At 44.6% G+C, this 142,645-nt stretch overlaps 5 protein-coding genes across 7 annotated transcripts in view; 3 read left to right on the top strand and 2 right to left on the bottom strand.

Moving 5' to 3' along the window:
- Positions 1-26,204: 26,204 nt before the first annotated feature.
- On the top strand, positions 26,205-95,790 carry RIPOR2 (RHO family interacting cell polarization regulator 2). Its single transcript, XM_075744580.1, is given in 23 exon segments — positions 26,205-26,527; positions 60,576-60,702; positions 61,800-61,955; positions 62,605-62,683; positions 62,885-62,908; positions 63,339-63,392; positions 66,122-66,271; positions 67,253-67,316; positions 71,701-71,744; positions 73,122-73,247; positions 75,070-75,218; positions 76,256-76,385; positions 78,435-79,127; positions 81,765-81,949; positions 83,771-83,939; positions 85,410-85,545; positions 86,472-86,633; positions 87,648-87,806; positions 88,861-89,063; positions 90,551-90,634; positions 92,620-92,710; positions 94,163-94,197; positions 94,199-95,790. Coding segments are annotated over 23 exon segments (3,363 nt in total). The 5' UTR covers positions 26,205-26,466; the 3' UTR covers positions 94,481-95,790.
- A 4,912-nt stretch (positions 95,791-100,702) lies between these two features.
- GMNN (geminin DNA replication inhibitor) lies at positions 100,703-109,252 on the bottom strand. 2 transcript variants are annotated; one of them, XM_075744579.1, is made up of 7 exons: positions 109,120-109,252; positions 108,520-108,583; positions 106,674-106,772; positions 106,154-106,292; positions 105,344-105,426; positions 105,154-105,264; positions 100,703-103,715 (listed from the first exon to the last, which is right to left on the bottom strand). In XM_075744579.1, exons 2-7 carry the CDS (start codon positions 108,562-108,564, stop codon positions 103,515-103,517), a joined length of 678 nt encoding a protein of 225 aa, XP_075600694.1. In that variant the 5' UTR covers positions 108,565-108,583; positions 109,120-109,252; the 3' UTR covers positions 100,703-103,514. The 2 variants fall into 2 exon arrangements, with proteins under 2 accessions (XP_075600694.1, XP_075600693.1); XM_075744578.1 differs by having other exon boundaries at positions 109,158-109,163.
- Positions 109,253-119,369: 10,117 nt separating this feature from the next.
- Positions 119,370-127,251, top strand: C2H6orf62 (chromosome 2 C6orf62 homolog). The gene is made up of 5 exons (XM_010309694.2): positions 119,370-121,592; positions 123,559-123,735; positions 124,309-124,431; positions 125,295-125,429; positions 125,978-127,251. The coding sequence occupies exons 1-5, from the start codon at positions 121,464-121,466 to the stop codon at positions 126,101-126,103; spliced, it is 690 nt and encodes a 229-aa protein (XP_010307996.1). The 5' UTR covers positions 119,370-121,463; the 3' UTR covers positions 126,104-127,251.
- Positions 127,252-134,214: 6,963 nt separating this feature from the next.
- Positions 134,215-140,580, bottom strand: ACOT13 (acyl-CoA thioesterase 13). Of its 2 annotated transcripts, none has more exons than XM_075744575.1 (3): positions 140,447-140,580; positions 137,135-137,319; positions 134,215-134,944 (listed from the first exon to the last, which is right to left on the bottom strand). In XM_075744575.1, the coding sequence occupies exons 1-3, from the start codon at positions 140,525-140,527 to the stop codon at positions 134,788-134,790; spliced, it is 423 nt and encodes a 140-aa protein (XP_075600690.1). In that variant the 5' UTR covers positions 140,528-140,580; the 3' UTR covers positions 134,215-134,787. The 2 variants fall into 2 exon arrangements, with proteins under 2 accessions (XP_075600690.1, XP_075600692.1); XM_075744577.1 differs by lacking the exon at positions 140,447-140,580 and adding an exon at positions 137,784-137,924.
- Positions 140,581-140,631: 51 nt separating this feature from the next.
- The window catches only part of TDP2 (tyrosyl-DNA phosphodiesterase 2), a 7,396-nt gene continuing 5,382 nt past the window's right edge, over positions 140,632-142,645 (top strand). The window contains exons 1-2 of the mRNA XM_075744574.1: positions 140,632-140,877; positions 140,956-141,053. Coding sequence (XP_075600689.1) covers positions 140,632-140,877; positions 140,956-141,053 — 344 coding nt within the window. The remainder of the gene's footprint in view (positions 140,878-140,955; positions 141,054-142,645) is intronic.

Here is a 142,645-nt window from a genome sequence, read left to right as displayed (position 1 = left end):
TGTGGTGGCCTGTAAGGAAGGCATTCCTCATCTCGTGTGAGATGTTTTTCTGAGAGTTCTGATTTTTGTAAGATAACCAGCTCCCTGCCTGAGCAGAAGCACAGCTACTGCTGGTAGCTGCAGCGTGGATGCTCGGTCCTGGCCCTGTAGCCGTGCAGGCAGCCAGGCAGCTACCCACTGCCCAGGGACTGCTCAGGTCCCGGCAATACCCATTTTCAGAAAAGGAGAAAAGGCATGAGGGAAGCAAAGCAGATTGCTTGGAGCAGTGAACAGCACTGGGTACTGGGGAAGGGTCACTGTTCTGTTTGCGCTGGCCTGATCCTGCACAGGGAAGAGCTTTCTGCAAAGGTGGAAACTAAGTGTACGAGGTATGCAGCTGGAGGGTTATTCGCATTAGTGCTCCTCCGCCTTTGTTCAGTTTGTGCCTCCTTGTTACTGTGGTCAAGTTTGGCATGATCCGGAGGAAGCTGACTTTGGTCTCATTACCTTCAGTTCCTGATTTCATGCTAATTAGCCACAGTAGTTTCACACAAGTTTTAAAATGGTCTAAGCACCTCCTTTTCCTGTCTTTTTTTGTTATTAACTTACCACTGTTGTTCCTTTGTTAAATATTCAGAGGTGGTTTGAATAGAGATGTTGATAGAAATTAATTCTTTAGCTTGGTTGAGTGATGCTAAGTACCGGTTACACTCATTAACACCCAGCAACATTTCCCTTTACAGATGGGGCTGCCAGCACCATCCGGCATTGTATGCAGGCACCTATAGCTATTGTTTAGAAGCACTGAAAATATTTTGAACATGTTGCTAATTAAAGCCCAGAGCTACAAGAGGATTAAGGTGTGGCCAGCATCCCTGAGGATCGTAAATGTTGAGTAATAAAGCGACACAGTTGCTTTGTGCTGTGCCAAACCACACGCTGGTGTGTATTTTAGGAGTACCACAAGCACCCCCAGGAGACCCAGCTGCTCAGGGGAATTTTTTTGTTGGTTAGGTTTTCCTGACTAAGCTCCATTAAAGGGCTCATGGTGGGAGTAGATGCATGCTGGCGCCAACAGCGGAGTGGATGGGACCACCACGAGGCCCACATAAATGGCTTTATCCTGTGAAGGAGCCTCCTCCTGCTGCCTGGGGACACCGGGCTGCTGCATCAAAAATGGTCTCAGGTCTGAGAGGCGCTGAGATACTCAGTAGCCTGTCTGGGAGTCAGCAGCAAAACTTTTGGGGGTGTGTGCTTACTGGTGAAAATTTTAATGCCTATGATCTTTGAGGAGCTTTGGCTAGCCTGAGTCTCAATGCCGCTGGTGGACTGAGGAGGCCCGGTTCCACCAAACTTGCACTGTGTGTGCAAACATGCTTTGCTCTTTTTTGTTTGGGTTTGGGATTGGGTTTTTTTTTTTCAGCCAGTCTATTATGCACAAGCACACAGGACCACACAAGAAGGCAGGTGAAATTCTGGTTTCACAACACTTTCTGAGATCTTTGTGACAGGTTTCCACTGCACTTCACTCATTGTCTTTTTATGTGTATAAATTTATGTCTGGAGCAACTCCTGTAACTCTGGAAAAGATTATCCTTCCTCTTAATTCCCTCTCCAACTTCATTAGCATTGCAACAATAGTCATGAGGGATTCAGGATTGGTAAAATTAACTTTGGAGCCTCCTTCTCTTTGGAGGATGATATGAAGATAGTAAAACTGGTAACCTGTGTGTTTTCTAGTGACCTACTCTAAGTAGATTAGTTATTGCTAAAAGACAGTTTTTAAGGTGTCAAGAATAAGACCAAAGGTTTGTTTGGGATTGGAAGGCATCCTGATGGAATATCATTTATATATGAGTGGTTTTACTTTCTAACTGCTGACATTCAATATTTAGCAATAGGCATACTTAGGGAGGAGAACCTGGAAAAGCTATGAAGCTGTAGTACATTACTGGAGTCTGTGGGAGGACTGGATGCCAGATATGAAGTGCTAACTTTGTCATTATATCTAATTATATAAACTGTATAATGGAGGTGTCAGGAATATAAGCTAGTTCTTCTGAATTTCAGCATCTTCCAAGTCTGTTCTCTGTGAGGTAGTTGCTCTGTCTGAAGTAAGACTCCTCACAGGAGACAAGGGCACACACTTCTCACTGGTTTCCACATTAAAAGTGACCAGAGCTAGTAGTGATGCTAGTCAACAGGTTCAAAATCCTCTGATGTTTGTGAGAAAAAGTAACAAATTAATAGTTGCGGTGAGACAAGACCAAAGGGGACCTTCTCTTGTTCAACTTAGAGATAGAACTGAAAATCCAAAGGCATGCTTTGGGGCACAGAACCTCTTCTTCAGGTTGGAAGCAGCAGACTTTAACTCTGAGTCATGTATACTGGGAGTTAAGTAATAGCTTCAGAAAACTACTCAGTTTATCCTAACAATACTAAATCATGTAGACATCTCCAGAGAAAAAGGTGACTTGTAACTGTGGAATAATGGGGAATGCTACACTGAAAAAGGGTGATGAAGTCATTAGCCTCTGTCATACAGACAACGAGAGAGGTAGCTATCACATTAAGGCATTAGCTGGGATAAGACATGGGAGAATTATTGTGTGCTACGAAACAAATTTCTCTGTTGCACTTATTATTTTTTAATATTGGTAGAGTTATGAATTTTACTTCCCAGTCTCATCTTTAGAAATACTTTACGGGCCCACCTTAGTTTTTTAGGTTTAGGGTATGTCACGACATGCAGCAATAAAGTCCCTGCAGGATGAAAGCAGAACTCAGATGCGGAGAGTGCTGACACTGCAGTGTTGGAAAGAATAACACACCATCTTCCTTCCATGCCCTGGGCAGACACACAGCCTTTGGGACACTTCTCTATTTTAGGTGATGTGGTGGGCACTCAGAGAGGAACTGATAGTGCTATTTAACACCCAGCAACCTGGTTTCAAGAACAAGCCAGCCTGCAAAGCAAGAACAGTTCCTGCTATAGCTGTGTCTTAAACCTCAAATGTCCTCAACCCCAAAACTGCCAGAAGTGGATCTTTAAAACCAAGTTGTCCTCTCCAAACTTGAAGAGACTACTGCATGTCACTGTCTGAGAGCCTAGAGCCAGTGAAAGGTGTGTGCTAAGTTAACTGGATTGAGCAGGAATAAAGAATATTGAGAATTTACATGAAAACAAGGGAGAAAAGCCTGCTAGACTAGTTAGATCCCAAAGAAACCGTCACTGTCTGTGATGGTCTTGAAGGGAAGTTTTTCTACTTGGCTACAACTGGGTTTCTGTAAACACAGATTGTTGTTTGATGAGTTCTGGGAGAAAATGGTCGTAAGGGAAGAAATGCCTGCAAATGCCTTCTCCAAGCATTGACTTCTACCCTATGTATCTGTAAGCAATGGAAAGATTTCCTTTTTTCCCCCCTTTTCCCCCCTTTTTTTCTTTTTTTTTTTCTTTTTTTCTAAGAGGGTGTTGAAAAGGGGTGTGTTATGGCAGCAGCATCCTGCAGTATGTTATTTACTTCCTTCCTAATCAAAATATTATGGAGTTGTTATTGCATATCTCTGCTGTAATATTGGAAATGTAATCCCCAGCATGTGGGGGATCACAGTCCTCCCTGCCATGTAAACTTCCTAAGCAAATTCTCTGCCAAGTTTTCAAGTGTTCCAATTTCAAGTTATTTTGATCTTATCTCCATTGTGTTTCACTGGTGTATTTTATCGTTAAAGATTCTTTATCACAGTCAAAAATTATATACAATTACACTCAGGCTCTGCGAACACAGGCCATGCAGTCTGGAGCTCCCACATTTAATGAAGACAGCACTAAAAATTACCTGGGCTGCTCCACTAACTCAGTTTGAGGAGAGGCACAGACTTTCTAGCTTCACTTTGAACTGCTGGAATTTGGCTCACCTAATTTTAACAGACCGCGTGTTAGACATCTAGGTGACCCCTCTAACTTAACTAGTTTGGAGTAAAAATCATACTAAAGATTGCTAGAATTTTCTAGTCTAAAAGCTGCAAAGTTCTGCCAGTAGACCCATGCTGACATGAAAAAATGAAAAAGTTTTGAGTTGTGACTAGTGTCCCTAAAGGATACAGTAACACAAATAGGTAAGAAATGTCCCTTCCCGATTCCTAAAAGCTTTCTGTAGAGGTAGGCTGTCCTGAGGGAATTCCCCCGGCAGCTGATTTTGGCAGTTGTTGAAATGCCTGCCGTGCGTAGCGAGGGCGTTGATGGTTTGAGCTCCCTTCACGCAAACTTGCCCGTCAGTCGTCAGCTGCGCTGCTAACGACGGTCCCGTTGGAGCCTCCCAGCCGCTCGGCTTGGAAACACCAGCAGTGGCTCTGCCACGGCCGCGCTGCCTTTGCTCCTCACACACAGATTAATTCAGAGCCGGAGAACAGCATGTAACACCCCAAATCTTTATGCTGATCCTGGGGCTGTTCTTCCTTAATAGGAGTGAACTTTGAGTTCATATTTGATGATTTATTTTTTAAACATGTTTCCTGAACTGCCTGCTGTTCTGACCTCTTTCTTGGACATCCAGGCTCTCCCAGCACGTTCGTCCTGGTGAGACTCAAGTGGTGCAACCTGGGGATTCATTTGCACTCACATACTCAGAGACTTATTTTCACAGCCTGTGTTAAATTCAGGGATTGGCATACTTGATAGGAAAGATACCTTCTAGTATGGCTGTTTATAAACATCCATAGCATATCTTGGCTCAGTGAAACACTTCACACACCAAAACGGTGTATTATGCACAAAGTGCACTTGTGTAGATGTGTTGAGGTAGATGGAGGCAGAGAGTATAACCGAGAAACCTACAGAAAAATGGTTTAGAAGAGCTTTGGCACCTCTGACCATCCCATGGAGCAGGTAGGAATGTGAGGTGCTAAAGTCCCTGACAAAAGCAGACAGTAAAAGCAGAGGCCTTCATTTACCTGCCTTGGAAGCACTTAAGCTTGCTGCTCCAGAGACCTGACAACACTTGGCCATGGTAAGGTGAGCATCACATGCTCAGCCAAACATGTAAGGAGAGGCTAAAGAAAATATTCATACACAGTAGGACATCTGTAGCTCCACCCTACCACACACTAGCAAGGAAAAACTATTCACATCTACCACAAAAACCGGGCATCACACCCTTGTGAAGCAAGCAGCAGCAGAAACATCCACATAGTCATTCCAAGTCCTGCTTCTTATTGCCATCCAGGAATGGCTTTTTAAAAGTCTTAACAAACATTTTACTTCAGCCATGATCTTGATAATACACAGAAAGACTCTGTTTGTGTCAAAACCTCCCTGTGACACTGAGGAATCAAGCAAAATGTTCACTTAGAAGAGTTTTTCTTTCCTGGGGGCTGCTGGGGTTGCTGGACCATACTTTGCAATCTTGGGTGAGCGTTCCCTTGTTTGCACCCTGTCCTCCCTGGGATTTGAAACCTCGTGCAAAACAGCGTTCTCCTGCTGGGACAAGTCATGCAAATAAACAACTTGCTGCTATTTTATGACTTTCCTAGATTTTCTCAGTGAGACATTTCTAAGCAGCAATTAATGAAAGCAATACCACATAGCATCATCTATTTGCACTGTTAGTTGGAGTGCTCCAGCACTTGCAGCTGGGCGCTGCATGTTCCTGAACGTGCGCTGACTTAGATATGAACCTCTCTGCCCTTCATTTTCTTTATTACTGGTTTTAATAAGCCTTTACTTATGTAAAGTATTTCCTTTGCTTGTGAAAACTACCAGCAACAGATGATGCGTGATGCAATTCAGCTGAATCAACTCATTCATTCCTCACTACGAGTAACACATGTTTTGGCCCTCTTTGTCATGTACAAAAAGAGCTTTCCCACCAAGACCAACTCAAAACTGCTTCACCCTAACACTGATGCTCTCCACCTTGCCCTGTACCTCCCAGCAGCTTGTGTCCCTGTTATACCTCATTCACAGTGCGATATCAGATGCTCTCTAGCACGAGTGGCCAGTGACAAGCAGAGCTAAACCGGTGCCAAGCGCAAGGGCTGCGGCGACACTTCAGCATCCAAAACCTCCCCTCCTGGCAGCAACGAGTATCAGGTGTGATTCATTTTTCTCGTGCAAACCCAGCAGTGATGTCAGGGCAGGACAGTGTGGGAGGAGCCCCTGGCAGGACATGGAGAGGCAGTGCCAGGCTGGGGGACCAGGAGCAGCCGTGCCTTGATTTCAGCAAGAGGTCTGCTCACCCACAGGAATCATCCTCCTGCCCACCCAGCTGGGGTCCCAGACCCAGTCACCCCATAGCGAGCCCAGCAGCCAACCCTTCGCATCCACAAACCCAGCTGTTTCTGCTCATCACTATCGTAAAGTTGAGGGTATATATGAAACCGCAGCATTCATTTCACTTCAGAAAGGGGATGTTAGACTCAAAACCATAACTCTTTTTGACATGTGAATATTTTTGTTTCCTGAATCAATCTTTGCTTATGTGCCATCCCTTCGACAAGTGACTGTCAACAAGGAATTCAGGGGAAAGGCTTGAGATTATAGTTAATAAAGGCTTCCTAAATATCTCGCTCAAGAAAAGGAAAAAATCCCTAATCAATTCATTTCCTTTAAAATGTACATAAATTCAACATATTTGCTAAGAGGTAAATGTTGCATTGATGCTTGGTCTTAAATGGCAGCAGGAGAATGCTGGGTTAGACTTTAGGCAACCTTTTTTTAAGGGTGGAGACCGTGGAGCAGTGGTACAGACTGGTGGGAAAGGCTCAGAGCCCCATCACCCGAGGTCTTAGGGAACAATTTAGCCAGCATCTGCTTAGAGTGGTCTTGCCTTGGAGCAGGAGCATGAACTTCTGCAGGTCTCTTCCAGCCCTATTTTAATTGTCTACACTTCTAGATTTTTCCTCTGTACCTCTGTTCTTAACCGATATTCCCCCCCCGCCCCCCCGTCGGTGTTGGGGGGCAGCCACCAACAGCTCCCAGCCTGGTGCTGAGGGGGGAGGTGGGTGCAGAATCACCATCTCTGGCTGGGGAGATGTGGCTGCTCTGCACCACGCATCGCAGGCTGAGACCCCATCCCAGCCAGCACCGAGCAGTGTCTTCACCGCCTGGCTGGGCTGCTTTTTTAATCAGGTATTTGTTATGCTAAAACATGAACACAAATACCAAACTGTTCTCCTTTTAAGTTATTCCATGAATAAGATGGCCAGCTTTTAGTGGCACTTTATTTTCTTTGGCTGCCAAAAATCCGCTGACAAGGAAAAGAGCTGAGGGTTTATTTTGTGACGAGAGGGCACATGATGTAGAACACACCCTGGGATTTGCATGAGGCGACTGAGCACATGCTGCAATAATTTGTAATTATTTTATTGTGCCATCTTTCAACATTTTTCCAGCTCTTTAAAGACTGACTTATTGTCAGGAGGGGTAACGTGTTTTCCATGAGGCAGAGGACGTGTTGTCAGACAGGGACCTCCCTGGCAATTGCATTACCAGAGATGACACTTGGCCACAGTCAGGTGCTGTGCTGAAAGGACATTTTGCCAAGTAGCTTCAGCAAGAAATCTTTCTCTTCCATTCACTGCCACGGATTTGTCTGATGACTTTGGGTAAACATTTTCCTGGTCTGTGTCCAAGTTTTCTCACCTCTCAAACATTCATGAGACTTACGTGGCTGCTGAGTATTTGCTGGTCAAATGGGCCCTACCAACTCTACACATGACCACAATTTTCAGATTGAGTGGAAATTATACCTGATGGTCACTTCTGCTTCTACCAGAAGCTGATTAACTTCACTGAGATGGTTTTGCAAGATACAAAATTTCCTATCAGAAAGTTACCAGCGATCTCCGACAAAGAGATTTTCAGCTTCAGGTGAACTTTAACTTTCATTTAAGATTTCATCTCTTTCTGGCAAGAACTGGCTCTCTGAGGTCTCCTATGCAGCTGCTGGCTTTCAGCTGGGCAAGGGTCTTTTTATTTAGCTGATGCTACATGACTAGTTCTCCAAATTCCTTCCTTCCTTGTCCCTTTTTCCTTTCCTGTGGGGCAAATACGGCACAGATGTACCCATGGCTTAGTTGGGGTAGCCATGGGTCTTCCCCACTCTCCTTGTGTAGTCCTGTAACTCCATCACTTATCTACAAATTATAAATTGTCTTCTTGACAGCCATATTTCCAGCCCATAATTAGACCAAGTGATTGCATAGCCAGTACAAGCTGGTGTTTGGCTAATGAGAGTGCACTAATGTAAGAAGCTGCACTCACAGTTTTGCTCTGCTGGGACGCTCCACTTGCCCACGCACCTGCCAGAGCTGTCGGCAGCGCTCACAGCCCCCATCCGAGGTGCCATCGCTCACAGGGCGTCATAGCCAGGGCATTAGCAAAGCTCTGACAAACTCCCAACCATGAGAGCAGGGCACAGTGATTTCATGGGATTTGTATTTGCTCTCCAGCATAGTGGATTTGTATTAGTTACTTGACTTTTTTTTAAAAGAAAACTTCTGTTTTGTATGCCTAGATAAGAATATTAACTGTATACCAAAAAGATGTACAGCTCTGTATTCCCACCATGGGCATTTTGGAGGTCCTTTTTTTGTTTGTTGGCATCCTCTTAAAGCATAGCAATAGAAAATTTGTCTTTGGAACCCAATTCGTGCCACCAAAGTAAAAAACCAACTCCCACTATTTGAATAGCAGGAGAGGGAATTTGTACCAGTAAAGATGTGCTGAGAAAGCTATAGCAATATATTTTTATTTCTCACATAGTTTGAACATTCAAGGCTTTTAATAGGGCTGATCCCCAGGCTTCATTTCCCAGTTACTCTGGGTTGATTAAAGCTACACTTATCCCAGCTGTTTGTGCTTTCCTTCCTCCATTCCCACCATAACGAGAGCAATAATGGGAAAAGCTATTCCTCCGTCCACCTTCAGTCTGTTGCTGACCACGAGGCTGTTTCCTACCCGGTGGTTGTGGATGCTCCAGTTTAGGGTATGATGCTGTGGCTTTCCACGAGCTACTCTGGAAGCAGTTGAGATTGATGGAGCCATCATCCTTGTTCAACCTTTGGCAGCCTCTCCTGCTCATCACTACCCTGGGCTGTGAGGCTTCACACGACAGCTGTCGTGGCTGTCACCACTGCTGGATTGTCCTGAAGAATGTCACTGGGTCCTTGTCTAAAGCCTCAGGTCAAGGGATTTGTTTGACAGCTGCACTCTGCACAGTGCCCGCAAGCACCGGATGGGCTTGGGGCAAAAGCTAAGGATGGGAGACCAGGACTGCTTCCTCACCCTCAGAAAAAGCCAGGAGGCTAGCCCAAAACCAAAATGCTGACAACTGTGTGCATGGTGCATTACTGTTGGTGGGACTAGTGTTTGCTCAAGCCTCAGTTTTGGTCTGCAGTGCTTTGTGTTTGATGGTTCCTTGGCCTGTCCACAGCTTGGGAGCAGAGGAGAGCCCCTAACCCCAGTAGCCAGCATTGACTTTTGGTGCATTAGGCCATTAAAAGCAGGTCTTTCTGTGCAGCTTGGGATGCCCACTTTGGAGGGTCCCTAGCCTCCAGGGGACAACTGAATAAAGCACATGTTATACTCCTAGATCTTCCCGTACCAGCCCTTTCCTCAGCACTAAGATACTCAGTACAATAGCTGTGCAAGTAATATTTTGAGAAACAAAGTACAACAATTCATTAAAGGGAACATTATGAACATGATCAGAAGTGAAACCGTGCAAGCGAAGTAGAGGAAAGCTCTAGGCAAAAAAACCTACCACCAAATCCTTGCCCTGGGAATGCGTTTCTGCCTGGGGCAGGTGATGGTGGGGCTGTGGGATCTGGGCAGAGAGGGATGCAGAGCAGAGGGAGAGCCCAGGCCTGGGCACAGCAGGGGTGAGCAAGCAGTGGAGGCACTCTGGGTGTTTTCTAGCCATGCTTCCAGCAGTACATCCAGATGGTGTGTAACACCTCCAGTGTCTCCGGGGCCACCACAGCTGATACTGGATCACCATGAATGCATCAGCCATCTGCAGGACTGTCTTCTGCCTAAGAGGGTTTCCATCTCCTGGCTTTTTGGGTCATACCCATCTGACTGCTCCTCCCATCTTTGTGTCTTTGAGGACTGTGCAGGTCCTGGTGGTGCTCTGAGCGTCACCATCTTTTTCATTCTTTATTCCACATCCAGACCAAATTCTCTGTACTGGCTGCAGGTACCTACACCCTCCTTGCTGAGGAATGCCAGTGCCATTATTACGATACGTCTTCTCCCCTGCAGTTCCTGAATGCCACCTGCATGCTGGCCTTCAGTAAGGGCTGGCTGTTTTTTCAAGTGGCTGGGGCTTGTGGTTTTTTTGGTTTGGGGTCTTTTGTACTAAGGACAAGGTGAAACTGTAGGACTATAAAGAAACCAAAAGAACGTACACTTGTCTTCTTTTAAACCTGAATAAAACCTCTGACCATGTCACCTGGTCATTAAGGTCTGTACTTCTGTAACAGGCAGAAACAAAACCCTGAGAGGGACCACTCCCGAACCAGGCAATTTTGAACTCTACATTGCCTATACCCAAATGTAATGTTTTCTAATATTTCATTCGGATTTGGGCAGCAGATAATAGACAGGAAAACAAACCCAGGTCTTGAAGGTAAGTCTCAGATTAAATCTTTCATTTTACACTCTGTGCAGATTTTATCTCCTAAATATTTGATTTTATCCCTTAAATGCATACTTCATGGCTCTTCGTTTTGCAAGTGATGAGAACAGATCTAGTCTAGCAACTGTGTATCTTCTGAACAGATCACACTGTATGCTTGTGCTGGCAGTCATTGCTTCCTGGATGGAGGAAATGAAAGAAATCAAGTTTTTCACCATCTCGGTGATAAGAGAAATTCAATACCTTCATTGCCTACACAAGCAGAGAGTTTCCTTTTAATCACATAGTACTAAAAGCAAATGAGTCTACCTCCAGATCTCCTACCACAGATTCATAACACCTCCCACATTCATCACATCATAGAATAATGAATAAATAATGTATGAAAAAAGCCTCCTAGCTATGAGTGGCATCCTTATTACAGGAACACATAGCATTTCAGACTGGGGAAATCTGAAGAAACTCACTGAAATGAGTTCTAAAATAGCTGCCATAAAAATTCACAGAAGGCTGGTATGAAATAGAGATGGCTTTTTCCCACCAGAAACATCACCAGGCTATTAGCTATGTGGAAAAAAAAGCTATTTTAACTATCATCACAGAAACAGCAGGAGTAAGAGCCAGCCGGTACTGCGAGAGCACCTCGGCTGCTGCTCCACTCCCGGTGGATTCGCTGGGTGATGGGTACGAGTTCACCCTGTTCCCGCAGCCGCTTCAGTCCTTGCTGCTGGGAAGCGACCTGGCTGCTGGCCATCAGTCAGGCAGTAGCTAGGCCTTCATTACTACATTTTAATTACAGCATTCTCAGCAAAGGAGAACCTCCCTGTCTCTAATTTCCACACCCTCTGGATAAAGCGGTGAGGGGATGCCAACCTCATGTGAAATCTTCCTGGCTTTAACCTCAACAGTGGCACCTGGAGCCAGTGCGCCTGGCTTTTATTGGTATTTTTAGGTTGTGGCTTGGGGGCTACGCAGCCGTTGCAGCTTTCTTTTCCCTTTCTCAGCCCCTTAGATGACAAGTGGGTCCAGCCCTTGAACATACTGGTGGGGTCTGGTCTGGTGGGGCAGAGTGGAGGAAGGCTGGTGCAAGGAGATGCTGCCTGCACAGAGGAAGGTCTGCCACATGGGCTGCCCATGTCAGCCCGCTGCTTGGCAGGGATTGCTAGGGATGACAAACAAAGTCACAGAGGGGACGTATTATAAAAGCCAGTTGCAAAGAAAACTACAGTAATGCACTGCTTAGGGTTAGTCCTTTATCTGCTGTTGCGTTTTGAGCAGTGAAGTTAATAAAGATAATAAATGCAGAGTAAAATTTAGTACAGGTGGTTTGTAAGTCATTCAGTCAGTATCCTATATACCTTTGTATGCAGAAAAGTACTCATAGTAACCAGCTTTGTAGCACTTTTTTGTTCATGAAGGTTATGTGTCTTCAGCAAATCTCTCCTCTTTTGTTGGTTCTGCTCTTAAACTAGCTATGCCATATAAGCATCTTCCTGACACAAGCATAGCTGCCTCGCTGCTGTCTGCCACCCAAAGTGCTCGTGAAAAGGGGTTTTTTGTCCCCAGCTAGAGTTACTGGAGTTACTTGTCCCAAGACTGAGTCCTTCATGAGCTTCTATTCGTATTTCACTAATTCATCAAAGGAATTATTTAGCTGTTTATAATGCAAAGTAGCAGCAATATAATATATCAAACCTTCCTGCCTTAACACACTTTAAATACTCAATATCCCAACTATTAGGTGGCTGTATATGAGAAGGGAGTGACACCACAAATGAGCAAAGAGCTCACTGCTGGTGGAAACGAGTGGGATGATCCTCTGAGCTGCTGCAATTTTGGCACTTGGAAGACCATTTCTAATCGCAAAACAAGAGGAAAGGACTGAAAAGAGATCTGCTGCTTGGAGCCTGTACATCTGTTACTGAGAAATAGCACAGAAAATTGCATTTGCTCCCAAATGGAGTAAGGATGCCACTGCATGGGGATCAGATCATGTTGGCTGAGCCCCTTTCACAACAGTCTTTGGATTGAATCATCTCAGCTTTTTGCTTATAGACTGTGAGAATCCAAAAGGCTTTTTATGTCATTCTGGTTAAAATAAAATCTTCTCCTTGATGAAAATTAATTATTGAGCATTCTGCTGCTTTGTAATATATTTATTTGCTCTTAGGAACCTCTCTCTTTTAGAGCACAGAAAGCATCATCTTAAGCATAGCTCAGGCAAGAGAAGTGCCCAGCTCTGCTTTGTGATGCCTTTCCTGCAAAAAGTTCAGGAGGTGATGCTCTCCACAGACAGTGCTAATATGCCCATTACCAAACCTTCTGAGCATTGGCTGTGAAACAGAAGATAACCCTCATGTTCAGGATGGGCTGCTACTCTTAGACAAAGGGCTTTGCTCAAAAGGCTTTCCTCAAATCCAGGTTAAGTGAGCACTATGCAAGCCTGCAGGGAGCTACATTCCATTTTCTGCCAAGGTTCACAGCTGGGCTCATGCCCAGGGAAAATGCACCCTTCCAAGGGTGTGCCAGGCAATGTGGCTGGCACCTGCCATAGCTCCCTTACTTTCTTTTCTTGTCCCCAAAGGGACAAGGATGTGCAGCGGAGTGTTTTGTTTTGGTGACCTGTTTGCTTCTGGCTTGTGAGGGCTTTTTTAATTAATGTAATTACACTGCTGTGCGTGTGTTAGGAAAGGCCAGCTAATGAAAAGAAGTTTGGGCTGGTGACTGGGTCAAGGAAACTCTCCAGCTCTTGCAGTAGTCCTCTCCACCAGCATGGCCCAGCCACTGAGGAACATGCATCTCTGTCTTGGATGATTTTGCTCCACTCATTGAGCTGTAGAGCAAGCAACAGAGGGGTGAGAGCTCACTCGCAGTCAGGTCTGAAAGGCGAAGGCTGTCTGCACAGCACAGCTTTGCTCTGCCTTCCCTGTTCTCAGAAAAGGGGGCTTGAGCAAGCAAGGGTTGCTCACTCTTGCTCAAGCTCACTAAGGCCAGGCAGAGTCACTTGGCTGTGGCTGAGGGTGAGACTGAGCTGAAGAAACAGGAGAACATGGGCTAAAAGCTCAGTGTATTGCTGTTCTGGTAGCTCCCAAGAGAGAGAAAAGCAATTAAGAAAGTAAAACCCGCAAATTCACAGGGCTGGGTCAGTCCTTCTGTTGCTGTTATGCTGTTAACGTATTTTGTCATCCTCCTACACTGAGTTACTTTCTTCTTATACTTAACCTTGACCACTAAGGAAAAAAAAATAAAATCTGGCAACTTCAAATTTGGTGATTCATTCCACAAGTTATTGCATCTTCTAAAATGCAATCTACTCCAAAGGCTTAATTGCACACTTATTGCCTGCCTCAGAAGTTTAGTTGTGGCCCTGAAAATGGAAACAGCCTTACTGAGGCACACTTACAGAGCTAGGCATGCAAGCGCAGCAGTGATGGATTGCTGACCTAACTGATAAAGTAACTGAGCATAGATGGGATTTCATTAAAACCTTCAAGACAAGATTATTTGCCTTGCTTTAATCAATCACAAGTCCCCAGATTCAGTGAAGGGACAAGTGGGCTCTCTGGGAAGAGGTGTTTGGATGAGTTGGAGTTGTCCCAGCAGTGTCCCAGCCTTGTGAAGCAAGGAGAGAAGAAAAACAGTCAGGCTGCCAGTCAGACAAGGCACTCGGAGGGCAAATCTCAATAAACGTGAAGAAATGAAGAGAAAAACTCCACAGAGATTTCAGTTTCCTAAGCCCTTGTGTAAGGAGGCTCACAGGTGTTTCCTTCCCACCTCCAGCTTCCCTGCCACCCCCACCGACATCCCCCCTGCACAGTGATGCTTGTCTGCTCCGTTCAGCAGCTGTGGGTTGGAACACCAAACTTTTTGGGTGGAAATAACATTGCTTGGATGCTCAGAGAAAAACAACATCATCGTTTACTCTTAGAAAGGAAAACATGGCAAAAGCAAAGGGCTTGGATTCATTTGATTATTCATTCAAGATGCAAGCTGTATCAGCTCATGAACCAGGTTTGGTTCATGGCCAGCTGCATAGGCCTGGTTGTGTTTCAGCTGGGGGGCTTTGCCTGCTCACCCTGCGCACAGGAGGTGTGCAGCATTGGAGAAGATCACCCCATGTTTCCCACAGCAGCCTCCAGTTGCAAACAGCTTCCTAAGCACTGCTGGCCACACCTGGAAACCCTAACATAAATTTGTTTGCCTAGCATCTTTAGCCTCTTCTAAGTCTTAAATTTACTGGAAAACTTGCCAGCAAGATTCAGAGACCAGATTGAGATTAATTTAAAATTTGGCCGACGAAAGAAGGCTCAGACAGAGCCAGCGCTGCACTGAATATGTCACCAGCTGCCTTTCTTCTCTGCTCTGCTCTGCTCCAAAAGACAGTCTATCTACTTCAAACAGGCAGCCTTTGCTTTCCACCTTTCTCAGATGTTTTTGAGCAACCTAGTTTCACTGGAGAGCAGTCCATGGGAGTTGGGGTTTTCTTACTGTGAAAATGTGAGACCTTCTGGGCATCAACTACCAGGAGAGCACCAGTCACCAAAAGCAGGCAGTTTTGGACAGTTACCAAAGCTGCTGCGGAGGCAATTCTCCACGGGGAGGAGAAAGGTTCGGAAATAGTTCTCAGCCAGCTTGGTCTACACAGTGAAACCCTTGTGAAAAGGAAATGGTCTTCCTACGTGTCAGTTTTGACATCGCCATCCTGTTTCTTGCTTGTATTTCAGCATGCTAATTGCTTTGAAAGGTGGGGGGTAAAAGATCTTATACTTAGATCTTCATGTAGGTGCTGTTGCTAAGATGCATGATGGAAAAAAAAATTAACCTTTTTTCTTTTGACTTTGCATTTTATCCCCATCCTGGCCAGCCTCTGCAGAGGAGCAGGGAGGAGGGGTACCATCTTCGTTCCCCACCAGCCTAGGGTCCAGCAGGAGAGCAGGGTGCTGTGGTGGGGGCAGCCACGTGGTAAGAGGTGGGTGGAGAGCTCCCTGGGGCTCTGCCTCACACTGCAGCGATGGCAAAGATCATAGAACCATGGAATGGTTTGGGTTGGAAAGGACCTTAAAGATAATTTAGTTCCAACCCCCCTGCCATGGGCAGGGACACCCTTCACTAGACCAGGTTACCCAAAGCCCCATCCAACCTGGCCTTGAACACTTCCAGGGAGGGGGCAGCCACAGCTTCTCTGGGCAACCTGTTCCAGTGCCTCACCACTCTCACAGTGAATAATTTCTTCCAAATATCTAACCTAAATCTACCCTCCTTCAGCTTAAACCCATTACCCCTTGTCCTATCACTCCATGCCCTTGTAAACAGTTCCCCTCCAGCTTTCCTGTAGGCCCCTTCAGGTACTGGAAGGCTGCTCTAAGGTCTCCCTGGAGCCTTCTCTTCTCCAGGCTGAACAATCCCAGCTCTCTCAGCCTGTCTTCTCACAGGAGAGGTGCCCCAGCCCTCTGATCACCTTCGTGGCCCTCCTCTGGACTCTCTCCAACAGCTCCATGTCTCTCCTGTACTGGGGCCCCCAGAGCTGGATGCAGTACTCCAGGTGGGGTCTCACAAGAGCGGAGCAGAGGGGGAGAATCACCTCCCTCGACCTGCTGGTCACACAAGATGAGCTGCCGTGTGCTGGGCAGCGCCTGCTGCTGCCCACCAAGCCAGTCCATGCCCAGGTTCCTCCATTCCTGCCGCCCTCCCCGAGCGGTAGCGTTTCTCTGCCTATCTCCAGAACTGGGTGGGGAGCATGAAGTCAAATTGAGATAAAACATACTCTTCCTCCCCTCCTCCCCCTAAACTTTTTTACAGGCTGTACCACTCTCCATGCAGAGAGCATGAAGTAGGGCATGCAAGCATGTCTTCCACAACAGCTGCTTTGTTGCTCACTGTAGGTGGCTACTTTGCTATCACCATTTTCTTGTCTCTTCTGCAATAGCGAAGCCTGTACTGAGGCTGTTAGATCAACCACAGCACCATTCCGTACTAGAACAGAGAGTCTGCCCATGGGGATAGGCTAGTTTGCTTCTGGTCTTCCTTTTGGCCTGCTTATGTTATATTCTATCATCAGCCATGAATATTATTTCTGAACTGCATGTTGTGTAAAATACTAAAACTCATTAGTACTTATACTTCAGGCTGAGCCATTTTTTGTTGACTTTGAGAAGATAACTCCATGGCCACCACTGTTTAGGAGAGCCTCTCACTAGCCTGAATACGTGTGTGTGTGGGATAGTCTCTACACAAGAGTTAAACTTGCTAGAAAAAGAAAATTCAGGAGATGCAAACAGGAAAAGAAGTAATTGCATGGAGTGCCACATTTTGCTGAATCTCTTGTTGCTATTTTTACTTTTCTGTGTTGTACGGCTTTCTCTGAAGTAGTGCTCTCAGCAAACAAGGCCAGGATGAAAGACAGGCTGATTAACAAAATCAAGGCTGCTGAAGAAACACTGATGCAGTGGGTGGTGATCTGTTCCTGAGCCAGCTAAGTATTAGTGCAGCAATGCAGCAGGAGGGAACAAAAATCCTCAGCGTGTACAGCCAGTGGAAGGCTTTAGGTACATTTTATGAGTGAAATTTGTTCAGGATACCATGGTCAACAGCAGCCAGTTTATGTACATTCATCATTCGAAGGTGGAAAAGTTGCTCTTCCCATCTTAAGCTACCGTGCCTTTGTGGGGTAGTGAATTGCAGATGAATCCAAATATTTGCAGGGATTTCCTCATTCTAAGATACTCTACAAATATTATCATTGTTTGTCCACCTAGCTGCCAGAATATCTTCCTGGATGATATGGTTGTGACTCTTCACTTCTTACTTTTGATGGGCACCAAAGCCACGTCCCTTCTTTTGACCCTCTGGGCTTTGCAGGGGAGGGAGAAATTTTAGTCTTCACTTAAAAGCAACCAAAACTACAAATGCCAAATTGGTCTGCTGTGGTCATTACACTGTTTCTGAGCTGCTAATCACTTCAACACATTGCAAAAAGTGAGACACTGTGCTAAAAAAAAAAAAATTTAAAAAATAATTAATTAATCCTCTTTTCTGCCCTACTTTGTAGGAGTAAAAATGAAGCAATCCCTCCAGGAGAGCTATTACCAGCCCTGTTCATATCCAGCCCCCACGCATGCCCTGTACCGCTTGCTCAAGAAGGAAGGCAAGCAGGGCGGGGATCCCTTGCGGTGAGATTTCCTTTACCGCAGGTTCCGTTCTCAGCTATGCTTTTATTCTAGGGCTTCAGAAAAAGGAGAAGTAAATCCTGCTGTTGCAATTATTCAGAGAACTCGATCCCAGAGTGGCACCGATGTACCAAGAGGTTGCAAATACAAAGCTGGAACATTTTTCAGAAAAAGTTCTCAAAAAGCTATCTGAAAGCCAGAACAGAATAGGCCCATCTCAACCTAACAACCTTTTTGTCCCTAACCAAAAAATTGTCCTCTGCTGTCCACACAAAACAGGCACTATAAGAGAGCTTTTCCATCCTTTGGAGCCAACTGTTTGTTTGTTTTTCTAAAACCAAGACGCTCTGGTTTTAATACAACCCCACTACTAACTGTGGCATGGTCACCTGCAGTGCATGGGTTGGAACAAGCAACTGGGGAAGGGGCAAAAGCTTGAGTGTTGGCATTGCCGCTAAGTTTGGGCTTAAATGCTCAGATTCCCTGAGACCTTGGTACCAGCTGTGAGTGACACATGGCCTGGGAGAGAGCACCTAAGTCAGGACCAGTATCAGCAAAACTTTCACAGAAACCAGACTGGACTAGGAACCAAAACACCTCACTAGTGTCTGCAGCTTGTGGTGAAGCTGGTGTCACACCAGCTTTGCAGTTACCAGTGTGAGATAGACTGAAGTGATGGCTTCCTACAAAACAGAGGAGGGTCAAGGTTTAGGGCTGTTCCAGCTCTTGCAAATATAGAGCCTTGCAGAGAAAGCCCTGCCAGAGAGGACCCATGGTGTTTGAACCTTCAGTGTAACACAGTTTGGAAGCAAAGGCATGGCCTGAATTTCATACTTCTGCCTGGAACATTATCTGCAGCAGCAATTCCTTATGTCCACCAGCCCCTACTAAGTAGTGCTTTGCAAGAGAGCTGCAGAATTGTGTTAAACAGCAATTTATAGCATTTTAGGGACTGATGAAAAGAAAGCACTGTGGGCGAGGGGGAAATGCTGAGACTTGACAGTGTCCTGGTGATGGAAGTGGTTAAATCAGACTGCCTTAGAGAATGCACGCCTGCTCCTTTGGCAGCTGCCTCAGGCAGGGTCTGAGCCATCTCACAACTGACCACAGTTTGCAGGAATATGGGAGAATGTCTTCAAAAATTCCTTTGTCAGAGAAAAACCCCCACACTGCCTTGCAAAAAGTCTGGGGTCAATACTGTCAAGAGCCATCTCACAGCAGCAAAGTGAACACTGTGCTGAATGGAGATGGAAGAAGCAGAGAAGACTAAGGGAGAAGGCCAACTCCTAAACTCCTTCCAGCGGCTGGAGAAACTGGAAACATGGTGCACACAATCAGGAGCAGTAAAGGCCCCAAAACTGAATAGTCTATATCAGTAGAATTAATGTAATGCGAAGCAGAATCATTCATCTACAGGCACCATTTGTTTGACAGTGTGACCTAGGAGTCTAAAATAAATGACCCAGGGCTTTCACTCCATTTCTAATAGTCTACCTAAAGGGAAAGAAAGGAAACTCATATCTTCATGGAAATATTACTGAAATATTGCTGTGAATCAACTTGCAATATACTTTGCCTGGGATGGAAGACATACAGCTGAACAATGAAATGAATTTCTTCTCTGCATTTCCTCCAACACCCAAGAAAATTACTATGGGGGAAAAATGTTTTATTAACAAATGTTATGGTAGAGAAAATTGGGAAGGTCTTGTGGCTTTGGCATAGGCATTAGAATACCATATAGACCTCTTTGGTCCATTTTAGAATTTGTTCAAGTTGGTAAAAAGATTATATAATTGATGTGTAACCTGTAGTAAGACATAAGGTTTTGATGCTTAGCAGGATTGAGTATATTTGTTGGTTATGCTGGGAATAGCATCAGCTACTTTGCATGTTATTATGGTATGCAGACTGCTCTTTAACAACTTATGGAAACAATCTGAAATACTTCTGAGAGAAACCCATGGCATTTAATCATCAAAGGATGAATAATCCATCATCTCTTCTTTGCTGATGACAATGACCTCACTGGATCACAGAGGAATAAGTGTGAAAATAGCTAAGAAGAAAGAATGAAGGCAAAAGCAACCAGACAGGAAGATTTCTTACAGAAGGAGAAAGATAGTAGGGATACTTAAATTGGCTGAAACAGCAAAGATATTTCCATCCCAGTCAAGAGCCACTGGAATGTGCTGGACCCCTCAAGCAGTGGGATGACTTAGCACTCAGCTAAGTGTCACTGAGAAATAAATCTAACAAGTAGAAATCCAACATTACTCAATAGCTGCTCTAGCAAAATAGCATTGAGCCTAACCTCAAGAGATCCCCTACTCCCACTGCCCTTCCCTAAGGCAGAATCAACTATTCTTTTATTAATCCCAACAGCTACTTATCTACTCTGTTCTTCAAAAGCTTGGCGGATGCTTTGTAAGTTAGAGCAGTGCTCTGATTCACTCAGCACTGACTCACCCAAGCACTCGCTTTTGCTGCTTCACTGTCTTGACTGTTGTAAAGGTTTTTTTTCCTAACTTCTTCCTAGTTTCTGCTAGTTTGCTACCTAATTTGCTTCAGGTGGAGAAGAGGGCTTGAAGACTGCTCTTATCTTCTGTATCCATCTTCTCTCCCTCAAATTAAGTGGTTCTGGTCCCTTCTACCTTTTCCTTAATTTCCTGTTTTCTAGCCCCCTGAGCAGTCTGGTTGCTCCCCTCAGGACTATCACCAAATGGCCTCTATCCTCCTTGAACTGAGATTCCTGAAAGCTGTGTCCTGCCTTGGCAGAGGTGTTGCCAACCCCAACCACAGTGACCAAATTACTTCGTGTCTCTGCTTTTGATCACACCTGATGGCAAGTTGTCTGCTGTTTTCAGGTGTCATTCATTGCTGAATCCTGTTTGGCTGTCTCCAGACTCCTTTCTCAAGATGTGCTACTTGGGCAGCCATCCCTCAGCCTGCATTTATCAGGTTGATTATTCTTGCTTGAGCATAGTACTTCACAGCTTGCTATCTTGCATTTAATTTTTTCCAGACCACTCCTCCAGTTTGTCAATATTAGCTTGAATTTTGATTCTGTCCACCAGTGTACGTACACTCCTGGGCAGCCTGGTATCTGCAATTGTAATGAGCGTGATCATATCCATTCCATCATCTAGGATATTAAAGGATATATTGGATAATACCAGATCCAAGGCTGAGCCCTGCAAAATCACACTTGACCATTTTCTTCCCTTTTGATAACGAACCATGGGGAACTACTTACTGAATACAATTTTCAAGATTATATTCATTTTGTAGGGGTTTCATCAGGATGGTTTTCTTCCTCCCTTTGAACTGAAATAATATTTTGCTATGAGAAGGTAATGATTTACTTTCATAGGCTAAGCAATATTGGAATGAAAATTGGCTCTCTTAGCAGAAGAAGAAAGCCAAAGTCACCTTTGATGGGCTTGGTGGGATGTGCTAGGTGTTGGGGATTGCAGTGACACACCTGAGTGGACACACATAGAACTTGCCTCTGGGCCATGCGATGGGTTCACTGCTCACAATGTGCAGGGAACATGAAGGGAGACAGTAGGGCACCAATAACATATGTGTCATTGTTCCTGCTCACTGTGATGTGCGTGTACACTGGGGCATTGAGTACAAGGCTGTGCGCAGCCCCAAGCCCCAAACTGAGGTGTCCAAGATGGACGCGGGCACCAGCTGGGCGAGGGGAAACAGCCTGCGTTTCTTCAGCCACCATGGCTTTTGCATAGCTCAAGTGCGTTGAGCTACATCCCATGCTGGCATCATAACCTCCTCGGCACAAGAGTGCAGTTTTACCAGAGGCCAGCTCATACACCCAGCTCATCTCCACCATCTAATGCAGTACAGGGGTTCTCGGGAACCACTGTCCTCTCTACTTGGTGAACAGTTCCTGGAGCCTGCCCTTTTTTCAGCTCTCCGAGATATACGGTGTGTGTTTTACAGCCTCCTGAAGATTTGTGTGCAGGGCTCCTAAGGTCTGTAAAGCTGTGTGGAGTGAGTCATGTCTTCTACTGTCTTGGCCTGCTGACTGTCCTCCCAGACAGTAAGAGGGAGAATTTCTCCCGAGTTTTCTCTGGAACCGAGTATCCCTATTTAAACAAAAAATGAGCTTAGTTTTTGGGGAAAAAAGTGCAAAACATTTCAAAAGTTGGCACAGCAAAAATTATACTAAACTCAGTCAATCACTGACACAGACTGTCTAAACATAATCTATGTCCCTGGAGTCCCTGTAACTTGCAAATTAGTTAACAACTATACAAGTTATTGTAACTCCATCCTTCAGGTTTCTGAGGAGGATGTTTAACCAGGAGAACTGAAACTGCAGCAATATCCAGAGCAAAACTTTTACAAGTACTTCTAATCCGTGTGAACACTCCCTTTCCCAGACTGACCAGTAACCGGTATTAACCACCTTTTCCTACATCCTCCTTCATACTGTCTCCAGCTTTGGGTCATCTGCCCTTCCTTTATCTGTTTTTTTTTTCCTTCCTTGTTTTCCATCTAGGTTAATCCCCCAAACGCAATCTTCATCCCCAAAATAGCCCCAGAACAAAGCAGGGCACTAATTAACCCTCTGGTACACAACTTTCTGCATCTTGGGAATCGTCCTTGTGCTGGAGCAGGAGGAGACATGAATAGGGCAGAAGCTGTTTAAGACATCCCCCTTCAGCACCAGTACAGCGAGGTGGAAAGTGGTCAACTCGTCTTTTGTGCTGATTGTGGAGGTGTTGGTAATTTAAAGTAGGGATGAATTAAAACAACCCCATCCAACACTGCTAAATGACACAACTTTTTATGCTTCTTTTTCATTAAGAATGTCTTGGCTTGTAGTCCTGTATCTGAAGATAAAAAGTCAGAACACTTGATTTTTTCATCTGGGTCTGAAATTCTAATGAAGTAAGATGCAGGGGAAGAAGAGTAAGGCTGGGGTGATTTAAAGGAGCTCTTCTAAAAGCTGCCTCCTCTTGCTTGATCCACCCTTGTTTTTGAGATTTCCCCAATCTCCCCTGCTTTTTGTTGACAGGTTCTTACAGGATGGGCGGTGGCCTCTTCTGAGAGCAGCATCAGATGTGGTTACATGAAAAACACACACGTGAGAGCTTTGCAGTGACTGCAAAATTGATTTTTTTTTTTTTTTTTTGGTGTGGAGTGGGGCTTCATTAGCCAACAGGTGAAAAGAAAAGTTACCGTGTTTTGGAACAATTCAACAAGAACAAGATAAAAGTACTTCCTGGAGGTACAGAGGGACAAAAAAAAAAAGTTGAGATGCTACAAAATAAAGCAGGGAGGAAGCCACTTGGTTAGGCTGGATGGCTGAGGTCAGTAAACAGCAGAGACACAGGCACGCAAACTGGCAGGGCAAAAATTATGCTGCCCCAAATGCAAAGATGGAGCAGGGAGAAGAGGAGCCCGGGCACCCATGCGCGGTGGGCTTGTTTTGTCCACGTTAACTTATCCTGTCTCGAGGTAAAGAGCACCGCGGTCCCCTGGGGTACAGGTTTCTGGAGGAACGTTGCATGCTGCGAGCAATGTAGGTGAGGCTGCCGTCAAGGGATGATGTGGCAAACGGGAACGAATCAAAGCGACTCCTCTTTGTGCATCTGCAATGGAGGCTGAGTCATTACCATTCATCACCAGCCCAGCTGGTGTGTTCATTCTAGTGACAGTTGTTTTCAGGAGAGAGGACAGCTTTTGATGCCTTTTAATTCCTGAAAATAAAAGAAAAAAGGACTGTCAAGGTAACAGGCATCCGGAGAGGCTGACTGAAAGCGGTGGGTAAGGAAATAACTTTAAGTCCCAGGGAAATGCAGCACAAAAGGGAGCTGCCACAATAACCAGGACAGCATGGCTTGCTCCTTCATGTTTCTGAAGGAAGCGGTAAATGGCTAAAACTTCCCATGCTCACAAATGAACTCCAATTGCAGGACAACACAGGAAAGTTAGCATTTCTGTTGCAGGGTATTTTCCCCAGGTTTCTTCCTGCTAGGCTTTCTGTCTCTTTTGAGCCATTCACATCTGTATGCGTAGCATCGCTCATCTTGCAACTTATTCAAATCAAGCCCAGAAAACCTCCTCAGCAGGAACAGTGAAGCCTCTTCTGGCCCATGGTGGTCCTCAGAGACTGACGTGCTCCACAGCACCCTGGGGCAGATTAGCCACTGACTTTACAGGGGCTCAAGATTTATCTCATCCACCTCCTGCTGTTTCAAGAAAACGATACAGCAGCAGCTGCCCATTGCCTGGAGCGGCTCTTGCCGGGAAGTTTTAAGGCACGGTACACCCTGTGACTGCCTTTCCTTCGGCACTTCTCCTTTTCCTCACCCCCAGCAACTTTCTCACGTGTTGACACCACCAGGCTCTGCAAGCTCAGCAGTTTCCAGCTCTGACCCTGGCAGGCAGTGCCCAGAGAGGTGCCATCCCCCTGCATCGGTGTCCCCTCCTTCCAGATCAATGCTTTTCCTCTGCAGCTTTCACGTCTCCATCTTGTTATTCCTCTTCTCACACCTCCATCCTTTTTCTCACTGATGCCCTCTTCTGCTCTGTTTCCCCTCATCACCTCATGATGATGTTTCTCTCTTTTTACCACTGTCTTTATCTACTCACCACCATGGCAGGATAGCCTTACTGAGGCAGAGGGACACTCCCATTGAGCACAATAGGGTGCAGCTAACACCTAATCAGAGACGGTCCTTGCCTGAAAAAGTCACTTCAAATAAGCAGGGCAGGAAAAAGTGTGAGGGGGGGAAGACTAGAAAGGAGAAGTGATTTCCTCAACCCTGTCCAGCAGGGCCATAAACAAGTCCTGTCTCTTACCCTTTGGGCCAAACTGTCATGTTTACTCCGTGGGGACTTAAACAAGTGTAATTTTAAAGCAAAGCATGAAAGGGGTCTCCTAGGATCAGAGCTCCTCAAGGATTCTTGCTGCTGTGGCAGAGGAACAACCAGGCAGCCAAGCCACACCACCCCACCAAAACCCAGAACTAGGAGGCTCTTGGCTTCGGCTACATCCACCTAGGAAAACGCAGCTTCCCAGCCCCAGCAAGGCAGCAGCCCCTGAGCTGCGCAGCCGAGATGCCCAACGTGAGAGCACGGGAGAGGCACAAGCTCCGTGGGATGCAGACCCACCTTCCAGGGACCGGGCGGCACCTTACCCTGCACCAGGGGAAGGCTGTGCTTGAGCTGGGAAGGAGATTTTCACCTTCCTACGATGCCCAACGTGCTGCTACAGGATTTGCTACAGGAGCTAATGAACATGGCTCTAAGGCCTGGACTGGGGTTAGGTCAGGCGCTCCAAATGGACCTGTCCTGTGTTCTGTCTTGTCTTCTCCATCTGGACTAGTTCAAATCGTACGCTGCCCAGGAGACCAGCTGTCTCCATTTTCAGCCCTGCAGAAACCCACTGCTAGAGCTTTAAAAAAACCTCCATAATAATTAGAGAGGAGCTCATTATATCTGCTTGTGACTCATCTACCGGAAGGTGTAGCAAACACCACTGCTGTGCTGGGAGTCTCGCTTTCAAGGGTGTGGCAACACATCCAAGTACTAGGCTGAATAATCAAAACTCGGTACACGTTTACTGTCATTACACACTAACTTCTGATAGCAGAGATGTGAGGGACTAGTGGTGTTAAGCCCCACACCTATATGTGTACACATGTGCACATGAATATCCCTGAGTGGTCCAGTGAAGTCAGCAGGACCATGCAAGGCTGGGACACTACATAAATCCTAGATGTATTTTTTTGCAAGTTTAGAGTAAGTTAGTTTGTAGGCAAGGTCCTCTCATAAATTGAGATACCCAGCAGGAGGGAGTCAACTTGCTTTATGAAGTTCCGGAAAAACAGTGACTGAATGGACCAGTGTGATGCAGAATTAGTAGTGACAGAAATACTCAAATAATATACCTCTTATTGGCAGACAACAAGTTTTATTTTGATGTTCTTCTGTTGTTCACCTGATCATCAGGAAGGTCCCTAGTTTTGGTAGCACACCAAAGACAGTGACTCGGGAAAGCCTAACAACAAGAATCACATCCCTGCTAGCGCATCTGCCCACGGGACAACTGGCGTCACCTATAGCTTTCCAGCTTGTCCATGTGTCCATTACTGTGGGTCACCCCAGCGTGGGTGAGAACGTGCTGTCACTGCTGCCATTGTAAATAAAAAATAAAATCGCATGAACACATGGCACTGAGAGAGCCCGGAGGGGGTTACTCTGCTCAGACTGTCTGTGGGGCGAAAGCAAGCTGCTCTGCAGACCAAGCAAGGCGAGGTGTTCCCTGGCTCTACCTCTGCCACCAGAAAGGATTCACATTCATATGCAAAACCCCTACAGCCCAGGCTGAGAGGGCTGCCGCTGCGCAGCGGCATTCGCGGCGACAGGGCAGGGTGCATTTTGAGCCCGTCCTGCCTGCCTCTGCTCTCAAAATCAACCTCTCTCCCAGCAGTAAGGATGCTCCACCTCAAAACCCATCTCAAAGTCTGTCTGTAAAAACAAGAAGCGTTATTCATATGAATGAGACCGTTTGCGTAAGTGCAGATGCGGAAGCTGTTACCACCAAAATGTTTAGGAAACCGGTGAAAGGAAATAGTCGAGCGGTAGCGTAAGAACCAGTTCAAGCACTAGGCTCTGGCTGCTCCCCGAGCCGCGTCCTCGCCACGATGCAGCACGCCCAAGAAGATCTGACTGCACCCGAAGAAGATGATGATGCCTTTGGGGAAGGTAAAGTCATCTTTTATTAAACTAATCCTTCTACTCAGACTAGAGACCGGTTTCTAACTTGGGTGGTATTTCTTGGTTAAATCTGAAGTTGTCTATGGGCTCCAAGGTCACAGGGTGACCAGACTTTCTTTTCCTCCTAAGAGAATGGAGAACAAAAGCAGCCCACATACAATAAAAATAACTTTCACACTGGTTCAGCAGCTTGCTTCCTCAGCAAGGAGGTTACTGCAGAAGAAGAAAGGTGGGGGTACACCAAGTGTGTTTTCTACAGTGGCCGCACTATGCAAAGTAGCACCTTGGGCATTCACCACCGCAGGTGCTGCTGTCGTTAAAGTAGTAGGGGCTCTTTACAGGGGCTAAAGACGACTTGCTACTTAAATTATCCTTGCAAAATTAGCCTCCTCCTCTCCGACTGCCACAACCCAAGGCACAAAGCCGGAGCCATAGTTTCTTATCCCTAAAACGTCTTCTGCCAGAGCTTGATTCCTCACTGCTTGCATCCTGTGCCGCCGTTTACATGTGCACCGAGTGCTACTGGGTCAAAATAGCAGAGATGCAGATAAGAGGACCCAGAGGAGGAGGAATAAACTGGCCCACCGTGTCTAATTTCTGCTGCTGCTCGCTACCTCCCTTTGCACTTGAGCGGGGGCCGGGGGAAGAACTTGCTCATGCAAATCTTCTCCCGGCCCCCAGCCCTCCACAGTTTCCAAGGGAGTTGAAGGCACAAAGAGTGGCCTGGATCCGCTCCAAAGACTGTGAACCTTTAAACTCACTTCCAGCGCAGCTTCAACAAACCTCATTTAAACAAAGCTCAGCTGCGGTTGGTATGGAAAACTTAGCAGTGAATACTGCCAAATCAAGTTATCTGAGCCCCAGTGAAAAGCATCAACACAGAAAAGAAAACAGTTTCAGTGATGTACTGTCTGTACTCAAATACATTTCTCACGTATATATGCCCTCACTCCTCACCCTGTGTCCCAGTCTGGGCTCAGAAGGGCAATGGATTTGCAGAAAGGAGAGATCAGAGCATTTGGGTTCAGGAAAAAATCCCGATAGTCCAGGGAAGACCTGACGCCACCGGGCAAATCAACTGGCATTGAAAACACCCTTTTGCATTCCCTGCTGCGTGCTCTGACTTGATATGGACATTTTCCAGTGCTCTGAAGACCCAGTGGGATTTAGGCTTCATTGCTGTTTCTGAAACCTCTAGCTTGTGTTCTTCATCAGAAACGTAGGAGGGAAGGAGATGAATGTATGCAGGTTATTCGGCATTTATACTGTGTTATCTGAAGGGAAAGATACAGCACTTAAGAAATCCTTTCCAGTCTCTCAGCTAAGTTGTTTCTGGCAGGGCGGATGCAGCAACATCTAGAGGAGGCTGGCTTTTCAAAGGCAGGAACATTTTAAAAACCTCTCCATGACCCAGCTTGGAGCAGGAGGTTGGACTAGATGACCTCCTGAGGTCCCTTCCCACCTGTCTTTGAGCCTACGAGCTGGTGACAGCCTCTTCAAGTCATCTGTGTGTAACTGGGAACAAATCTACCCCAGCTGCTCTCTCGGCCAGGGGGCCTGTTGGCTCCCAACCCTGCCAGCTGGAAAGCCCAAACACCACAGCCACAGGGCTAGCCTTCCCCTGCAGCCCCCTCTCCTCTCTCTCTTGAACGGGTTAGCAGGGAAACATTAATTTTTTGGCTGCTGTTTCTGGAGCAGTGTTGACCCTGGACAACCCAGCGCGCTCCCCGGGACTGGGTGGGATCCGAGCGGGGAGGATCAGTGCCTGTTTCGGTCACAGGGCAGGCCCCACCCCGTTCACGCTGCAGAGACCTAGGCGCCAGCAAAAACTTGAGTCGCAGATTTTGAGGCCAGATGGAGGCGTTTGTCCGGTGCCGAGCTCCCAGCTCAGCACAGACCACAGCCCTTAAGGTGTGGGCTTTTTTTTTTTTTTTCTTTCTTCCCCCACATCTGGCTTGGTTTGGAAAGCAGTGATGGCAGATCTCACGTCCACCTTCTTAACTTGTCCCAATGCCTAGCTACTGTCACAGTGAAAGACAGCTGCATCGTATTTCTTCTAGTGTTGATTTGTCTAGGTTTTTGGAGCCTCTGGTCCAGGGGAGTGAAGAACTCACTATTGCTTGTGCATATTAATGTCTCGTATGACTGTTCTCAGACTGTATTCAGACTGCTCTTGCCCTTTGCCAAGTAGTCTGTTATCAATGACTGTTTCTTCATTATGTGTGAGTTTTAATCTTTTAAGCATTTTCATGTTTCTTTTTGGGACCATCCCCTTGGAGGTGTGGACATCAGCATGGAGCCCAGCACTCCAAAACCTTTACATCAGGGACAAATCCAGAAGTTACACAATCTGTTCATGCATACTTTATAAATATATATATATATATATATCAGGATCAGTTCAAGGATCAGCTAATATGCACAAGGACTGCTTGAGTCCTTGTGGGTCCCAGCATCACATAAGAGTCTCCATCAGATTTTCTTCTATAATCCTCAAGTCTTTCAGCATCAGAATTTCTCAGGACAGGGACAACACTATTCCATAATTATGGCTTATCTCCTTTGCTCTTTGCTATGCCCACACTAAAACTAGAAGAATCAGCTCACTTTCTCAAGTAGCCTGTTCTCGGAGTGATTTACCACTTCCCCAGACACTATGCCATCTGCATATTCACGCAGTCACTGTTTAAAGTCCACTTTCAGGTCATTGACATAAAAAAGAGTTAAATCCTATAGGGATGGAAAGAATCTGTGCAGGTCCTTGCTAGAAACTGGCATCCCTGATGATTCCTTGGCTGGGTTACATCTGTCATTTGGACTCGTTTTGGATCCATTCAGCATGTCCCAAATTGATCTACTCTATTTCAAGTTTCTTAGTCAATATCTCGTGCAGTGCTGTCTTATTTCTTACAAAAGTCTAAGTACACTACCAACACAATTATTTTCTATAAAACTAATGAGTGCAACTGATTGTATTCCATCTCCTTTAATTTTGCTTATATGACTCCTACATCAGCTATTCCGTAAGGAGGTCAGGACCACTGCCAGGCTATCACACTGTTAGTGACACAACATTAACTCACAGCTCTCTTGAAATCCTCTGGTGTTTCAAGTTTTCTGAAAAAAATCAACAAAGAGCTCCTTGGATAGCTCTTTTCAAAGCTACAGTTTAAAATCCTCCTTTGGGAAAGATAAAGGGAAAAATATTTTCCCATTGATATAGGCCATAAGCTGGCACTGATATTTTCCCATGTGCAAACAAGAACATTTATCAAAAACTTTTGTATTATTGCTAATTCTGCCATTTTCATCTACACATGTTCCAATAGCATTGTTTTTCCTTATTGTCCATTGAAAACCCAAGTCACAGAGCTGGGTGTGACAAGCTATAGTATACATATTTTCACGAAAATTCAGGCTGACATTTGCAATAGGTATTTAGAGCTTGAAAATGTTCATCCTCAAAGAAAACCTGTTAGCTAATTTTCTTGTTTTCTAATAACAGCCTTGCACTTACATTGTGCCATCTCCCTCAAAGGGACGGTGGACACTTTGCGAATGACTGTGCTTAGGTTCAGTGAAGTGCAACTCCCTCTCGTCTGCGACACCACCATCATTTAACAGGGCACAGCTGTAGGATGCAAAGTTTCGAGAAGGAACTATTTTATTTGAAAGTACAGGCAGTTTCGTTTCTTTTAAGGCCTTACTCACTATGTTAATTCAAGGCAAGTGACTTCAGTTAGTGTTACATACAGTCAAAACACCTACTTTGGGGAAAACACTTTTAAATTTTTAGTAACTCTAAGTGCCTGAGATTCTGAAGTTGTATTTCATTAAAAAGAAATCACTTCCACTAGCACAAGGCTTCCGCTCATCACTGCAGCCAGAGAGGCGTGAGTTTTCCTCGGGACTGTCTACGCTGGAGGAGCCAGGAAGGCTCCTGTGGCTCCCAGGCCAGGGACGGAGGGAGATTTGGGCAGGAGTCAAATTTCTTGGCAGACCCTGATTTTCCACTGGGAGGAGAGCTGAGCGCTCACACAGAGGCATGATGCCCCAGCACAGCCTCATGTAGATCAATGTAGACACATCCATGCACGGAGTTTGCAAGCACTCAGCAAACATGGCGAGCATATGGGTCCAGGCATTTCGTTAGCAGTGATCAACAATCCAAACTGAGAATGCACAGGAGAAATAGAAATTAGACTGTGATTTATTGCAGATCTTTTCATACAGCTGCTCCATGCCTCTCCTCACATCTCCACCTCCCGCCTCCTGTACGTGCCCTCTGGTTGTACCCATGCTAACCACGACTTGCCTCTCAGGCCAGGGCTGACAAAAAATCCCATCCATGTTTCCAAAGTATGAGGAAAAAAACCCAAAGCTGTCTTTGTCGTAACATTCAGTAAGCGTGTGCTCCAGTTCAGTAGACCAGAACCTGGCTTTAGATGGTGCACTGCACGGTGTCAGAGTCCCGGGGCCCTCTCCTTGCCCAGGACTGACGTGCTGCTAGGGCACACAGATGCAGTCCAGCACTGCCACCCATCAAGGCTCCCAGCAGAACTGTAATTGCATCAAACTTTTAAAGTATGCTTCAAAAATGTTCCAGATGCCCTTACATCCTTGTAAAGCCTGCCTGCCTCCCCTTTTTAAGAGAGAAAGAGTTTTAGCTCTGGGGTTTGGGATCAGCTTTGAGGCTTAGCTGAAATGAAAGGAGGCTGCTGTTCATGGTTATGTGCACTGCCAGGTGTATTGTAACATCACTGCTGACGTTAGAGAAAAATGAGGATAAAGTCTTGGATGTTAACTTAAAGTTGAGACATACTCTTTACTCAGCAACAATTCAGGTTAAGCAACCTTTCTCTTCCCCTAAAGTAACACAAGACACTACGCTTTCCTTGGACATATAGCTGCAGTGACTTGTCTAAAAGTCACACGGGGAGGTCAGTGTCACAGCTGGTCCGTGACCCACTGGACCAGGCATCTTTCCATGCCGTAGCCAGCCAGCCACTCACCCGCCACCGCCAGCCCCGCTGTGGTGAGAGCCAGCTCAGGTATGTCCCCTGCCCACAGCGCGGGTCAAACTGATGCAACTTTAATCCTTCTAAGGACAGTCACGTGTACATATCAGTACGGTATTCCAGTGGATGTGTACCTCAGAGGTATACAGACATACTGTTTTTTCTATGTTTTCACCCCAAACAGAGTTTGACATGTCTACTTTTTCCAGCATACGAGTGCCTAATATCTGCAAAGGCGGTAGTAAAGATGAGCAGCCTTGCAATGTATTAAGCATGGGAGCTTCTTCACCCTGACTGCTGGGAAACTACAGGTCGTTGTCCTGAAAACGTTTACAGGTCCCACCAGCCCTACCTGTCCTTTCAGCTTATCTCGCATTCCCGGAGATGGAGAATGCATGTGCCGTACTCACTGCAGCCCAGAGGAAGAAAATTCCCAGCACTTCATCACCAAGGCAACAGTGTCTGCTTCAACCAGATAGATCTCAGTAAGAGACGTTTGGCCTATAAACTCACGTGGAAGCACCCTTCTCAAAGAGCATGGGCAGACCACTTAGCGTGCTGGACAAGGATGGTGTGGAAAAGAGGGTGCTCTCTTATGGAGTATTTTTGCTTATTCCTGTTTACTCTGAGTGCTCCGCTCGCAGCTTCTTGCAGCTGCTTCTTTCTGGTTGTGGTCGATGGGCAGATACAGAGTTATGCAGACAGGTGAGAGAGCTTTTTGTGGTCGGAGGAGTCAGTGCGAGGCACCCGTCCCCACCCCGGGTGCCCCCGTGCCAACCCACCCACAGTGCTCCGGCCCCCCACTGCTTCCAGCTGTCCTGGGCAGCTGGAGGGCTATTTTTAACAGAGCATCGCGCTCCATAGTTGAAGCAGAAACGATTGAGTCCATGAGGCCTGAAATTAAAAAAAGATTGACATGAGAGACACTTTCAGCTCTGTTGTCTCCCTATTTTTTAATTAAAGATCTTTGATCTTTTTGGTTTTTCCTTCTCCGTGTCTTGAAGGCAATGTGTTTGGTTCGTATTTGTCGACAATATTTCTAGATCGCTAATAATAATGACAGTGAGGGGAAAAAACAGGTCAAATATAAACAAGTGGCATTTAACCAGCCCTCAGAGAAAAGAGGAAGGTATGTACAAGCCAGAGAGAAACCACTGATTAGGTGTGCTTGGGCCATCTTCTAGGCTTTCAAAACAAGTGCATCACCAAAGGCTGAAGCAAAACTGCCTTCTTTCACACCCTTTTCCCCCTCCTGTTTTTAGACAGCGTCTTTACAAAGCTCCATGAAACAAAAGCTTTTTGTCGTCCAGTCCCATCATTAAAGTCACAAAATAAATGTGGCTTGGCTAGCGTGAGCTGGTGGCGTAAACAGCTTCACCCCTTTAACAATTCAAGGCACGGCTCAGCTGCCTCTGAAATGACCTTCCTCCCGCCTGGATGCTAAAACCAAAGCCCTGTGGTTGGTGTGCCCAGGGTGTGACAGTCACAAAACAACCGGGTCAGGAAGTGCAGAGTTAACAGGCGAGGAGTGAAAACACTCTGAGAACAGGAATTAAAGAGAGGGGGGAGAGCAGTCAAGCACTTGACAGTGTCACAGAGGCACTAAAAAGTCGATGGTGGGATGATTTCCCCATGGTGGGATTTCTCCTACATCTCACCATCGCTCGGGGTGGGTAAGGGGTGTTATCAGGCCCCACAGAATTTTAAGTCTTGATCTGGCATCTAAGAGCAGGGAAGTGGTTTGAAGAGGGGTCCCACTGTGGCTGCTACCTAAGCAACCTTTCCTCCCTGCTGAAATTCACAGCTCAACCTACAGACCTGCTGCCAAGGGGGGTGGGGGTGGGGGTGTGCATTTGCACACCCCAAAAAAGATCGGGTGGAGACGGTGCAGGGCAACATCTACGCTCTGAAAAGCCATTGATATTCCTGTGTCTTTGGCAACTGGAAAACAGGTGAAGCAAACCCGTTATGGAAATCCTGAGCACAATAGGCTTAACGCTGCATAACTTACAGGGGCCGACGTTGGTTTACTCTGGTTTAATTGCAAGTAGTCTGGAAACTGGGAAGTTCAGAGACCCAGAGCTTGGAAGTGATGCCTAGAGGTTGACTAGCTGGTAAAAGTGTGGAAAGACAAAAAATGAGGCAGCAAGGAAGGAAGCCAGAGAGAAAGAGTGAGAAAAGAAAGTGGGATTTTTGGAAAAGTTCCTTTGTGACCCAGCCGCCTGACCAAATGGCAGGGGACAAACACATCGGGCTGCACCCAAATTGAGGCAGTTCAAATCACCTCTATTCCAACCTTCTCAGGTATTTAGGCTCCTGACTCTTCAAGCCGGTTTCCCTAAGTTCCCCTTATAGACAATAGTGAGTGTGCGTGTTGTGTGTGCGAGAAGGAAGGAGGGCAGGTGATGGAAACAAGAAGCCGCTCCAGGTGCCATTTCCGAGCATGGAAATGGGGATCCTTTCTTTAATTACCTGCTGGAAGAGCCTGGCCCTTTCCCTGCCCATGGCAGTCCCCGGCTGCTGGCCTGGCAGCCGTGGGCACGAGCGTGGCTGGTGCCCGTACAGCAGCATGCACGTCCATAGGGGTGGTTGGTCTCCAGGCAGGGCAACGGGAGGCAGATCCACCTCAGGAGCCAGGTAGCCTCATTTTTTGTGACAGAGGGTCCCAGCTAGGAAGCCCTGCAGCAACTGCTTACCATTGAAGTGATGCTCTGCTTGTAGTTTGCCTCTAAATGGGAGGCAGTGGCTCAGGTACTGCCCACACAGGTCCAGGGTTAGGTTCCCCCAGGGCACAGCAGTGCTTTTCATTTTGCCCCACTAACTGATGGGAAAACTGCCTACCCTTGGTGCTGCCCTCTTCACCGTGGTGGGGGAGCTCAGCGCCCAGGTTGCTCCTGCACCATCACTCACCAGACCCGTGCCAAGACAACACCTGGCCTTTACTGCCCATCTCATGGCATCGCATGAGCCTGGGAAACAAAACTCAAAACTACCACAAAAACTCAGAGGAAACTGTCTGAGGCACGTGTACCTCGCACACAAAGGCTTGCAACACCTCCCCTTTCATCATGCCAACCTGCTCCCCGGACCAGCTCTGCCTTCCAGCACACCCCACGCCCGGCCCGAGGGGAAGTCACCCTCAGTGACGAGCTTTTGTGCAAGTGATCCTCTCTTCATACCGTGCAATACTGGAGCGGAAAGGCACCTGGTCTCCCCCATGGAGCATGTCTATGGTTCGGGAACAGCGGTGGCCAAGTGGCGAGGAGGTGTCAGAGCCACCCGTGGCAGAAGAGAGAGGGACAGCCTCTCAGAGGGGCTTGACAGGATGGCTAAAAGCTCTGTGAACATATTGTCAGTACCGTAGACATTAAGTTTTCAAGGACTCCCACAGAATACTCTTGGAGACGAGCTTATAAAACCTCACGTCTTTCCCCTACGGCTCTCCAAAGATTGTGATTAAGATGCCAGTGGCTCACAAGGCTGGCTGGCATTCAGGCTCCACAGTATAAATGGAGCTTCGTTCACATCCTTCTCACTTCATGGTAGCTCAGGGTAGTGGAAGACCTCTGCTGTGAACATGGATGTGACCTACAAGGCACCGTGTTCATTACAGCAGGCCAGTTGTGACTGTGTAGAAGTGCCGTTTGCCAGCTCAGAGCTCCCTGTAAGTTCTGGAGTCCTGCTCGCTGCGTTTTCTCACTCAAGAAGGAAGAAGAAAAATACAGGGCAGGGCCCAGGTAATGTCACAGAGCTAACAGAGGTAGCACCGAGCAAATGAGAGCTTTTTCTGTCTCAAACATGACCAGCAGACCAGAGGTCACTGCAGTTTCTTAATGGTGGAGATGTAAAGAGCAGAGTGAGCACAGCCTGCTTCCTCTAGGGAATCCCTGAGTTCTGGGGTGGCATCTGGAGAATCTGTCTGATTTATAGATTTAATGATTTGAGGAGTTTGGGTTATGGCAGGGCTGAAGGATTGGGTCATAGCATACAGCCCTCACACTGAACTAACAGATTTCCTTCTCTTGAGTGTCTTGGAGGAAAAAGGAGATTTTATAGATGTAGATAGATTTGAACCTAGATAGCATCTCTGCGATCCTCCTACAAACACATACAAAGAGTCCCAGATTAGCAATAGTAGCGTACATTTAACAAGTGAGGCACTTTTTTATTGAGAGGGGTGGGAATGTTGAAAAGGGTCCGTATAAAAATATTCTTAAAGTGAAACAAAGCCACAGGAGGAGCAGAGCCCTCCAGTGCTGCTGAGCTCAGCTCTGGAGTTGCATGGCTACAACTTTTTTTTTACTTTTCCCATGGAAAAGCAGGCAGCTCGGGAGGTCCTGATCTGCTCTGCCTCTTCTTTCGCTCTGGGGACTTTCCTGCCCTTTCTATTCCTGCTGCCTGTTGTGAGCCAGGGAAGAGTTAGCTTAATCAGCAACACCAGCCACTGATCAGTGCCAAGCTGTTGTCATTAATCACTTCAAAAATCACTGCGCTGAAAATAGTACCCAGGGTCAGATGTTCAAAAACTGGCATGGTTTAACTGGTGTCGTTTAACTTCAGCCACAAAGCCAGCCCATACCCCTAAAGAAACACTATTTCTTTGCTTTACATTACATATTATTTATGATTTTTAAATTTGAATCCCCTCACAGCCCCAGTGACGTGGCACAAAAAGGTGCTCTTCACCTTTCCTAGGGGAAACAACTGCTGTGAGTGGTTAAAAAGTGAAGGCAGGCTGGACCAACAACCAACCAACCTCTATCCTCCCAAAAGATGCATAGGGGTACCAGCCTGAGGGTTTAGTCATGAGCTTCTCCATGCTGTGGACTCCCCCTCTTCTCTGGAATCTCACTTCAAATATTTGGCAGATGCGCTTGGGGCTCATTACATTACAGAGGCAATGTGTTCCTTGCGCTCTCCCGCATGGCATTTCGTGTGCGCCGCACTTGTTTTATATTTGCTATATTTAAGCCACAGAAATATGCGCTGATGAGGAAAAGAGGGCCGTGGTGATATCTTGGAGGCAGGAAGGGAATGAAAATAATTTCTCAAAGCTGCAATCCTCTGGGCAGAACTGTGGCCCAGGAGAAGGAAAGAGGAGCGCAGTCAGCTCGGGTCTCTGGCCACCCTGAGGAGCTGGCTGGGTGACCCATACTGCTGTCCGTCTGGAAATTATTTCAGGGCAACTCTGGTTTTATACGAGCGTAACTGAGGATGGAAATTGCTTGGAGCCTTTGCTGCAGAGGACCCTTCCTGGGTTTCTATTACGAAACCACCACATTAGGAACATGCAGGAATACGGGCGTGCAGCACTGCAGGATTTGTACATGGCACTTGATTTTGAAACACGTCTGGTATTATTTGCTCCTTTCCCTCCACCCCTGCCTTTGCATCCTTCTCCTACCTGACCATCATTTTCCGCAGACCATGGTCTTCATCCCTGCAGCTCCTCCCCTTCTTGCCAGGACCTGTGGGACATGCTGAGCAGGAGGAGGGCAGAGGCTGTCTCCACGCTGCTGCTGGGAGCTCCCGACCTGCTCTTTCCATCATGGACCTAGGATAACTTTGGTGGTTGCTAACATGTCCCGCAGTGTCTCATCCCATATAATAGCTATCCTTCATGATCTTTGGTCCTTCCAGACCAATTGCCTGGTGGATGAGGATGGGGCTGGCCCAGCCATGCCTGGGACTGCTAACCAGAGTGTGCTTGGGCATGTACAAAAAAGAAAAAAAGGCTTTCTTCTCCTCTGTGCTTCAGAACTTGCCCAAAATTTGCCTCTGAAGTGCAGGTGAGGCTGCAAGGGAAGTCTGGAGGTGAACATGGGCTGGGTCCACATGTTAACTGCAGGCCTGATGTAGCCAGCAAGTTTCAGAAGGAGGCATTACTGCCTGGTAACGTGGGTAGAGATAGCATCAGTCCCTAAGAGACCCTCAAACACAGCAGGGAGCTCAGCCTGATGTCATGATGGAAGATGAATTTTGTGGCAGGGAGCCAGGTCTGGGCACTTGAGAGCCAGGAAACGGGAAAGAGCCAAGAGATTACTTAAAGATTCAAGAGGATCCCAATGAGGAAGCTGGGATCAGAATGGCTTTCTGTCTACAAAGCCGAATCCTTTCCTGGAGATGGCGTAACAGGGCCTTCTTGATCTTATACATGTCGGTTGTACCAGGAAAGGCAGCCCCGAGCGGGTATCTCACGTACTGCAGACCCGTGGGAAGCACTGCGTCCCACTCTCTGCACTCATCCGGGCAAGGTGGGAGAGCGGCTTTCGAGGCTGTCCAGCAGCAGGACTTGAAGTCAGCCCATCGCCAACAGACAACAGGTTGTCTGACAGCCACGCTCCCAAAAAGCAGGCCGACAGCCCTTTACCTGTCGCTTCAGATCTCTGATCGCTACTGTAGCTTTGATCATCGCATTGTGTAGCTGACTTCCAGCTGTCCAGGAAAGCAAAAATAAGTTTCCAGCAGTTTTTCATGCGTCTTAATTAGAAAACAAGGAATGCTTTTCAAAAACAAGAGAGGGGAAAAAAATAAGGCTAGAGCTGCAGTACTAGACATGCCATCCACACACTTGGCGTGCACTTAAGAGCGGCTCAGCCAGCCCTGGTTGCTAAGCAGTCTGAGAAACTGGAATGTGTTGCTCCCTCCAACCCTCCGCAAACACTGTCACCCAAAACCTGCCCAGAAGAGGCATTGGGGCTGATTTTGCAATGGGGATGGTTCTAGGAGAAAAAAATGCAATCGGTGGCTCCTTCATCCTGCTCCCCCAAGTTACATACGTGAGGGCAGGTAGGGCGTATGCTTGTGTGTACGCCTCCCAAAATTAAGTTGCCATCTTCAAACGCTGCCAGAGGGACAGGCCATCGGTGGGAAGTGTTCTTGCTCTGAGGGCAGCTATCTCAGACCACCACAAATGCAGCAAGGTGGGACAAAGAAGAGAGAAAAGAAGGGTTACCTATGGAAAGCGTTATCTCTTGCAGTACATTATAAGCTAAAGGCAACGCCTCTTCCTGTCCCTCGCCCTCTCCCTCCGCACCCATAGCTGTTCCTTGGTTTACCAAGTGTGTCCTGATCACCGTGCCACAGGGCACAACCACTGCCTCATACTTCGGTCATTCCCAAAGATCCAGCTGTGCTAGGCATCTGGCCAGAAGTCCCAGAAGTTTGAATCTGTTCCTGAATCACTGCAGAAGATCAGCTCAAGCAACCTTTTTTTCCCACAAAGCGCCCTGAGACCTGCAGGTGGAAAGCTTTGCAAAAGCAACATCAAGAGAAATGAGGAACTTGAGGGTGGAGCAGCAACACAGTGATGGGAAGTAAACGGGGGGAAATGGTTGCACAGTGGTTAGAGGATGTCAGCAGTGAAAAACAAGTAGGTATCAAACTCTTTTAGAAGGAGAGCAAGGAGTGTTATAGGATGATGATGAGTGCAAGCCAGATGTACTGGGCAGGCTCAGCTGACAGAGAAAGTATAAACATGGGAATGGAGTCAACCCAAAGATCAGCATTGGCAGGGTGTAGTATAGAGAGTAGGAGAGTTGTGGCAACACTTTAATATGTTTAGCTGGAAAGAGTAATGGTGAACTTGTATATGGTCAGCAAGTTAAAGCTTGTGTCTTACCCAGATTGCTCATGGCAGGGGGTCAGGTTCTTGTCTTTTATCTCTCCCCTAAAAGCCTTTCCAAATGATGTTTCTGGCACCTGCCATGCTCCCCACTTTCAAATATGATCATTCATTTTCGGACCAAGGTCCCGAGGTAAGAGGACTCAGATTTGCTACCTGTGTTCCCACAGAAGGCTTGCCTGGTTGTGATACCTGCTGGAGACATCCTGTAGGGCATCCGTCAGCAATATGAAGACACTACGTGGTTGCAGGCACCCCCTTCTGAGCAAGGGAGTTACACAGAATCACAGCAAAGAGGACTTACAACAGACAAAGCCCATATACAACAAATTGTCTTCCTTAAAGGCTAGGGCAGGCCTGATCGACCTCAGACATCCAAAGCTCGAAGCCGCGGTCTGCCCACCCGTCTCCCCGCCTCCTTAGCCCCTTGCTGATCCTAACATGCTAACGAGAGGCCTCCATGCAAATTGCTATCTGCATGGTCTGCTGATCATTGCCACCCACCATCAACCCTCGCTTTCAGGTGAATGAAGTCACCCAGGTCTGGGCTAAGTCCTTGTATCTGCATAACAGACATACATCCCCACAGTAAGCAGGGAAATTGCAGCAATATCCCACATTTTCACGGGGGTCCTCATAGAGTCCTCCTGCAGAATATCTTACAGGGGAAAGAGGGTTTCCCCTAGACCTCTGTTCAGGCTGCAGGGTCCTGCTCCCCCTTTCCAGATTTCTCTAGACATGTCTGCAATGGACCTGAAAACCAAGGGGTTCTCCTGCTCTGCTGATTCGGGGGGAGTGCAGTGGGCTGGAGCCCGTGGGGCAATGGGAAAAGTGAAGTACTTATTATATCCATCCCTCAGAGCAATGCGTAACTGATATATATCAGCCAGAAAATCCTGCTCAGCCCTGGCGAGAAACCTTCCAGGTGCCTGGGAGGAGCAGAGCATTTAGGTATTCTCAGACTATAATCTCTTCTCTGATAATCCTGATTTACTCTTTGGCCTGGGAGCAAAGGCTAATAGAAAGCAAAGTGCTCCAGCAAAGCCCAGCAGGTAATTTAGGAACTCTGGCTTAGTTGTCTGAAGCATAATATGGGGTTACCATTGCTGGGAATTAGTGTTTATGAAGGTGCACCGGAGCTGGCAGGGAGATAGAAGTGCAGCATAATTGGCAATTACTGGTTTGGAGAGGTCACTCTTTTCTGGAGACAAAGCTCAAATCAGCTGTTGTCACTTAGAAATTTCACTGGGGACATTCATGCTGACCTATTTTTAACATAACAGTAGATTACACTGCAATACAGTGAATAATTTATAGGAGTAGTAGCATGATCACAGCCACAATACAATGGCAGCTTCAGTTCCTGCCCAATTATGGAGGGAGACAGAGCTCTCTGGCATTTTCCACTGAATTAGCAAAACAAGACACACGTGGAATGACTGACCCGAGCCTTTCAAAAGCATGTGTGTCAGGATGAATACATGTTCGGAAGGACTAAGTGGGGCAAAGATTTTATCTAGAGCATCTGTAAACCTACTCAGTCTCCAGGCAGTTTCGGCAAGCTGCAGCACTGGGAGCAAGGAAGTGGGAATGTGTGTAGAGTTGGGGGTGATGAAGAGAAGGAAATTAGCTTTCTGCGTTTGCTATGCAAAACTGTACTGAGAAACCAAGAGAAACAGCTCATACATCCCTAGCATTTGCATAGGATAGAGAACAGTTCCTTGAAAGAGGAGGCTGCAAATGAATAAGGTATTTGCATCTGCAACCTTAAGTTCAAAAAATCTTCAAGATAAGACCAAAAGGGCCAGAGGGAATTCGCAACATGGGGCGTACGGAGTAATCGCCAAGAACTACTGTAGGAGGCTCAAGGTTGAAGTAAGATGCTGCAATTAGTAAATGGCACTGAAAAGCTTTAACAAATTAACCAGGCTTCCACAGTGAGAGTTGCCACCCCCTAAAAGGCTGAAATGGACTCAAAAGCATATTAAGTATGCATGATGAGACATTTATAGCTTTCAGCATTGCCACAAATATTCCCTCTCCTCTTCCCCTGGCATTCCACAGCCTGAAGCGCGCAGCTGCTTTTTCCAGAAAGCAACTTCTCCGCCTGGGCCTCAGAGTTCACGTCCTATGTGAAACACATGAAACGGGGGCATAGTTGATTCAGGCAGAGACATAGAAAGGTCACCCTAAAAATTTCGCCTTGCAGCTACAGCACTAGCACTGTGCCAGCAGTGGCCCCTACACTTTTTCCAGTGGAGAAGTGGGTGCCTCTGGAAAAACCACCACCGTGATTGCTGTAGAGCCCATCTGAACTCAGAAACCTTGGAAATGGCCTGCAGGCCCTAGAGGTCTGCATGCCAGTGTGAAGAGCATCCTTTTCTGCCTTTACTGAATCTGGAGTCGTTTCTCTCATTTCTCTTTCTTAAGGCTACTGGGTGCTGTTTATTTTCAGCATACGATATAAATACCACATGTTCATTATTACTGCTGAAAATTTCTTAAGATAATAGGTCAGCTGGAACTGGCAGTTTAGATTTTTTTATTCAGTGGTTTGGTTTTTTTCCATGCACGATGCTCCATGAAACCCCAGCTCTTTTTCATTTCTGTCATTTCCTAAATGTCTCCATACAATATCATCCTATGTGTGACAGGTCTGTGTGCTCCGTGAAAAACATTTGCATTTGAAAGGGCGAGTCTACATATCCTAACCCAAACTGGGAAAGATACAGGCATATAGGGAGGGTATCACTAGTGCCTCCTCAAGCCACCTTCAAAATTGTGTCCATTTACCAAACCCATAGACTTGCCAGGGGTTCTCCCTGCCCCCCAAAAAGAAGCACTTCCAGTTGTTTAAGAGACCCAAAGGACAGCTTATTGAAGGAGCTTTACGTGTTGGAGGAGGGACAGCAAATCGTATAGAAAATACGACATGGGTGATGGCTGAAGTAAAGTCCAGTACGAAAAAAGCTGCAGAAGAGAAATGGAGAAGTCCTGAGGCCAGCAATAAATACACGCAGAGTCTTTACCTCTATAGAGAGATGTATTTACAATAACTAGGGCTATACATTTTGGAAGGAAGACTGAATTTGAAGAAAATACCCCACAATCCCTGGGAAAATACAGCTTTCCTGCCTTTTTGTCTTGCTCAGGGTAACACAGGCAAGAGTGCTCAAAGGCAGAAATGTAAGCACCACTCCTTGCAATGTTCTTTCATTTATACCCACCTTTAACTGCTGTCTTCAGCCCTCCCAATATCCAAATTTAGAGCCTGCTTTCGCACACGCTACCGAAGGTAACGGAGGCTACAGCGAGTAGCCCGGCGGCCGGGGGAAGGGGAGCGGCGGCGGCCCGTCCCCTGCACCTCTCCCCGGGGGAAGGATCAGAGGTATTTTTGCGATATCCCATCCTTTGCTCGAACCGCCCGAGAGGCAACGAGCGCCGAATAAGAAAAAAAACAAAAAAAACAAAACAGGGAAGAGCCGCCGCCGCTCCGAAAAAAAAAACCCCAACCCCGTGTAGAGCCACCGGCTCCGCCGCATCCTGCCGGGGCGAGCTGGGGGGGGCGCCCGCGGGGGGCTCCGCACCCCTCCGCACCGCCCGCGGGGGCGGGCCGCGGCCGCGCAGCAACAGCAGCAGCAGCAGCAGCAGCAGCAGCAGCAGCAGCGCCTCCGCCGCCTCCTCCTCCTCCTCCTCCTCCTCCTCCTCCTCCTCCTCCTCCCTCTGCTCCCTCCCGCAGCTCCGCAAGGAAAAGCCGGCAGCAGCTGCGCTCGCTGTCAGAGCGGCTGTGCGCTGCGATCGGAGACGGGCTGCCCCCGCTCCTCCTCCTTTTTTAATTATTTTTTTAAATTATCTTTTTTTATTATTATTATTATTATTATCTATTATTAGTTTTCCGGTTGCGGGCGCTGCCGCCGGGGATGGGGCTCCGCGGTGCCCGAGGAGCGCTGGGCGGCGGCGGGCGAGCGGCGTCCCGGGGCGGGCTGTGAGCCCCGGCGGGCGCGGGCAGCTCCGCCGGCAGCAACAGGTACTCGGCCGGGCTCGGGGGTGGGGGGAAGAAACCCGCGTGGGAAGGGAAGGGAAGGGAAGGGAAGGGAAGGGAAGGGAAGGGAAGGGAAGGGAAGGGAAGGGAAGGGGGTTTGTTGCTCCCGAGGCGGGACGTGGCCCGAGGGCTGCGGGGGTGACGGGCCGCTGTCCCGGGAGCGGCTCCCGTCCCCTCTCCTCTGCCACTGCCCCGCCGGGCCCGGGGGTTAGGCGGAGACAGGTTTTCTGAGGAGAGAAAAGGGGCTTCTGTGGGGCTTCTGGTGTGTGGTTTTAGGCTGAGAATGCGAAGAAAATCTTGGTTGTGGGTGTTCGCTGAAGGATATGAAAAGCTGTGCGGGGGAACTGGTTTAATGTTTTCTCATAGAGCGTGGAAGTGCTTAGCCTGGTTTCCATAAAAAAAAAAAAAAAAAAGAAGAAGAAGTCTCAGCGTTTCCTTCGGTCTTGTCTTTCTATTTCCAGTGCGCTTTTATGGTATTACTGGTTGGAGGAAAGCTTAGACCCTCTTAAGTTCTCCTTTCCGTCTCTGGCTCATTCCCAAGAACTGATGCAAACATATTACACACTGGCATTGCACTTCAGTTTACCTTTGAATGCCCCGGTTACAAAAGGTCACCCTAATCCTATGACTGATCTTTCTATTGCTGTGTTAACTGAGCATTTTGCTGCCTCTCATTCAAAGTTTCAAAAAGCTTTCTGGAAACCGTGTGTGCGTGCGCGTTTGTGTGCATGTGGCCATTCTGCCTTCGCACCCTTTCCTACATCTCCCTGGGAAGAGCTGAATGTATTTTCAGTGTAATTTCTGCATTCATTAATCTGGCCGTGCATTCAGCCACGCTCATCTTAATTACGGTGTTTGAGCTGCTGTCAAGCAGCTGGAGCCTGGGGCAGAGAACACACTCCCAAACGGAAACATTATCTTCATGTTCTCCAGCGGCTAATTAGGTTTCACAAGCATCCCTCTCCTTCCGAACAAACAAAAGTGGGAGCATACCCGAACAGGGGGCTTGAGGAAGGAGGCAAGAGGAAGGTGTCTTTCCTGGAAGATTTCGGTGCTTGCTGCCCAGCCGTCCCTGAGATCTTCACACGCTGGGAAGAGATATAATGTGATAATTTGGTTTATTGTGGCCAGACACAAGGAAGGTATCCACTGGGACGGGTTAGGAGCCCTGCTTTATAACCATAATGGGCAAACATGACAGATTGCGCCACACTTAAGTAAGTGTGGGTGGTTATATATTACACAGTGGGAGTCTAAAGGCAGCAAAATCTATCTTTTCTTCTGTAAATTCAGCATTTTCTCAGCCAGCAACTAAATCACTAGGACAGTCACTTAAGATGGTGTTTGTGCTGCTTGCAAGTGCGGATAAGCATGCGTTCAATGGGGACTTTTAAAATCCCAGCATCCATAACCTGATGCTGGTTTAATTTCTGACATCTAAGCAGTACTTCCTTGACAAGGTGTGGGCTTTGGGGGGTTGGTTTGTTTCCTTGTTTGTTTTTCTTTTTAAGAAGCAACAGGTTGAATTTCTTTCCAGAATCCTGCCTAAGGAACAGAGCAATTCACTTTTCCATGTCTCTACTGCTCTCCAGAATGACAGTACAGTTATATCTTAGTGGTTTTTTCTATAGCGGAATGAATATTTCTTAAACACTTGGGAATGTGTAAGGGGAGAAGTGTGTGGCTTGTGAAGGAGCATCCCTAAGTGAGAAGGTTGCTTTACCTCCTTGTGGTCTCAAGGCACATGACCATTTTATTCACCTGTATCACAGAACAAACACTCAGGGTAAGAGCGATACGAAGCACGGCCTCAAAACTCACAGCAGCACGTTCACATGCTATGTAGGGTTACCTTTTGCTCTTTGATATTTTTAAACCTGAGCAAGCAGAAAGTTAACTTCCAGACAAAGCATGCTGCTGGGAAAGGTCCAGTTCTGGGGAAGCCGCCTTGCTTCCCCACTGGGAAGAAGTGGGAGCGAGAACTAAAGGCAGCATTGGCTTTTTCCAAAAAAGGGATGGCTCATCTGACTTTTTTTTTTTTTTCCTCATGCTATATACATGTGGCAGTGACAAGCTGCTCACGGACAGCCCACTGAGTGGGGTAGTTTTTGTCAGCCAAGCTAAGCTGCAAGCAGGGGGGCGAAAGGCGGCTTGTGTCTGTGGCCATTCAACCAGCACAGAGCATCAGCTGCAAGCAGACAGGGAAGGAAGTGAGGAGAGCGATGCCTGAACCACGCTCCTGGCATGGGCTCATCGGACAGGGGCCTGTCGCATCACTTCCAAGCTATGTGGTTCCTGGATGACTCTATTAACAAAATGCTAAGAAACCTGGTTATTTTCCCACTTACCAGGAGCTTGGAGGTCACTGTTTTGTTCGCTCAAGTCCAGCACCTACCGCTCTTCTGGTGGGGGGTGGGGGGTGTTAAAGAAGTTTCTCAGTAATAGATTTTCAAAACAATAATGAGGAAGAGCACGCACTGACACCCCCCCCCCCGCCAGTTTTGCACAGATTGTGTCACTGACTCTAAGACATGCTTGCCCTTTTAGAAGAAAGAGAGAAAGAATTGGGCCCACTGTGAATTTAAAATCAAATTTAAAGTCTTTTGACAGCAGAAGCAATTTAGCTCCAGGGGACATCGCAAACCGTGGTGGCTCCACTTTGGATGTGCAACAGTGTAAATGAGAATTTAATTTCCTCCCTGTAGCAAAGCTGCCAAAATCTTTGTCTCCCTTGCTGTCCTTCAGATTAGTTTTGCCAGAGCAAGGCAGGAGGGCAGTCTGTGCGCAGAATAGCCGGGAGGTCGGAGGAGGAACGGTGGGAAGGGCTTTGCCAACTCCCTGTGAGAGGGCTGGGAGGAGAGCAGCAGTGGGAGCCAACCCTGGATGCAATAACCCGGATCATATTATCTATCTCTGCCTAATGTCAGGAATGGCTTAGCTAAGGCTGGGCAGCCAGCTCGCTTTGAGCCCCATGACCATCCTTCCCTGCATACCCCAAATCAAAGCAGAAACTGCATATTTTCCTGGCCACAGCTGCTCAGCAGCTTTATTTCTGCTCCTCAGTGCAAATGCTGCTCTTGCCCTCAACTTAACCGGACCCAAGTGGGCTGCGTGGCTGGGCTAGGGCTGGCTCGCTCCTGTCCCGTCCTGTCCTGCAAAGCTGGTGCTCTGGCTCCTGCTCCAGGCAGGTATTTCAAGGGGAAAGAAAGGGTACTGGGTAATCCTCTCCGGGAGCTGGTTTTACCCCCATTTGGCAACCCAGAGACAGCTGCCATGCCAAAACCTGGTGGAGCATCCTCCTGTGGGTGAGCAGTGCTTGTTTGCTTCCTGGAGCACCTTGAGCTCTTGTTTTACTGCAAGTGGGCAGCAGTTTTATCTCGGCTTTCACAGAATCGTATAATAGTTTGGGTTGGAAGTGATCTTTAGAGGTCATCTAGTCCAATGCCCCTGTAATGAGCAGGGACATCTTCAACTTGCTCAGAGCCCTGTTCAACTTGACCTTGAATGTTTCTGGGGATGGGGCACCTACAACCTCTCTGGGCAACCTGTTCCAGTGTTTCACCACCCTCATTGTAAAAAATTTCTTCCTTGTATCTAGTCTGAATCTACCCTCTTTTAGTTTAAAGCCATTACGCCTTCTATCACTACAGGTCTGCATGCAAGGGATTTGGATTCAGTCCCCTGAGTTTTAGCTCTTCAACTGTAGCTTTGAATTATCATTGGTGCTGGGTTTGTTGCTCTTGGGAAGAAAGAGCACCCCCCTCTCTGACCAGGTCTGGGTTAATTAGGAAGCGGCAGCGAGGCTCAAGGAACTGGCTATATCCCAGCTGTGATCAAAAAGCAGGTCCTGGTACACGCTGCCCTGCTCACTGGGAGGCATGAAGAAGAGCAGGTTCCTTGGTGGTCTTGAGTCGCTTTTTGGCAGCCGCAAGCACAGAGCTTGCCTTGGTCTTTGCATCCAAGCTCTGCACCCGGTGGCCTCAGTAAGAAGGGAGCCCTCTAAGCGTGACGCAAGAACTAACTGGTTGGGTTTTTTTAAAGTTGTCTGTTTCTGCTGTGTTTTTATGTTACAAGGATATCCTGTAATCTTTACCCCCCAACCAGCACAAAAGAAATGAGAGATTAGCACAGAAGTATGCAAGCATCTTTCTTCTTTTCAATGGGAGGAACAAATTGAAGCTGACAGTTCCCTGGAACCAGCGCAATACATGAAGTAGTCACAATAACACATTTTATCTTCCAGCCCTTTTAAAGCATCAGAAGCTCTCTGGTCTCTGATGCCTCCAGTAAGCTGACCTTGGCTGGCCGAGCCAGCCACCTCATTACTGCTGTCCCACTGCTCACAGCCTGCCCTCTCTCCTGGCCCTCCAACAGCCCGATTAGCTGCAGCAGCTAGAGCTTCCCAGGTCAGGCAGCCTGCTGGTAACCCTTCGGTGACACCAGATCTGTTTCAAATAATCCCTTCTGCAAGAAACCTTTTTGTTTGTTTGTTTTTGTTTTAATTCCAAAATAACATTTAGCTGCAACACCCAAAGATTTGTCAGACTTGATTTTGTCCTGAAAACATTGCTGACAGGAAAGCTTCAAGCCATCCATCAACTCCAGAAAGCTCACGGAGTTGCAGCAGAGTAAATCTGTCTAGTTGTCATTGAGGTTCTGGTTTTAGCTTCTGCCTTCGTGTCTACAAAAGACCAAGATAGACCGACCCTATTTATTACTATTTAAATCTTTCTATTTGCGCTGACCAAAGGAAGGAACTCACATGAAATCTGTTGGAGATAGACAGGCAAATAAGCACCTGCAAATAGCTGTGGGAGGTTCATGTTTCAACAGTTGGGGCAAGGTTGAGCACCACAGCTTCCTTTCTCTTTCCCCAAATTATCATCTCACTGTCTGAGCAGCCTTGATTTGTCCCTTAATGAGGCGTCTGTTGTCTTTGCCAAATTTATCTTGCATCTGCTAGAAGACAGAGGCAGAACAGAGGAAAAGAACATGGTTTATAGTGAACACGACCCTTGAAGATGCCTCAGAAGTCTTGGGGAGCGGGGCTGGTGCTTGGAGCTGAGACGATGGCACTGGTCCGTGGTACTGCCTCAGGCACGCAGGTGGGACAGTCGATGTAGCTTGGTGTTCAAAGTCAAACAGGTGTTTTCTAATCGTATAACATGAGGGAAAGGGCCTTTTTCATAATTAAGCAACTCGACATCCTCTGTTGGTATTTAATTTAAAAATGTTTTGTTTTAAGACTGTACTTGTGGCACAGAAGTAGGGACATATGTTACAGCTTTGTGTGATAACATCCCTGCAAGTAGTCTTTGGCCAGGAAGTCTCCCCAGGTATGGAGACAGCTTTTTCTCTGCTCATCCCTGCAAGCATCGCTGGATTGTGGTAGCAACAGCTATCCCTGTGCACTTTCCCAAACATACAGGCACATCTGTGGGTGATGATGAAAAAAATGCCACTGCGCAATTAAGGGTATAATGCGTCAAGTCCTGCATGACTGACTGCCCTTTCCTTGTCTCATTCAGTATATCCGCAAAATAACCATTTTGTTACTTCAAAGAAGGACTTGGGTTTTCGCAGAGAGGCTTTTTCCTGAATTCAGTGTACCACTCACAGGCCACATCTACTTAGATATACACAAAATCTGTTAATATGAATAGACATCCGCTAAAGTAAACAGAGATGAATGTTTAGTTTATTAGATGTTCAGATTAATAAAGCCAAGAGCTGGAAATGCTAAGTCATCTGTGCTACACAAAGCCAAACCAAAGCCGTATCAAAAATGCTAAGGCTTCAGCTGAGGCTGGAGAATAATCAGCTTAAAATTCTGCCTGCATATACCAAGGTTTTACTTTCTTTGAAATCAGAGGGAGATGTTGCCATCATCTCCCCAGATGGCAGCTGGACCACAAAGCCTTGCTTCCATGCACGCAGGTGCTGGGCTGGATGTGCTTGCAATATATTTGATTTCCATGCTGTATGCTGAAAGCAGAAGCTCCCTGAAGGTTAGATGGTTTTTCATCTGCAGTTGTCCAACAAGGGGTTGCTTTTCCCCCAGTCTTTCCTGGCTCTATCCTCAAAAAGAGAATGATCCTCCTTCTTCCTGGTAGAGAACAAGGCACCAGTGGATGCAGCATAACAGCTCCTACGTGAGCATAAACCGAACACTTGGTGCATGATTTCTCCAGTCACTGTATTTCTCGTGGCATGTCGTGCTGCCACCAGGTGAGGAAGACAATTGCTTCCGTTGGCAAGAGAACAAAATAGTTTTCCATCATCATATAAAACCGTTATATCCTCCTTTTCCTATACTCAGAATGGCAGTCCATTACTGTTACGTGAATTGGAAAATGCAGAAACCTGAACAGAGAAGGAAAGGAGAACAGAGTGGGAGGGCAGCGGAGGACAAACTGCGGGGTCATTCCTATAAGCTGTGATGGCCCCAGTTGGTTTTTCCCTTTAAATGGCAGACTGTGGAAAAGCAGGGCTGTTCCGAGATGCATGCAGCCCTAATTTGTGCAGGGAAAAGTTACGCGAGATAATTACCTTGTAGTTCAGCAACAATAAACGCTGTCAGATCTGTTTAATCCATGCTCGGTTTATCCTTAATGTCTCTGTATCTGAAAGACTCAAATGGTAACTAATCCTATAGCATGGCTGGAGCGTATGACGTTTTAAACTCAAGATTTCTTTTTTTAATGTTCACTACAGATTAAATTTACCAATTTAACCTGACTAGATCTACTTACCATATATATAAAAAGGCTTCATCAGGTTTGCATTGACTGTGCCTGTGACAGTGAACTATGAGAATTCGGGATTGTTCTCAGGTGCTAAGGCATAGACCAGGCTGTGTCTGTGGCATTAAACTCCCCTGCCTTCCAAAAGAGGGAAACACGTAAAGACTGCTTCGGCAATGGTTCTTGGCCCATGCCGCTTCCCGAACCATGCCCAGCAGTTGTGTGGGAGAGCCCTGACTGGCCCCAGCCAAGTCTGTGCCAGCGGTTGCTGGAACAGTGTAACCTCCTTTGCCCCAAGGAGCAGAAAGCCCTTGCAGATTCAAGAGGGAACAGCTTTTCTGTACTGAGAAACTTGATAGCTACTGAAATGAAATGTGGTTTCAGAAAGCAGCAGCGAGGACAGCAGTTCTCCATAAAATTCTACATATTTTTTTCAAGCAGTTTCTGTAAACAGTTGTGTGTGTATAAAGCTGTCCTGCTTTTTGTGCTGGTGGGCTGTGACTGCGAGCTGTAAAACAGCAGCATGGGGACAGCGGGCTGGGATGCCTGTGCCTCCCAGATGGCCACACGTGGCAATAACCTTCCTGGTTTTGCTCAGCTGCCCCATTGGTCGTCAGACCTCTTCTCCAGTACCAGCATCTTTAACACAGGCTTTTCCAGCAGGGACTCTTTACTTAGCACAGACCCCCCTCAGCCCTTTATCCTGCATCACATCTCTTTCAGCTGCTCTTTAGGGCTCCTTTAATGATCCTGGCTAAAGATGGTGGTGGTTTGGGGGAAGTTTGGACTATTTGGTGGTATTAGACGTGCGCTGTTGTCTCCCATGCCTTTGAGAGTTTAGCCAGAAGAATAATAACCTCTGCCATAACTTTAAATAAACGTTTTAAAAGTCATACATGTAAGATCTACTGTAGCACAAGATTCAAGTCTTGAATTTAAATGAACTGAAGCCAAGAGACAAGAGAGTTACATTAGAGCACACAGCCTCTCTTGGCTGTGCATGGACAGTGTTCAAACACTTAATGTACTAGAAGAGAGCTTCAGACACATGCTATAGCCAAATATAAATGAAGTAACACAGGACTTTTTTGGCAGTGCTCTGGAAATGGCCACACTTGTGAGGTGTCAAAAAGATTAAATAAATCCGTTGCTGCAATATTCATATCTGGGACAAGAACATCCAGCTTTAAAGATGTTCTCTCCTAAAACATGTAGCAATGCATCTTCAACAATACTTTAGTGAGCGATGCCCCATTAAGATATCCCTTGAAATAGAACAATCATATAAACATTCAAGGCATTTTAAGTCACCCTAATCCCATGTATTTAAAGAGGAGCAGCAAAGCGTTTGTATCTCATTAACGACTGAAAGGATTTGACAACAATAATGTTTTACTTTCCTTTCAGGGATGAAAACCTATCTTATTTGTTTAATTTAGCTCACTCATGCTTATATTAGAGCGTACCTGGAGTGGATACCAAGTAAAGCTACAGTTTGTCTGTCTTGGCCAAAGCAAAACAAATAATCTCTAGAGCAGCCCACTGGTTACCTAGACCATCCTACATGTGTCTACTTGATGCGTTTACTTTCCTGCAGATGCAAAGAGGTAGTAGTAGAGGTGGTAGCCTTGGCTGCCTGTCCCTGCCTGTGCTGCTGCTGTCTGCATTAAATGAGGGTTGTAAGCACTAGAACTGCTGGTGCAAAGTAATAAAAGAAAGCAGCACTCTTTAGGATGATTTTATATTAAACACCGCTGGGTCATTGCTTTTCTCTCCTGCTAGTGAGAAGGTTTTTGTGTTCGTTCCTTACACAGTCTGAGAAAGTGAGGCCACTCTACTGCTTACACTTGACATCATACAAATTTAGGTCACTGCTCACTGTTGTCGTGGATTTTGCCGAAAGACTCCAACCAGAGTTGCATCTGTTAACATTAGGGCTGACTTACCCCACTTCTTCTCAGATCTTACTCTCTTGGGCTCGCCCAAATGTTACTGTTGGTCAGTAAGGGACAAGGGACACCACCAGTACCACTCTGGTTTCCTACGATTCCCCTACTGCTAATGGTCCCGACAGTGCAGAATAGGTTGATCACTTTTTGTGATCTGAACTGAGAAATTGAAATTCCGCTCAACGCATGTGGTCAGCCGGGCAGTGTTCAGCGGCATATGCCGAAAGAGGTAGAGAAGTAGCCAGGCTGCTGCTAAACAGAGTAATTCCCGCAGCCCGTTTTGCATCCTGATAGTCTTACTACGTCTCACAAGATTGCTCCTTGTAGTTTATCTCCTAATATAGGGATAGATAACAGAGCAGCACAACGTTTTCCATGTTTACTCCCGCGTAGGGCTGCCAGAATGACAGCGTGATCCGTTGCATGTGCAGGTCACTCGTGCTGACCACCGTCATGGATTCGGTGCACGGTGGGTTTAAAGCACGAGATGATCATCCTGGGTTGGTTTTCAGAAATGCTTTTTCTTTAGATTATTTGCCAGCACTTGAACAGCAGGGGGGCTTTGTTTTTAATTAATTCTTTAATTGACATAAAGAATAATCAATGATGAGTAGAAGTGGACTTGACTTCTAATCAAAGATAATTCTGCATACTAGGGTGGGTTTGAAATGAATGAACGTCAAAGCTAATTAGACGGCCGGAGTCTGATCCCTCAGCCACGCTGATACGTACTGTTACAGACCAAATTTTGCTTCTCTACGCTAATGCCAGCTGAATATGATTGCTCTGTGTTCCTAGTGCTGTAAGGGAACGGCACTAGGGAGGGCCCCGCGTGGGGGTCGTGCGCACGCTCACGCCAGCCGCCAGCACGAAACAAATGGTGAAACTGAAAAAAACGAGGTCAGCTACCACGAAACCATCTGTCATGCACGCGAGCCATTTAAGATCAAATTTATTTTCCTTGGGTTTATTACAGCAAAATAACTCATTTGCATTTCCCTCTCCTTATGTTTTCGGCACGTGCTAAACCAGGGGTAAGGAGCGGCGCTGTCGGGGTTTCTCTGGGGGGAGGTTAAGCTGAGGAAAGGGCAGTTTGCGGGTCCCCGGCCAGGGAAACGGGGCACGTACCGAGAGCTCTGGTGAAAGAGTAGCTACAAAAAGGGCAGGAAGAAAGCTAATCACGGTACGACACAGAAGAGTGCTGCTTTTACCTGAGCCACCACCGTTCATTATTTCTGTGCTAGTGAGGTGATGAGTGTTAGAGCCAAAGGCGTATTTTACAGTAAAAATAAAAGATGAAGTTAAAAGTCCCCACACTGACTTTGGCACCTAGACTGGTGTGAAAGACGACCAATGCTTACTGAATTTATGGAGCTATATTGCAGTGTCAGGTCCTATACATTTACAGCCACATATTCTTTACCATTTTGCTATTGACCCAGATTGTTAGCTTTTCTCTTACTATTATTATTGCTTTTTGGTTTATGATGTACTTCATCCAGTTTGGGTAGGAGGAGCAGAACAAACAGCATGAGCTATTCCAGATGGTAGACGACTTGTGTTTCTGCTCAGGGTGTCTAGTGAGGAGCTAGCAAATACTGTAGGATTTGAGTTTAAAATGTCCTTACGTACAACATAAAAAATGTTCTTCCAGAAATGAGACCATAAAGTACAAGTCTTGCTGTTAGTATCAAGTCTTGGGAAAAATATTACTTGAAACAAAAGCTAAAATTTGGTACCGAAGTACCCCAAACTAACATTTTTGTTTATTAGAAACAGGTAATGGTGCCTTGTCCTCACTCGAAGGGGTTTCTGCGTGGCAAAGCAGAGGTCCCAGCTATGTCCTTAAGCAGAGCTATAAAAGATACATGAGTTACATAAACGCTTCTTTGTGCATTGTAAAAACCAAATCCACCCAAACTGCAGGTATTGAAATACGACTTAGAAAAGATGATAGAATCACTGCAGGCATCACTGACGCAGATAAAGCTGTCGGTGAAAAGGGAGCACCAGCCTTCAGAGAAATCCCACTGGATAGTCAGTGGCACGGGAGGCGAGGCTTGAATGTCCGTGGCAGGGGGAAGAAGAGACCCACCTCAGGCTGCCAGCGTGGGCAGCGTGAGCTGCTGTGGGTTAAACTAAGATTCTTGATGATGCAAGAGATGGGACAGAAGTTTCCCTCCTTGTGCTGGGGCAGGAATACGTGGCTATCAATGGCTTGGATGCCTGCCCAAGCATGACCCGGGTGCTCCCACATCTCCCATTTGAAAGAGAGGGAGCCATGTCGCTTTAGCTCCTTCTCAGTGCAATACTTCTCTCCACAGCCACGCTGGTAAGCCCACGTGGTTCTTTTTCTGTACGCTAAAATTAACATTTGAAGCTCACAGATCTGCTGGCCTTTCACCGGCTGATGTAGGCTTGGGAAGTGTGCTTGTCAGTATAGCCATATGCTGCTATTTAGGAATATCTCATAGCCTTGGACTTTGATGGAACAAATGCACATGATTTTGTTCAGGCAACCAAGAATAGTTCTTCAGATGTAGCTCACATGTCTGTACAACTCCGGCAAACGCTACCCTGCACAAGGAAATAGCAGCCCAATCCCTGGGAGCCTAAAATGTGCCATGAAAGTCTTAATTCATGTAATCCAATGACCAACAGAAGACAGCTTTCTACAGTTGCTTCCAGGAGATCCCATCCCACGGAAATATTCCTGGCACATTCAGTAATTATGAGCCTGTGCACTAATGCCTAAGAGTTTTTGTCCTAAAAGTGTAAAAACTTGCATGAAAGAATTAAATTTCTTGTGAAAGTTTTTATAATGCTCCTGAGAGCTCTTACCCTTATATTATTGCCAAATTTTTATATTAAAAAAACATCCACAAGAATGTCTACATTATTGTCCAAGATGCATACCTCTCTGCCTTCTAGGAGTCTAGGCAACATGGAAACCATAAATTACAGGTTGTTATCTGGGCTAGTGGCCACACTGGCCTCATACTGCCAGGGTGATTCAATTAAGTCAGAAGGAAGAAGTTTGAAAATGAATATTAAAAATTACTAGACTTGAGGCTACAAAAGCAAGCGACACCAGCTGAAGGCGTACTGAATGAGTTTAGCATTGAACTGAGCCTGAGTTTAGAATTGAATTGTGCTCTTTGGGTTTATGAGTGCGAAGCACAAAGACTTGGCTGGTTGGGAGGAGGACATGCCTTCTAGGGTGTAATCGGTTTCTTCTGTTACTGGATTTATTCTTTTGGAGATGCGCAGTCCTAAATGGGATCTTACTGCAATTGAAAGTTTTTACCTTTGTAAGCTGGCCAGCTAGTCTGATAAGCAGAACGTAGACTTTGACATAGATGAGAGAGGAACATAATCATTTCTTTCATTATTCAAGAAGATATCAGTTCATTTGTTGGACATACCCCAGGTTTGCAGGTAAGAAATGTTCCTAGCATGCAACACAGAATCAGTTGACTTCTGTAGCAATCCACTCACAGCAGTTTAGTGGACTACCATGTCTTACCTTAACCTAAATAATTACCACCAAGTTTTAACGGATGGCCTGCAGACCACAGATCAGCAAAGGCAACAACATACAAACCATCTCACTGTAGGGATTTCAGCTCCTTAAATCCTGAATGTGCCTTGAAACATATCACACAAAAAAAATAAGATAGGAACAGAGGGTTATCAAGGGTCCCTTCAGTCGTTGAGTCCTACCCCCCGTTCCCATTTAGTCAAGGATTATACATAATCCCAAAGTGTCCTCAAAGCCTCTGTTCATGAACTCTCAGCTGCTGAACATCCTGCAGCAAACTCTAGACTTGGAGACATAACTGTAGCTGCTACAAGGAGAGAGCAGGAGCAATCAAGGGCACCATTAGCACTGGTATGTTCATTGCAGCTTTACGTGGTTGCTAGCACATGTGTAATAAAACCAACTTCCCCTCATCACATGGTGAACAAAAAACTATTGTCTCCAGATTGGTCATGGGGAAAAAGCAAACAAAAAGAGACCGTGTGAAAGTCAGTCTAGATTTAGCAATTGTGTTTCTGACTGAATTTCTCCTCTCTTAGCTTGGATTGAAGTCCAAATTGTTTATCAAATATTTCAGCATTACAGGAGGTGGAGGTCCATGCTGAGGGTGATGAAGAGAGCACAGCCCTGTGGAAGTGATGGGCTCGAGGGTCCCTTCCCCTCTCATTAGCTCAGGCTCAGCTGTTTCCCTGTTTCCAGACTGAAAGGAGAGCTGGGAGAGGGGACTTTTATTTCCCTGGGGACAGAGACATCATCAATTATCTGCTGCAAGCTGTCAGTGACTAGGGAGGAGAAAGAGTACTGATGGGATTTCACCTTATCCCTTGACTCTGCTTATGGGCTCATCATTCATCTGCCATGCACTTAGCATGGGCAATACTAATTATATTAATTATGTTCCTACACAGCGCACACTTATATTAGCAGTAAGCAGACTGGTGACTTTTTAAAATGAAACATCAGTGGTTCATTAGCTATATAGATTTAAAAATGTAAGCGTACTCTTTGCATCCACTGCTGAGATGGATCTCTCGAATCTCAAAAGCATTTAATACCACTTTAGATGTGCAATATGCTTTATATTGAGAGCAAAATGCATACTGTATCTAGAAGACAGTGGCATTATATCAGGTAACTACTAAATGTAGACTTAGAAACTTGGTCACTGCCTTGAGTAGCACCAAAATCCCCTTAGTAGTGTTCATCTATAGGGATACTGGTCAGGTCAGCAAGAGATCTGGTTAAGTCCTTGTCGGCTGAGCCTTATTGAAATTATACTAGTGACTACATCTATGCATATAATCAGAATACAATTGTATTCTTAAATTCAGCGGTAGGTTTATTTAGTCGATAGCACAGAGGTCTGTGAGTGGTTTAAGGGACAGGAAAAGAAATCCCCTTCTACAAAGTATATTACAACAGTGTGACAAATACTCATCACTCAAAGTGTATTTGCTAGATGTAGGTATCATAAATAATCCATCAACGTGGTGCCTGTATGCAGCCACTGTCTGTAAATCTGGGCTAAGGGGCTGCTGCTGCTAGGCAGAGTCGGTGTGATTTTGTGAGGTCAGTTGGAAATATCTGAGATGTCAGCACTGTAAGTTTAAAGCTTAAGAACAGATTGTGTTTGTACAATAGAGTCAACCTCTAACCTGACAAATTGAAAAGTAACTGAACAGAACTGGGAGATTTCATCAGTTCTGACTCTGTTACCTCCTTTTATCACAGTTTTCTTCTGTACAGAAATTAAACATACATTAATCACCAAGATTATATATCATATATAGAAAGAGCACAAGCCTATCTGGGCTCTGAGTTCTGACCATTTTATGCAAAAGCAAAGCAGAAGTAGCTCCAGGCAGGTCTTCAATATGCATTTCAATTGCACTTCTTCCGCACTTCCTTCTGGTATCTTGAGGAAAGTCATAGCTACTAAAGCATTGCAAAGCCATGAGTGCTTGAGTAAAAAAAAAAAAAAAAAAAAATTTCCTTTTCCAAAATTTTTTTTTCAGTTTCCCCAAAGCCAAAGAAAAACCTAAACGCTTCCAGTGCATGTGTTTGTGGTCATACATAGACACAAGGAGTGAAACCCATTCATCTTTCATTCACATTAATACAGAAGATACTCATTGTGTGGGAGATGTTAGCATTTTGAGAGGTATTTTGATTCTAAAGTAATTAAGTTTTTATAGCCAGTGTGGTTATGACTAGTACCCAACTTCAAGTTTGGTTTTGTTCCCCTTATTTTCTGAGGAAGGGCTGACGTTTACGCAGTTAAATCTCCTCTGTCAGTGTTGTTTAGCTTCTACCCTCATAGATCTCCAGATGCTGTCCTGGGGGGTGTTAATCATACTGTCAAACAGGGCAAGTGCTGAACACTTGCAAGGGCTTTTCTGCTCCTTGGCACTCTGGGCCCAACTTTTAGTGCAACTCCTGTATGCAAATGGTAGCGTACAGCATGCAGCATAACTGACTTAAGGTTATTTGTGGGCGGTTTCCGCTTTGTCTCTTGGGAGGTGGTTCCTGATGGGGTTTGAACTGTTAGATGTCAGCTGATGTGGGTAGATGCTGTACTGTTTACAGGGATGCAAGGTTTGATCCTGGAAGCTGCAAAGTGGCTTTTGCTAAGTGCTGGGTCTCAGCCCTGCAGAGGTGTGCTGAGAGCCTTAAGGAGCTAGGGGTGAGTTGTCCAGGTTGGATGGAGCTTTGGGCAACCTGGTCTAGTCGAAGATGCCCCTGCCCGTGGCAGGGGGGTTGGAACTAGATGGTCTTTGAGGTCCCTTCCAACCCAAACCATTCTATGGTTCTATGAGTGTAGGGCTAAATTTGGGCTCTCATTAACCAAAGACTCAAGTATTTCTGGCTGTGGCTCAAGCATGTTTACCCCTGTGTGAATTAGCCAAAGCACATCCTCACTGCGGTTCCTCCTGAGCCTACGAGGAGCAGCTGTGCCCGAGCCCCTCCTGCTCCCACCCTCTCCCTTCCCCCCGGTCTCTCCTGGCCGTGGGTTTCTGCTCAGCGCAGGTGCTGATGGCACTGGTCTGCCTGAGAGCAACTTCTCTGTCCCACGGGTTTATCCTCACTGTGGATAAACTGGCATGGCCCTGAGCTGGACGTGCTGCTTCCAGGCTAGGCCAGGGAGAGGAATGGTGGAGCACCATTGTCTGCTGGGCGCAGTAGAGGAGAAAACTGGCCTTAATTCCAGTCCAGGTGGTATCTCTGATGGCCTTCCAGTCACAGGGGGCAGCTTTTGCTTCTGAAACAGAAAGATTTATGCCGATTTGGTTGTGCAATGGAGAAAACTTCATGTTACCAGTAGCACTGGCAATGTTGGGACTGGAAGAAATATTTCTGGCAGAGCTCTTGCAGAAATATTCCTGACAAAGCAGCTCCTCGGGCAATGCAGTCCTCTCCACGGAGAAGCAGTAGTTCACCACGACGCCTAATGTCACCTCAAAGAGTGTTTGCCCAGCTTAGTGCTACAAATTAAACATAACTGGACAGCACACGACATTTCCCCATGTATTTGCTTTCTGCAGTGAGTGTTTGCCGTGCAGGCACCATGTAGGTCTGGTGCTTATCTTTGATAAATACGTTCAGTTGCGAAGGCTTACATTACAAATCTGTGGCCTTCACAAGTGGGCTGCTTTTTTTGGGTGCTCGTGATCATTGCTCGTCTGCAGGGATGGGTTGGTGGTTTAGACTCGCTCTCACCATCTCGGTGTTGTAGGTCACAGTTTCACAGAGCATCAGCTCCATGGTCTGCAAGCAGCTCCAGTCCTTGCCACGCCGTCCTGCCTCGGCACCGAACTCACCCCTCGGCCCAGCTGTTGGAGTGAAATGGACTGGGGGCAGGCCAGGTCCAGCTTTTAAAATAAATGGAGAAAAAAATTGTTAAAACCCCCCCCTTTTTTTTTTCATTTTTTTGTCAGGTTATTTTTAAGCTGGCCTAGTTTCTCAGTGCAATGGTGCTAGCAGCCGTGCTGGCACCCCGGAAAGGAAGGAGGCAGTGAGAGAACGGGTCCTGCAGGACAGGGGAACCAGTCCCTGGCAGCACCCACTGACCAGTGCCCCCTTCTCCAGCATCCCCTTCCCCTCCCGCTCCCTGCCCTGATGCCTGGCCTCAGCTGGCCCTCATACTCCTCAGACGGCTCGGTGAGGCCATTCACCTCACTGGAGCAGCGCAAGAGCAAGACAGCAAAAAAATCTGCTTCGTTGTCTGCCGAGGGCAGCAAGCACCCAGGGTTGAGACAAGGAAAACAGCAGATCAAGGAGGAAGGGAAGGGGAAGAGGGAAGCATCCCCCTTTCCCCTCGTGGCAGCAGCAACCTGATGGAGCTGTTGTGAACCACGGCACTTTGTGGGTGGGTTTGAAATCACCTTATTTTGGTGTAGAAGCCAAGCTGGGCATTGAAAATGGCACACACACAGAGCAAGAGTTTCCTCCCCGGGTGCTGAGCCCCCCCCGGACACATGAAATGCAGAGCATACGGTGCCTGGAGCTTGTTTACTCGCCTCTGTTTTGGTGGAGAGCATCCTTCTCTCATCACGGCACGTACACCCACCGCGTCTACCTTCTCAGCAGCCAGGAGGGAACAGCCACGGGGAAAATGAACAAGGATCAAAGGCAAGCTGCAGGACTTGATTCATGCTGAATGAACCCTCTTGTTTTATTTTATTATATGTAATAACACTTTGTGGTGTTGGTGAGTGCCCCTTAAGAGCTCTGCACACTCCCAAAATAATCTCCAGGACACCTTGATTTAGCAGATGGGGACACCAGGGCAGGGGGAGAAGCATGCCAAGCATGGCAGAAATCAGGGATGGCATTGGGATTATCACACTGTGGCATCTGGTTTCCAGTCCCACATCCAGACCCTCTTTGTGTCTCTGGCACATTTTCAGTAGACCCTGGGCTATAAGTCAGAAATGAAAATAGGACCATTTTATTTTTGAGGCAGGACAATTTGACAACACAAACAGATTCGTGCCCTGGCTCACGGCCCCTCATGGGGTTCAGTTACCCCCTACCACGACTAATGGACACCAGGCAGTCCTGGCTTACTGCCTGCCTGCTACCCTCCATCGTCGCTGACCTGCTTTCTGTTGTTTTTCAGGAATATCTTCCAGGCTCCCTGAAATCATGTCAATAGGATCACATTCATTCTCTCCAGGAGGTCCTAATGGGATTATTAGAAGCCAGTCCTTCGCTGGCTTCAGCGGGCTTCAGGAGAGACGCTCCAGGCAAGTGCTGTGCTCTCTAAGGGGAATTTCCAAATCGGGCCCCTGGGGTTTAGGGGGTGAAGGTGGAAAAGAGGTGAGAGAGGACTTCCTTCTCTCTGACTTGCCAAAGAAAGCCTTCTAGGCTAAAATCTCTCAATATATTGTTTGTATAACTAAGCTGTTACCCTCTGTCTTAGCTACCAAGTGCCTGGTTGCCTCTCCCCCATTAATGCAGGGCTTCCTCACATGCCTCAGAGCTGTAAGAGAATTTCAGAGAATCATTTTAATTTACTAACTTATGCAGTGATCTTTTCAACGTGTGAAATGTGCAGGAACATGATACACTTCCCACCGCCCTCAGTTTAAGACGGTTGCTACCTGAAAGACAGTTTTCTCATTGCCACGCTGCTATGAATTCAAAGCTACTCCGTTTCCCTTGCAGGGCTGCCTTCATGTCCTGCTGGAAACAGGGCAGAGCTCGGCTGCAGAACCTTTCCTTGCACCGCCCTTTAGCTAGGCAGTACTTAGGGCTTTGAGTCAGGCACTTACCAAGTCATCCAGTCCCTGCTACCCCCAGAGGCTACTTTACAAGCAATTTTAACTTGTGTGAAGACTCTGAGTGCCAGACCACCAGTTAGCAATTGAGGAGGAATGGCAGGCAAAGGGTCCTTGTCCAAAGGCAAGAGCAGTGGCGTGATGCTGTCCTCCAGACACACTCTTAACCGTGCCCCAATCTTTCTTAGGAGCCCCCAGGCTTTATGCCTGAGATTATCTGGGTTCCCCTTTGTTTGGATGTAGCTCGGCCCTTTTTATGGCTGTGGCTGAGCAATATGAGGCAGGACAGGCATGGTATAAGACAGAGAAACATCTGATGAGCCTCAGACTCAGCCTGACATTTCCAGACCGGCATTCGTATCTCAGCAAGGCAACTGGCACATCAAAAGCTGACAGCACGTGTCCCAGGCTTAACCTGTAAACAAAGGCAGGCCTTTATATGGCAGGCACAGAAGCAGATTCGTTTCTGCTAGCAGAGATAATATCAGAAGATTTCTTCAAGCCACGCTCCTTTGAGATCATGATTTATAGGGCTTTCCTCCTCTTTGATGTTCATTTTGCAGGTGTAACTCCTTTATTGAAAATTCCTCTGCACTCAAGAAGCCCCAAGCAAAGGTGAAGAAGATGCATAATTTGGGCCATAAGAACAGCACCACACCCAAAGAGCCCCAGCCTAAAAGGATGGAAGAGGTCTATCGAGCCCTGAAGAATGGCCTGAAGTAAGAGCCCTTATCCTGCTTGTTGATTGAAGGTTTCTATGACATTTTAGAGCCTAGAGAAATATATCACAGGAATAGGGAAGGGATCCTTAATCATAGGAGAGGATTGTACACCTCTTGGAGCCTGGATTTTAACACTTAAGATCTGAAATATTTGTACAGGAAACAGGAATACAGGGGGCAGAATCCCATTTCCGCTCAAATTGCTAGGAAAGCTCCCAAAGGCTGGGATTTCAACATTAGATTTTTTTTTTTCCCTCAGAATTTCCTAGAGTCCTATCAGAGGCTCATATCGCCCTTAAGATAAAGTCCCAGATGATAATGGGGCTTTTACCAGCCAGATACAAAAGCAGTGACTGGAAGCCACCAGCCCATAAACTAAGCAGCAGATTAGCTTACTTGAAACTGGTCATTCAGCGTAAGGAGAACACCAAGTTCTTATACACAGCTAAATAAGTGACTCCTATTTATTCCCAAAAAGGCAGCAGGGAGCTGCTTTTAGGACAGATGATCATAAATGAGTTTTTGTCAGAACACAGATCGAATGGGGAAAGCCATTTGTGGTGCAGATTTTCTTTTAGGATGGTCAGCAGCCAGCTCGGTATGTGCTGCAGAGCTCATGCATCCCTTCTCTGGTTTGTGTTTACAGCGAGTATCTGGAAGTTCACCAGACAGAGCTGGATAAGTTGACTACTCAGTTAAAAGACATGAAAAGAAACTCACGCCTGGTACGTGTCACACTTTTTCATCATGCACAATAACCTTCTCGAGGTGCTGGAGCAGCCAGGGAGTGGGAGCAGGATATAGAGAATTTGCATTGATGCAATAACCTCGGTCTTGTTTGTGATTTCTATTGACTGACAAACATTACTTTCTCGTGGTGCTGTTACGTTGCAAAATTAATCACAGTTTCATTTTCTGTGTTGCAGGGAGTCCTGTACGATTTAGATAAGGTATGTTACCCTCTTCGACGCTGGTTTTGCAAGGAAGCATTATTATCCGTACGATGTACGTGGCTGGCATGGGAAACCTCTCTCAGCTAGATCTACTAGCCAGGCCAACACCATCGAGGGAGAGGTTACCAGACAATTTGATCTTTTCTTTTTTGCTTTTTTAAGAATTCAAAAAACTAGGGAAATCCCATCAAAGAAAAACTCTTTTTTGTTTAAAAATATATTAGGTACAGAAGTCAGTGAGCTCCATTGCCAGCAGCAGATTAATGGTAGTGAGGTGGGACAGCTGAGGCCAGATTCCTGGGCAATGAAACCTTGTGTGTTTTAAGGAGGAGTTTCTCAGATTCATAGGGACTAGCAAAGCTAAGGTAGCGGTGTCTTATTGATTTATTTGAATGTGCCTCACCCTCTGCCTCTTCCTTTCCGTCAGCAAATCAAAGCGGTCGAAAGATACATGAGAAGGCTGGAGTTCCACATTAGCAAGGTAATGAGTGCTCCTATCATCTTTCTTCTGCATCTGCTCCTATGTTTATTAGGAAAACAAACCCTTGGCCTTCTGCTACCCCTTGATGAAGCCTCTCCCAGATTCGTTATTTTTACAGTGATGGGCTGGTGGTTGGAGCCAAAGAAAGGGTTTCCACGTGGTTTGTAGCCCCTGAGGTCCGAGACACTCCTGCCCACTTTTAGGAACAGAGAGAACATAGGGTCAGACACTTGCTGGGAAAAAATCTATTTCACTGCATGCTTATTGTTAAACTGTAGGTAGAAAGAGAGTTGCATCTGAAAGTAATTTAATTCAGCAGTTGTCTCTACTGTATGCAGCAGCTAGATTGGATTTATTCCTGGATTTCACTGCTAACACTTTTGCTGCGTGGTTTGGGGCCCACATCCACTTAATTACATTGGTGAGAATATTCAGTAGAGGTACTTGTGATTTATACTAATACATTTTAGAGCTGGACAAAATCCATGTCATGTATTCTCTTACTTATAAACATATCTGCTAGCAATTAGTTGCTTTTCTGAGCCTGACAAAAGAATGAATTATTTTTGACGGATGAAATGTCTTTTGAGAGTCATTTGAAAAGCGTTTGCGCAGCTTGAAGTGCTCCAATTATGACAACCCATCCAAACCTTTTAATTTCAGTCTTCTTTTACTCTTGGAGCAAAAAAAAAAATAAAAATCATCAGGTGATAGACTGAAATTTTGTTCCACAAACAACGTTCTCTCTTGCTGGCAACATGAATGGCAAAATTAGTGCTTAAAGAACATTTCCATTCAAGTCCTTCCCACTCCAGCCTGCTCAGAGCTAATGGTTTCTGGGCTTATAATAGGACTGAAAAGCACCAAACAAGAGGTAACACTGGTCAGTATTACTCAAGCTTGCCGCGTACATTAGTTCACTTTCCGTAACCCACAGCAACAGAGACAAAAGGAACCAAGCCGTGCTGCACTAAAGCTTACAGGCTTGGGCAGGTAAAGAAACATCTTTGTTTCTGATGGCAGAGAAGGTCTTTTTCAGCTGTACCGAATCAAGGCCGCGGCAATGCGTTCTGCCATCTACCCACCGCCACTCTGTACAGGAAGCAAAGCGAGGAAAACAGGATGCGCAGCAGCAGACCCCACGTATTTAGGGGGGCGGATGAGTATGTCCTGGCCACACTCACATGGGCAGGGGCAGGACATCAGCCCCAGGCTAACTCTCCACCCTGATGGAAGAAGTAAATACCAAGTGACAGCTATTTATAGTAGCTGTCTTTAGCTTGCTGATTCGCAAGAGAAATAGGAGTAGATATGACTCCAAGAAGCTTTTTTTGCAACGTTGAAATGGCAGAATGCTACCTGTGCCTCCATTATCCTTTGCTGAACTCTTTCACTTTGCTAAGCAGTCTCTGTTTTGGTTTGGGATCACTCAAGTCAGAGGCTTCGGCCATTGGGAATCCCAGCTGGCCTTGTAAAAGTTGACATAACACTTTGAAGCTGTCAGGAAGACCAGTCCCGCTACAAAAAAACCCACTATTGAGCAGCAAGCACTACGGGGCACAGAGTGATTGCTTGATGTCAGAGATAACAAAGGAAAAAAGTTATTCTAGGTAAAAAACAAGTATCGTCCTATCTTAGCAGGGACAGTAGAAGCAGAAGGAAGATACAGCTTCCTCTATTCCTTTCCTTCTCCTCACCCTGATAAAGTCAGATTAGAAAACCTACATCTCCTGTTTCTGGCAGATTAAGTTTATATAAATAAATACCACTATATATAGCTGGTGTGTGTATATATATATATATACACATACATGCACCAGCTATACCACTGTAGACTCCCACTGAACAGCTCAGATGGAGTAAATGTATACGTTCAGTGCAGGGATCAGAGGGAAAAGGGAAATCAAAGCATGAGACACACGTAAATCCATTGCACTCTGAAGCTGGGTTCAGGTGAGACTTTAAACTGTGTGTAAGTTTTGCAAAACTGCCAGAGTGCTTACAAAACGTTGGGTGCCTAAGTCATGCCAAAGGACTTTGAGAAGATGACTAGGAAATTATGTGAATGCTTGTGGAGCCGAAGTTCAAAACTTCATTAATTTGACATCAACTGTTTCTAAGTCCTTTACTTGTGTTAATTCTGTTTGTGACTTGCAGTTTCTGGAGGATAGGCAGTGAGAATTTAAAAAAAAAAAAAAATCACTCCCTGCTTCCAATTTTACCTATTAGTCACATATTGCAACAGCCTTGATCCACAGCTGCTGTTAGCAATACAGGAGACCATGCTGGCCCTGTTAAATGTACCTTTTAATGTGTCCAGTCCTCTTTGGCATTGTGGATGTTGCAGTTGCCTTTGAAAGAGCTCTTCCACACCGATGAATTTGAGAAGCTTGCTGCATGCCTGCCCTACCATTACGATAGTACTAGTACATAGCCCAGACAGGGAAAGAAGGGAGTAGCAATGGTTAAAGGCGCACAGGGCAGGCAGGTGAATTGCTGGCAGCATCTGGTCTTGCTGTAACGAGATTTTGACAGTGGAAGCTATTTTTATCTTGTGATTCTTTTTCACAGACTGTAACAGTATCACAGCTTCATTTGCTCACCCCTTCCAATGGATCTAACAGCTTGGCTTAGTTTCCTTGTAATGCAAATGACTTCATTGTTTGTTGGTTTTATTTTGTTGGGTTTTCTCAGGTTTTTTTTCAATGCACGCTCATTGTTCCCACTAGGTGGATGAGCTTTATGAAGCCTATTGTATCCAAAGACGTCTCTGTGATGGTGCCAGCAAAATGAAGCAAGCCTTTGCAATGTCTCCTGCCAGCAAAGCAGCTCGAGAGAGTTTAACTGAAATCAACAGGAGTTACAAGGAGTACACAGAGGTACGTCCTCATCAGTTTAGTCTTTTGCTCTCACACAGTTTGAAGGCCATGGGAACTTTGCCACTGATTTTCACTGAGAATTTCATTCAGATAAAAGAGTTAAAAACAAATGCAGCAAAGAAGAATTATTATTTATTTGTTTGTCTTCAGGTGAATATCTGATGACTTACAAAGACAGGTTGCATGGGCCCAAAGAGTTCCTTGAAATAATAATGTTTATGTTTGAGAAGAGCAGGATTATACCCAGGAATTGCTGCACATGAAAAAAAAGCATAAATGTGCCCCAAACCTACATATATTCTACATATGTGTATATATATATATGTGTCTTTCCCACCCCATGGATTTTGGGATGGCAGGTTGGCTGGCACCCATGTGTGTACAGACGTGTGCTGCATCCCCTCCAGTTCTACTTGCTGTGCTCAGCATCAATGTTATTAAACAGGCAGTAGATGAAGAAAGGTCCAATAGCGTTGCAAACATCCCAGCACACAAGCTGTGACAGCCTTCCGAAATCTGAAGGAAGAACTAGTGAGGGTCTGTTACCTGTCCCCCCGCAGTCTTTTTTTTTCTTAACATAGTTCATGTTTCTCGAGAGATTAAAAACATGCTGGGAGCCACTTTGGCATGGAGCTGCTGCTGGCACGTGTCCTGGCTGGAGACGACTGGGACAGTGACCGGGTTACGCTTCAAGGGCCACAACCGCCCTCTGCCAACGGGAGGATTAGAGCGCAAAGAAGAAGAGCACGGGGTTACATTCAGCTTTGGTGCGAGCAGGCATAGCTCAGCTGCCATTTTTAGGGCCAGACCTAGCTAAAGAGCGAGGATGGCTCTGGTAGATTGATTTTATTGCAAAATATCTTTCATCTGCATAACACAATCTTTCCTTCCAAATAGACCTTAAAAAAAAAGAAGAAAAGGAAAAAAAAAAAGAAAAGAAAGAGGGTTTGTCTGACCTCCCTGTTCTATTTTCCAACACAGAACATGTGTACCATAGAAGCAGAGCTGGAAAACCTATTGGGGGAGTTTTCCATCAAGATGAAAGGTAATTGTCTTTTCACCTTTCCCTTCTTTCTCCCTGAATGGTAGCGGTCTCTTTGCACATTAGTGAGGGCATCATGACATGCATTTATGGTAGGTGTGGTTTTCCCCCACCGCACCCTCTGCTGAACCTTCATACCCCCAACTTACACCCCTGCCTGGTAGAAAGGATCACAGAGCCAGGAACATCAAAGCTTACAGAGACACTTTCTGAGATGCTGCTTCTTATTTTCAAGGCTAATTACTTCCCTCAAATACTCCTCGCAACAGCCAAAGCAATTCAATTTTGAAGGCTGCTGTACCTTTTGCCTCTATTTCCATAATCCTTTAAGAAGATGACTGGGAAATTAGGTGAATGCCATGGAACTGAAGTTCGAAATACTTTCTTAATTTGACATCAACTGTTTCTAAGTCCTTTACTTTTGCTGATTCTGAGTACTACTATTTTTGAGCAAATGTACAAAAGCAAAGACCTGGGGGTAGTTTACCATTTAAACACCTAGATAACTCAGTGGTGGTATTTACCTTTCAGTTTACTCCCTGTCTTTATGACAGGGGACTTTATGGGTTTGAATACAATGGAATCGGTTTTACCTGAAGCCTCAGTGAATCGCCAGGTATTGCTAATTCCATTATCCCTTTAACACTCAATGTCTTAAAGAAGAGATTGTGGGGGGATCTTTTTTGGATCTTTAATCACTGCCATGAAAATAGTTCTATAAACCAAAATCGGCACCTAAATATTCACGTACTCTTAATTCTTCACTTGAAATCCTGCCATTTAAAATATCACAGTATTGCTAATGGAGTTTTTAGAGCTCACAAATCTCACACAAGGTTTTGATTCTGCATGCCTTGTCACAGTTGTGAGTTAGTTGTGTCCCAGGGTTGCAGTGCATGAGACATGATCTAGCTTAGATCAAGTTAAAATAGTTACTCCATGCTTCCATACTAGAGATAACGAGTGCAGCAGCTGTTTTAGTTCTCCTAGCTCCATCCCACAGCACCAAACTTCAAGTTTAAAAGCTCCCACTCTTAGGTACTGGAAAGGCAATCAAAGATGGATAGATGTAAAGTTACGGAATGGACACACAGAGCCTGAGACAGATATTTCTATACAAAAACCCACAGCAGAACTGCAGCGTGGTCACGCTGAAGGAAACACGAGGTCATGCGGGGAATTGCATCAGGCCAGGTCCCTCAGAGCGTTTCCTTACTTGCTGTAAATGCAGTGCGATGTACAGTTCCTGACAGCAGGACATGCTGCAGAAGGTGTCATGGCATCGCAAATGACTGGTCCCTTCTCTTTTGAATGCCCAAATCCTCCAGCAAAGCTCAAGAGCTCTTGAGAAGCCAGGTGCTGCACTCACATGCAGGAGCAGAGCACAAACCACAAACAACAGCTACTTTTGAATACAGTTCTCGTGACATAAAGAAGCCCAAATTGGAAAATAGCAAAGAAAAATGTCATATCATTAAGTATTCTCTAATTAGGACATCTAAGATTTCTATCTATCTAGATAGTTTTCTCTAGGAATAGGAATCCAGTAGCACAATCCAGCCATTGCTATTGCTAAAGCTCACAACAGCTCTAGCACAAAAGCCTACAGATCATGCAGCAAGCTTCCCCCTTATGTTACACGGCAGCACATCCAGCTAACTTTAGGATCTAATTTACAATCAAAGCATTCCTCTCCCCAAAGCATATCTGTTCCTAGCCATTCCAGTGGAAGTTATTTTTATTTTGTGCCCTCTGTCACTTACACTGAAAGTAAGCCAATGTACACAGTGCTGACAGGAAGCAGGAGACCCACACTGTGTTTTTATGACTGATATTTAAAAAAAAAAAAAAGCATCATCATTTTTCAAAATGAAGATAATAAACTTACCAGCAGGCTTTGATTACTGTTCAGGAGTAATCAGCTGTTGAAATTAAACAGGAAAACCCAGTGTGAAAATTTAGAACTCCCTGTATGGAATCTGCATGTCCTGTTATGATGTATAGGGAAGTGCCAGGACAGCAGGAAGTGAAATGCCCACCTGTTTCGCACAGGGAGAGCGATACGCTGGCCTAACGCACCAGGGGCTCTGCAACACCAAGCCCAGCGCAAGCACCAAAGTCCACACGTCCAGCATGCTGCACATGAGCAGAGCTATACGTGCTGCATGAACTGATGCCTTCAGGTGGCCCTGCCACCTTGCCACAGCCACATAATGGTCTTATCCCCTAATTGCTTATGCTGAAGCCCCAGGAGCTACCTCCCATCTCATAGTTTCACAGAGTCACAGAATGGCAGGGGTTGGAAGGGACCTCTGGGGATCATCTAGTCCAAATCCCTTGCTAAAGCAGCATCACCTAGAGCAGGTTGCGCAGGATTGCGTCCAGGTGGGTTTTTAGTATCTCCAGAGAAGGAGACTCCACAACCTCTCTGGGCAGCCTGTGCCAGTGCTCGGTCACCCTCACAGTGAAGTTTTTGCTCATGTTCAGATGGAACTTCCTGTGTTCCAGTTTGCACCCATCTGCATTACAAGCCCAGGACAGTGCTTTTACAAAGGCTTGACATTTGAAATGGTACAATAGAGCCATCGGCTCCTACCATACATTTAGTCCCTAAGTGCCACTCAGTTACCAAAAAGTACCTATATCCCCTGTAATCACGTCAGCATTTAGCCCCCTCTTCATCAGGATCAAGAGACTCGACCAGCGCTGACCACTGCAGGAACTCAGTTCCAGGTTCTCCTCTCCTGCCCCTTCCTGCTGTGTCTCTCTGCCCAAGCCACTGCCTCCACAACGTCCATATGGAGTTTTAAGCTGTGTTTCCCCGCTCACCCTCCCACCCCATCCACTGAGCAAAGAAAGGACCTTTTATTTTCCTCAGATACTTACAGTGATGTCCCAGCAGAGATCAAATTCACTTACAAAAGCATGCCTGGGGAGAGAGAAGCAGCAGTGGAGTGCTAGTAAGCTTAAATTATTTATAAACAGTAAATAAATTAGAAAGGAATTGGTAATATGAGCTCTGCACAAGGGCCTCTCTGTTCTGCTAAACAGTAAGATGAGTGAAGAAAACTGGTTTTTGGTCAAAGAAATGGAAGAGGAGGATCTGCAGACCACAGGAACAGGCCATGACTGCATGCAGGGGCCTAGTTGATCCTGCAGTCCAGCTAGCAGGACTAATTCAGCCCAGTAAATAAAGCCAACATTAACATTCATCTTACTTGCCTTGATTTTAACACACTCATATATGTTCAGCCGTGGCATTTTAGGATAACTGCAGCCCAAAGACCCCAGAAAGTTTGTTCTCGTTCCTTTTTCTGCCACAGGCTTTGTATGTGTCCTCAAACTGGTTTCTTTGGGCGTTGCAACACTAGAGGCATAGTTTTAGGCTTACCCAGCAAAGCTGGGTAAATTTTTATACCAAAACAAGTGCAGTAACCACCTACTGAGGAGATCTGTGAGAAAGGAGAGATTCTCTCTGTGGAGGCAGAGGATTACATTAATGGAAACCAACTAGTTGCATCCGGTAGAAATACAGGTCACAAGGCCAGGAGAGGGACTGGTAACGTCCTTGGGATTTCAGGATGGTCACAAGCCTCAGGAAACTTTCCATTTCATATGCGCAGTGCCAATATAAAAATAGCATCATCATGCCCTGCCTTTAAAAAAAATAAAAATAAAAAATCAAGCAAGCATATACCACAAGTGTTTTGCTGCACAACTCCCCTTCTGGGGAAAGATGGGATACATCTCCTGTTACAGGTGTCAGTCGTGTTTCTTGATGTACTTACTATTGAAAGATACTTGGATCGTATGGAAATGATAATGTTATGGAAATGCCAAACAGAGGAAGTCCCTCTTGTGTTTCTATTAAGATGTACTAAAAAGGAATCTGTGTTAAAATGTATAGCTCAGTCTGGTTAGTGTTAAGCAGCAGGCACTACATGGTAATCAGCAGCTCGCCTACGCATCATGATAGTAAGGGTGCTAAGCTCAGCTTCTGAAGCCAGATGACATCAGGAAGCTCTTTCTTCTTTTGCTATAATTATAATACAAAAGTAAACTTTTGAGCTCTCGTACAAAAAAAAGTCAGAAGGTGCAAATCTTTGATATGCAAGAAACCATAACCCAATGAATTGTATACCAAAAAAAAAAAAAAAAAAGGAAAGGAAAAAGAAAAGAACAAGAAAATAAATGGGGGTGGGGTGTTACTCTTTCTTTGGGGGGTGCTAAGGGGGGGGTTACAAACACCTCCTGGCAGAGTGGCTGCCAGGGGCTGCCGCCCTCTCCTGTCAGAGCGCGGCGGCGGCGGCCCCGGGGCACCCCCTGCACCCCGCTGCCGGGCACTGCCCAGGCCCTCCCACAGCCCCTCCCTCTCTTTCTTTCCCAGGTCTAGCTGGCTTCGCTCGACTCTGCCCGGGAGATCAATACGAGGTACGTCTGGGTTGTTTTATGGTTTGTTTAATAGTGAAAGAATCCAAAAGGTGGCGGATTTCTACATTGCAGTGAATAAAGCACCCCAAAAAATAGCTATCATTTTTCCTGTATATGCTCTGAAAAACCTTGCAGTTCTCCTTATATCTGCCTATGTCAGGGCATATGTCAGAAAACCTGAAAATTATATTCAGACCACTGTATGATAACTATTTGAAGATCTACAAGCTTTTTTTTTTTATAATTTTAATAATTTAAATAATAATTTAAAAAAACCCAGAAACAACCCCCCCTTATTTTTTGTCTCCCAGAATGAAGGCATGCTTCTCACTGTCCTATTCATGATAAACATTTCTAATTCCTCTGGAAAAAAGCATATGCCCCATCCCATGCACGCAGAGCAAATTGAACAAGTCCTTGCAAGCATCCTTTACTGAATGTTTAGATTTTACTTCATCATAAGGCACAATAGCAGAAAGATGCAGAATAACAATTTCTTGAGACCCAGATGTTCCCTGCTGTGAGGCTGTGTCAGGATCTCTGGTCACTGCACTGTGCCAGTGAACATCAAGAGTGGGTTAATTGGAGATGGATTAAAATAAAGGCTCCAACTCAATCCAGAACAGAGCTAACCCTGCAAGAAATTTGCAGCAGCTCGATAACAGATCCCCCCAATTTGTACTTCCCAGCTGTCGTGATCATTGATTCATTTGTTCCTGGTCTCATTCCCTGTGACAAATCTCTTCTGCCACTCTCACACCTGCAAGCAGCGTGTGCTTCCTCTGCGGGGCTGATTAGTTGGTGCAGGTCTCTCCCAGCTGGCCCCGCAGCCCAAAACGGGCTTGCTGCTCTTACTGCTTCAAATTGTGTGACTGCACTGTGGGTCTCATTCATCTCCATCACCAGCCAGCCAGTCTCGCAACTGGGGAGGTCTCTGATGGGGGATGGCTAAAAGCTCACCTACCCTCTGCCCTGCCTGGGAAGGCAGCAGATCCAGCAAGCTGCAGGTGTTAGGAAAGGCTATGGGGGCTTTCATTCTGCCCTCCCAAATCTTCCCCTCCTCCCCTCTACCCCCACCACTGTCCCTGTAAATAGAGTTAAAACTCCTGCAGCTTCTTTGTTATGAATCATCTAGTTATTTGAAGGTGAAAGCTGGGGGTGAGGGGTGCCTTACCAAAAGGAGAGATTACGAGAGCTGAGAGGCAGAGATCCTGCAGGATAGACCTTTTCCTTCTGGCTCAATGGGAAGCAGAATGGCAGCACTTACACCACTTACTCTTCCAACCTACTTCAGGCCCTTTCCCCAATTCTGTTTCTGATATTTGTGCATCAAGAAAGCAGATTTCTCAAGAAAATAAGAGGATTTTTCTTTTTCAGATTTTCATGCGTTATGGTCGCCAGCGATGGAAACTGAAAGGCAAAATAGAAGTGAATGGCAAGCAAAGCTGGGATGGAGAAGAAATGGTTTTCCTCCCTCTCATTGTTGGACTGATCTCCATTAAGGTACACGTGCTAAAACTCCTTTGCCTGCAAGCAAGGCAGGAGTCAGGAAGATGCCTTCTCTTGCACCATGAGCAGAAATGCAGCAGCAGATCATAAAACTCTATGGAAATGAGTCATCATTAGTATTTCCAACACACCTACTAGAATGAAGCGCTATAGTATTGTCCAATGTAGCTGCTACAAGACTGTAATCAGTTTGGGAGTCCCGTAGGAGAGGTTGTCCTAACTCTGCCCAGACCGGTGTCATAGCCATACTAACACATTGCCTCACATTGTTCTCCAGCAACTCAGATTATTTGCACCAAAGCAAGGTGTCACGGTTTCTCCCAGCAGGCAGCCAAATCCCACACAGCTGCTCGCTCACTTCCCTTCCTGCCTCAGTGGGATGGGGGAGAGAATCAGGAAAGAAAAGTAAAATTAGTGGGTTGAGATAAAAACCGTTTAATAGGACAGCTAAGGAAGAGAAAATAATACTAATAACATACAAAACAAGAGATGCACAATGCAATTGCTGACCACCCACTGACCGATATGCCCAGCCCATTCCTGAGCAGTGATCACCACCCCCCAGCCAACTCTCCCAGTTTATATACTGAGCATGACGTCATATGGTACAGAACATCCCTTTGGCTAGTTTGGGTCAGCTGTCCTGGCTGTGTTCTCTCCTGGCTTCTTATGCACCTCCTCACTGGCAGAGCATGGGAAGCTGAAAAGCCCTTGATTTAGTTTAAGCAGTACTTAGCAACAACTAAAAACATCAGTGTGTTATCAACATTATTCTTTTACTAAATCCAAACCACAGCACTATACCAGCTACTAGGAAGAAAATTAACTCTGTCCCAGCCAAAACCAGGACACAAAGGAACACTAGAAACCTATTTGCTAACAGTATTCAGGAAAACAACAGCAGTGAAAAACCCCAAACCAAAAAAATCCCACTACTAATGAGTTTTTCAGTACTGCTCAGATAATAGAGCAGCATCTTCTGATCTGGAGAAATACACAGGGTTCTCATTTGAACACACGCAAAGGCCAGCTGGGCATAAGCAAGAACAGTCCTGAGGTTCAGTCTCACCACCCTGTACAGAACAGCAGTGCTGCACTGTGAGGTAGCAATGCTGTGAGGTTTCTGCTCACGGTGAGATGGGGGTGCGTAGGAAAACCACTCTGACTTTTTGGCAGCTTCCTAGAGCACAGCAGTTCCCAAAATTTCTTAATGAAAGCTCCTCTGACTCCATGCCCTGTCCCCCAGGGAAAGAACAATTTTTACAACTGCTATCAATCAGCAGCAACTTTTCCTCCTAAACTGGAGTCTTTCTATCACTGCTCCATCCCATCGTTTCCCTAGAGTTACAGGAGACAAATACATAGAATAAGGCTCCCTTGGGAATTACTAACTAGGCCATCTATATCAGGAGATTGCCTGACATGAAAATTGTTAATTGCTGAGAGGATATTAGACAAGAAAATATCCAATATGCTCTCTCTGTTCCTACTTTTCCCTTGGGCTCTGCTTACGGTCACTGCAAAAGACCAAATACAAGGTCTGATAGCTACTTGGTCTGAGCCAGTGTGGTTGTTCTCTCTCTGACACCTGTAAAAGCATACAGAAAACGTAGAAGCATGATCATATGTACCTATGCGTTTACTAAAAAATAACAAATCTGAATTTTCCTGTAAGTTATGAAGGTGCCACAAGCATAGTCATATTTTAGAAGCCTTTTAGGAAGGGGTCCAGGCCAGAAAATCAAAACCATTGCCATGTAATTAAGGATTGCAATATCTTATGTGGTCCTAGATATCCTGTTCTTGTCTCTTACAGGTCACAGAAGTTAAAGGACTTGCGACACACATCCTTGTGGGAAGTGTTACCTGTGAGACAAAAGACCTATTTGCAGCTCGGCCTCAGGTGGTTGCAGTGGACATTAACGACCTTGGCACAATAAAGCTGAACCTTGAAATCACCTGGTAGTAAGTAGAGCTGGTTGGCTGCTCATGCAGTTGTAAAAAGTCAACCAAAGAGAAAAGGTCCATGTGGTCCCTTCTTTTCTTTTTGCTCCCTGCTGAGGCAGATGGGGGACGGAATTGTGGCCCGAGGTTGGGAGATGAGAAATACTTCATGGTCAGCCAGAGTACTCCTGTATTACTTGTGGCAAATGGGGTTGTGCCTAGTTTCTTAGTTGTGCCTATTTCAGCTGTTCCAATAGGCGTGGTGAGTACTGACATTACGAGACATATGAAATATGCTGATGAGAGATCATAGAATTGACTGAAGTGTATAGTTCTTCCCCAAGCTCAAGAAAGGAACATAAGTGAGTCCTTATATATTCATTATTTTTTGTTAATATTAGCATAAAGTTCAGTAGAGTTGCCCTGGATTTACGCTAGCCAAGTTCAGAATTTGGCCTATCTTTAAAAGCTGGCTTTTCAGGGCTTCATACACCATGAGGGTGGTGGGGAATCTCCTAGCTTTGTCTGTCTGTATTGGTCGGCATAGGTAAGCTGATGGTAGTAAGATTCCAACCCAATTCTCACTGCATTTTAATGAAACAGATAAATGTCATTTCTGAAGAAGCATTGATGCATTTAACTTCTGCAATCACGTATGCTGTTTTTTGTAATGCAATAAACACGAAGCCAGCAATAACAGCTGCTGGTTTCCTTTATAATGCAACAGCTCTATCAACAGTGGAGCACCTTTCTCATCAGTATGTGTGACACTTGGCAACTCAAAGCTGAGAATACTTGTCATGTGAGAAGAATAACGTCAAACTACACTATGTAAATGATTTCCAAGAGTAGAACACTTATCAGAACTGAAAACCACACTTCTGAGCCTGCTGTCTAATTAACAACATTTTCTTTTAAACACTTCTGTTAAAAAACTTGCTACCTCTGGGGTCTGATATGCTAATAAACCACCTTTTCAAAAATCTTTCCCGTGGACCTGAAATTCCTTCTCACTCAGTCTAACAACATTTTTTTTTTTCCTGCCTGTGTGTCTGTAGCCCCTTCGATGTTGAAGACTTGACCCCGTCCGCAGGAAACGTGAGCAAAGCATCTGCTCTCCAGAGGAGAATGTCCATGTACAGCCAAGGCACTCCAGAAACGCCAACCTTCAAGGACCACTCATTCTTTGTAAGCTCTGTTTGGCTTCATGTTTATATAATGAAAAGCCCTAGAGCAGTTCAAACACTGCAAACGCTTCATTGCTTTACACGTCTAAGCCTTTTTTCCCCAGTTCCAGCAGGTTAGCCTTACAAATACTTAAAAGCAAGTGCATTCCTAGCTGCTAATCGTAAAACGTGACTGTGGTCCTGGCATCTTTGAAACAATGTATGCCAATTATCGCATACCTATTCTTCTTGCCTGACTGCTATAATACTTGAATAATCTTTAAATTTAAAAATGTTCATTTTGTAACAGTAACAACCATTATAGCACTAGTATTTTTAATGCATCCCATGGTCAAATTTGCCCCTGTACCGAAGGTATTCACAGGGTGCTGTTACATTTTTGCATGAATCAAATTCTGAATGCTTAATCAGGACTGTGAATTAAGGCCATCTGTACAGATATGAATTTTACAAGTGCTGCATCCCATGCCTGTAATTTAGAACTCTGCTACAAAGCATTCCTTTGACTTGCCCTTCCTCACACCCTGTTTGCTTTAACTGTTGAAGAAATGGCTGCATCCCCTGCAAGACAGGCCAAAGTTGACAATCTTAGATGCTCTGCAAGACACTTTCTTTGACAAGCTTCGTCGCAGTCGCTCTTTTAGTGACCTTCCATCGCTCAGGCTAAGCCCAAAAGCAGGGCTAGAGCTATATGTGAGTCCTGGTTTTTGTCTGGTGAAGGATTTTTTCAGTCCTTGTGTGGCATTTCCACTCCCATGCATGCTGCATGTGTTGCTCTCTGTTGCAACTCACTCATTTTGCTGACTGATTAGAGGGGAGAACATGACTCTGAGAGCCCATGCTGCTCGCTTTAAATCAAAGTTCCTCTTGGTTTCTACAGGGATAATGATCAGAAGCCAACTATCTGTGGGCGGAGAGCAGGGCAGGAATACAAGCCAACATGGTATTCTTAAAAATGGCTTGCTACACTGATTGATGTTATACATTTGCCTAGTAACATGACTTTCAGATGCTAAAAGCATACGTATGTCAGGGTAAAGAAGAAATGAGCCTTTCAGTATAATTATGATTAGGGAAAAAAAGCTGCTAATAATACTGGGAAAAAAAGATGCAGGTTTTGGACACTTTAATCTTGTGCACCTTACCAACACATGAATGCCTACAGTTCTTTCCAGCAAATTGTCAGCAAAATGGTAGTTGCCTTTCATCTGTGCTGTACATTTCTGTGAGCTGGTCACATAACAAAGCAAGATTTGTAGATCAGATAGGCAGGTCGCGACTCCTGTAGTGATTTTTTTCCCCATAGGTCAGTCAGAGAGATGAACATATGCATATACTGTGATCATTTTTGGGTCTGTCTACGCTGGTTTTGCTTCCTAAATGGTTGATGTCCTGGTCAATACACCACCACCACAAATTCTTCTGTTTCATTCCAGCAGAAACTCATGTTGAACAGGACTCCTGTGTAACTCATGTTGAACAATTATTAGAGATATCCATGCCACACGCAGAACATACTTTCAACAGAAAAGAAATAGCATAGTAATATTACCATTGAAATGCCATGACACTAGAGAAACTTTTGGAGCAAACTGTGTTAAATTTTAGGGATTTCTATTTGAGGAGACAGAAAATAAATGCAACGGAAATCTATAATGGGTATAAAAATGCAGCCAAAGTGGCTTCAGTACAATCCCATTAAAAAGAGATCTGCCGCAGGAACCAGAGCAGTGCAGTGGAAATGCTGTCTGAGGGAATCTGGTAGGATGAGCAGAATTTGGGTCTCTGTTCTGGGACTCGCTTTCTAGAGCTCTCTGCTTACCAGAGAGATGCTGAGCCCAAGTTTTCCAGCAGTTTTCCTGCTGATATCAGGAGCCATGCCAGATGAAAGAGAAACAGGATTTGAAATATTTTCCCCATCTCTCGAGTCTTGAATGCTTCTTTAATCTTTTTCCTTGCATTTTTCTTTCCTGGGCACATACTGTATTTTTTTTCCTTTTTCCAGTGCTACATGAAAAACATTTTCTCTCTTTCTCTATTATCTTTTCAGTCGAATTTGCCAGATGATGTCTTTGAAAATGGAACAGCAACCACCGAGAAGCGACCTCTTTCTTTCACTTTTGGCGACTTGCCTTATGAAGACCGCGTGTCCCCTGCCAATGCAGCAGAATCCTCTTCTGCTCACGTCAGCTCCAGCCCTGACATCACTGCGACCCCCACCCAACACCGAGCTCTCAAGTCCTCCAAGAGTTCAAGCCTGGACTGTAGCAGCAGTGAGTCCCGCAGAGACTGTGTCGCTGAGACGAAGGACCTGCCATCATCCCAGGGAGAGAGAGCAGTGGCTGAGAAGAAGGCCACCCCAAGGGCAGCTCCTGAAGTTTGCCAAAAAACCTCCGACGCTGGGAGCGATTGTGTCTTTATAGAGACAAGTGTCCCGGTGTCTCTCCTGCAGGACACGGATGAAGGTTCAGAGCTCAAGCCTGTGGAGCTGGATACCTATGAGGGCAACATCACGAAGCAGCTGGTAAAAAGGCTTACGTCAGCAGACACACCCATGACCCCAGAGAGGCTGCCGTGTGAGGGATCGATTAGTGGGGAGTCGGAAGGATATAAGTCTTATCTCGATGGAAGCATTGAAGAAGCCTTGCAAGGGCTTCTCTTAGCTCTTGAGCCACATAAAGAGCAGTATAAAGAGTTTCAGGACCTGGACCAAGAAGTAATGCATCTGGATGACATCCTAAAAGTGAGTACGTTTTCGGAAAATACTACCCTAAAGAAAATCTGAGGGGGTAGAATCAACTCCCCTTCCTCGCAGACATCAAAGTAGAGTTTTTGGAGATCAGTAAAATTCCTCAGTAGCAGTAGATTTGCTCCTGCTTGGAGCATCCTTTCACAGTGTTGCATTTTTAAACTTGACTGCAATGTATTTACCATAGCCTTGTATCCTCAAGCAATGAATCTTTTAATCTACTCGAAACGTGCGGGAGAGAGAAAAAGGTGCAATGGCAGAGAGGTCATTAAATTAAAGCCTTCTCTGAAGAAACCACTAGTGAACCTGTTGCTTGTGCCATGCTGGAGATCAGATTACAGCCAGCCATCTGCCCTTAAAATCTTTTGGGTCACATCCTCGGTGGGTGTATTTGAGGATACTACCCCTGAACTCAATAAGGCTGTGTAAAACTACACCGGCTGAAGATCAGGCCTTGTAGCCTGAATTTCCTAAATTGCCAAAGGGATTTGAAAGCACAAGTCTCACTGAAGGCTGCCGTCCCCACATCACCAAGGCTTTTTCCAAGCCTTATCCTTTTTCCCCACCCATTTTTAAAATGAGAGGCATCCTGTCATTACACCAGGATGGACAGAACATGTTGAAAATTAGGAAGAATAGAAGGGTTCTGCATGTGTGTTGTTAATATGTTTACTGCCGATCACTGTGACTTGTATCTCCCCCATGAATAATAACTCATGATGCATTACTGTGCAGAGAGTATTATATGGGAAATAATCATTTCAAATGCTTCATATTCATATGCGAGCTGGTGTGCTAGTCATTTAAGTCTCATCATTTAAAAAACACAGCTGAGGAGGAAGGAGGGAAGCATTTGTCCTTCAAATTTTTACAAAGAAATTTTGTTAACGTCTTTGTTTCCATCGGTGTTTGCAGCTGCATGGTACTTTCCCAAATTCAGTGCTTTTTTGACAGCCTGCAGCCCCTGTTTCTTGCACTGTTTCCCAAGGAGGTTTGAGCAGGCAAAGCTACCATTACTATTAGCTTTTAACTTAGTGGCTGCTCTGCAGCTTGTACAAAGAGGTCAACTATGCAAACAGCAGAGGCACAATGGAGACTTGATTTATACTCCTTTTATCAGAAGTTACAAAGGGACAGACATGGGATGGGGGGGAAGAGAGAGGACGGACGTGTGCAGACAGGATTCCTGCACACAGGAGAAGGACGCCTTTTTCAGATCTGCTTTATGTCTGCGTGCTGCCTATTGATCAGCTCGCAGACCAACACTCAGCATCGCCAGCAGCCGTGCTGGGCTCCCCGTGCAAAAAAGGTTGAGCTGGAATCCAGCTGCAGGTGAAGAAATCTTTCTTGGCCATATCAGATGGGCAGAGGAGAAGCCCACATGTTGCTCTTTGCTTTTGCCTGAAGAAGCTGTACTACCAGTCCTGAAAGAAATGGTAGTTAAACCCATTGGTGCTGCAGAGGAGGCGGGATACAGCACCCAGCTGTGTCACAGAGGTGTTGGGAACAGTGGTTGATCAGCTAATGACTGTATGGTCAGCTTAAGGTGTCAAGCATCATTAAGTGCTAACGGATGACCATTATAACCTTAATACTGTGTGCAAACAAATTGGAAACAAAAGTCCAAGCCTCCTCAGCTCTAGAGGAGCTGGTGCTGAGTCTGAACTCAGAGCCCAATGCATTTCATTCTACAAGCCGAGACAAAGTCCTGGCTTCTGCCTGGGCCTGGAAGATATGGCTTGCGGAATGGCACCTGTGGCTCCTGGCTGTTTCTGATGAAATAATCACATAGTGCTAAAGGTGATGAAGTCATTGCACAAACTGGCGGAGGTGATTCCTCGAGTTACATCTGATCCTGCAAAGTGACCCTGGAAGCAACTCTGTGGGCATGTGTTGATGAATCGCCACATGGGACCAAGGCCTTTGACACCTCCTACAGCAACAGCAAGGCTTCTGTCACATTTCTTCCCAGCAGGGAGATGGGATGGCTTCCCCCCTCTCTAGCACTGTTAATTCCCGAGTTACAGTACTGCCTTTCTCTGTCAGCTAGGAATGCAACGCATGATTGGCTTTTCCTTGATAAGCCGTGTGGCTTCAAAGGCCACAAAAGTCCTCTCACCCCATTATAAATCCACAGATATGGCACCAAATTCATCCCTGGCTAAGCTCTGTTGGAGTTACATCTGGAATACATCTGATAGTGCCATTGGATACATATAACTTGGTTTCCGTAGCTAAGAACAGTGATTATTGTACGTGCCTTCCCCTTTCAACTTCCAGTTCATTAATTGGCATCTCTCCTTTTGGAAGGTGCCGAAAGCTGCGTCACTTGGATTCAATATGTACTTCTTGTTTCTATAAAACACACCAAATTTTGCCTTTGAGGGTTTTCTTTTGGGAAAGAGAAGGGGTGAGATGGGGAGGGGAGGAGGAAGGGAAGTGTTTTCCAATTCTCAGGCTTTGCTTGTATGTGCTATGAATATGAAGGTTTGAAATGAAACACCCAATAAAATGAACTTTTAAAAATAAAATGAAGAATTTGAAAGTTTTAAGCTTTATCCTTTTTTTTTTTCTTTTCTTTCAGTAGTAGCTAATATCTGGGGTTTTCATTGGTTTGTTCTGCCTTTGCAGTGCAAGCCAGCAGTAAGCCGAAGCAGGTCCTCCAGTTTAAGTCTAACAGTTGAAAGTGCTTTAGAAAGCTTTGATTTCCTGAACACCTCTGACTTTGATGATGAGGATGGTGGTGGTGTGGAGGTTTGTAATGGTGGAGGAGGTGCAGACTCAGTATTTTCAGATACTGAGATTGAGAAGAATAGGTAAGTTTGTAGTAACTGCCAGCTATGCTTACGCCAAACTGATACCCTAGCTTTTGTTGCTGACAGGGGATCCCGGTGCACACGTTATTCAAGGAAGACTGATTAATCCTTGCTGAGTTTATAGGGTCAGAGGGTTCCCCGTGGCTGCTGCTTACAAAATCTTTAGCTTCCAGGATCATTTTTTTCCTGTTCAAATATACGCAATCTGTCCTCCAAAGGAGAAGGGTAACTTAAATTAAGCTGACATCAATATTGGCAGAGCCTCTTCCTTGACATAGGTTTGGACCTGGCTTTCCTTGGATGTAATTACTAATTCCTCTGTGGTTTTTCCCCCCTCCCTTTGTCTTTTCTCTCTAGCCGAATGAGTCTTTGCAGTGGATTAAGCTTGTCAGTAACAGTAACACAGGGCCAGATTTAAGCAGCATGGTGTAGGTTTCCTTTGGAATGTAAGAGTGATGACTGGTACTCTGTTCATGGCCCTGCGTGTTACCTGCCCTTCTTTCATCACTTTTGGTCTTTCTGAGAAAAAAGAGGAAGAAAAAAAAAAAAAAAAAAAAGGCTGTGATGTTCGTGCTGTGGTCTGCCATTGTTGTGTGACCTTAAGATGCTGTGTTTCAATCATTACATTCTAAAAGCATGTTTGCATCCTCAGAGCCGACATGATGCCCAGCAGGCACATAAGTGGCACTAGAGCTGGGAAAAAAAGAAAAGAACATGGTTCCCTAGGACCCTGTGCTTTCCAACCAGGGAGCTGTACATCTCACAGCTTATCATGGCTTGTTTGAAACAATTTTGAAACAAACAAGCGACGATCATTCAGTTCCCATAATGTCACTCCATATCCTTTTTCCAGAATAAAATTTGGTGGGAAGAAAAGTTTGGAAAAATGCATTGCTTGCTAAACTGGCACTCTGAGCTCAGTTCAGTCTGCATTGATTTAAGGATCTGGCTTTAACCAGGCACTTTAGCATCAATTTACCTTAGCAGCAAAAATTAAGTTAGTTATAAGCTAACTTAGAAATAAAATCTTTTATGTTAAAGTAGAAGTTAAAAATTCCCTTTTTTCCCCTCTGGCTCATCCCTGGACATTGTAGATTCCCGCTTCCCTTTTTAGATGTGTGATTGTGTAACTCAGTGTAAAGACTGCAAGTGTTGAAACTTCTGAACTTGCAGCCAAATACACTTGCCATCCGGGGACTGACCTCGGGCTTTGCATTTAAACCCAGGAAGGACCGTTTGTACAACAAGACAATGTTGGAAATAATGATTTAAAACACAGTGAGACTAGCTTTACGCTCTTACAGAAACAATTGGCAAAGTGAGATGTACGTATTGTGCCTAAAACAGCATATGAAAACATCATGTCTCTTACTCCAGCAGTGGTTTTCTTTTCCTTCTGCAATGAGCGTTAAATTTGGCACCGGGAGGACACCGAAAGCGCAGAGCGGTTCTTAGCAGCTCGGTGCTTGGGATGGCACAAATTGTTATGGTGCTTAATCCAGCGTGACTGGGGAGATGATTCACCAAGAGATGGAAGAAACCTGTCACCACCGAGCACCAGTAACTGGGGATTAAAAAGGCTTGCTGGTGAGGGCGTCGCATCTCCCAAGGCAAACCAGTCAGGGGACAGACAGCTGTCCGTGCCCGGCCAGGGCAGCACTGCTCCTTTGTGATATGATGTGTTCATCGCAAAGTTTCTGGCTGCTTTCAGCTCTTTTGCTGTGCTCGTTGCTCATCACCCTGAGTGAGCATGTGTGTGTGTGTGTCGGCCGTGGCGGCGGTCGGCCCTACACTGACGTCCCTTCCCTCATCCCTCCCCAGTTACAGGACGGAGCACCCAGAAGCCAGAGGCCACCTGAGTGAAGCTCTCACCGAGGACACGGGCGTGGGCACCAGCGTGGCCGGCAGCCCTCTGCCCCTGACCACAGGGAACGACAGCCTCGATATAACCATAGTTAAGCACTTCCAGTATTGCACGCAGCTCATTCAGGTACTGGGCCCAGCTCGTTTAGGGCGTATATTTTAAAATCTTCCCTGCAGGCAGCAGTGTGCCCGCAACGTGGGGTATGAGCAGGCTGGCAAGGTCAGCGCTGCTCATGGGAGGCAGTTGGGAGCGCAGGGCTCGGACAGCCGCCTTGCTGGGGTGAAGGTGACACTGGACAAGCCTCCATCATTTCCATCCTGGCCTGTCTCGGAGCAGACCTGACGTGCAAACTACGGGGCACTTTGCAGGTGCCACCCAGCAGGACTGACGAGCAGTGCGGCAGATGACAGGGGCAGCCCCTGCTCTGGGTTACAAACCTCCATTGGCTTCGCCGGGAGGTCCTCAATGAGATTGGTCCCCCGTTAAGGCAGCCCACGTCTTCAGAGGTAAAACAGAAGCCCGTGGCCCTGCTGTTTAACCAAGCCGCAGACAGGGCTGTGATGTTCAAGAGCAGAAAATAATTTCTGTGTGTGAGGTAGAGAGATCGTCTGCAATACACACAGTGAAGGCAGCACATGACAGCCCCCCGGGACATCAAAATTGTCTGCTCGTGCTCACAACTAACTAGCACAACCTTTTAGAGTTGGGTTTTTTTCAGAGCCGAAGCACAGCAAATGTGATTTTAAACCTCCAGCAAGCCACTCCAGCAAGTGAGGGCATCAGGGGTTTCCTGTGAATCAAAACATACTGCAACTTCCTCTTTACAATTATTTGACTCTTCCATCTTAGATACAGTTAGCTTCATTTTCCCAAAGGTCCACTGAAGCAATAGAGAGCAAGCCTGATTCCAGCACCCTTAGTGCTGAGCTGGGCACTCTGCTGACTCACAAGTATGAGAAAAAGGGAGGTTTGTGGTTTAAATACAAGAGTAGACAGTAAATATGCAGCTGGGGGAGGTGAGCTCGAACTATGTCCACACACGGAGCGGATTTGATATGAACAATGTTTATGTGGACTGCTGAAGAAAATACAGATGTCAGCAGCAGGGAGTATTAGCAAGGAAAAAGTACCAAATTAATAAAGGCACCTGAGTAGTTGATCAGAGTTGAAACAGAGTGGAGAAAGAATGACCTGTGGTCTACCTCCAGGCAGGTATGTCCTGAAAGTCCAGAGCCTATGATATGTGAAAGTCAGACTAATATTCTCTTCTGGCTTTAAGGCTTGTGATGATGAATTCCTTTAGCTTTGCAGAATGTGTAAATCAGAAATTACTTATGCAAATGGCTGCTTGGATACTCAAGTGTCTGGATCTGGATGTAGATGTTAAAGATATAAGCAACAATGCATATCGACCAGGACCATAAAATACCCCAGAGACAAAAAGCTTTGGAAGTTAAGGAGATTCCATGGTTCCACACAATGAATTTGCCATTGCACTTCTTCAGGTGCCAGGTGTTTTGGAGTTTTTTGCTTTCTTCTGTGGTTTTATTTTGGTTCAATGACTTCTTTTCCTGTCTTCCCATTTGTCTTCACCAGCAAATTGTGTTCTCCAGTAAAACACCATTCGTGGCAAGAGACCTTCTGGATAAGCTAGCCAGGCAGATTGTTGTGATGGAGAATATTGCAGAGATCAGCACTGAGAACTTGGGAAACATCACCTCCCTTACTGATGGTAAGAGACAAATCAGGGCATTTCCTTCTGAAAAGGGTTTGCTTGAGCATGTGTGCCTGCTGAAATAATTGCTGTGCAGAGCTCGCCATCACTGCAGGAGATGCCACCATAGTAAGGGCCAACTCACAGTTACCAACAGATGTAGCAGTCACCACAGCAGGTCAGGGGCCTTCTATCTTCAGTGCTGGTGTCCAGAAATAAGCAGGTGAGAAGAGAAAGGACTTCTTATCCTTCTTGATGTGCAGAAGATGGACAGAGATCATTGCTGTGGTGGAGTGGGGATGCTGACACCTCTGAAAAGCCAAATTCTTCCTCCACTTCTCTTTCCTGAGGAAGGGCAGGATCTGCCTTATACTATCAGAGGCATAATACAACTTCTTGAACATTTTATCCGTTTTGGTTTTAGTCATCTCTATGGAGAATTATTTAGTTATTTTTCTTGTTGTTGCATCTATTTTAATACCTTGGAAGAGTTTGACAAACACTTATTCACCCTTGTGAACACTCTGGTAAGATAGGTAAATACACCATGGTGCATTTACTTTGTTTATCAGAAAACTGAGGCAAAATTGAGTGACTTACCCAAGGCCACAGAGCAGTGCTAGGACAGGGATCAGTCTTGTGCAGACAATTTGTGGTATTCCCCTAGTATTTCATGGTATTTAAAAGGATGAGACATCAGTGCCCAAAACTGGATCAGGAGCAAATTTTCTCACATCCTACTGTGGGAAATGGAAAAAACACGTTACAAACTTGGGGTGAGCACATGATCACACTCTATGAAGGTAATGGGCAACCCACCAAACAGTAACTGTCCATCAGTGGGCTGGGGTGAGATTTCCTCCATTCCTACCATCTTTTCTCTTCTGGAAGTCAATGTTTCCAGCATGGCTTTGTTTCGTCACTCATTTTGTCTTCTCCACCAGCAATTCCAGAGTTCCACAAGAAGCTGTCGCTGCTGGCATTCTGGACAAAGTGTACTGGCCCTTCAGGAGTGTATCACACATCTGCAGACAAGATGATGAAGCAGCTGGATATCAATTTTGCCACCACTGTGAATGAGGAGTGCCCAGGACTTGCAGAAACAGGTACCAACTGCGGCAAAAAAAAATGGTGTTGGTCATCAAAATGGAGAACGGTTGTGTACTGGGCTTTACTCAACCTTCATTGCTTTGTTTTCCAACCCCTTGGAGGTCTGTTTGGCCATGGCTCCAAGATCTCATTTGAAAATTAGTACTACAACTCTTCAAACAGTTTTGGCCCAAAATAATCAGATCAGCATAGGAGAAAAAGGCGAGGTCAGCAGAAAAGAAAATACTGGTTTATGGTTTATAAGCTATTCGGAAAGTAAGTCTATTCCCAAATACAGGTTTATAAGTGATTCAGTGAAGTAGGAAACCTCTCACTTAATTTTATGTGTTTGTATAATGTCCATGCCCCATCACAGTGCACTGGGATGAAATTCATACATACTCAAGTGAGTCAATCTGAACATATGTTCCTGTTTGGAGTGGGATGTACCACATCTCAAACTCCAGCTATACTGACTAGCTCTCCCTGGGACATTACAGGGATGTAGAGTGACTTGCTCAGGTGTGGGTACCTGCACTGCAGATGCCTACCCAGGGCAGTGTTTTTCTTCCTGCTCCATGCTACAGCTCTCAAAGACAGTGCCTCAGACTAGCTTTCTGCATGCCACATGCTCACACAGGAACATAAAAACAAGCAAAGTCAAATCCTGCCTCTCTGTGTGTCTCCCCTACTTCAGTGGCATCGTGGAAATGTAACTGGCAGTGCGTGAGGATATGTGTTTAGTGATTCAGGATATCATTTGGGTAGAAAGGAAGCTGTACTGATCAGGTAGGAAGCTGCACTAGCCATCTGTAAACTGGCAGAGGTTCACCCTTACAAAGATGATACCCTCTGGTGATGAGAGGCAGACAGTCTAGCTTCTAGCCTAACCACAGCTGAGATTGGAAACGTTGGGAAGTATCTGGCTTTGCAAATATGGTTCTTTCTTTCTGACCTTGAAGTGGACTGCGGTGTTTTGTTAGCAGCTTTTGCTCTCACTAACACATCCCTTTGTCTGTGGCTTCCTGCAGTCTTCAGGATCCTGGTGTCTCAGATCCTGGACCGGACGGAGCCCGTCCTCTACTCCAGCATGTCCTCCGAGATCATCACCGTCTTTCAGTATTACAACTATTTTGCCAGCCACAGTGTTAATGACCTTGGAAGCTATTTGCTGCAGCTCGCAAAAGAAGGTAGGATAGATAAATTCTGGTGGCTAATGGGAGAGTACATCAATGTCTTTCTGAGCTCAGCACAAAACAGTTCAGCCTTGAGTGAGGCTGGTGTTACAAAAGAAGGGGGGAAATGAGACAAAGAAGTGCTTTGAATGCTAAGTCTGAATGCACCTGAACAGTTGTACCTATCAAGGGAAAGGAGCCAATGCAGATAGACCCTCAGACATTTCTATTTCCATATTCAAATGGGGAAAAAAATATGTTGAAAGAGTTAGTTTTTAGGAAATGGCTGATGGTGGTGGGCTGGGCCCAAGGTCAGGGAAATTTTCTGTGCCCACAGCTTGGATGATGTTCCAGTCTTTTATCACCCTTTACGGAGAGATCTTCTGAAGCACTGAGCTCTTCTCATGAGCCAAGGGATCATAGCACCTCAGTGGTTGGCAGGCTCTGCCAACAAGCTACAGAGAGAAACAGACACTCCACAGAGCGTGCTAGACTGCAATCCTTGGCAACCCAAGTTTTCTTCTCTATTTGAAAAGGAGTTTGAGGAACCTTGCCTAGTTTTCATTTTTATTTGGGCAAACTGGGAGCTTTTGCTCAAAAGCCTGGAAAGAAGAAGGCATTTCAGCCCACCTCTGAAACACACTAGCACGTGCTCTTGGTGAAAGACATTAATCTGCCTAGGAAAAGCTCTCACAAAGATGCCCTGGAAGGCAATATACTGACAGTATTGGATTTCACTTGTTATAGGGAGGATTTACATCTTCCAGAAGAAAGTGAAGTTTTGATAGGTAGGCCCTTAACTCCGGATAGGCGTAAGTGTCACAGTGTCCCACCCAGCCCATCTATTCATCTCCTCCTTTGGTAGAACATCTGAGAAACTGGCCCAACTTAAAGCAGACAATTCCCCATGCAGACACACCACAATGTGGATCCATAGCAATTTCTCAGATGGGGATTTTTCATGTCCTTTGTGTATAGTAAAAAATGAGTATTGCTAGCAGGGAAAGGAGCAATCTGAAATATTGAGGGGATAAAATAAGTAACAAGGATGTTCCTCTTGCACTTCTAGCCTCTGTGGTTCAGGTGCTGCAGTCAGTGAAAGATGGAAAACTGCAGCAAAATGTGGCCAAAATAAACGCCAATAACCTCCCACCACAGCAAGAAGTTTTGAGAGCTTTGGCTTTACTTCTCAATGAAAATAAAAATGAAGTCAGTGAGACTGTGGCATCACTTCTGACAGCTACCGCAGAAAACAGGCACTTCAGGGAGAAGGTAAGTGGCAGAAAATCACCTATCACTTAAGAGACCTGTATCATCATGACATTTTTTCTGCCTGTGTGTCTCAAATGTCTACGCGTATAAAATAATTGCTCCAATCTTGATTTAAACTGATCCAGAGGGATTTTCTGTCTAATTTTTCAGCAAATATGCAAGTCTCTTTCTGTTGTTATGCCAGTCTGCTTCTACCTGTCATCACACTAAACAGGTACTAACCAAAACTCTGCAAATACTTACCGAGTGCTGTGCTCTCCAGCTATCTTCCACACTTCAGCATTTCAGACTTGGGTTCAGTCCAAGGCATCAAGACGACAGTCCCCAGCGTCATCAACGTGCAAAGATGTGGGTCTGAGGTTTTTATCTTTTTCCCAAAGAAGGCTGGCATCTGTGGGACCTCCCAGCATTTCTGGAGGGGACGAACTGCCTTGGACAAACACAGCCTAGCTGTGAGATCTAAGATTTGAGTCAATCAATCACAGATACCAAAGGCAACAAGCAGGGCCAGATTAAACAGAGGAATTAGAGAAGGGAGAAGAGGAATAAAAAGAAATTAGGGGTTGGCTTCTACCCTTTCATGGCAGACCCTTCCCTACTATCCTTCTTGTTCCCCGTCAAGAGGGAGTGAAAGAAAAGGCAGTTGGAAGAATGGTGGAAGGGAGGCAGAGGGAGGAGAAAAAGGAGCTCACTCTTTGCTGTTCTTTGTTGATCCAGTCCCCTCTTTGTTTGCCCTCTTGCTTTATCTTCCATTTTTGCAGCCTCTTAGTATCTCATACCATCCTTCCCCTGGATCTCAGGGAAAACATAACCTTCTCCTGGAAAAGGTGTATGTAGCTGATACCTGGTTCACTGCCTGCAGGAAGGACCACAAGGTGCCTTGCATGAGGGCAATATGCAGCCTTATGCTGCAATGAGTTCATTGCGCAGCAAACTGCCACCGAGATTTGCTGCTCACACTGGTTTTGTTTGCTCAGCACTAGCTACTAATTTCTAGGACCAAGCAGTAAACCAGTCTAGCAGCTCATGCTAACCTTGTAATAGTTATTTGCAGGCCCCCTGGGGTCTGTCCGAGCCTGTTCCTTACTATTGCTACATTAGAGAGACCATCTCAAGGGTCAACTCTTGACCTATTTAGACTCCGAGGCCCATTTAAAGCTCTTTGGTGATTTATGCAGAAAGGCCCGTAAGGTGCCAGATTGTGCTTCTCACTTTAACATCAACTTTTCCTCACCAAAAGCTCCGGCTATGAGACTACAGACTCCCACCGAGGTGTTACTAGTGGCCTGGGCTGGATCTGTGGTAGGGAATTATCCCACCACGTTATCTGTGGCTGGGGCTGTGCGTCTCTGTCCCACGCCTTTGCTGTCAGGAAGGTGGGCTGCAGTCCCTCTCTCTTTAGTAGGGTAGCAATGCCTCCACGCTCACCCTTCTGCTCCACACAGGCACAGACGTTTTCATTGCTACTCTTCTTTATCTGTTTTCAGGCCTTGATTTATTACTGTGAAGCACTAACCCAGCCCAACCTCCAGCTGCAGAAAGCAGCTTGTTTGGCTCTAAGATACCTCAAGGTAAGAGACAAGAAATTCAGTTGTGGCACTTTTTCAGTTGTGGCTTTACTTTTAAGAAAGGACATCCGAAAGGTACAAATGACAAAATAGAAATTGCAATAGCAGCAGCAGCAGCGCTTTTGTTTTGCAGTGCTGCACTGCATCCTTTTACAGATACCGTGCTGTTTGGGAACATTTTAGAAGCTTCATTTCAAAAAAAGCCAGGCTCTGCGACGATGAAGAAATGTATCTTTTCCTCCCTCTCATATTGATTTTAGGAGACTTACTTCCACATCACAGAGAAAAAAACTATTCATCTGCAGAGTACTGACTGAGAGAGGAAAAAGTCATCCTCTCCCAGGATAACACTAGCTGTAATGCACGTGGGTTGCAGTGGGAGAAGAGAAAGGTAGAGACAGGTCCCGGCTCATTTTGTGACAGCACACAGAGTGGCTGTAAGCAGCAAGTACAAACCATACAGACAAACAGCTGGTACATCTGGTTGGTACAGCTTCAGCTAGTGTCTGGTACCATTTGTGCACTCCCATGACAGGAAGGAAACATGCTGCTTTTGTTTTGGCTGTACAGAGCCATGGGGAACAGCAGCCACCTGAGCCTGACTGGTACAGACAGGACACCGGGCCAAAAAACCGTGTTCCATCAGACAGACCCACTGCAGACAGACTATTTCTCCCTCAGAACTATCCCTTGGAGAAGACAGCTTTAATATGTAATAATCCCAGCCAGAACTGATACCATCCAATACATAATCCAATATTGTTTAAATACAGAAAAACTGTTTTTCCCTGACTGAGGTGCTGGCAGGAGTCTCTGAGGGGCAACAGTGAGGGACACTACACCTCTGCTGCATGCAGGGCGCAGTGGGGGTTTTGATCTCTCAGGAAAAGGCAGACTAGGAACCAGTGGTGGGAACTGATGCTAGACACATTTAACTTGAGCAGCGTGGTTCCGATGCATCTTGAACAGTAAGAATGGCAACTGCTGGGAAAAAAAACTACTGAGGGAAAGGACCTCCATCATTTGGGATCTTCAAATAAAATGCTGAAGCCTTTCTGGCAGATATTATTTCAAGGATGGGAATGCGCCAACTGATAGTGACTGTGGATGAGCTAACCCAATGGCGGTCTCATCCACATCAAACCACATCGGCCACACCAGGCCCCACTCTGCATCTGTGTAGCTGTGGCCCCATCACTCACGTCAGTGTTTGAGCTGTAGTCACCAGTAGGCAGCCAGTGCAGGCTTGCCCTGAGTCAAGCACAAGTGACCAAGTTCAAAATGGGGTGCTGAGATTTAATGGCTATGGTAGCTAAGCCCTGATTCAGAGCATCCTAGACCAGACCTCTGTGCCCTTCAGATCGACTGGGCTCATACAAATCCTGACTCTGTGGCTCAGCGCTTCTTCCATGTTGCATGCTGGGGCAGGACCTGCCTTTCCTTTCCCTCCTCTCTTCTTGTGTTAAATAGCCTGCCAGAGACACTATGACAGCTCAGGCCTGATGTTTTTGTAGCAGAGCAGAATGGGATTATTCCTTGCTTTCTTCCCAAAATAGGAGAGGTGAGGCAGAAGTGTGGACACGTTGGGCGCCGGTTGGATGTGCTATGGTGAAACTCGTTCCCTTGCTGCCTGTCTCCTGTCCTCCTCCCTGCTGTACCCGTACGTGCCTTGGCACATTTGTGACCTTGTCCCATGGCCCATCACCCAGCCTACAGTCAGAAGAGGCAGACGTAGCTGGTCAGCCAGATTTATGCATGTAGCACATTGGGTAGGGAAATCAGAAAGGGTCCATGCTGACAGCAGAGAATATGCCTCCTCCTAGATGCTCCCCCTCAGGGAAAGCCCATTCCCCATGTCCCCACCAAGGCCCTCCCCTTGGAGCAGGAAGGGCAACACAGAGGATGCGGTCACGATTTCCACGCAAGGTTGTGAAATAAAACCACAGTGCCCTGTGCGGTGCTAATGCGGTTCTTTTTGCACTTCCCAGGCTGCTGAGAGCATTAAAATGCTGGTCACACTCTGCCAGTCTGACAATGAAGAAATCAGAAAAGTGGCGTCTGAAACCCTGCTCTCATTTGGTGAGTTACCCGTTTTAGAACAGTATTTCATTTTCTTTTTTAACAGAGCAGCATGTTATTCACCTGAGTTATACAAATGTGAGACTCAACTGAAACAAAACTTTATACCTAGATACTCAAACACATTAGAAAATACATATTCTTAGAAATCATTCGTTTTGAAAATGATGAAAATGGACCAAAGAGAAGTGAAATTGCATGAGTCTGGAGGGGGAAGTAGAAAAGGAAAGATAGTAAAGGAGAAAATGACAAACAAAAATAATTCATAATGACTCTGAAGACCAAGGAGCCTTGAGGAGGCAGGACTGGCACACTGCCTGCTGCATATCTTACACCCTCCTCTTGGGGATCCCCTCTGATCACCCCTGTAGTGCCATTATCACACTTCAAGTGCCATTAGCACTGCCAAGTGTTCTGGATCTGAATTATCTTTACATGCTTATTTGGACAGATCCTAGCCTGCAAGTCCTCCTTCACATGGTACCTCAGGCACCTTGTATTGACCTTTGTTTGTCCTTGAGACAAGAGATACCCTGTTCATTAACCTATAATCCAACTGCCTAGCAGTGAGTGACTGCAAGTGTGGCTGTGCAGTTTCAGGGTCCCAATAATTCAGTGACACAGAAAAATTGTATTTACCTGGCCTTTAGGCTAAGCACAAATTTCTACTCTGTGAGTATGCGTTCATCTGTAATTGTAGTTAGTTAGGCAAATTCTTCAAACATACTCTTTCATTCACCAGTTCAGCAGGAATTCACTCTGCTGCTGGACGTGTTACTGCTCAGGTTATAAAACAATTAGCCCAGGGACAATTTTGTAAACTCCAGGAGATTGTACTGCCACTCTTCTAGATGACATACAGAGAACCTTTTGATTCCTAATGGTCAATTCAACACACAAGGTTGAATAGGTGCGTATAGATGACAGTACCTAAGAGAAAAGGGTTTCAGAGACACAAATAGTTAAATTCAGCAAACATACTGCTTCCTCTTTTTCAGCGGTATGTAAATAAAGATGTGGCTAGACTCACTTCTTTAAAATGCCAGGAGGTGAGAAGTGGGTAAACTTTCTATTGTCCAAAGTAGAAGTGGATAAACATCATCTGCCTTGAGTGTATCACTGCTGCAGCCGAGACCTCGACAAGCACCGTAGATCATTAAGACAAGTCTACAGATATTGTCATCTAATCATACAAGCCATGTCTGCTTCTGTTTTGCTCTAGATAAAACCAGCAAATTACAAGAGAAAATTAAAAAAAAAAAAGGTGAACATTCATAGCATGCTTAATTTTTCCAAGTAATTTCTGAATTTGCCTTCAACAACATAAGAAATTTTAAGAAGGGAAAGTTGTTACTGGCAGATCAGTACTTTCAAAGAGCAGAGAATCCAGTATTTTTAATGTTGTAGGGCAGTGATATAACACATTATTGTGCTTTAACATTTTGTATTCAGGTGAAGATGGGAGACTGGCATACGAACAGCTGGACAAATTCCCCCGGGAATTTGTTAAAGTTGGAAGCCGCCGTGGAACTGAAGCTGCGACAGCTTTTTAGGTGGAAAAGAACCTGCCTGCATTTAACAGTCGTTAAAGTAGGATGGAGCTGCACTTCAGGGAGGGGAGCAGAAGGAAGGCTTTTGAAGAATTCTATGAGAATGTCCCAAAATGTAGCAATTTACAGACTTCTTAAGGAAAAGCAAAATCTAAAATCCAGAACCAAGAGTTCCTATCGGCACCTCTTTGCAGCTCATGATGGAACAGTCGGACGCTGAGGAACAAGACTTTGATTTGTAACAAATAATGTAATTGCAGTTATTCAACCTCAAGAAACTTCTGTGAGTTTTTAGAATTTGGCATCTTCGTATATTTTACCAAGTATTACATTTACTTCCTTGAAGTTGTCGTGAAAGCTTGAGACATGCGATACTGTATCTAACAAGGACAAGCAGGAGGCCACCTGAGCAGGACTGCAAAGAAGCTTTCTCTTCAACCCCCAGCTGAGCATCTGCTGCCATGCAAAGTCTCCAGCAGCAGGGAACACCACTCGGCTTTCCCAGTTTTTGTGTGAGTAATGAAATATAGAGCAAGTTTCTTCAAGTTTTGCCTCCAGAAACAGCATGATGTAAAACCCTGGGAGGTGTCACTTTGGTGACTCATTCTAAATGCCTCTGCTGGTCTTTTATTTCCTTTCTTTTGCCCTCCAGCAACAAACCATCATTAATCCAGAGATTTGTGAGGGGGAAATCAAACAATCATGTAGGTTTCCAAAAAGTAAATGAAAAGGTAAAGTGCATTTATTTATTCCGACAAGGAGTGAATACAGCTAATTGCATGAGTCCCCAAAGCCATTTGGTCCTGTAAGTTGCAGGCAGGATTGGATTTCTTACACTCTAATTAGTGGATCATAGCTTCTATAGAGTGATTTCAATATAAAGAACTAGAACAAACTAAAGTGGACCTGGGAGGCAGTAATAAACAGAGGGTGGAGTGAATGCGTTCCCCCCTCACTGTAAGGATGAAAGACAGTGAGTGCTCCAAGCTGTTGATTATGAGCCTTAAGTTAACAGGGGAGGTGAATAGAATTTAACAGAAGAGTGTTCCTGTACTGTGTTCATTATGCATGAAATGCTTTTTAGATGTCAATTAAAGTATCCAAATTTGCATAGACTACATAGAAAAGATTGCAAACAATTCAGATCAAAAGGAAGCCTCCTGCGCCAATGATAGGGGCAGGCAGGGGTCATGTTGTTTTGGGGTTGTTACTGTGAATGTTACAACAATGTACATATCTGTATATTTATAAATATATATATATTCTTCCTTTCATTAAAAAAGTACATTTTTGCACAGTTCAAAATTCTCACTTGTTTACTGAGGGATATAGACTCTTTTTGCAGAAGGTGATACCACCACATTATGGTTTTTATACCATGCCTATTCCATCAGCTGAATTCTTCCAAGGTGTCCTTTTGTACTGACCTCTGCTTCTTTTATTATTTTTTTTGTTGCTTTTAGTTTTGTGGCATTTGTACTTACCATATTTCCTATCACATTTAAGTTATAATAAAGATTATTTTTTAATTACTAAGCACATCAGTCCATATGTATAATCACTCTTTCTATCAGCAGGTGGCTCATACGACCTTCAAACATCATGGAAGTCACCTGCTCGGATTTCTTACAGCATAGAAATAATTTGTGTTTTGTACTACATCAACCTTATTAAGACGTAGAAGAACATTACTTTAAGATCTTACACAAACATCTAAATTAGAGCAAGGAAACAATACACATAGCAAGGACTACTGCCTGAGGGCGGACAGAGAACTGCAACTTCTTGTGCAGTGGGAGAAATGGTGCAATACTTGCTTGTGTTTTAATACGCACGACTCCTGCATTTTCATTTTTTTTGCTGGCCAAGGGGGGGTGAGTGGCAAACTGTTTTAGTAATTGAAGCCACAAAAGTAGGAAAAGTAGAGAAGGGATGAAACTATAGTGAAAACAACTGCTTTTAGTTGTACTTCTGTGAGGAGAGCCAAAGACAATTTTTAAAAAGCCAGTTTTAAACTAAAATGCTCTTTTGGAAGCAAGGGAAGGGCTGTGCACTCTCGGTGTTCCTTATCTGATTGCTCCAGTATGTCTGTGCAGGCCCTTGCTCCCATCCCAGAGCATCAGCAAGAGGCTGATACACTATTCAAAAAGTAGATGAGAATATTCTTATATTCCCATATCTGTCAAAAGCTCCTACCCGTAATACATACCATCTGTCAAACGCTTGCTTGTAGTTTGCGTATCACAGTGTGGAACACGATTCTGTTAAAGCAAAAGCTATGGAGTCATCGGGTTGTGGGTGCTACATGCTGAAATGTTGCTTAGGAACCAGTGAGATGAGTTTACTTTCAGGCAAGCATTAGTACCCTACGTTTCTAGCTACTCCTAGTTTAAGTTCAGAGCAAACCAGCTTTGTGTGTCATTCAAGATACTTCTTGAGAAAAGCTCCACAAGGACTAGCAGAAAATACGCTGCAGAAGCTCCAGGGCTGTTACCAAACTTTTGCTGATTACTTCTTCCCCTCTGTGAAGAACAACTCATGTCAGACAGGAGACACTCTTTTTCCTCTTACCAATGTTCAGGCTTATGGCGCAGACCCGGGGAACGCAGAACTGCCTATCGAGCGGAGAACGCAGGGCTGCTCGCCTATACAGGCACCATGTTGCCTGCAGCTTATATCTACCTATACCTACTCTCATCTCATTGCAGTTTAAATCCACCCTTTGAGAAGTTTATTAACCTAAAGTTGATCTCCTACACCATTATAACCATTAACGTATACAGCTCATACAAACTAGAAAGGAACAAATCCTGCTCTCAGTGAAGTCAGTGAGGAGGTCCACAGGAATTTTAGTGGGAATGGTTAGACCAGATTTACTTCCTATTGTGGTATCAGAGACTGGCAAGCTTGAATCTCTAGATGTGTAGAGGCCAAATTTCACTTTGAGCACTGTTTTACAAAAATAAAGAGAGTCATGTCCTAACACAATTCGTGACAACATATGAAAAAATCACACTCTTAAGAATGAAACCAAACAAAATTCTGTAAGTAACAAACCCTTGAAAAAGTGAATGAACCTTAAAGCTCCCAAAACCAGAAGGCAAATAAAAAGGAACAAACCATGTATCTGCTGGAGGGACAACGCAGCTGAGCACAAGCAATCCAGGAAGTTCCTGAAATGTGTTGATGACAACTTTCTCCTCCAAGTGATAGAGGAGCCCACGAGGAGAGGTGCCATGCTGGACCTTATTCTCACCAATAAGGAGGGCTTGGTAGGGGATGTCAAACTCAAGGTCAAGCTTGGCTGCAGTGACCGCGAAATGGTGGAATTCAAGATCCTCAGGGCAGCGAGGAGGGCGCGCAGCAAGCTCCCTACCCTGGACTTCAGGAGAGCAGACTTTGGCCTCTTCAGGGATCTGCTTGGTAGACTACCATGGGACAAAGCCCTGGAAGGAAGAGGGGCCCAATATTCACAGCTGGCTAATATTCAAGGGTCACCTCCTCCAAGCTCAGGAGCAATGCATCCCAACAAAGAGGAAGTCAAGCAAATCCACCAAGAGGCCCCCGTGTATGAACAAGGAGCTCCTGGGCAAAGTCAAACAAAAAAAGGAAGCCTACAGAGGGTGGAAGCAAGGGCAGGTAGCCTGGGAGGAATAGAGAGAAACTGTCCGAGCAGCCAGGGATCAGGTTAGGAAAGCCAAAGCCCTGATAGAAATTAGTCTGGCCAGGGATGTCAAGGACAACAAGAAAAGCTTCTATAGGTATGGCAGTGATAAAAGGAGGACGAGGGAAAATGTGGGTCCCCTCTGGAATGAAACAGGTGACCTGGTTACCCAGGATATGGAGAAGGCTGAGGTACTCAAGTGCTTTGCCTCAGTCTTCACTGGCAAATGCTTGAGCCACACTGCCCAGGTCGCAGAAGGCAGGGACTAGGAGAATGCAGAACCGCCCACTGTAGGAGAAGATCAGGTTTGAGAATATCTAAGGAACATGAAGTTTTCAATGGCCAAGTGCAAGGTCCTGCACGTGGGTGGGTGCAATCCCAAGCACAACTATAGGCTGGGTGAAGAATGGATTGAAAGCAGCCCCGAGGAGAAGGACTTGGGGGTGTTGATTGATGAGAAGCTCAACATGAGCCGGCAGTGTGCGCCTGCAGCCCAGAAAGCCAACCGTGTCCTGGGCTGCATCAAAAGAGGTGTGACCAGCAGGTCGAGGGAGGTGATCCTGCCCCTCTACTCTGCTCTTGTGAGACCCCACCTGGAGTACTGTGTCCAGCTCTGGGGGCCCCAGTACAGGAGAGACATGGAGCTGTTGGAGCGAGTCCAGAGGAGGCCACGAAGCTGATGGGAGGGCTGGAGCACCTCTCCTATGAGGACAGGCTGAGAGAGTTGGGCTTGTTCAGCCTGGAGAAGAGAAGGCTCCAGGGAGATCTAATTGTGGCTTACCAGTACCTGAAGGGGCCTACAGGAAAGATGGAGAGGGACTGTTTGTCAGGGAGTGTAGTGACAGGACAAGGGGTAATGGGTTTAAGCTGAAGGAGGGTCGATTTAGATTAGGTGTTAGAAAGAAATTCTTTACTGTGAGGGTGGTGAGGCACTGGAACAGGTTGCCCAGAGAAGCTGTGGCTGCCCCACCCCTGGAAGTGTTCAAGGCCAGGTTGGATGGGGCTTTGGGCAACGTGGTCTAGTGGAGGGTGTCCCTGCCCCTGGCAGCAGGGGGGTTGGAACTAGGTGATCTTTAAGGTCCCTTCCAAACCAAACCATTCTATGATTTTATGATATATTTGTCTCATAACTTACACATTTTTACGCTCGCAGTGCTGACAGCCTTTCCTACCACATTAATGCAAGAGCTCTTCTTTGTGGATTAGGAAAAAACAGATGCATAGAGGTGATTGATGGACGCTTACCAACACACAAAGGAACCAGCAGGCAATAATTATAAAACCTCTTTCTTAAGGCTGCAGCAGGTTGACAAATTTAAATGTTTGGGCCACCCCAGAAAAGTACATTAGGAAAAAGTTCCTGTACCAAAATAACTTTGCAGCAGTGGAGACTGAAGAGCTAGGGAGCTCTCCAGGAAAACTGCCCTCAGGAAAGGGCTTTCCTGGTAGTTTTGTTGGTGGTTTATTCTCATGGTTTTTGTGAACTACGGTGGTTTTCACTACTCCTGCCACGCTATTAATGTCTGTCTGAGTTCTGCCAGGTAGAAATAAACCCGTAGTGCCTCTACGCTGCTCTAGCTACAGCAGCAGCATAAGTTAGGCTGCCCAGAGTTTCACGCTGCTATCGGTAAGACTCCCCTGTGCCCGGCATACCTTCAGAAAAAGCTATCTACTATAGCTTTACTCTATGCTGCAGTCTGCTCTATACTGATTACTGCTGTCTTTAAGCATTCAGAATTAGGAGTCAATAGGACTGCTGGACTTTGTGTCTTAAGCGTGGACCCCTGCTTTGCTGACTGGTAATGGAATTTGCCTGACGATAGGATGCACAGCACCCCCCTTCAAATGGCTGTGGTGCTCCCGAGGGTACGACAAAGGTGTCGTCATACCCAAGGGTTTGACCTTGAACAGGGCCGATCACATTTCATTACAGGCAGTTGTTGGCAGATTGACAAAGCCACAGCAAATTAAAGTTTCTCAGAACACCATTATCATTTGTGAACTACTTCATGTTATTACAAGAATGGAACGAGAAATTAACAATGCACAATAAACACTTCCTGTGAAGAAAATGTTGATGATAACAATGCAATTCAGTCTCAAGAACACTGGAAACATGCGGCCTTGGCAGATTTGCAAACCTTCTGCTCAAATCCAGTTCTGCAAACAACCTCAGATGGCCCTTAAGGAAAAGTAAATGAATACACAGTGTGCTTCCTTGCAAAAGTCAGTGACCAGCTTCATTACTGACGCACAGGCTGCAACACAAACTGCAACACATGACAATGCTGTAGGCCCTTACATAAGCAATACAATGCCAAACAGCAAGTGATTTCAGTTGCCGAGCTGTCATTGTGTAATTCACTTCTCCTCCACACATTGTCTTAAATACACTTAATTACGCTAAAATTGGTATTTTTGTTAAACCAATTAAAAGTTCTTCCTCACACAAGCCCTCAACCCTCCCCACAGTTGGCTTGCCTCTGCTAGTCCCTGCACAGCTGTTCCTTCTTGAAACATCCGGCACCTGGAAACAGCCCATCTCCCCACACGTCAGTCTTACAGATCTGAAATTCCGTCCTGTTCGGACACGCATACGTTATGGGAGAAGCGCTAGGAAGGATGCAGTAGGTGCATCCCACATCTGAGCAGCCTCAGGATGCTTCAGTGAAAGGTGAGATCACAGCCATAGCCTCTGCAATGAAACAGAGTCAGCACACTGGTCAAGTTGGCACACCAAAGTATTTATAACTTCTTGGAAAGAATCACATTGCACAGTTAGATTCCAGAACTGATAATTTTATTCTGTTCAGCAGAATGTTCTCTGTGATTTAGCTGAATATGAAACTCTGTCTTTACTGATGTTGATTTTCAGCTGTTGCATAGTTATGCTTTAGTGGTATAAACAAAAATAAAAGGTCAGATAGTTGTAAGAACTAATTACACAAATCTGTGTATAATTCCTATACATTTGACATGCATAAAGTTCCCAGGCTTACTATATACCATAGTTCTACTGCATCATGTTTTAAAAGCACTCAGGAATTTTCAGGACAATAAGTGAAAACTTAACCCTTGCAGAACATTTTTAAACAGCAATTAATGCAGCATCATACAACTTCTGACAACACTTCCATACATTAGCGTTTCTGATGTAATACTTATAGGGAGATCATTTGATCAAGGTCCAACACATCCATGACAGAAGCAGAGCATGTCTATGGGTTTTATTTCTATGCCACAATTCAGCTCTCATACTCAGTCTTCTCCTGCAGCACGCTGTTTCCAGAGTTTATACAGCAAATGATTCTCTCTGCTAATGAATTTAAGCTAATAAAATCCTAGCAGTCTTGGTTTAAAGACTTCTGGTGGAAATGTATATATTACAAAGTGGCAGGTGTCTTTTTGATGTTAAAAGTTTATTACAATAAAATGGGCCAAATGCTGCAATACATCCATCAACATGGAAGAACTTGCATGATTTATTTTATACACAATCCATTTCAACAGGAATACAGATCCAGCTACTCAATGGACTGTCTTGTTTATTATTTAATAACATCAATCAATAAAACCACAAGATTTAAATCTAATGAGCATTCTTCTTGACCATCTTGATGAAACTAAGAGAGACACAGATAATGCATGCAAATTCTGGATTTGTTACTTTTTAGCAGTTCTTTGTTCTAAGAACAGCACCTGTATTACAGCAGTTCACAGAGCAGGAGGTGAAAGGGTAGAGGAGTTGCACTTGGTGCCTCAGTCGGATCAGCCTGCGTGGCTAGCTAATTGTGCAACAGTGCTTTCTTCCTTCTACAGTGCCTGCAAACACAAAATATTCCTGATACTTAAAAATAAAGCCACTTCTGAACAATAACTGTTAACTATGAAATAACTTAAATTGCACTGCATAAAGACTATTATAAGAAGTTAAATTGCCTTTCCTTCTTTACTATTGTTGAAGAACTACTTTGAGATGAAAACTAATTAGAATCTGAGCTAGAAGAGGTTTAAGCCATTCAACAGTATTGTCTATTTCTTTTGAACAGAAAACCAAGGTTACTCTGCAAAGCAATTATTCAACATCCAGTTGTTTTTCACCTCAACCACAGCATCAGTGCAAGTCAAAGGACACACCTTTGTCACCATTTCTGCACTGTGATGAAAAGGATTATGCCTAAGCACCCCCTAGAGCACAAATTGGAAGGTGTAATCTTTTGTTTACAAAGTTCCCAGGAAAATCTAATGTCTCACCTTGTTGTTACTGGATTAACAATGAAATGGAAGCTAGAAGGAATACTGCTTCCCACAATGGTTCAGGGAATGTCACAACTGATATCAGTTGTGAAACATGAACTTATGACACCCACAGGGAGAGAATAAGCTGTGTGCCCTTTCACAGCTTATGCCACTGATAGCTCCAGGGGTGCATTCACACATACCCTGAGGCACCCGTTTTGGCAAGGCCTGATAGATCCATAAGCCAGAATCCCTGATGATCTCTGCTGCCTGAAAGACAGCTTTAAGCTCTCCACAAGATACTGCTATGGCCACCATCTTTTAAAGCCTTGCCTTGGGATACCTTGGTACTTACAGAACAACTGCCAAGTTCACTTAGGACTGGAAAAAAAATCTATATTAGACTTAGTCTCCCTTTCTACTTCAGTGCTTTCAACTGCAAGCCTTCCCCTCCCTCCCAATATGGAGGCCAGATAAGGTGCTGAAAGTTTTGAAGAGTGCTTTTTATTCCTGTAAACCTTTCAGAACATTACTGTCTTGGCAAAAAGGTGCCTCATCTCTCAGTAAATACCAGAGCAGTACTTTAAAAACAGACATGGAGTTTCCTTTCAGAATAGCTCTGAAGTGTAAGCTACTTTATCTCCCTCTAGTTTTCAGTACAGCTACTATGAGGAGCAAGAATACCCCACTTTTTTTTGCAAGTCAATAAATGTGTTTCTAAAAGAGACTAATACTTTGTACTTACTTAAGCTCTCATCTAGACATCTTTGAAAAGGCTCCCTTAAACAGAGGCAATTATTTCAAAACCCCTGAAAAGCATACATCTAACTAAACTTTAGATCTTGACTCTTGATTTTCTGAAGCCTCACCAACAGCACACAAGTTTTATTTTGCTTTCCCTAGCCACCAAAACCACTCTGTTCTCCACAATTCTGCAAATCTAAGGAATAAAAAACAGCCCAGGCACTCCCTAAAACACTTGAAAGTTTCCATCTACAGTAGTCACAATTGACTTACAAACCTGGAACTAGCCATTCCCCACTCAATAAGAGGCTGTTTTAATATGGCAAAGATTTATTTATCAATTTGCATGTATCAGGTCAGACCAACAGGTAAGATATTTACACAACAGTTTGAAATACACAGTATTTGCATTTCAGACAAGCAACTAAATGCAGCCTGTAGTAAGTCTTCTACACAGTATCCAGATAATCCCACTGCTACATAATTTCAGTTAAAAACCAACATCTGTAATGCTTCCACAGAAGTTTCTATACCTGAGGAGTTTTAGTATATCCTTTCAAGAGGAAGTCACAATTAAAAGCCACATACACAAGCCTATTTAAGGTTGTCATTCCAGTTGCAAATTTGCTTCCTTTGAAGCAAGGTCTGATATACACTCCCTTAAGCCACATGATACTTGTGCTGGCCCTTCTGAAGAAGTGCTATCTGCATCATCTCCACAGTTAAGTTCTTCATTTTCCTGTTCGGATTCCTCTGGAGCCAGACTCTTCAGTGTCTCAGGATTGTCAGGTGCTTCCCCAGTTAGTCTCTAGGAAAAATCCCAACAAAACAGAAGTTCACACTGTCTTTTTCTACTTAATAGCCAGGGAGGTAAGACTGTATGTTGAATTAAGCAAACAAATTATCTTCATTTGGAGATTGTTGATTATAATTAAAACATTCTTCAGTCAAAAAGCTTAGACACTTTGAGTTCAACTCAAATTGCTAACTCTAAATCACAGACCACATCTGGTTTGTTGAGTGTTAAGTCTTCCTTAGGTTCTTCAATTGGACAGGTTTTATCATCAGAAAACAAAATATGGGAAACAGCTTCCCAGGTTAAATATTACTATAGTAGTATATAGGTTTAGTTTTAGAAAGATTACTATACAACAGATTAAGTTCATAATTTTTAATCAGAGATAATGAAGCTACATTAAGTCTAGATGAACTGGAAGACCCAGCAGTTTCTAGCACTTGATGATCAAACTAGAAGTTCCTTACCTAACCTGATCTAAGGAAGAACAGGACTCTAAGAGGCTGCTTTTGAGGCTTCTGGTTGGTTGATGTATCACTTAAGGCTCATTATAGCTTCAGAAGCTAGCAGCTCACTAATAAGTGAACTTAACCATTGAGGAACTGCAGAGAAGTTTCCAGCATCAGTCCTTAAGTCTGTGGTTTTATCACTAACAAGCAGCATCCCCTGAATACCAAAAAAGATTCAAATGCAGCAAAATAGAGGAGTCTTTGAAGACTGATCTAAATAATTGCACTAAAAAACAACCTAGATAAGATTAGTATCAATGTTCCATGGCTATATATTTATCACAGCTTCAGAGACTGTTACTGAGAATGTACTGCTTTCATGGAACCAATGGCACAACTACCTGTCCCCAAGGACTTCTAGGAGGAAGCTATTTTGAGATTTACAAGTTCATGAACCCTATAGACTTTGTACATTAGCCCCTTTTTGGGCCACACACCCAGCAATTCCTCAGTGAAACTTTGACTTTAAAGAGCATAGGTGCTTCCTTCTCCCTCTCACTGCTCTGCTTTGCATATCCCTGTTTCAAGCTTAATTCCTCAAAAGACACAGCCAGTACAAACACTTCATTTAGCCAGTAACCTCACACAACCTATTAAACACTTGAACTTAAGTTGTCTCAGAGAAGTAAAAATGAACCCTTCCTTCCCATATCACCATCTCTAACGTGCAAAACCTGTTAAGACAATAGGTTGAATCTTCCCTTCAGAAAACACCCCTCCTAAGTACTTTTCTCATTACTCCTGTGGATTTTAAGCTGGAAAAACTCATCCCCTAGAAGGGGCTTTATGCCTCTAGATTAGAACATTACCACAACAAACAGCTAGACTGTAATGTAAAATGAAGAGTTGTGTGAACACAGAACAGAAGTCATGATTCATTAAACTATCTTTGCTGGTTTCTCACTTTTTCATTCTATAACATTAACTGAAAAGTCAAGTACCTCAATCATGCTGGTCATATAATGCACATGTTCAGCAAGGGACATTAGCTCTTCATTTTCTTCTTTTAGGCGGGCAATTTCGCCATCTTTCTGTTCAATTTCTTTGTGCAGCTGAGTTCAAAGAACAAAATGTTAAGACAGGAGTACAAGAGCCAGTGGTAAAGAAATAAGTTACTCTTTCACTAGCTACCTTTTCATTTTCTTGAAGTACTTCATACAGAGCCTTCCTCCTCTCTTCAGCCAATTCTTTCCAATATTGAGATGAAGGGCTTCCTGAAATAAGCAGCTACAGTAAGTCTGTGCAAAGGCTAAATTCTTAAGATCATCTTAAAATATTTAACTTTTGTATACAACTCTTCTATAAAGTATGATAAGAACTCACAACTAATCTCTGGGAAAACACTATACAGAGTAAGTTTACAGCTAGAGACAGTTTTACAAAACCAGAGATCCTATGCTGTATTAATGGCCATACAGGTAGTCTTCAAGAAGCTGCCTCAAGTATGGCAGCAGGCTTTGCAAGCCAGCAGTCACATTCACAATTGTCAGTCTTGATGCATACTTTGTGGAAGATGGAAGTCTTATTCCCATGTCACTGTCCACACACTGGGCTTAACCAGTCTCCCACTGAACTTGAGATACTTTCAAACTGGTTGTGAAAAACTGCACATGCAGCACACTGCCAAACCAGACTTTCATTTCAACTTAATTATTAGTCACTCGAAAGCTTGCAGCTAGGCCAAAGTAACCAACTAAGGGACTTCTTAACACTGCTGCGCACCAAGTTTATGGTAGCCAGTAGCTGAGAACCATTCTGCAACACTAGTTATCTATACTGCATTCACTATACCACAGAGGGCAAGTATTATTTATTCCTGCTAGGCATTATGTAAAAACCTAAGCCCTTATCTAACTAAGAAAGGAACCATATTTCAAGTTATATTCCAATGGGAGCATAGCATTTAAAGTGCAAGAAAACATTTTAGGAATTACCACATACCTTTTATCATGAGATCTACAGCTTGAATGGCATCATTCATATTCTCATTTTCTTGCTCCTTGTCCACAGACATCTCAGCTTTACAAGCCTTTGAGGTCAACTTGTTATTTTGGAGTTTCCTTTTGACTGAAGATTTCTTCTGCATAAAACACAACCAAGTTTAACTTCAGAGCAATGTTACAGCTTTTTTTTTTTAAATATAACTTGTAAGTCTGCTCACCAATGAACGCAATATGTCTTTATAAACTCCAGTGTCTTCACATTATAGTTCTAATTTACAGACATCACCCTTGATACCCATAGGTTTAACATGAGAAAAAGTCTCAAACATTTTCCTGAAGCACTTCAAAATTGCTATTTTTAATATCCTTTATTACTAAAATAGTAAGTTGAAATTATGTCTCATTAGCTTGCAGATTGTACGTTTTTTCAAATATATTAGTTTTGAGTTAAAAGCTCAAAAGCATTTCACTATGAGTAGAAATAATTACACATCCACAGGTTCTCGTTTAATTCATACCTCATTATGTCTGCCAACCAGGCAACCTGTTGCTGAAGGCTGAATCATTTTAAGAGTCCGTCTTGAGGCAGCACTGCATATGGTGTCTGTGAGGTACTTCTAAAAAGACAAATACGGCTTCAGACCATTGTTGCTCTTACATAAACTGAGACTTCAGAGATTTGTCATGCTTCCAGTTAACCCATGGTTCATCTCAAGACAATAAGATGATACTTTAGTCTACATTAAGGCTTGGGCAAAGCAGGAGATCTAGTTATTTATAGCAGAGATGATGCTATGCTCATACCCTGCCTCTTAGAAAACCCTTACCCTTCATAAAGGGACCTGAACAGGTCTCATAGCAGAAATATTCTGACTAGATGTCAAGACCAGCTACAGTGCAGTCACACGTGTAAACTTCAGCTGCTCCCAAAGCTGTATTGACAACAGCAGTATTAGACTCCAGGGGAGAGACACAGTGACTGCAATTTTAAGTTTACTTGGTAAAGTCACACAGATCACCTTAGGCAGTACCCATTTGTTACCTGTGAACATACCCTCAAAAGTGTTCATTTAAATAACATGTTGCTTCAATTATCCATTAAAATGGATCTAAAGCTTCCTTGCTCTGATCCAGACAGGCTATTGTTTTGTATAAACAGTATGTTTATCACCTTTTCTGTCATGCATAAATATCTATTTCCTTCATTAAAGCTTCTGATTGGGTTGGTTACACTGCTACCACGGGATAGCAAACAATGGCAGACAACCAAGCAAGAATAGCCAGAATACAATGCCACACCAGCGTGAGAAAGTTACCAATTCACACTGTACTTCATATGACAAGACTTCGCCTTTCCCACGGTAGTTTCTGCCACCAATTACCCCACTGTTGAACTAAAGGACAAACACTAACCGCTGTGGGAACGAGAATCACACCGTGTGTCAGACACTGCTTGCTGCTATTGAAGGTTAGAGTTAAGCACGCTCTGCCAAGAAATTATTGACTAATACTTGAGTTAACCCATTGGAAGGGCAAAAAGCCACACTGAGGAATTTATACCCTATAGGTATATTTGCCCGCTATAGGACAAGACTACCATGTGTATAAGTCAAACTTCACTAGAATCACTCTGTCCCTCATGATAGAGGGCTACTAGCCTCTATTTTACATGGTATTTGTACAATTCCAAGTAGGGCCTATATTAAAAGGTTTAACAAAATAATTTTGTAACAACTGGAACAGGTATAAACTTCAGTAACTTATCAGTCATCTCAAAAACCTAAATCCTTTAAGCATTTCCACCAATTCCAAGGCAACTATGGTTCATGAGGGTGTCTTTAGAAACAGAACTGCTGGCATGAAGACTTCAATTAAAGCATGGTCAAGACAGATTTAACTCTTAGTAAGCTCATGCCTATAAAGAACAGGCTCCAGAACCTACTCTGCAACCTTTTAGCAGCCAGAATGATTCAGTAACCAAACTAAGGCAGGTAGCCAGCATCTAAAAAAATCACATGGAAAGACAGCAAGCTTAGTGTCAAACTAAAAAGGACTTGCAGTGAGAAAAAAGTAGTCATAAACACATATGCCCAAGCAGGACAGAGTGTTCCCAAGCCACATTGCCTGCCAGGAGGTTATTCAAGCCAACAGGACATAAGCCAGGTGGAAGCACATTGCAACAGATCCCTCTGTACTCCTTCAGTAGATATAAAACTTGTGTCAGACAGAGGGACTGCTTCCCAGAGAACTGAGTGCAAAACTCTAAACAAAGCAAGTTCTGAGATACTCTTGATAAATTTAATCTTCTATTTTCTATCTCTTATCTACTCCCATACTCTAGCCTTAAGACTTTAAAGCCTATACCTCCAAAGATCCTGATGATTTTTCTGAGTTCGGTTTCTGTTTCATTTTGGAATTAATAGGATCACTGCAAAAAGAAGCAATAGATTAGTAACATCAGGCTGCAACTGAAGATCAGGCACACTAGTTACAGAGTATCACAATTTCGGTTTAGCAACTTTTATGACAGCATTAAAAATTCAATCACGAATCGCGTGGTCAGCAGGCTCTTCCAGAGCCCTTGGAGCCCACTTGGGGCTCCTCCCTGAGGTGCGAGCTACAAGCGCGCTAGAAACGCAAAGCCCTGAGGGCACACCCGTGTCGCTGACACCAGTGGTGCCACACTAGCCCACCACAGACGCCACCACAGATTACAGCCCCAGGGATAGTGGCAGTGTGTGTGGGGGGGCGCGATTACGGGCTCATACCCAAGATGGCGGGGGGGAGGGGGGGCGGCACCCTCCCGCTCCCGCCACCCGAGCCCGCAGCGCTCCTCCTCGCTCGCCGGCGCGGCCAATGGGGAAGCGAGGTAGGAGCCCGCCAAGCCCCAAACGCAGCCATGAAAACCCGCAGCCCCCCCCTCCCCACCGGTTTAAACGGGACAGAGCCCCTCCCTCAACTCACCGTACGCGCCCAGCGAACGCCGCCCAGACCCCACTCACCTCCAGCCGCTCGCCGCACGGATCCCGCCAGCACGCGCACCCAACCGACCGCCCTCTCCCGCCCGGCGTGAGGCTATAAGGAACACGGAGGGCGGGGGGTACCGTCACGTGATCCGCCGGCGGCTCTTCGAGCCAATCGCAGGCCGCGCTCCCCCGTCCCGCCGGCGGAGTCACGCCCCCCGGGCCTCTGGCGGGAGGACGGGGGCCAGAGGGGAGGGACGGGCTGAGGGGGCCTGAGGGGACCAAAGCCCGCGGGAGGTAGGGAGGGCAAGTGCCTCTGCAGGTGGTCCGGGGAGAGCTTTTAATCGTGAGGAAGGTGAGAGGAAAACTCAAGAGTACAGCACTGGGCTGTGCGATACGTCAGCTATGAACTCATCGTGGCCCTGCCAGTGCCTTGCGGGGGGTGGGGGAGTGGACACAGGCCTGTCTGGTGCAATCTGCCCCCAGGCTGGAGTCACCTGAGCTGAAGCTGTAGGAAAGGAAACGCAGGAGCATTGCCTGGTGCTCATCCTGCGATAGGAAGTCTACTGGCTCCATATTCAAAGTCTCCCTGTAGCTTGAAACTAGATAGAAAGTTTCTCTGTTTTTTCCCATTATTTGTTTTGTAAAGACATTGTACCAAACCAAGTTTAATGATGTATCCACTTTATTGTCATCATGTCTATCTAAATACAGTACAATCTGCAAAACCAGGGAAGAAAATTAACATGGTTAAGCTACAGGATCTGATATACAACAATAATTTTACATATGATATAGACTACAACTCTTCATTAATTATGCATAAGGTATGCTGTTAAGTTTGTCAGAAGCCACTTTACAATTATGTTCTTGCAAATATTTGCATGTTTATCTTTTATTTATGCTAATAGTATCATCTGCTGACTTGTGAGTAAATGTTTGTAGAGTTAAGGACACATTCCTTGAAATCAAGGTCTCACAGCTAGCTTAGAGCAGCTATCAACATTTTTCCAGGCAATGTGATGGAGCCATTAGAAATTAGGATAATCCAGAGAAGTATTTATTTAGCATGCCACTCTGTTAGTCTTCTGTTTGGGAAGAAACTGTATGGTGCTTGCGAGAATGTCTTAAGGGGAATGTCATGGTCCGATGAAAGAAAGAAAGGCAGAACATAAAAAATGATGAATTAGGAAATCTTTAAACAAGGATAAGGAAATAACTCTGATCTCTCTTGCATAAACTTGTTCAGTCTCTCATTGTCCCATTTAAACTTTCATTGTCCACAATATCCTTTGGCAAGTACTTCTAGAGCTCAAATAGCCATTGTCTGAAGAACCCTCTACTTTTTTTTTTTTTCTTCTTTTCTTCTTTACTTTTGAACCTGATTCCTGTAGCTTCATTTGATGTCCTCGGCCCTTGTACTTGATGAGACAACAAACAATTGGTCCTCATATAGGCCACTGTTACACAGATTCCCCTCCAGTTCTCTCCCAGGTCTATTTAGCCATCCTTTATGTGAAAGCTGTTCCATCTTTCTGCTTTTTTTGTGAACTGTATGTGGTTTCATTTGCCTTTTTAACCACTGCTGAACATCAGGCTGACATTCTTGTGGAAATGTCTTGTCATAACTCTGAGATGTTATTCTTGAATGATGGTCAGTTCACAGTCTATTATTCAATATGTGAAATTAAGATTTTTTTTTTCCTATGTATGTTCCTTCTACGTTCATCTACATTGAATTTAATTGACTGCTGTATTCCCCAGATACTCAATTCTATAATGCCCTTCTGCAGTTTTTCAGTCACCTCTGTACCTATTATTTTGAATAATATAGTGTCATCAGCAAGCTGTCACCTCAGTAAGCTTTGTCTTCTATCAAGAAAATGAAAATAACATGTGCAGAAATGTCTAGCTAAATTACTATTGTTCTGTTAGAGTACTAAAAAAAAAAAAAGCTCATGGTCTTAATTTAATTCTTGTTGACCCTAGAAGAAAATTTGAAATTTCCATATTCCAAAACACTAGCAGATATGCTAAACTCTGGTCAAATATACACATAAATCTTACCAGCATTAGATCTCCTTTCAGAAGGATCTGGATACAAGTAATGTGTACATAAACACAATATTAAAACATTCCTATTTTTATGTTTTATGTATTGTTATATAGCAATATAAATATGCAATATAAAATACATTGTACAAAACATTTAAATTATATGTGTGCATAGATTTCCATACATAAAAGGCAACGTGTATTTTATGGCTGTGATACAATTTTTGTAATACTAATGTTTTCAAGTGAAACTTGCTCAAAGATTACCTTTTCAAAATTTGGTTTTAATTCATTACAAAGTTTTCAGGTTGATTTACAGTTCAGAAGTGGAATAACTGCTTTTGGAAATGCTGATAATTGGAAAGGGCCGAGGTAATGGGAGATGGTTCTGATGTGACAGTTCTGTTTGTTTTCCCTTTTAATTTGTTCCTTGCTGGAGGCATATGATCCGCGGGTTTGTTACAAGGGTGCCACTCCTTCAATTTATCCAGCTGAAGAACATGTCCTGTTACGAACCACCGTGTCTCAGAGTTTTCCTTCAGTTCAGTTTCTTCAGTTTGAAAGGCTTGCAAAGAATCCCTTCACCGTGTCAGAAGGAACACTGGGAGCTTATTATTAGAAGCTTATTCACAGTCTTAACTGTGGGAAACCGGTATAATTATATAAAAATGTCACAGAAATGTTTCAAGTTACTTTATTGTAATAATTCCCGTTTTTGTGGCTGAAGGTTAAATTTAAATAGGGGTTATAGCATTTTGACATGCAAAACTCTGTTAACCCAAAGCTAGTAGAATATATATTTCTTCAGATTGAGTGCGATATAATGCATTTCAGCTTGTTTGTTTCATAAAAAAATAAAACTCTCTGTCATGAATACTTATGACTATTTGCACTTCAAGTGAGCCTAAGCAAACACGCCAAGGTTTCCCATAGAACTCAGCCAATTTGTAAGATTATTCATGGCAGCAGAGAATGTGTACTTTTTAGAGCTTTTATACTCCATTGCTATCAATAAATGTTATCGTTTTTTATAGCAAATGACAACTGAAAAAAAGCTTCTTGGAGGACTTCACATGCCTGGGAATATCGGAATAGTTGGGAGGGCACTACTCACTCTCCAATAACTCTGGGGTCCAGACTCCTGCAAGTGGAAACTTCCTAAGCATCATACAGAGGCAGTTTGGACTTGGCTATCAGAATCAAGTACTGGCAAAATGGTATTTCTACCTGAGAGTCACATTGTGCCTTTTGTCAAGTCCTTTACTGGTATCCACAGATAATTATCTGGCTCTGGGGTGCTTAAGGACTCCATTTCTACCTGCTACATTAAGTGCAGGCATATTACAGTGTAATTTTGTATTTTGTAAATTACATTGTCATATAAATATCATAAATGCTTTCTTATTTATTAGTATTAAATGTAAGCAACTCTTGTAACTGTTTTAGATGCAGAGAACTTACGTGGAGAGGGTCAAGGGACTCAGTGCAGTGTTGTGCCTCTGAAGATTGTGTATATCTTATCTCAGTCCTGCCCGGGGTGCAGGTCCTGCAGAAGGGTCCAGGAGAGGAAGCCCCCAGGCTGGGTTTGGGATCTCTGAACCGATGACCGGGAACCGTGGCTCTCAGGGGCCCTTGCTGCCCTTCTCTTGGCCCTTCTGTCCAACATTTACCGAAGGGATAAAACGGCTCTCCGCAATCGGCCGGGTGACACTAGGTGGCAGCGTGGCATCATGTTGCCTAACGCTTCGTCTCCCTCGGCGTCTCGTTTCTAGGGTATTACGTTGTACAGAAGAGTGTTTCGTGCGTTACCGGCAAGTCCGTGATTTGTCTTCTTTTCCCTAGGTTAATCAGCACAGAAGGCTGTATGCTAATTAAACTCTGTGCAAAGAAAGGATTGTATACACCGCACAATCCGGGTATAATTCATAATGCAAGCCATTTCTCAATGATAGCCGCTGCTATTAATCAAATCGCTCTAGAGTCTGCAACTTTCCTGTATTAGAAAAAAATATTATCCTGTGAATAGTGATCCTTAGTGCTTCAGAGGTGAAAGGTTAAAAGAAAAATCTACATCTCACCTTCTGAATTTTTCTGAAGTACTGGGTGAGGTACTAAGACATCCCTTAAATCCGTTAGGTCCTAACCTTCTCAGCTATGGATTTGCCTTGAAAAAAACATAATTTATGTAGCGCTTTTAGATTTAAAAATGAAACTTTCTCCATAAAGGCTAGGAATTGCTAATCTAAAGCTACTTCCAATTCCGCTGACTACAAGTATTTAGAATATTATTTGCAGACCGAAAAAATAAAACAAGTTGTTTCAAACTTTACTTTTATTCTTGCAAGCACCTGCTGCGCAAACACAAAACCTACATTGGAACGTGACTGTCTCTGGTTTTGATAGATCAGACAAGTCTAAGAAAGACAAATGCATTTGCACAGCATTAACTGAGAACGTAAGTTAAAGATGAAGCAGCAGCACAGCGACAAAAAGTCAATAGTCTTTCAGATACCAAAGCACTTTGTCCAACGGAATTTGAATTGTAGGTTTATGTACAAATTGCAGGCAATGTGGATTTCAGACATTTTCAGAATATATGCGAAGATTTAGAGACAGGACGTGCATTTGTTATACAACACAAAGGGCCAAGCTGTTTAACAAATAAATCATGACTACCATACTCAAAGAGGCAAGTGGTTGGGCATCAGTGTTTGGGGAAGCTGTCTTCTCAGCGAAGGCATTGAGAACCATGTTAGTTTTGACACCATAACTGCACATACTCAGGTCTCCTAAACGAGTCAGGAAAGCACAAACTGGACAAGCAAAAAATGAGAACACGTGTAATCAAGTGTATTTAAATATACATATATACACACACACACACAAATTATTAAGATGGAACAAACTCGGCAAGATAGTGGATGTAGTTCAGCCAAAGCGTAGGATCAATACCTCATGTGCTAAACAATGTATGGTCCATTTTATGGCCACAGCCCTACAACTAGAAGGGAGGACATAGGGAAGTGATGATTGAAGCTTAATATTGTAGCAGTAGCTGTGCGCTGGATGTATATTTGTCCACAGTATGATGTAAGGAATGTTTTCTGTATTAAACATTGTCATTTCTCTGCACAAAAGCATTCCTCTTATGCCTTGGAAACTCATGTTTGCTCTATAGTGCAGAAAGAGTGAATCACAGTATACTCTGAAGTGTATGAATGAGTTTTAATTGCCATCTAATTTGTCTTGTTTGAATTTAGAAAGGAACACTAATTTATTTTTGTCAGATGCATAAACATTTGGCACTGAATTAATCATAGTTCTGTTTTTGAAGCAAGTAGCTTCAGGGCTGATACTACTTCTAACATATACAGCCAGCACAGTATGCACAGAAAGTATAAACATAAAGCTAACAGACTCCATCTCTTCTTTTTCTATAACATATATATTAATTTGCCATAATCTGTTAAAAACTAGTTATTAATTAGAAATTATTAAGTTTTAAATAACTAATTATTACCTGGAAATTAAGAGCAGAGGCATTAGAGTACAATGTTGCCCACATGCTTTTAATTCTGAAAACAGGAGTTAGATCCTGAAATCACATAAAATTTGGAAAAAAACCCAAACAAGATCTTTCTATAAAGTTATAAATCCTTTTTAATTTACAGATAAAATCCACAACTTATTATGCAACTGAAATGTGAAAAAAACTACAGTGCTTAATTTCACTGAAAAAAGCAAGGGAACAATAAAATGGTGAATAGAAAATACAAGTTTTTTCACAGCAGAAAAGGAAAAAATATACAAGCAATCAGACAGTCCAAACTTGCAGTGCTTCTCAAAACTACATTACTCAAACTTTCTCTCCCAAGGAATGTATTTTTGTGATGAGGTCTTTCCTACTTCCACATGGGCTATCGCCCACGCTGCCTGATTCTGTATTTCTCCAGGATCGTGGCTGAACAGTGTCACCTCCCTGCTGCAGAGACCGAAGTCCCTGGAGATGTGCATGCATTTGGTTCCCCAGAGATGACAGGACTGTAGCTGCACGGTAACGTACAAAGTCCTCCTCACTTTGAGTGGGGAAAGACTAAAGGACACCAGCTTATTTGTCTGTGCTATGTTAACCAAGCAGAAGCTGACCCATTCTACTGACTCTTCTGCTCAGCCTGGATTTAACATGCACAAGAAACACTATTTTTGCTGTGCTAATGGGATTGAAACCTAAAAAAAGAACGATTATGTATTTTGCATATACTGTCACAACCTACTTGTTTTGTATACCACAATTCCCTCTCCTTAATGATAAAGCTTATATAGTTTTAAACTAGATTTGAAGAGAGGCAGAGGGACTGTTTATCAGGGAGTGTAGTGACAGGACAAGGGGTAATGGGTTTAAGCTGAAGGAGGGTCGATTTAGATTAGGTGTTAGAAAGAAATTCTTTACTGTGAGGGTGGTGAGGCACTGGAACAGGTTGCCCAGAGAAGCTGTGGCTGCCCCCTCCCTGGAAGTGTTCAAGGCCAGGTTGGATGGGGCTTTGGGCAACCTGGTCTAGTGAAGGGTGTCCCTGCCTGTGGCAGGGGGGTTGGAACTAGGTGATCTTTAAGGTCCCTTCCAACCCAAACCATTCTGTGATTCTATGATTCAGTCTGTCATTAGACCAAGTGTTATGATTGTAAAACACCAGCTTTCAGGCATACGAGCCTCTCTTATAAATGATACAACATTGCATAACCAGTACGCAGCATAACAATGTTATACAATTATTTGGTCAAGAGAATTATGGATCAATAACATATGAATATTTATTTCACTAAGTCTTAACTCCCCCTTCATTCAGTAAGAGATATTACTTAATAATATATTTTTTTAACTAAGATGCTGATATTTTTCTACTATATGAACTTCATCATTGTGCATGATGGAGGAAAAGCAGCACAATTCTATAAAAGTAGGACAAGACTTAGCTATTACTCACAGCTTTAATAATGCAGATACTTCTGTACATACATGTGTAATAAACATCATTTGGTTGGCTGATGTACTCATTTGTGCAAACATTGTCAGGATATCTTTACTAGCCAATGAGCGAAAAGAAAAAAATCTTCTCTGAGTTTGGTAAGGGAGGTAGCTGCCTATATAAGGAGGAGCCGCAATCTATACACAAGGAACCTGGAGTGATTTCAGTTCCCCATCCCCTTCCGAAATGTTGCAAAAGGATTTGAACAGCTGGAGTTTGCACAAGACAGCTGGTGGCTGCTAACCCGTCTCCCATTTCCTCTAAGTATATATGTATTTCCTCTGAGTATATATATATTACTCCCCTCGTAGCTATTCTAGAAAGTCCTCCAGAAGATTTGGATACGTTCCTCAACCTGCTGCTCGATCCCTTGCAACAAAGGCCAGTAGCTGTGGCCACATCCCTCCCCGTGCTCCAGGGCAGCTGGAGCTACTGGGCTGGAAGAAAACTCCCTCCTTTCTCCTCAGCAGGCAGGCAAGGCGCCAGCTCCCTCGGAGGGCCTTCTGTGCCGGGGCAATCCCCACGTCAAGCGGCCCTGCTTTGCATCGGGGGCGGGGGGGCCGTGCCGGCACAAAGAAGGTCACAGGCCAAGTGTGAGTCATGGCTTAAAATAGCAGCGGGCATAAGAGGGAATTTCAGTGCAGCACAAAATGCCATACAGGGCAGCATGGCAAACAAAACTGCTTTGACTGAAAAAGTGGGTATCTAAACACAGCTCTTGTTAAGGCCAGGCTGACATTACAACGAAAAAAGGTTGGTATTCTGAAACAGTACCAGCAGTGCAGGGCTAAGGTAATACTCCTATTTATAGAATCATAGAATGGTTTGGGTTGGAACGGACCTTAAAGATCACCTAGTTCCAACCCCCCTGCTGTGGGCAAGGACACCCTCCACTAGACCACATTGCCCAAAGCCCCATCCAGCCTGGTCTTAAACATTTCCAGGGATGGCATCCACAATCTCCCTGGGCAACCTGTTCCAGTGCCTCACCACCCTCACAGTAAAGAATTTCTTCCTAACATCTAATCTAAATCGGCCCTCCTTCAGCTTAAACCCATTACCCCTTGTCCTGTCACTACACTCCCTGATAAACAGTCCCTCACCATCCTTCCTGTAGGCCCCTTCAGGTACTGGTAAGCCACAATTAGATCTCCCCGGAGCAGCCTTTTCTCCAGGCTGAACAACCCCAACTCTCTCAGCCTGTCCTCATAGGAGAGGTGCTCCAGCCCTCCGATCATCTTCATGGCCCTCCTCTGGACTCGCTCCAACAGCTCCATGTCTCTCCTGTACTGGGGCCCCCAGAGCTGGACGCAGTACTCCAGGTGGGGTCTCACCTGGAGAGCGGAGTAGAGGGGCAGGATCACCTCCCTTGACCTGCAGGTGCCTTGCTTTTTGCCTCGAAATACAGGGTTATTTTCAATGGGTATTGCCATTAGGAGTGAACAGTAGTCTCTAAGTGGGTAAAAAATTATCTGTTAGTGGTCTGTTCCTGTTCAAACAACAGGGGAGCGTTCTGGGTAATGCCTGTGACGGGGAAGGCAAGGCAGGGTGTTTGCATCGGAGGGTCTGACTCGTAGTGGGTGAAGACGATGAGGTCTAAGGGCCGAGCCAGGGCAGCTGCCTATGACAAGACAGGTGGGAGGAAAGTTGACAAGATGTCCAAGGTAAAGGAGAGGTGTGCTAAAGGGAAGTAATTAATGTGAAGGTTGGGAGAGAAGAAGGGAAACCAGCAGCAACAAGTAAGAGCAGAGACCAAGGGAAAAAAAAAAGACTGAAATCTACTGGAGTTTATTGGAGAGTGTCATCACTGTGGGCTTTGAAACGCAATCCAATGAGATAGTCAGTGCCAGCACTTGTCTTCCGCTCGCAATCTTTTTAATATCGTTGCTGTTCTGGTGAGCCACAGGCGCCAGCTGTCAGAGGGGAGGTGGGAGAGATGCCTTCACCCTCCCCGGGGGCAGCCCTGGCACAAACCAGCGAGTTGCCATCCCCTCAGCTCTGTTGCAGCACAGCCCCAACCCGCACTACCAGGCCTTTTAGCGGCGCCTTCACTTGGGGTAACTTTGGATGGCGAGGCTTTGCCTGGCATGGCTGAGGGGAGACCGGAGGAGTGGGCGCCCTGTGCTGCTAATGGCGAGCCTTCCTTCTCACCCCGGGACTCCCAGCTAAATGTCTGCCATGGCCTCGCTTCGCTACTGCTGCGGGGAAGGTGAAAGGTGGGAGGCATAAGCCTTTCCTTTTGGCATAGAAATAAAAATGCTTGCTTTTCCCTAAGGATTGGGTTTGTGTCTCTGGAATAGCAATTACTTGGGTATAAAAATTAGCCAGTTTCCTCAGGAGGCATTTTACAACCACTACGGAGAAGCACATGTTGTTACAGACAGGTTGCGCGCTGTTTCTGTTGCAAGATCAGCACTGGAGGCAGACCGTTGGCCTGTAATCTTTTAGTCAAATGTTTGTATTATTATTATTTATTTACAGCTTACTTCACACGTGTACACTGGGCTGAATACAACTCTCAACAAACGAAATTAAACAAAATGCACCACCGCAAGACTTAAAAATCCATAATTCCCCATAACACCTCGACGCTTCAGGTTGAAACCTTAATACTTGAAGTTCAAGCGTCCCCCTCGTGTCCGGCGGGCCCCCGCCTGGGGATAAAAAGGCCGAATTTGGGACAGAGCGGCCTGCGGCGGTGGCGGGGGGGGGGGAGAGGGGGGGTGGCTACCCCTCGCAAATACCACCTCAGGTGGGGGTGAAGGTGGGGGGTGGCGTTCCCTCCCCTCCCCTTTGCCTTTCTGCCCTGCCTCCTGCCCTCCCCCCCCCTCCCCCGAACTGCGTTGAGCAACTCCATCCGGGTCCTTCTCCAGCGGGCTGTGCCCGGCTCGGCCTCACGTGGGGTTTGAGGGAGATGACACGAGGCGTGACGGTGCGGGGGGAGATGGAACGGAGAAGTGCGACCCAGATTCTTGGCGTGGCGGCGGCGCGGAGATGCTCTGCCGCTGTTGCACTACCCTCTGGTCATCCCCAGAAAGGGAGTGTTCGTGGCTAGCGAAGTTACCGCTGAGCCTTCCCGCCTGAAGCAAAATATTCTGTCCCCTCCCGAGGAGCCGAGCGCTTGGTACGCGCCGGCAGAGCGCGCATGCGCAGTGCGGGCAGGGCGGTGCCTGTGTGACTCAGGCGCTGCCATTTTGAGTGGTCGGTCCTGACCGCGCAGTTGCTCTCCGCGCTCGCCCCCGTGCCGAGGCACAGGCGCAGACCGAGGCGCTTCCGCTCGCTCCTGCCGTCGCCTTCGAGGACGTCCCGGGACCGCCTGGGCGAAGAGAGGCTCTCCTCAGCCCTTTCATCCTTCTCCCGGCCGTCCCCGTCCTCCGCCGCCGCTCCGGGATCTCTATGCCCGCCGCCCTCCGTAGGAGCCAGTAGCGCAGGGACCCGCCACCGTCTCCTCCTCCTTCCGCTGCTGCAACCGCCGTCGCCTCTTCCTACTTCTCCTCCTCCTTCTCCGCCACCATTTCCCCACTCCCCGGCACCGGGGCGCTGAGCTAGACTATGGGGACCAAGTTGGGGCTGAGCAGCGGCAGAGCAGGCGGCCCGGTCACCGTGTCCACTGCGGCAGGGATGGGGGGGCTCCGCGGCTTCGTGGCTTTATCTTGACATGGCTCCTCTCCGTGCTGCTAGCAGCGCCGCCGCCTCCACTGCTCCTCCTGCGCCCGCCGGCTGCGGGTAGCGAGCGGGCCACGGTCTCGGTCTCTTGTCTGAGTCTCTCAGTCTCTTGCTTAAGTGGGGGGGAAAGTTTTGGGAGGGGTTCCTTTTTTTGTTTTTGTTTTCCTTTCTTTTTGTCAAGAGAGGAGGGGGGAATACTTTTTTCCCCTCTTCTTAACCTGGTCCGACAGATTTGCTAACCTAAAAACTTTTAACCCCGACTAATCAAACAGCTGGGGGGAAAAATGTCTGGAGAGAGGAAGAAAATAACTTGATAATTGGGGATTTGCTTTGTAGGGGGGAGGGTGTTTTAAAGATTTAAAATTGCAATCTAGGCTTGCAGTTAAACCTCGCAAAAAAATTTGACGTTGAAAATCTGTTTTGCGAGAAAAGCAGGAGCAAAACTCTCCATGTTTTCCAAGTCATGACCATGAAGTGAGAGGGGAGACACCGTGTTACTGTGGGTGTCCCGCTGCCCCGGGCACAGGTCGCCCGCTGCAGCCTCTGCCGTCTCCTGTAGAGAGAGGCCTAAGGAGAAGTGAAAAGCATTGGCCATGCACAGCCTCGGCTAACCGTGCTTGCTGTGGAGCGCAGCAGAGAGAGAAGGATCCCCGGGGGATCAGCAGCCCAGGGAAGCGTGTGAGGTGTTGGGGGATGTAGGGCTCTCCCACTGGTAAGGAGTCAGGGTTTAGGGCGCTGGTTTGGGTTTTATTCTCTAGGTGAGATAATACTGTCCCTTGAACCCCTGCCTGACCCTCGTCTATGGCCATCATGATCCCTCTTCTCTTTGGCAGCAGTAGCCTCAGGGCGATGATGTGCCTGATGATGAGTAGGATGAAGTTAGAAATGACTCCGCTGTTTTTTCTCTTTGCTCCCCTGCAAACCAGCACTGTGTTGTCTGTAGTTGATTTTGTTGTTGGCAGAGAAATCTCATATCTCCCAGGATGTGCACTCCTCCTTTGCACCCTTTTCTCTGCTCTCCACCAAGTGTAATAATTCTAAAGAAAAAAAAAAAAAAAGACGGGCAGCATAGCAATAGCAGAAAGCTGAGAATAATAATCAGTAGAGTCATGAATCTGGCTGGGGTAAAACGCAATTTGTAATTTCAGCTTCATTTTGTTTTTTGTTTTTTTTTTTTTTTTTGTAAGCAGAGCAAAAATACCCCCCCATGGATTGGGCTTGTGCCAGTTGCTTTTTATTGTACACATAAATTGTGATAAGATTTGTTTTTTGTTTTTTTCTTCATTCTTACCCACTTATTCCTGCGGCTAAACTGTTCAAATTTTTTCTTCAAAATTCTTAAGGTTTTTTCTTGATTTATTGTAAACCCTCTTGTCCAGCCATGGCTGGACAACCACTTACTTTGTTTCTTGACCCCTCCAATACGACATTCTCATAAAATATTGCCTGAGGTGTGGTTTTGGGTTACATTCGCGTTTTATCTATTCAGTCGTATTAGCAGGAATAAAACGACTTGTTTCTGTTGTACTTGAGTCTTATGAAAAGGTGCCCATAGTTTAGCGACAGTTTCCAAAGGCTTTAGTACCACCTGTATTACAAAATGGGGGACCCAAACTCCCGGAAGAAACAAGCTCTGAACAGACTTCGTGCTCAGCTTAGAAAGAAAAAAGAATCTTTAGCTGACCAGTTTGACTTCAAGATGTACATTGCCTTTGTGTTCAAAGACAAGGTAACTTGGTTTTGATGTTTCTGTCTTACTGTGTTGTCTCTTGCATTGCATGTTAATGCAGCGGTGCAAAATCTTGCTGCCTGATTGCATCTTACAGTTTTTCCTTCATAGTTTCCTGTGACTTTTAAACATTTTTTTAATTGCTGATTGCTGTAATGTTTACTTGGTTTGTGTTTGTTATTTTGGCTTTTCATATGTTTCTAGTTTTGCAATGCAGAGGGTGCCAGTACCTTATTAAAGGATTATTTGGTAACTTCTGTATTGGGTGAATATTTGTGGAAGTTAATACTGGAATTCATTAAGTCTAATTGGGGTCTGAATTGTGTAATTGTTGACTGTGAACAGTCGAGCTGAGAAGGGAGACCTGGCTGGAGCGATTGCTAAAGTTACTCTCTTTATCTGGTTGAAGCAGAAGGGAAAACCTCGCAGTTGAAGAAGTTGCAAAATGGAAATGGCCCAGGCACGCAGGCCCATGTGGAACTGCTGCTCCCATTTTGAAAGGGAGCAGGGAGGGAGAAGAGGGGAGTCTTCATTTGCTTGGCTGCTTTGTCAGCTGCCGCTGGATGCTGCGCGGCTGAGCTGGGGTGGGGAGCCTGGTGATATTTCTAAAGCTAACTATAGACCCAGAATTGTAGGAGAGTTTTTGCCCACAGAAGGTGAAGAAAAGTAGGTGCTTATAGTAAGTGAATGTGCTGAACAAATATTGAGGAAGTGAAGATAGAAGCAAATGGCAACAGAGTACATAATGTAGGAAATGCATGTAGATAAGCACTGAAATTGTTTAATCCCCTCAAATGTACAGTTTTTGCATTTGCTGTAATAGTTAAGTGTTTTTCAATGAAGACTCTTCTTTGAACTCTTTTAATTGAAAAGTTTCCTTAAAATTTCTAAGTTTTTAGTTTGCTTTTGTTCATCAGTTCTAGTGCAAATAGAGATGGATATAGTGGGATATAACTCCTTGGTACTGTGTCATAATAAAGAGAAATAATGATGTTTAAGCAGTGGTAACAGATTTTCTTAGATGATGTGACTTTAATGGCCTTAGTTGGAGCACTCTTACTACTTTCTGGTTGCTTTGTAGAAATACATTGCAAATACCTGTTTTAAATCCTATAAAATTTGTTTATATTGCAGAGAACTAAAGATACCAGTTTGCTTAAAGTAGTTTAGCTCAGCCTAGCTTGGTCAGCAAATAGTTGCCTGTTATTTGTGTTCTGGCTGGGGTGTGGAGGGTTGTTTGATAAAATATGCTTTGTCTGTCATGTGGTTCTTAAATAGGTCAAGACTTCTCACAAGCTAGAAGGAAATCTTTAGAAGCAGAGACACATCCTTAAGTGACTTTTACGTACAGCAAAAACCGTTCTTCCAAATTTCCTGTAATGTTTTGGCCTTGCTTGAGAGAGATTGAAATATTTGTAGTGAGCATAAAAGTTATTTAGCAAATTAAAATAGTTGGCAAAGTTACAACTTGTAGCTAACTTCAGATTGGATCTTGATTGCCCACTGTTACCAAAGGTGGCATTGAAAGATTTCTCTTTTCATAAAATGCCAACTTTATAAAAAGTATTGGGGGTGGAGATGGAGGGGGGTAGGGAAAGTGTTACTTGATTTGCGAAGAGAAGCTTGCAGAGGACTCTTGGTCAGCCCAAAGTCATGTATTCTACATGATGAAAAGGCAGGGCTGTTAATGTTTAGATATAGCTTTAATGTTTGCAGGAGTGGCATGTAAATCTGCATCTTTGGAGACTACAAAAACATCTTCAACTTTTTTTATATAAAAAGTTGTTGGACTGATTCTGTTTATAAGATTTTGCTTGTAAATTTTACTATGGTTTTTGTCAAAGTTCTAACTATGTGATGTGCACTTCATACATGAATGCTAACAGAAGATAACTTCTGAAATAAAATGTTTTCTATAATTGCCTAGAAAGGATTGTAAACTTAATGTAATCTGTGCTTTTTTTAGAAGAAAAAGTCAGCGCTTTTTGAAGTGTCTGAAGTGATACCAGTCATGACCAATAATTATGAAGAAAATATCCTGAAAGGTGTGCGGGATTCCAGCTATTCTTTGGAAAGTTCCTTAGAGCTTCTGCAGAAGGATGTAGTACAGCTTCATGCACCCCGCTACCAGTCTATGCGCAGGGTAAAGTTACTCTTTACGTTTGCTGAATTTTAGTTTGTTTTCAACACTTGTGTTTCTCTTTGTGAATGTTAAGGCTTATCGTGCTGGTTTTATTTCTTCAGTCTTCTGCTACATGGTGGTTCTGAGGGCACGTGTTTGTGGGGCCTAGTTTGAAGGGTAACAACATAAGTATTCTGAAATTCTGTTTAAATGTGTAGTGCTCAAGCTTTACTTTTCATCTGTCTCATTCAAATATGCCTTGGGAATTATGTATTCTTGCCATCCTTGTCCTTTAGCAGGCATGTGTTAATTCTTGCAACAGCTCTTGCAGTACAACTAAGTGGGTTTTTTTAATGAACATTGGAAGATACTCTTTGCTAATGTTTTCTTAAAGTCGGAATTTATATTAACTGGATACTAAAACTCAGTGGAAGGCAAGGAAGACTTTAGTTGTGCTATAAGTAATATAAATGGAAAATTACACAAAAGTGGTAATAAGTGCCACCTCTTAATTATGTGCGTATATAGGCGAGTTGCTTATCTGTATCTTTGACTAACGGAAGGAATGTAAGTACAAAACTTTACTACTTACAGGATGTGATTGGCTGTACCCAGGAGATGGACTTCATTCTTTGGCCTCGCAATGATATTGAGAAGATAGTCTGTCTCCTGTTTTCTCGGTGGAAGGGATCTGATGAACCCTTTAGGCCTGTTCAGGTATTTGGCTTTGTTTTTTGACTTCAATAAGTAACTTACACCTAGAGGGAAGGATAAGCACTCTGTTTTTAACGAGTAAGTTGGTAAGGTATGTGACTTCTGTGGATGTTAGAAAGTATGCTGGCTGTTTATGAAGCAGTCAAAGTTTGGAATGCCAAATTCTACTTCCTATCTTTATGCACGGTTATAGTAGCACTTCCAAAATTTAAGTGTCTGAAGGACCTTGTCAAATGATGTGTATGTATAAATACATATGTTACTATTTGTAGAAGTGGATTGGCTGTGGCATTAGTACAACTGAGTCTTTGTCTAAATATGATGATGTCATTAAGGTTCTGAGAGTATCCCAAGTTGCTGTATTTTGTTAGATGGAAGAAGGTCTGAGGAGGATGGAATTTTTGCATTATAATTTTACCTTGAAATAGATTTCAAAATTTTAGATTTTTTTTTCAGTAGCCAGCTTCAGCTGTTTACATTCAGATTTTTCAACCCTGTAATAGGTATTTGCTGTGCTGGTTCTGCAATAATGGTAAGTTAATGGAAGAAATGTGCTGTACTGCTGATGCACAGGGATGTTCTGATGCAATAAGCTAAATCAGGTGTTATATATGCAGTTGTACCTTTGAATTGTTAATATGTTGTTGCATTGACTAAAGTCTGTGGTGGCAGAATGAAATTAGGGAATTCTTTAAATTGTGCCAAGACTCAAGTGTGGTGGTGTTGCTGTGGTCCCCAATTTCTGCTTTTTATAGATTATGAAAGAAACAAAAGTGGTTGTAAAGCCCCACGTTGAAGGAGATTATTCAGCTAAAGCTCACGTTTAACCAATTAAATATTTTATTCCTCCTTCTCATCCAATGCAGGCCAAGTTCGAATTTCATCACGGTGACTATGAAAAACAGTTTCTGCACGTTCTGAGCCGAAAGGACAAGACTGGAATTGTTGTCAACAACCCTAGCCAGTCAGTGTTTCTCTTCATTGACAGACAGCACTTGCAGGTAAGCTTCTTTTGTCCTTCTTTAACATGTGTGTGTTAATCATAATGTCCTCTTTCTTTTTGGGAACTACAGTGATTTTATTGCAAAATACTGAAGTAGAAAAATTGATCGTGCATTCATGCTTGCATTTCAGAGTTCAGTTTCAGAGGAAACTGATGCTATAAATAGGATTCACGCATGCAAAAACTAGTTACAGGCCGCAGATGTGTTCACAGAACAGAATTGATGTTCTTGTATTAAAAATGTTCTAAAATAGATTTAACAGTGTTTTGGAAAAATTAAAACAGCTTAATTTGGGTAATATTACAGAAATTATTCAAGTGAAGAATGAACAGAACAGTGAAAATATTTTAGGCATTAGAGGTTGCAAACTAATCTTGAGTTCAGGCTGCTTATATGGATGAAATAGTGACTTTTAAATGTCTGTGGTGTTCCTCCACAACCAGCAGCAAGCTAATAATTGGGCTGGATCTGCTTGGGGTCTGCCTATTAGTCTTGAGTTAACTTTCATACTTAATAGCTTTTCTTTGGGTTTTCTTTGCCTCCAGACTCCAAAAAACAAAGCTACAATCTTCAAGTTATGCAGCATCTGCCTGTACCTGCCACAGGAGCAGCTCACTCACTGGACGGTTGGTACCATAGAGGATCACCTCCGTCCTTACATGCCAGAGTAAGGTACTGGCCAGCAAAATGGGGAAGATCACAGAATGCAGCAGTGGATTTTCACTTTCCTCACCACTTTATTCTTTCAGAATTTAGAAGAAAATGGACTCATGTTCAGAACACTATACATTGTGAAACTTGATCATCCTGGATTTTTTTTATCATTTGTATCTCAGAACTTTACAATTTTTTTTAGATGTTTTCTGCATGGACCTTGTGAAAGAGAGGATGCTCTGCACGCTTCTGCACTGCATCAGCATCTTATAAAATGTGAAATGAAGGGACTGTACACTGAAACAAATGTATCCGAAAGCACAAGGTGATCATTTGTGGTGGTGTTCCCATTTGTGCTGGTCATGCCCCCTAACATCTATAATGTTAACCATCAGTATTTGGAGGGTGAGAAGTGAATGTAACAGGTATAAAAGCCTTACAGCTTTGCTGTTAATGATTGTATCAAAGAGAACTATCATTCATTTTAATGAACGGAAAAGTGGCTATTACAGTAGGAAGTAAATGTGGGAAAGAAATCTTTCTTTAAAAAAAAAGCATCTCATTAAATGTGTAGGCATTTTTTGCCTCTTATTTTGCTGGGCCATGTCTAAGTTTACTGGCACTTCTGTTTTGGATCTCTTTCCCCAAGTTGCTGTATAACTGTATGAAAGTATTCTTTTGAGTTGGATGCATTTATACAGATGAGGCAGACCTGGAGTCTGAAGTAGCTAAAGCAGCTAAAAATAAAATAATAGCTGCAGAAACAATGTTGGTAGAGGATTATTTTTTCTTGAGAGTTGAGACTTGTAAACTTGCAGGTGAACTGTGCAGGAAATACTGGTTTCTAAAACATTTCTTATGGAAAACCCATTGAGGTTTTTTCTTTTGGAATAGACATTATAAAACAATGTAAAATAGTGTTTGGAGTGTCAAAAGTTGGTTCTGACAGAACATTTTGAGATTGTGCAATGCTAAAAGGAAGACTACTGTATCGTTTTGATGACAAAGAAGGCTCTGCTTAAGGGTTGAGTACTTTAATGGAGTAAAACTGCATAAGCCTGCTCCCTTTGGATAAAACTAGTGCTTACCTGTTTAAAACTTGTATTTAGCTTTTGTTTGGAATTGGAAAAAAAATTGGAACTTAAATAAATTAGGTGAAAGATAACTGGCTTTATGGAAGTCCTGTGAATCGAATTTTAGTGCCTTACATCTTGACAGTGTCACCCATTGCAAACACTGAAAATGTACAGACTGTAAAATGGCATTAAGATAAACAAAGGTTAGTGGGAAAGGTGTTCTTACATATGTGGGCAATATGTTTGTTTTGAAAAGCAGCTGCCAGAAATAGTTACTAGCGTACTATTGTCTTGGTACATGGATATTTTTAGTTCTTCGGTCATAAGGTCCTACAGGTTAAACTGAAGCACCCTAGAAAAACACCACCTGAAAGCTGCAACTTCACACTAATAAATGCTTTAAGTTACAAAGAAGTACCTTGAAAATGCTGCTTTACAGAAGGCTAAGACTTACTAGAATATTTAGTAACCATCATACCTGCTAATAGCACTTACAATTCCACAGCTTTAAGTGCCCTTTCTTTGAATGGCCTGTAAGGCATAGTAGCAAGTGTCTGCATGAAGCTCAAGAGTTTTTGTGGGGTGTTGAACATTCAAGTTTCATGAGTTTGGATTTTGCTGCTTAAGTGCAATCCCTTTCTAATTTGTCATTTTGGAAATGATCTCATAGTGTTGAGATTATGGCCATAGCTACCTTGGTTAGCAAAGCAAATGGCTTAGTTCTTGCATTAGGAATTTTGTTTTTCCTCATTCTGGTTTCTCTTAAGCCTCAAGATGTAGGCCTGAGTGGATGCGTGCTGTGCTTTTTAAGTGTCAGCAATGGTATGATCCTTAACTCTAAATTCCCTCTATTGCAGGGAACAACTTGTTCAGTTTAATTGCTGTCTTAGTTTTGTATGGGATGCATAAGACACAGGCTACACACTTGTTCTTTGTGACAGTGATCCCAGTGTTAATACTGTGCTTTCTTGGGAGAACATAGTTGTGTAATACTCATTTTGTTAAATGGTCTCTTCTACCCAGCTAACAGATGATGTGCTTTTGCTGTGCTGTCAGACTGAGTTGATAGCCATCTGCATTGTGTAAGGTGTGGGGAAAAAAAAGATAAAGGGGAACAATGGGCTTCAGAGCATGAGAAGCTCAGAGTGAGTGTATGAGAGTTTGTTCTTAAATCATTTGGCATCTTTGAAAGGTGTCTCTCCACTTCAGCAGGATGACTTTTGAGGGAAAAGATTAAACTTGAGCTTGTCCCACTCTTCTCAATGGAGCTTCTAGTTCAGTCTCAGAATATTCTTCAGCAAAATGCCCTTCAGGAGTGAATGGATGCAGTTCACAATGTCTAGCTTTTGGTTTCAGGCCCTCTTTGTATCAGCTGAGTGGCTTTTTTTGTAGGCTCTTAACTTCAAAATGTAGGTTTTACCTCACAAAACTAATGTTTACAAAGCACAACTTGTGACTCCCTAAACCTATCAGTTTGTTCAGTGGAGCTGTTTGTAAATATAAAAAGGACTCTTTTATAAAACACAATTTTGGTTACTACCTGTTGTCAGCTACTTGTGTGGCTCCTGCGGATATGCTAATACTGAGACTTGAAACAAACTCAATACCTCGCCTGACTACGGGAGTTTTACCAGGCTATTGCTTGAGGATTTGTCACATGAACTTGGCAAGTGCAAATGGGGCAGGGATAAACGTGGAGGCAGCAAAATGAAGTAGAGGCCCACCAAATCTCTTGCATCTAAAAGTGTCTGGTGAAGGGAAGCTTGTGTCAGGTGCTTCCCAGGTGATGTGGAATAACTTCTTAAATGTCATAGCCTGTACATGGCTGTATAGTTTCCCTTCCCTTTTCAGGCATCTTTAGCTGCACAAGCATTATCAAAAATGCGGTAAGATGGACAGAACTGCTTGTACAAGCATTGCCCAAATGTCATAGGGCTCTAGCTAGTTTGCAGCTGATGCCTTTTGTCACATCTGTCTCAAAGCATAAATTGCATCTCAAAAGCTGTTTCATTACACTAAAATTGCTGTGTTACGTGATTTGTCAGGTACTAGAAACACATTGGGATTGTTCAGTGTTTCCCTTAAGAAAAAGTTACTCAGACTGGAACTAATCTTTGACCATTGACAGCTTTGGATTAGGCTACTGATCTCTTGCTGCAAGTTGATTTTTTGCATAGCAAAATGTTAAGCCTATTAGAAACAAAGCTGGCAGAAAGATGGTCGTTTTGACCACTGAGCAGTGAGAATGGTCACTTCAGGGTTTTTTTGCTCCTTAAGTGTGAGATTATTCTAATGGCCTGTTACAGGGTTAATGTAAGATTACATTCAGTTTCCTGCCACAAGTGTGGTGGTATTTAAAGTCAAGAATTACTAGACTACATTTACATCCAGTAAGCAGACAGACGTGTGGTGTGTGTTTACTTAATTCGTATTTTCTTTCATTAGCCTGGGAAAGCTGCCCCCACTTTTGCATTTATTGCAGCAGCAAATTCAGAAGCTATATAAGCCCACAGGTTCTGGAACAGCTTTCTGGAATGAAGTAATGAGATAAAGGGCTTTGACAATGTTTTACAAAAGGAAAAAATGTTTAGCATGCGTGTTTGAGGGATGGTACTAGCCTGAGTGGTGTTTATTCCAGAATTCCTTTTGTGGAACAAACCTACTTTTTGATTTTAGTAATCTTTGCATATAAGCCATTCTTTCCCAGACTGTATGGCCAATGCTACTATTTGTCCCTTTGTGTATCATTATCACACAAAAAGGACATTTCTGTGTATAGGTTTGGCCTTTGTTTGCAGCTGTACTAACTGATGTCATGCTGGTGTTGTGAGAGCGAGGCCTCAGCTTGCAGGTGCCTTCCATACCTGCTAGGCTACTTCTGCTTTGCTGCAGGAGGTGAGCGTGACTGCGAGGGAAAAGGTTGAGCCGTGCAGGGCCTCACACTGTAACTGGAAGTTCCTCTAGCCCTTTTCCTGCTGTGGGGCACGGGGGCTGGGTCTTTGTGTTACTTTGGTGTTTCAGTCTTCCTGGTGGAGTAGAGATGATCTCTGTGCTGCCGGGAATACGAAGGAGACCACCGCGGTTCCATCTGCAGTGGTACTGTCGTGGTACATCGTCAGTACTGTCGTGTTCAGATCTGTGCACCGCAGCTGGGGGCTCACCGGGCTGACTGCACGGTGCTGGTGCTGTGGAGGGTGCATCAGCTCTACAGGTTAACTGAAGGAAGCTAAGCAGTAAGTGTAACCTCTTTTACACAGCTTGCTGAAATGCTTTTTACAGCTGAAGATATCTATGACCTAGTTCTGCTTGGAGAGGATTTACATATGGAAAGGTCCCTTAATTTGAGCATGGTTGTTGTATGCTGCAGCACCTACTCTACAAGCTGCTTTTCTGGACTCCTGAAAACTATTTAGCTACTGCTTTTAAGCCAAATAAATCAAAGATCCAGAACCTTACTACAGTGGTACAGCCCCAGGTGCTGGTTTGGGGGACAAAAGTAGAGGGTTTTGGTTGGTGTTTTTTTTTTGTTTCTGGAGGATAGCCCATGTTTCTTGTTTGATAAGAGCTTGCAGGTAATTTGCTCTGATTTAGGCAAGAACTGTATATGCTGCAGTGCCCCACAACGGTGGTGGCTTGAGACCAGGGGATCTGGTAACAGAAGTTACTGGGTGAATGCATTACAGAATCACAAAGGTAATAACATGCATCGTGTTGTCCCTGAACTCTTGAGTAACAAAATAGGAATCAAAGTGCTTTTTTCTTCATTCCCGTGGACAGTGAGGCAAGGTACTGGCTAAATGGTTTTCTGCAGATGGAGAATTCTAAAATGGTTAGTGATAAAATGGAGTTGGAAATTCTTCTGTATGCCCTGGCAGTGGCTCGGAGCCAGTCAGTGAAGCCGAACAGAATTGAAGGGCTGTTCAGAACAGTTACTTAACTGCCTAATTCTCCCTGCCCCCCATTCCTTTAGGTTGTAATGCTTGACAGTCAGAATTGTAAACCAACTAGCTTGTAATGAAATTGGCAGAGTAACCTAGGTGAAGCAGCTCAGCCGTGAGACCCCTGTGACAGGTGGCTCAGCTGGAAAGACTAACAAGGAGCCCTGGTAGTGCAAGGCCTGTTTCAGCAATTACCTTCCCCTCTCCCTGGCTTGCCACTGACAAGTTGCTTCTTCCCAAGAGCTGGAATCCTTAATGATTGCATCCCTCCTCACAGCACCTCACTCAGTGATCAGTATTTGCCCTGATGAGTATTTGGACTCGGTTTTAAACTGTCGTGGGAATGATTGTGTTCTGATTCCTCGTTTTCTCGAGGGATCTGTAATGCGCAGCTCCACCACGGTACAAGTACCTGTGTGTCAGTCTGAACGCATTCATGCAATAGTATTGAGGTCAAACCAGCACGAAACGCTTGGCTGATCCAATATTGCATGAAGTGGAAACCTGCAGTTACTTTCACTGATAGAGACAAACTGTTCTGCGATGTGTCACGTACCGCTATGTGAAAAGTGTGGCCCTCTGTGAGGACAGACCTCTAGACATCAAGGAGTATGGTGTAGGTGTTTGGTATGTTTAAAAAAAGAACAAGATTGGAAAAAAACCAAAACCCAGCACAATATGGGAGGGACAGTCTCATTTGCAGCTGTAAGACAGGGAGTTTATAAATGTCTGTCAGTTACTGGATATGTAATCTGTCATACTAATAAGACTCACAAGATGATCTCAAGTCATTTTATTTGCTTGCTTGTAAGGGAATTATGCCTAAATCTGCAGTGATGGAACCGGGTCAACCCCGCAGGAGATCTGTTTGCTCTGATGCCAGGTGGAACCATGTACCATTTGTCCTTATTATGCCAATTCTTTCCCATTACTTCCTTTGAGACTCAGCTAAGGTAAGATACAGATTTTTCAACATGTAGTTTAGGGTGAAATTGGTAAAGAACACTTCCAAATATTAAGTCTGATGTTTGACAGTTTATTCCCAAAGCTAAGCAAGCTTAATGGTGACAATTCCTTCTGAGATCATCTCCAAGCCTAAGTTGTGAAATAAATTATGAGGTCAACATGCTGCTGCTGGTGGAGGGATAACAGACAAGGTTGTCTTAATCAGTTTAATGAACCACTTCTAAAATAACTGGCCTGCATATTAATTATGTCCCTCTTACTAATTAGGCAACACTAAAATACTGTGTTGAATAGTCTGTTCTAAGGGAGAATTCTCTTGTGTTACTTCAGGAAGGTTGGGTTTTTTTCTTTGTTTCTCTCTCAGGCTCAAATGGGAACAGGAGGATACTGTTGTTGCTATGTCTGTTTGCCACTCTTAATTTGCCTGGACACTTTTCAATTGTAATTATGTAGATATGATGAATGCTAAGTGATAGAATAAGACCACTTAACTATGGTAGGTTCCTGGGGAAGCCAGCTTTGATGGAGGGAAGTCATGTTAAATTGCAGTGGGACAGTTACACGAGGACGGAGCTGCCCCAGCACACAGAGCTGGGAGTGTTCTCAATCTTTTGGCACGTAGTGGTGCCGCCTCCGTTCTCACCCTCTGCTTTTTATTTCAGATAATAGTCAGTCACTCTTGTGTTCCAGTGAGGAGGGTGGGCTTATAGTAGTTGGAGGAGCAGTTCAAATCCTTGCTTCTATTTCCTTTACCTCTTGCACTCTACTAACATGGGTAACCTATGGAAGAAAACCAGTAAACTTCAGAATGAGAAACAGAATGACTGGAGATGCTAGAACAGCAATTGCTAAACCCACTAGGTGTGTCTACATGCTGTGATGGATCCTCTCTGTCTGCTTGTCCTAGTAAGGGCAGAGAAGCTGGAGATGCTTAAGACTCATAATTGATCTCCAGGCAGAGGAAGCTGTTAAAGTGAGAAACAACTCGATCCAGTGAAGTGTATAGTGCTGGTGAGCAAAGATTAAAAACAAATCCCCCAAACCCCCAAACTTTGCACCTGTAGTTAAGTGTCTTCTCAGAACTGCTTTAGCAAAGTACTGTGTTTCTATAAATGGGATTCAGGGATGATTCTGAGCATGAGTGCAAGTACTGATGGGAAAGAGCATTACAAATGTACTGCTGAAGAGATGTTGCTACTATCAGAAGTTCAACGAGCCACAGGCATGTAAGCCATGTACGCTTCTGAGACAGCCTCAGAGAAAAAGCTTTTGTTGAGAATGTGTATACCACAAATGACTGTTCTAAACTTGCAGCAAAAATACATGCTGATAGCCTGAGCCCACTGTAGGGTTTTTTTTTTTTAGGGGACTTCCATTGAAGGGTGAGTTATCAGCTATATCACTTGTTTGAAAGTAATTTTGGAAAGATTTCTGATATATTAGTAAACTTGTTCAACTTCATATTGAAAATCAGTCTGCATGAACAGGTCACTTAACTCACTGGAAATTATTTCTTTAGGTTTAGGAAAGCACAAAAAACCACCCTAACTGCACATTTAATCACAAAATTCAAATCACTAAAGACAATGTGTCATCTTCCATGCCAAAAAGAATTATGCATGCCCTTTACTAGCGTAGATTAACTTTTCCAAATCTTCCACCAGAGAAGAAAAACTGAGGTCATGTTTTATGTAAACTTGCACTGCATACGTAGCATCGCTGTTTTCATTACAGTGCGATAGCCTTCCCAAGATTGTTTATTGTCAGTTTGAAGAAAGCAGTTAAACCCGTCCACAACAGCGCATGAGGAGACAAGCCTTCAGCATGTCATGCAGGTGAACAGCAGCTTAACTCTACCACATTTGACCCAAATCAGACATCCACACCCTTAGCCTGATGAAAGGCTCACCAAATTTATTTTGATACATCTCTAGCTCTTAGCTGATGATTTTAAAACAAATACAGCCAGAACTTCAGGTAGGTAGAGGTGAAAAGCCCTGATGATTTAACTGCATTTTCACATTCAGGAATCACAGGTGATGAATTCTCAGGTGAATTTGTGTACAAGGGATCCACCACACCCCCTCTCGACCACTCCATGCTGGCAAGCTTTTACTGAGTGCAAAGAGATTACAAAACTATTAAATAATCTTTAAAAATGTAGTTTCAGAAAGCTTTATTGAATACTTTTGAATTTGTTACAGCATCGGTAAATTACATTCTGTATTAGCCTGCTTTACACTTTCAAACGTTTTCACGCTGTTATAGGAACTCTATACTACCATCCTACAGATCAAGTAGTTTAGATTTTAAGTGTATATAGTGGTGTTCGAATGTGACTGTGACGGGCCTGAAGACACAGTTGCTTTGTCACGTGATGACACAATGGGCAAAGAAAACAAAGATCTCCTAAAACGCTGTCATGCTGGTAAACCATATGGCTAGTCCAAAGGCTCTTCCCTTCTGCTATCCTGACCAAAAAAAGCCAGGTACATCCCCGTGCTATTATGCTCTGTTGTTCATTCCCAAAATAGGCAGTAATTTTAAGCTTGTAGCAATTCTGGTGGTAATTAAGAAATTTGTTCGTTTATTATGGAAGTGAGAGTAAATCACTTCATATAGACTATCACAACTTTGTGCAGATAATGTCTCATTGCATAAATGAGAAAATGATTCCATATGGCATTCTTAAACCCAACATTCTTTTTTAAATTACTTATATTAATTTCCTAGATACTTTGTATGTCTACCTTGTGCAATTAACTTTCCTGTCGCCTTATTTGTTAAATCCACGCTGGCAAATGCAATATTTCTTCCTTGCTTCAAAATCTGAGCTGTAATCAGTATCTCTTCTCCAATCTTAGCAGCAGAAGTGTATCTTCAATGAAGAACAAAATTAACAGGTAAGAGGCTGTACAGAGCACAAATCCAAGAATATCCCTTTATTTTAGATTATCATGAAGGGAATTAGCAACAGTGAGTAATAAAGACACATCTCCCTCCAACTGCCTGCTTGCAAATCCCCACTTTTTAAAGTCCTTGAGTTCCTCTAAGTACTGCAGTGGTGATTCGGTGTAAGGGTTTGCTGAGAAAATAGAGGATAGAAAGAAACCCATTGGCTTGGTTCTGAGGAACCAAGTTCTGTTCCATTTTCGAACAGAAACAATTGGGTATCAAAGATATCAGACAAATGTTCAGTTCCAAGTCTGATTCCAGCCACTGCTGGCTCCCTACAGCCTTTCTAAACCAGTCTGGCTGGTTCAGCTGCAGAATCTCTCTCTTACAAAGGCTCCAGAAGGTCACTTCTGTACGGAACCGAAGCATAGGTTAACTGCTTCCCATACTCTGGTCAGAAACAAGTCATGGAAATCTGGGAGGCCTTCAAACTTCCCAGGCTTAACGCTGTTTCCATTCATTAGATAACTCTTTGGTTTTATTTACATGAGTAGGAGGGTGTGCTTTTAAAACACACTCTGCAGGGAATGGGAAGAAATTCCTCCACAAAATGCCTGGAAAGAATTAGGAGGAACATGATTCAACCATGATCTGAGGTAAGGGAACAATATTCAAATGTTAGAGGAGAATGTGTAATTGCTGGACATAAATCTCACTGAGATAAATTTCATTAACCAGTCCATTTTTACACGTGACACCATGTCAAAAGTATGTCAGTCACACTTAATGCTGTGATGCAACACAAGCCCCATTAGTTGACAGGGAGCAGGGTTTCAGTCTTGTTTCATTCTCAGAGGCTGCTGCTGATCCTCTTAAAAAAAAGTTTCTCTGTTCCCCTCTGTTCTTTCCATTACTGAAATAGCTTCCTTGTGACAACCCTTTAAAAAGCTCCTTCCCAAAAAGGAAAAAAGTTGCATTATAGCATATATCACTTGTTCACTGAAAGCAGCAGTCTGGGTTAAACAAAGCTATTAATACTGCTTCAGATAACATTTCCTAAGGGTTATGCTACTCAGTCATTTTGGAGCACCTCCAGAGACAGCACTTTCTTAAGATTTTAGCTTGGGTAGGCATACTTGATAGTGTAAATAATTCCGATGTTGGCCTTCTGTTATACTACTGTAGGGAAAAAAACCTAATCATAGGAGAATTTCATGTTTTCATTTCCAGTAATTTCCTGGTCATGACAATGGCTGTATAAAGCTTAAAAAGATGCTCCAGTCCCACCCACCCAGTGGAGAAATCAGAAGGTGCTGGGGGAGAAAGGAGGGAACCTGGTAAAGATACAGAACACTCCACACACACTTTTAAAGCTTTTTTTTTTTGTTGGGTTGGTTTTTTTTAAAGACAGTACTTTTTCCAAGATTTTTTAATGCTCTGTGTTAGTTATTCCAAGTAGGATTACTTTAGTTCCAATCAGTCATCATCTCTTAATTAAAACTAAGGAAGCAAAGCTGACAAGCTATAATAGCATGATCAAAGGTTTCAGAACAACTGTTTTTTTTTTAAAGACACTGTGCTTTAAATTTGCAGTACAGGAAGAACTATTCTCAATATAAAACTGTCTTTAAATGACCCAGAGCAAAGGAATCATCCTCCAGTGAGAAATTCTGATTCAATCTGTAATTCACCTGCTATGTAAGCCTAAACCAGAGCTAAACAATCTCCTGTTTTAACATTTTTCCTGTTCTAACATTTTATGGGCTAATACTAAAAAAAGGGTTTATAGAAAGCTGGTTACTCTAGATTTTGGTGTTTGAGGATGCACTCTAACACATCTTCACAACTGAAGACAGAAGTTAAGCCAATTTTGTAAGACTAAAACTTACCACATTATCAACACCCCTTTACATTCTATGAATGAATGGGTATGGTCTCTTAAATGCTCTTAAAAACAAAAGCTTACAAAAGTTCAACTTGAATTCTGCAACTAAATGGCAATATGCCCAAATACATCCCCTCCTTAATTTATCAAAACAAGACTTCTGAAACCAAAGAAAACACCTTTTTTTAAGTGGGTACTACAGTACAGAAATTACGTACAATGGAATCAATACCGTGCTAGGGGAAGAAAAGTTAGTATATTCTGGTAAACATGGTAGATGATACCTACGTGATATTCATGTCCACGCTGACCCCAGGCACTCCTCTTTCTGTGTACAGCAATGCTGTTGTTGACACCACATCCACAAGCGTGGCTGTCAAACCTCCATGTAATGTGCCACCTCTGTTTGTATGCTCCTCCTCTACTTTCATTTCACAAACAATTTTTCCAGGAGTTGCGGAAAGAAGTTTCATCTGTATAACAAAAGGAATAAAAAGCTTACTGACAATAGTACCAACACCTGATACTGCCCTGAATCTAACTGAAAGTAAATTTTGTTTAATTCTGGACTCCTGAGACAAATTAAAAGATGGAAAATATAGTAATTCAATGTCACATTAGGGATTTCCATAAATTTTGAGCCAAAGATTGACATTTAAACTGTCAGCTTAACAAAACTTAATACTTGCTACAGTCTCAGGAATTGCTTTGAAGACAGCATTCTTCAATTTTCTTTTTGCTTGAATCTGTGACTGAAAAGCCACATTAGAGGGAACACAAAACTGCTCTGACCGTGCATACTGTAGTTGTGAAGGTGTATTTGTTAGCTCACAAAATGGAAATGAGACTGGCAGTAATTCATTAATCATTATACTAGAGCAACCTCAGTAAAAATCAGCATTTTGAAATGAGCCCTGGAAATGCTAATCAGTTTGGCATCCCTGAACTGAAATTCATACTCCTGGATAGAAGTATCCAAGGCAGTATCACACTGTACTACAGCATCATGACTTCCATATACGCATTTATTCCAGACCATAGGTGTTAAACAGAAAAATTGATACATCTCTGGTACCATGCTTCCCCTGTAACCAATGCAAGAAGCTGGATTTCTGAGACTAAGAAGTTACTACAGTTCAGTATTTTAAAATCTCTTTTTCAAGTTTCTTCAGTAAGTAGCACTACATTCAAAATCTGTAATATATTAAAAATCTGAAAACAGATGCAAAATTGGGGTAAGTTCAGCATGTTTATTTACACCTCTACCTAAGACTGTAAAGTATCTTTAGTCTGTGACAAGTGAAATGTGGGCATATTTATTATAATTCCTACTAATTTTCTAATTTTTTTACAAAGTTGTTTTTATATGTTTCCATACTGTATCAGCTGAGTTGATTTAAATCTTTTTAATCTTAAAAGGAATTAGGACTAAAATGTTTCCAGTTTCACTATTCCTTATTTATAATGCAGTATAAGAGCTCAGTTTCAGCCAATGTCCTTTTCTGATAGGCCAAAGTTTACCCAAATTTTGCAGAGAAATGATACTAAGATAAATGATGTACTACACAGTCCATCTACAAATGGAAAAAAGCTGGAATTAAGCAGAGAGGAAATCACTGAGGCAGTGTCCTAACATAGAAATAGCACCTTGATCAATGAAAATCCCAAGTTGTAACCAGGCATGCTGCGCTGCACTGACTGGATGCCTAAGATTCTGACAGAATTTCTAATGAGGACTTCACTGACACTTGACGCTGGGAGCAGATGGCTTCCACAACTGTCAGGGAGTGTTCAGATCCATCAGCGAGGCAAGGAAAGCATCTGGTTTCATTAGTCATTGCTCTGATCTGGTGCTAGCTGCCTGCTCTCCTTGACAAAAATAGTTCAGTATTTGAACGCTTCCAGGACTTAGCGAGAGCTGCTGGTTGTACTTCTCACAGTCCTTCTGTGCTTGTCCTCCCACACGTCTGTCTCGGTGAACAGTATATAGCTTCAGCTTCCAGCCTCTGCTACGATGCACTACTACTTTGAAGAAAGGGCTTTATAACCCACAGTTGTTAAGCCCTATGTAGATACCACATTGGAATTAAATCAGAAACTAAGTCTGATGCTGTAAGTAAAAAGTTTCAGACAAAAATCAGTCTTCTCCAGAACAGGAAAAATCTTGAGTTGTATTTAGTTTGGTAAGAAAGGCTTCAGGTATCTCCCAGAAAAACAGGAGACACTTAAAATTCAAACAATACTGTACTTTTATTGTTATTATTATGATGTCCATAGCATCATAATTGTAGAAGGAGATTGCAGAAAAAGTCTAAAAGTATTCCAGAGCAAGGTAGGAAACCTGTCTCCCAACGCTCACATCCATCCAGTTACCTTTATGAGTTGAAATACTGCATTTGCTCGTCATTTAGTAGGATTTTAAGGTAAAGGGGAATAAAGTTATAACAGTGGAGAGGTGACTAACAACTAATTAGACTCTTTATAAATAAATGAGCTTCTTAAACCTAAAGCTTTATACTTTTTATATAAAAAGACCAAAGTGTTTTGGGGAAACAAGATAACAGTTGCTTTGCAAATAATTACTTTCTATTAAATGTATCAGATCGTGGAGCTGTCAAAGCACTGCTTCCAATATTGCATTTGCTCCTCTAAAATGCAAAACATATAAATTTTGACATGGTTGGTTTTCTTAGATATATTTACAGCATCACTTCATGTCACAGTTACACAAATAAATAGAAATTAAATGGAGAATTCTAGCATTGCGAAATTTAGTAAGAATACTGAAAATGCTTCACAGGACCTCAAGAATACATCAGCTCTCTACTGCACACTACAAAATTTAAGACAACACAGTAACATCATTTCAACTTTTTTGATCATAACACAGCATTACATTAGAGCCGTACCGAATACATTTCTTTATGCTAGGCCTTGCGTAGAAACTCATAGAGCACTGAGGTGCTTGTGCGTTCAGTCTGACTTCAAGGTGAGGTGTGACATGTTATAACAAGCTATTTTTTTTATTTTTAAACAGAGAAGAGTAGTAATTTATTTCATAATTTCAGAGTCCTCAAAGTTAGCTTAGTTGCAGGTACTAGAAAGGGAAGCATGCTAGTTACTAAGTAACCCATGGAAGGTTATTCAGCACAATCCTTGTCTTCAGAAAGGTACTGGAAGGCAGTATTAAAAAGGCTTATTGAATAACAATTGTGCAGGCCTGCACCCCCGGGCTCCTGGAGTGCCCACAGCCATGCCAACCGCCCTGGGGGTTCGGCTAACCCCCCGCAGGCCTCGGCCTTCTCCAGCTCCGCCGCTGCCGGCCCGAGGCGGGAACTGCCCCGGCAGGACAGCACGGCTTCCCCAGACCTCGGCCGAGGCTCCAACAGCGAGACTGAGTGTAAGGAAACACACTTCACTCTGGTTCAGCCTTTTATTCCGGGAGGAGGAAAAACCGGCTTTTAAACGAGCAGCCCCACCTCGGGCCAAGCGCTGTCTCTCCAGTCAGAGGCTACCGTTAACGGCCAGGCGCCGGCGGGACGCCCTCCCGTGTGCCTCTTTTGGGGGCCCCGCCGCCCTCTCCCTGCGGCCCGCCCGTACCTTGCGGAGCACCCGGTCGAAGCCCTGCGACTCCACCATGTACTTCATGGCCTCCCTCAGGCTCTCCACCGTGAACCCCATGCTGCGCACCCCTCCGACGGACACCCTCCCGCGCCCCGGAACACCAACCCGGCGGGCGGAGCTTCCCCCCGCCTTCCGTCCGCAGCGCCTCGCCGCGGGGAGTCATGGAGGCGGCTGTGAGGCAGCCGGAGAAGGGCGAGGACGAGGCGGGCCGATGTCCACAGGCAGAAGAGCCGCCGCCTCTGAAGGAGGAGGAGGAGGAGGAAGAAGAAGAAGAAAAAGAGGAGGAGGAGGAGGCGTTGCACCTCGCCAAGCGGAGGAGGGTGCTGTGCTCCGAGTTCGCCACCATCACCAGCAGCGACGCGGCGGTGGCGCACACCTTCTTGGCCGACAACGACTGGCACATGCAGGTACGTCCGGGGGCAGCAGCGGGGGCGCGGGGCTGTCCCGGGGCGGCCCCTTCCCTGCCATCTGCCTCTGTGTTTCAGAGGGCGCTGAACGCCTATTTCGAGCCGCCGCTAGAGAAGAAGGAGGAGGCGGCGGCGGCAAGCGGGATGCTGCCGGTCTGCGGGGGGCCCGGGAGCTGGTAGGTAACCCCCGGGGCGGGGGGCGGTGTGTGACAGGAGGAGGCGGCGGATCGGGGGCGCTCGGCTTGGCGGGGTGGGGGTGAGGGGAGCGGAACCTTCCCGGCTGCAGGCGGGTTCTCCTGCGCTGGGAGGTGCAGGGGCCCCCACCCCCGGGGAGAGCCTCCCCCGGGAAGCAGCGCTCCTCTCTCCGCCTGACTTCGCACCTCTGCCGCCACGTGGTTGGGCAGGTAGTTTCTGTCCCGCACACTTACATAAGTTTCTGCACTAGTTCTCGCTGTTTCCCAAGGCTGCCCCCCCCAAGGGGAATATCCAGCTCCTCTTGAGATGCTGTCAGAATTGCAGACTGCACTTTCCCTCTGTGGATGCTTCAGCCACCTTCCTCTGGACTAGTAGATAAGTGAGCCTTTCAGAGAGGGGACAAGGTCATTTTCTTTTCATGGTCTTGTCTTGTCCAGTAATATGTTTACAGATTTTACTGTACATATGCACATTTGTATATGTGTAAATGGTACATGTATATCATATACTAGGTGTATGCATGTTTGTAGTTCTAGAAATAAAACTGACATGTACACGCACACCTCCCTAGATGTACCTGTGAAAGTCAGGGTCTAAGATCCTGTGTCTTACATACATTGACTGCCTCACAGCATACCTGTAGGGCATACCAAGGGTGTTGAACTGTTTGTGGAATTGAGCTTTTGCAGATCCCTGCTATTTACAGTCATGAGGGAAGCTTTTTTCCTGTAGATTTATTTATTACAGACTTGTATGTTATATAGAACAGCCCTTATGACCTTTATAGTTATGAATAAGCCGTATTTGATAACAGCATATCTGGTTTTGCTTGATATAACTAACTGCATGTGTGGAAAAAATGCAAGCCTACTGAACATTAGTGTTGGTCTCTAGGTAGTCCATGATGAGTCGGAATATATCTGTATCAAACTGGCTGCACCATTTTCTTTTCCAGCCTCTCTCTGTCTTCGCACTGTGGGTTTTGTCTTGAGCTGTTGTATGCAGGATGTGTTGGGAGGGAGGGCTGTTTGGACATGTGCCAGTCAGGGGAAGATCACTGCAAACCACACAGACTTTCAGATTTCATCTCCTAGCTCTTCAGGTTACAGTATAAATATAAAAAGTCATCATGGAAATATTGGAGGCATATACCATGTTATTTGCCTGCTTAAATATCCTTTAGCTTCCTCTCCTTTGTCTGCTTTTCTTTTTCTGTTCAGTTTAGATTACATGCGCATGGTAGCGGAATCTTATGTTGTTTGTGCAGCACCAAGTACAAAACCAGTACTAAGTTCTAGGGAATAGATTTGTTTTGGTTCAAGACCTTATTTTTATGTGGGCATACAAATTCTATGTTTAAAAACGAAACACTAGTATCCTAACTTTGCCAAAGCACAATTTGTCTAGTCTTAGCTCTACTGTTTAATGTGTTTTGTTACAGACTTTTCCTTTACTCAAGGAATTTACATTGGACCGCTGTTGTGGTTTAAACCCAGTGGGCAGCTCAGTCCCATGCAGCCACTTACTTCACCCCAGTAGGATGGGGTAGAGAATTGGAGGGATAAAAGTATTA

This window comes from Balearica regulorum, chromosome 2 (assembly GCF_011004875.1).
Source record: "Balearica regulorum gibbericeps isolate bBalReg1 chromosome 2, bBalReg1.pri, whole genome shotgun sequence".
Taxonomy (NCBI): domain Eukaryota; kingdom Metazoa; phylum Chordata; class Aves; order Gruiformes; family Gruidae; genus Balearica; species Balearica regulorum.
The sequence above is the reverse complement of the archived record's forward strand: the minus strand, read 5'-3'. Positions and strand labels throughout refer to the sequence as shown.

Coding starts and splice junctions, on each gene's coding strand:
- ACOT13 (XM_075744577.1), bottom strand. CDS start 137,924: ATGGTACCAGAGATGTATCAATTTTTCTGTTTAACACCTATGGTCTGG. Junction 137,320..137,783: donor ATGAATTTCAGTTCAGGGAT/GCCAAACTGATT, acceptor TTTGTTATACAG/ATGAAACTTCTTTCCGCAAC. Junction 134,945..137,134: donor AGCGTGGACATGAATATCAC/GTAGGTATCATC, acceptor TCTTCATTGAAG/ATACACTTCTGCTGCTAAGA.
- GMNN (XM_075744579.1), bottom strand. CDS start 108,564: ATGAAACAGAAACCGAACTCAGAAAAATCATCAGGATCTTTGGAG. Junction 106,293..106,673: donor TGGTTGGCAGACATAATGAG/GTATGAATTAAA, acceptor TGTTTTATGCAG/AAGAAATCTTCAGTCAAAAG. Junction 103,716..105,153: donor ATATGACCAGCATGATTGAG/GTACTTGACTTT, acceptor GATTTTTCCTAG/AGACTAACTGGGGAAGCACC.
- C2H6orf62 (XM_010309694.2), top strand. CDS start 121,464: ATGGGGGACCCAAACTCCCGGAAGAAACAAGCTCTGAACAGACTTCGT. Junction 123,736..124,308: donor GCTACCAGTCTATGCGCAGG/GTAAAGTTACTC, acceptor TACTACTTACAG/GATGTGATTGGCTGTACCCA. Junction 124,432..125,294: donor AACCCTTTAGGCCTGTTCAG/GTATTTGGCTTT, acceptor CATCCAATGCAG/GCCAAGTTCGAATTTCATCA.